Source organism: Saccopteryx bilineata, chromosome 3 (assembly GCF_036850765.1).
Source record: "Saccopteryx bilineata isolate mSacBil1 chromosome 3, mSacBil1_pri_phased_curated, whole genome shotgun sequence".
NCBI classification, from domain to species: Eukaryota; Metazoa; Chordata; class Mammalia; order Chiroptera; family Emballonuridae; genus Saccopteryx; species Saccopteryx bilineata.
In genome coordinates, this window is record NC_089492.1 from 258912463 (window position 1) to 259053143 (window position 140681).

The following is a 140681-nucleotide window of genomic DNA, read 5'->3' on the forward strand; positions in this document are numbered from 1 at the left end:
CTTTGCCTGTTGGAATTTCGGATTAATTCCCAGATGGCTATTTCCGCAGATTATTTTAGTCAGGCACCATCTAACTCCAGGAGCACCCCCCAACCCCTGCTGGTTTACAAGAGAGCTTTCTGGACAGCTGCCCCCAGTCCATTCTATAGGAGTGGACGGTTCATTATGTGCACTCAGCTACCCAGAGCTGGCCTCTTTGCCTCCCACCCCCCCTTCGCCTATAGCTCCCGTAAATTCTTTCAGATTACCTTTCTTTTCCCTTCCCCCTTATTGATGTAGAAAAGGCTGGCGAAACTCTGGGAAGGGGGACACACTGTCTTTCCTCTGCAACCATGCTGCTGGCAGTTTAGATTCCATAGCCCAAGATGGGTCTTTTGGCTAGCAATTTTGGCTTAGGAAAACCTTACAAAATTTTTTTTTCAACTGTGGAAGTTAAACTTTTTTAGTTTAACATAGCAGAGGGAAGTAGTTGGATAAAAAGGTGCTAGACCTAGTGTCAGAAGACTGGGTTCAAATCCTGACTCTGCCATTTGTTAGTAGAGGTATTAGCATGTTACCATTAGACCTCTAAAGCTGAAGGTTGAATTCATCACATGCTTCAGGCAATAGTAAAACCCCCATTGGTCTGTAGGCCTCACCTCAGAACCCCTCTAGGGTTCATATTCTCAGGTTTATTGAGAATTATACCCTCTGGTAACCTCCATTTCCGTATGCCACCATCTGCCCACCACTTCCTATTTTTTCAACTTACTCTCTCTAGTCCTCCAACAGTTGCTCCTAAAATCCATTGAGCCTACCACTTTCTCCAGGATCCTCACACTGCCCCATGCTGTCCTTACTTCCCCCTTTACGGGGCCCAGATTTCATGGGCTATCAGGGCAACCACTTCCTTGCCCACAAACCCAGTTCCCGTGCCCCTCCCTGGCTTTATCAGAGTCTCCCAGCAAATCCCCATCGTGGTTAAGTTCCTCTCTCCACCTTCTCCCCACCTGCACTTGGAGTGGTTAGAAAACAAGGACACTTTACCCTAACCGACCTCAGATTCATGCTGTTCGCCCCACGGTGCTATCTGGTGAGCCTATTGCATGCTGGCAGGATCTGGGTGACCAATTCACATCTTCTTTCCTTGAGCCCCAGGACCCCTCCCTACTCCACTCTCAGCTGATAATATTGCTTTCAATGTATCTGGAAAAATAGAAGCCATGGGAAGAAAACTCCCTAAGGCTCACATCATTTCACCTGTGCGCTCCACCTTCCTGGGAGGGACTCTCCCAGGTCCTGCACAAGGACAAGCCCTCCCCTGTGCACTGGACCCCATACCCCTTGATGCCTTCAGGACTTCACACTCTCATTGTTCCTTCTTGCTTCCTTAGGCATCATCAGTTGCCTCTCTCTCACAGATTATTCTGGCCAGCATACACACATGTAACAGCTCCTAGCCTTAAAAAAAATCTTTTCTGTGATTGTACCCTTTCTCTGTTCCTTTCATAGCAAAATTCTTTGAAGAAGTGGTCACCACTTCCTCTGCTCCCATAGTGCATTGCTCCAGTCAGGCATTCGTCCCCAACACCAGTGAAACTGCTCTCACCAAAGTCACCAGTGACCTCTACATGGCCAATTTCAAAGTCAGTTCTCAATCTGTATCTCAGTTGACCTCTCCTCAGCATTTGACATAACTGATCAAGTCCTTGCCCTTGAAATAGTTTTGTCTCTGGCTGTCGGGACCCCTCTCTCAGATGTCTGCCTCTCACCAGTGTTGCTGGCCATGCCTCAGCCTCCTTTCCTGCTTCTGCCCACCCCAACCCCTCCCGCTTTCTCCACATGGAAATGACTGGCTTTAAAAATCATCCATATTTTGCTGCTTTCCAAGTTTCATATTTCTAACCTTTATCTCACCCTGCATTCTGGCCAAGTTTATGCTCCTGCCTACTTAGGGTGCTACCTGGAGGTCTTGCGGGCATCTCCTATCTAATATGTCCAAAACCAAGGTCGTGACTGGCCTCCCAAATCTGCCCCTTGCAGAGTCTTCCCACTTGGGTAAATGACACCTCCATTCTACCAGGTGTTCAAGTCCAAACTCTGGAGTTATTCTTGGTTCATTTCTTTTTCTCAAACCCCACATCCAGTCAACAAATTATGAAGGCTTCACCTTCAAAATGTGTGTATAATCTGAGCGACTGAGGCCACGCCCCCTCTCTCCTGGATGGCAGCAGTGGTTTCCTAACTGGCCTCCCTGCTTCTACCCTATGGCCTCCTCAACCCGTTCTTTACACAGAAGCCACACAACAGTCCCTCAGTCCTCTCCTTAGATCACCAAATGGCTTCCTGTCTCATGGAGGGAAGGATCTGATGAGGCCCCACGTGAGCTGACAGGTCCCGGATGCAGCTCTTCCCAGGCCTCCCCACTTGTGGTACCCCATGCAGCCATCCTCCTGATGGTGCTTGAACAAGCCAGCTGTGCTCCTGCCTCTCAGTCTTTGTCCTGGCTGTTCCTTCTTTCTGGAATGCTTTTCCCAAAAGATTATGGTTGCTGTCTCATTCATTCAAATCTCAGCTCAAACATCCCCTCCTCAGTGAGTCCCCTCTTTTTCTGACCAATGTAAAGTAGCAGGCCCTCTATCAGATGAAGTTATTTTCTTCATAGCACTCACCAGTATCTGAAAGAATCTTATTTATTTCTTTACTTATGGGTTGTCTGTCTTCCCCACCAGAATGGAAGCTGTATGGTGGCGAGAACTCTGTCCCCAGCACTGAGCATAGTGCCTGCCACCTGGTTGCCAGGGCTGCCGTGGAAGGTTGGGAAGGCTGTTCACTGCACCAGAGCTCTGGGCGGAGGGGCCAATGGGTGCAGACGCCCAGCCTGCTCTCTGCTCTCCTGCTCTCTGCACTGCTGCGTGGCAGCCCACAGGCTGTCCTCAATGATTTTGCAATGCGTGCCTCCGGGCTGGCTCTGGCTCTGTAAGAGGTAGTCAATAAATATTCATTGAATAAATGACTGACTGATGGTTGTTCTGACCTTTGTTTTCTTTTGTGAAATTTCATGCAAATTCCCTTCCAATGACCTTATTTCCTTCATCCGTTAGAGGGCTACTTGATATCTAGTAGTGCAGTTATGAAGATTAAGTGAAATGGTTCATTAAAAAGCTGGCACAGATGTGATCTTACTTGTATGAAATATGCAGAATAGGTAAATCCATAGAGACAGAAGCAAATTTGTGGTTGGTAGAGCCTGGGGGGAGGGGAAACAAGGGGCAACTGCTTAATGGGGGTAACTTTTTGGTGTGATGAAAACATTTTAGAATGAGATACAGAGATGGTTGTACAACCTTTCGAATGTACTAAATGCCACTAAATTGTGCACTTAAACATGGCTAGAATGGTGAATTTTTTGTGTTGTGAATTAGGTTATGTTGTATGAATAAGAATTTAGAAACCAAGGCTGACCAGGTGGTGGAGCAGTGGATAGAGTGTGGGACTGGGATGAAGAGGACCCAGGTTCGAATTCCAAGGTTGCTGGCTTGAGCGCAGGCTCATCAGCTTGAGTGTGGGATCACTGGTTTGAGCAAGGGGCCATTTGCTCTGCTGTACCCCCCCCCACCCCACACAAGGCACATATGAGAAAGAAATCATTGAGCAACTAAGGTGCTGCAACAAAGAAGTGATGTTTCTCATCTCTCTCCCTTCCTGTCTGTCTGTCCATAACTGTCCCTCTCTTTGACTCTCTCTCGTCTCTGTAAAAAAAAAAAAAAAGAATTTAAAAACGAAAGGAAACAGCACAGGGCTGGGACACAGTAGGCATCCAAAGATTGTCTTCTGAATTCTTTAATTTACTTACTTCAAAATCAAAGCAAAACCCTAAAGCTTCTGACTCCTCACTGTCCCATCCCAGGTAGTATTCCCTTTCCTTTCGCTTTCATTTATTTCAGAAATATTTCTTGTTGCCATTTTAAATATTGGGGATTTGATGGGGAAGAAGACAGACTCAGACCCCACCCTGTTTCCAGGCTCATAAGAGGCCCTGCCAAATGAAGAGAAAATCACAAACTGTGGTCAGGGCAGTGGGGAGACGTGGCAGGGTCTGCTGGGGCACAGGGGGTGCGAGGAGGGACCCAGACTAGGGGGAGTGAGGGAAGGTACCTGAGTGGGGCCTGGAGGGAATCTCAGCCTGGTGAGTGATGGATGAGCCAGGGGAGGGGCTGGAGGTGAGGGTTGGGTGGAAATTAGGGGTCCCAGGAACAGGACCTAAGAGCCTAAGGCAGGAGAGCATGGTGGGTCCTAGGAATAGAGAACAGTTTGGTGTGGCTGGAGGAGAGAGTATGAAAGGCAGGCACCAGATGAGGTGGGAGAAGTCGGAAGTAGCCATCGGTAGTAGGAGTTCAGATTCCATGCTGATATCCAAGGTTCTGCAAGGCCCTCCATTTTGCTGCCAGGGTTCTGGCTCACCCCCCTTGCAACCCCTGGGCACAGTCCTTGCTGGTGTTGTGGCCTGAGGGTCCCCGAGAATTTCTGGGCCTTCAGGGCTTCCTCCCTTGATATTCACTGAGAGCCTGCCAGCAACCCAGAGACTGTCAAAAGTTGGTTTCACCCTGACTAATGGGGGAGGCAGCACAGGAAGAAATCGTTACAAAATAAATAGAGACATGGCCCTGGCCGGTTGGCTCAGTGGTAGAACGTCGGCCTGGCGTGCAGGAGTCCCGGGTTCGATTCCCGGCCAGGGCACACAGGAGAAGCACCCATCTGCTTCTCCACCCCTCCCCCTCTCCTTCCTCTCTGTCTCTCTCTTCCCCTCCCGCAGCCGAGGCTCCATTGGAGCAAAGTTGGCCCGGGCGCTGGGGATGGTTCTGTAGCCTCTGCCTCAGGCGCTAGAATGGCTCTGATTGTGGCAGAGCAACACCCCAGATGGGCAGAGCATCATCCCCTGGTGGGCATGCTGGGTGGATCCCCGGGTCGGGTGCATGTGGGAGTCTACCTGACTGCCTCCCCTTTTCCAACTTTGGAAAAATACAAAATAATAATAATAATAATAATAATAAATAGAGACATGATGTGATAAAAGGTGTGCAGGTCGGGACTTGCCGGGGTAGACTGAGGGCTCAGGGATAGTGACTCCTGAACTGGGTCTTCAAGGACAAGGAGTAGGGCAAAAGGGAGATTCAAAGCTTAGCTTTGTGGGGTCACAGGACCTTTGAGGTCCAGATGACGGCTTGAACCCTCTCTACAGGTAAACACACATACACACCATAACCCCCAAAGGCACATAAATACTCTCTAAAGGCCTCTGAACTCACACTCCCCGATGACCTCCATATCCCCTCTACACACACCCACACCCACACCCACACACAGGCGCGCTTACACACACATTTGCAGGCAATTCTGACTGTCCTTGGTCCCTCTGGCTTTGCCTGGGGAGAATGCCCAACCCCCCTGCCCTCTGGTTCCGGCCCACCGCCTTCACAGGTCTGCAAAGCTCCCTCTTCAACTCCGGACTCTGGACCTGTCACCGGAAACTCATTGCTTATCAGGGCCGCCAGCCTGGGCAGCAGCCAGCTGAGGTGTCCGTCCCTTCTAGTGCCCGTTGGACCACCCCCTCCCTGTCAGGAACCCAACTGCCCCAGCCCCCCCCCTTGCCCCCAGTACTGGGGGGTGGGGGGTGAGGTCTGCACCTTAGGGTTCTCCGCAAAAGCTAGGGAAGATGTGGAGTTAGTCCGCCCTGTTGGGGGCGTTGCCTGCTGCCCAGCCCTCCGCCCTCACCTGCAAGCTTCAGCCCCACCTGCTGCGTCCCCAGGTGAGTCAAGCCGCAGTTCTGGCCCGCCCACTGTCTGCCCGCCCCGGCCGGAAGCTTCCTCCACGGACTGTGCACAGTTCCTACAGGTGGGGAGCAAAGGGGAAGGATTGGGGGATTGTGAGGGGGGACCCACAAATCCCTGAGGGCTCCTGCGGGCAGGAGGGAAGCTACAAATCAGGGTGTGTGTGTGTGTGTGTCTGTAAGATCAGGGGGTGTGTGTTTGTTGGTGGAAGAAATATGACCTGAGGGGGTGGGGTGACAGCCTGTGGGTGTGGGTATGTGTCCTTGGGAAGAATTCACAGGGACAGAGCAAGAAGGAAAGGAATCGGAGTAAAAGAAAGGTCAAACTGAATTCACTTCATTTCAGTGTAACAAAATCTTGTTTTTGGAGGACTCAGCACATAGTGTGGGGTCCACAGCAGGCACTCACTGAATGTTTGCTAATGAATAACTTACCTCTCCTTTCTAATGTCTCCTGCCCCCACACCACCCCCATATTCATGCTCAGTTCTCTCCTTCACTCACACACTTGCAATGAGCTGCCAAGTGCCAAGCTCTCTGGCAGTGCCAGGGCACAGGTTCCTCAGCCCAGTCTTTGCCCCCAGGGAGCTGCCCATCTGGTAACTGGCCAATTCTGACTGGTAGTTTTATAGGGTAGGTCAATGAAAAGTGTCCTTCCAGAGGGTCCTGGCGCAACCTCAAGGGCTGGCCTGGTCTGATTTAGCCTTGAGGGATGGTGGACTCAAGAAACTGAGGAGGGCTGGGAATGTAGATGGGTGGGTGAGGTGGGAGGTGTCTGTGTGTGGAGGTAGGATGGGGATGATAGGGGTGGGTGGGGAGGGTGGGAGGGGGAGCACTTGTGCAGGAGGGAGGAGGGAGAGTTTGGCCTGAGGGCCATGTGGTGAATTGTGAAGCTGAGGAATTTGCAGGTAGTGCTTCATTTGGGGAACCTTTGAAGGTTTTTTTTTTCTTCTTTTTAAAAATTATATCTTGAAGGATTTTTGTGTGTGTGTGTGTGAGAGAGAGAGGTGGGGGGGGGGGACAGACAGGGACAGACTAATAGGAAGGGAGAGAGATGAGAAGCATCAACTCATAGTTGCAGCACCTTAGTTGTTCATTGATTGCTTTCTCATATGTTCCTTGACCCCCGGGACTCCAACTGAGACAATGACCCCTTGCTCAAGCCAGCAACCTTGGGCTTAAGCCAGTGACCTTTGGGCTCAAGCCAGAGGCCATTGGGTTATGTCTATCCTATGTTCAAGCCTGTAACCCAGTGTTCAAGCTGGATGAGCCCACGCTCAAGTTGGTGACCTCAGGGTTTCGAGCCTGGGTTTTCAGCATTGCAGGCTGATGCTCTATCCACTGTGCCACTGCCTGGTCAGGCTTAAAGGATTTTTAAGCAGGAGGAATGATAGGGAATAGACTAGAGATGGGAGAGACCAGTTGGGAGGTTATTGTAAAAGTTGAGGTACCAGATGAAGGTGGCTTGGACTGGGGAAGTGGCAGTGGGGTGCAGAGGAGGGAAGTAGTCATTCAGAGACATATAGAGGAAGAACAGATGGACTTGGTGACAAGGTGGTAAGCAGCAAAGGTCTCCTTGGAGTGTCAGTATAAAAGATTATGGTGGAGCCTGACTAGGCAGTGGCGCAGTGAATAGAGCGTCGGACTGGGATGCCGAGGACCCAGGTTCGAGACCCCAAGGTCACCAGCTTGAGCGCGGGCTCATCTGGTTTGAGCAAAAACTCACCAGCTTGGACCCAAGGTCACTGGCTTGAGCAAGGAGTTACTTGGTCTGCTGAAGGCCCACGGTCAAGGCACATATGAGAAGGCAATCAATGAACAACTAAAGTATCACAATGCGCAACAAAAAACTAATGTTTGATGCTTCCCATTTCTCTGTTCCTGTCTGTCTGCCCCTATCTATCTCTCTGTCTCTGTAAAAAAAAATAAAAAAGAAAAAAAAAGACTATGGTGGAGTACTCCCCTAAAATATTCCTTCTCTCCTAGGTGCTTTCTTATCCTGGGTATCCCTGTCCAGGTACTCCTCTGTTCAGGTACTCCACCGGCAATAATCTCCAGTCCTAGTTGGTCCTCCAACAGGTACTCTCCTAACCTAGGTGTTCTTCCTCTAGATAATCCCCAGATTTAGGTGTTGCCTCCCCCCTGACCCCTGACTTCTCTGATTCAGGTGCTCCTCCTGCAGGTATTCTCGACCTAGAATGATCTTCCTCCAGATACTCCCTTAATTCAGGTGCTTCTTCTCAGATCCCTTCCAGCCCTAGTGATTCTCATCCAGATGATTTCCTGATTCAGGTGATCTGCATTTAGCTACTCCCTGAATACAGCCTCCCTTTGAGGGCACAGGTGAATGGGTAGGGATGTGCCTGAGGCTAGAGGTGGGTTAACAGGAGCTCCAGACTCAGGAGCAGAGGGACCAGTCTGCCCTGATTGTGTCTGCGGCCCCTTGCCCTGGGTGGGGACTGCACTGTCTTTCAACATGTGGTGTGGTTTCCACTTTGGCTTGTTAGCTCCAAGCAATTGCTGTGGTCCGACCTCTGGGAGCCAGCATTGCCTCTGCCTCCGCCTCCCATCCTCAGCTTACCAAGCAATGTGGCAAACTGGGCTCGGGCTCTGGGATCAGAGGCCTGGGTTTCAGTCCTGGAACTTCACCTGAGTTAGTTTACCCTCTGGGTCTCAGAGTCCTCATCTTTAGAGAGGGGATACTATTTCTACCCTCATTACAGATTCCTGTGAGCATGATGCCTGCTGCCTGAGTCCTAAGGTATGCTCGGTATCAGTTCTACGACTCACTTGCTTTTCCAGCCGCTCCCAGAGCTGGTCCCTACACTATTCCTTTACAAATAGCCAATTTCTCAGCTTGTTTCTCCCCCGTGGACAACTGGTTACTGTCAGTTGTCCAGTCTCCAGAGTCTGTGCAGCAGCCTAACATGGCTGTGAGAGTGGCTTAAAATGTGTGCCCTGTGTGTGTATATTCCAGGATCTGTGCCCCAGGGCTGCCTGGCACCTGGGGATCTCCTTGGAGCCAGGGCTCTTCTGGCCAAGGCCAAGGCTCACGGGTGCCTTCCAGCCACTCCATGAGCGACACGAACCAAAGTGAGTGGCAGTGGGAGGGGAGCCCAAGAGGAGGGTGGTTTCCCCTTAGATGCTGGGGTCGGCAGGACCCTGCTCCACTCCTCTCCGTTTCACCAGGGAGCCCACCTGGGGCCCATTTATATACTGTCCCTTTCTCTGCAGCCACTGTGGGGCCCTCGGAGCTCCCCACGACATCAGCCATGTCCCCTGAACCGGGCACCGGCGCCCGGGCATGGCCTGTGCTGGTGGGGGTTGTGCTAGGAGCTGTGGTCCTCTCTCTCCTCATTGCACTTGCTGCCAAATGCCACCTCTGCCGCAAATACCGCACCAGCTACCAGCACCGCCCGCTGCCCGAGTCAAGGAAGGAGATCTGTCAGGAGCTGGGTGAAGATGAGGATGATGATGGCTTCATTGAGGACAATTACATTCAACCTGGGGCTGGCGGGCTGGGGACAGAGGGTAGCAGGAATCCCTTCTCTCTCTGAGCCCCGACCTTTGAACACCCTCTGCCCCCGATGCCTGACAGACAGCTCAAGGATTGCAAATACTATGTGGGAGCCATGAACTGCAGGGATGGAGGTGGATAGGGTTTAAGGGCTGACCAAGGGGTGGAGCAATTCTTACCTCCCTGACACTAGCCACCAAAGTGGCAAGTACCCTCTCTTGCTCAATAACCCTCAATGGCTCCCTGCTAGTCTCAGGATAGAGCTTACGAAGGGCCTGAGTTTGGAAATAAGGCCTCTGTCAGCCTCTTGGTTTCCTTTCTGGCCTTTCCCTACCATTCTCACTACTTACCTAATTACTATTATCTACCAGATGATAACATTTTAGCAGATAAAAATCAGTGTGCCAAGTTTCTTATTGAAGTTTGCTCCTATCAATAAAGTGGGTAATCTAAATAGTTATAATATATTCTGTTTTACACAGGTATTAATAAATCTATTTTCATTTCAAATAAAAATGAAAAGTTGCTCGTTTTTATTTTCCTGAACTGGAACTTGTGCGGGAAGATGCTGGTGCATCCTCCAGTGATCCCCTCCCGCTCACAAAACCCTGCGAGCTTCTCTCCCATCACCCTTGCCACATTTTACCTTAATCTTTATTGCAATTTGCACTTACCTCTTACTGTGCCTGTCCTTCCAGCTAGACTGTGAGCTCCTGAGGCCAAAGGCTCTGTCTTATTTGTCCTCAGAGGCTTGCACAAGGTAGATGCCCAATAAATATCTGCAAAATTTTATTACTGTGGGCTCAGGAGTAAGGAGGTGGAAGGTAAGGGAGTAGAGTGATTGTGGAAGACTTGATCAAGAACTTGACAGGAGAAGAATAGTGTCATAGCTCTTGGTGGGGATATTGAGGCAACAGAGATTAGTTAAATTTCTTTTGCAAACAATGGAAAGGAATCCTGGCTTTTGCATTGAATTAAAGGGACAGCTGACTCAGGAGGGTAGGAAGCAGGTGGTCCCAGCAGTCGGAGGTCAGCATGGTGCCTCCAGTGCTCTGTCATTTATGGGCATTAATGAGACTCCATGCCTGGGATTCCCAAACTGTCAATTCTGAGTTTCAAATACTCAGGCGGGATTTTCTGATTGGCCCAGTCTGGGTCCAGTATCCACTGCAGGTCCAGCTAGCCTTCTGTAGCACATGTGATGTGGGGAGCCCACCAGTTTGTTCCAGATCATTCTTAGACAAAGGAAAATCATGGACCAGGCAGCCACCCACATGGTGTCCACCCAGATGCCATGTTGGCCTTGGAGGACAGCCAACAGAGAAGGAAAGTGAGGGATGACTACTGTAGGAGGTGCTTGAGGAAAAGGCAGGAGGTCGGGGCGGAGGGGCAGGCCCGGAGCCAGAGCGCGGGTATGAGGGGTGCCCACGGCAGGGATGAAGGGATCAGCTGGTGCCTTGGTGCCGAGAGAGATTGATTGCGCGTCAACCTGAGAGCAACCTAGGCTCATCTGGGAACCTTTCGGGCAAGGGAGTGAAGTCATCACGACAGAAAATTCACTCTGGATGCCGCATAGGGATGGGGTAGGGTAGAGACCGAGAGAGGTGACTAAGATCTGACTAATGTGTGACACAGGGAACAGATTCCAGAGATTTGGAGGGGGTGGGGTTGACAGCACTTCTTGGCTGCCAGATGTGTGGGGAGGGGGCAGGGAGGAGCCAGTGAAATCACCCTGGTCTCTGGTTTGATGGCTGGGTGCACTGAGGAGGAACAGGTTCATGGGGAAGGAGGATTCAGTGCCAGATGTAGGATCCAGGGAAAGATGTTCTGGAGCAGCTGGGACTCACAGGGGGGCCGTCCCGTCTGCAGACATGGGCCTGAGAATAGTCAGCCCTAATAGGGCCACTGAGCTCCTGGGAGTGATTAGGTCGTGGAGGTGGAGTTGAGGAGGCGCTGAGATCTGAGTGGGGACATGCTGACATGTCAGGGTTTGTCAGCAGGGAAGAGGCAGCCAGGGAGAAGAGAGCCCAGCTCACACAGACCCAGCTCCAGCATTTTTCCTGAGTCCAGAGATGGTCAGACCCTTGCAGACCTGAGGAGTCCCAGAGGGCTGCCCCCGCCTGAGATCTGGAGAAGAACTCTGAGCAGCAGAATAAGGGGCCAAGAACATGTTCTGGCCTCTGAGGAAAGAGCTACTGCCAACACAGTGGTTCTGTCCCCTGCTCTAATGCTCTACCCAGAGGGCTGTCCTGCCTGAAGTTCTGGGCCAGAAAGATTTGCATGTGTTCTTTGGGACCCGAGTCAGAACGCCTGAGGGATCCAGGAGAAGGTAGGGGCCAGATCCTAGGTGAGCAGTTGCTTTTTCTGAGCCCAGGACCCAGTTGGGGTCAGCAGGTAGAGCTTCCTCTCAGAACTGCTGCGGCTGGCAAGCCTGGCTGAGCAGGATGCAGGGTCACGAGGACCTTGGATCTTGTCCTGAGAGGCCTTGCTGGATTCCTCTGAGGAATCACTGCCATTGTGCGCCACATGCCTGGCCCCATGCACAAAGAAGGCACATGACAGGAGTCTACAGGATCAAGGGCCCAAGCTCAGCCTGCTGGGAGGCCTGGGACTCTGCCAGGCCTGGCTCTGGTCGCCCTCCTCTGGCATAGGCCCCGGCCCCAGCCCTGCTCCCGGTCCTGCATCCCCCACAGCTGCCACTGTCTACTCTGTCTGGGATCCCCAAACCAGACCGGACTGTGGTGGACAGCCCAGCTCCCAGCTGCCTTGTCCTCCTGTCCCCAAAGCAGAGCCGGATCCCTTGTCCACTTGTGGAAGCCAAAGACAGGGGTCACACAAGACACAGACAGGAAGTTTAAGAAACCCCAGCAAACTAGAAAGGTGAGCTGAGACTTGCTCTGCTGTTTATGGGCTGTGTGACAGTAGACCAGTTACTTATCCCTCAGTGCTCTGATTTCTTCTCTGTAAAATGGGGATCATAATAGTACTTGCCTCCCACGGTTGTTAGAAGAATTAAGTTAGTTACATAAGTAGAGTGGAACAGAGCCAGCATCTGCGTGTTAGCCGTTTGCCTGTGGGCGCCCCCCGGGGTGATCACTCCCTACACCAGGCCACCAGTCTTAATCCTAAGGGAGGAGTTTATCAAGCCTCCTTCCTCCTCATTCGCTCTGGGCTGGGGATTTGAGCTTCATTGTTTCCCAGACAGAGCTCAGCTCAGAAGGTCTGGTCAGGACAGATGGGACTTGAATTAGAATCTCTGGCCCTGGACGGGTGGCTCAGTTGGTTGGAGTGTTGTCTCCATATGCCAAGGTTGCAGGTTTGGTCCTCAGTGGGGCACATGCAAGAATCAAACAATGAATGCTTAAGTAAGTGGAACAACAAATTGATGTTTCTTCTTCTCTCTCTCTCCCTCCCCTTTCATCTCTCTCTCTCTTTCTGTCTTTAAAAATCAATAACAGCCTGGCCAGTGGTGGCGCAGTGGATAAAGCGTCAACCTGGAACACTGAGGTCACCAGTTTGAAACCCTGGGCTTGCCTGATCAAGGCATATATGGGAGTTGATGCTTCCTGCTCCTCCCCCCTTCTCTCTCTCTCCTCTCTAAAATGAATAAATAAAAGCTTTAAAAAATCAATAATAATAATTTTAAAACTCCAACAACAATAGCACTGATGTTCTAGCACTTCTTGCAACGGTCCTTCTGGGAAGTCACCCCCATTTTATAGACTGAGAAGTTGAGGCTCAGATAAGTTAACTGTGCCCTGGCTGGATAGCTTGGTTAGTTAGAGCATTGTCCTGATATGCAGAGGTTTCCGGTTCAATCCCCGGTCAGGGCGCATACAGAAACAGATTGATGTTCCTGTCTGTCTCTCCCTCTCCATAATCAATAACTAAAAATTTTTAAAAATGTAAGTTCACTGTAACTTGCTTCACTCAGCAATAATGTCATTATCTCACCCGGAAATAACAATTAAACAGACCCAGAGAAGGAGACCTCCTGGTTCTAGTACTTGTGTTCATCCTTCCTCTCCCCAAGGGAACAGGTCTGAGAAGTCTCGGGGTGCAAGCTCCAGGTTGGGAGAGCAGGCTGTGAGGGTGGAAATGGCATGTCCCATCCTGAGGGGTCTCTTGCAGTCCTTGTGGCTGACTTCCATGGTTATGCCCCGGGGACCCTCACTGGTCCTGAGGAGCAGGCGGGAGGCAGTGCTGTCCTGTGCAGAGCGCTGAGCATGCCGGGCGTGTGTCAGTCCCCTGCAGCCTGGAGGAAACCCCTCTGGGGAGACCTGAGTGTCCTCAGGAGGCCAGAGGTCTCGTGGGCTTGGATGTGATATATGCTCCACCTGGGCTGGGACAGATGTGGAAGTTTCTGGGACATGTTCTTCCAGTATCCAGGCGTCCAGGTGACATGGCTGAGAACCCAGAGTCTGATTCTTGAGCCAGGAGGAGCACGTGGCAAGTCTCTCTCCACCTCTCCTGCCACCCGATGGGAGCCTCCAGCGTCATACCACTGTACTCTGTCTCCATTGTCCCCTTCTTGTCTTTTCTCCTCACCCAATACCAGTTTAGATCTCAGGCTCTATTATGCCAACCTTTCTCACCAATATCCTCAACTCACATGCCATTGTCTCAGCATTGCCCGCTCCAGGTGAACTCCAGCCTGGGACCTGATGCTTGGCCTCTGTATGCTGTTGAGAAAGCCCCACTGTCACCCAGGCTGGCTGGTGTCTCTGTTAATGTCCGGCCTCCAGCCTCCCATGGGCTCTCAAAGCTTCCAACAATCTTGCTGTTTTCCTGGTCATGTCTCTCTCTCATTCTCCATAGCAGCTCTTTAAAATAGCCTCTGTCCCACAGAGAGAATAGTTGTTGGCCAACTATATACAAAACCCACAAACTTAACCTGTGTCCGTTCTTTCTTCTCTTTCATCAAAATGGCTTTATAAGTCCAGTCCCTCCACCTTGGCCCTGGAGCTTCCTTCCCACCTTGTGTTCAGGGGCTTTAAGACCAGCATCTTCTCTACGTTGTATCTGAAACCTCTTTCTATCAACATTAACCCATCACATCTCTCTCATCTTAAAAAGCCTCCAGTCAGTGCTCGCTTGGACAGCACATATACTAAAATTGGAACGACACAGAGAAGATTAGCATGGCCCCTGCGCAAGGATGACACGCAAATTCGTGAAGCGTTCCATATTTTAAAAAGAAAAAAAGAAGAAAAAAAAGCCTCCAGTCAGTCACAAAGACCTGTCAGTCCCAGCTTCTGAACATGCATGGAACCTGTTCTGTTTCACTCTGACCCAGCAGCTATTCCATGGTCTAAGACTCCATCGTCTTTTATCTGGACGATGGTGTTAATCAACCAACCCAGTTTCCTGCCTCCATTTTGGCCCCTTCCAATTAAAATTCTCTGTGCTGCAGGCAGAATGATTGTTTTAAAACACAGTTCTGACCAGGCCATTCCTCTACTTATAACCCTTTACCGGGAAAACTGTGCCGCACACTAGGGAGCTGCTGCAGCCCGGGGCTGGCCGAGGGCCCTCCCTAGCACTTCTTGCCTCTTCCCAGCTAGCGCTCCATGTTCCACCCACACAAACCTCAACCCTTCGTAGTCCTTGGAGGAGCCAAGTTCTCTTATCCCTGGATCCTTCTGCTACTCCTTCTTTCTGGGGCACTCTTTCTATCCCTCAGGGCCAGTGGATACATAATTTCTTTTGGTTCTTTTGGGACTGTTTGGCCATTTCTTCTCCTACTTCTTCCCCCTCCTCCTCTTTTTTTTTTTTTTTTTTTGTTGTTGTTGTATTTTTCTGAAGTGAGAAGCGGGGAGGCAGACAGACTCCGCATGCATATGACTAGGATCCACCCAGAATGCCCACTAGGGGGGCGATGCTCTGCCCATCTGGGGCGTTGTTCCATAGCAACTGGAGCCATTCTAGTGCCTGAGGCAGAGGCCAATGGAGCCATCCTCAGTGCCCGGGCCAACTTTGTTCTAATGCAGCCTTGGCTGCAGGAGGAAAAGAGAGAGATAGAGAGATAGGAGATGGGAAAAGGTGGAGAGGCAGATGGGTGCCTCTCCTGTGTGCACTAGCTGGAAATTGAACCCAGGACTTCCACACGCCAGGTCGACGCTCTACCACTAAGCCAATCGGCCAGGCCCTCCTCTTCTTCTTTTGATAAAGAGGAAGGGGAAGAGAAAGGAAGGGGAAGAGAGAGAAAGAGAAACAACAACTTGTATCAAATCATTGTTCCACTTAGTTGTGCCACTGATTGCTTCCAATATATGCCCTGACCCAGGCTTGAACCTGCGCCCTTGGAGCTCCAGGAGGACACTCTCTCTACTACATCGTCGGTCAGGGCCACTTCTTATTCTTTTTCTCGGAAAGCTGATCCTGGCCCTGCACTGCTTACAGTGAGTCCCAAATCCTATTCTGTCGGAGTACCACTCCCCTGATTAAACTTTCACCATGTTCGCCAGTGTCCCAAGGACAAAGTCCGAGTTCCTCAGCTGGGCTGCCATGCCAGGGCAGACTGGAGTGAGAGGAGGAACTGGGTGGGAGCAATGTGAAGGCTCCTCTCCATACCAACTCCCATTTTCTTAGGGGGTGGAGGGCCAGGCCACCTGCAGAGAGTGGTGTTGGGGGGGGTGCTGGGGTGTGAAGGGAGCGAAGGGAACGTGAGGCTCACTGTAGGAGCAGCTGACAAGGGAAACTGTAACTGATGAGCTCTGTTGCGGACCTGGGTGAGACTGGTTGAGGAATTCGTGATGATGCCTGGCTGCCTGGCTGTGCCGGTTTCTCTAATAACCGCTTACTGAGAGTCAGCAGGTGCAGTAAAGGCAGATGTGTGGATTCATCCATGGAGAGGGTGGGTTTCCTGGGAGAGTGGGACCAAAAGGGCAGGTGGCTAGGGAGTCGAGGACCCTGTCAAGGAGTGGCTGAAATAATGGGTCACAGAATCTTAACCAGAAGGGAGATGAATACAGGAGGGGGGAGACAAGAGTAGAGGGGGAAGCTAGAGAGAGGTAGTGTGTGTGTGTGTGGGGGTGGTACATAGCTGTTTGCAGTGTGCACCAAGATGGGGTTTTGTGGGATGCTTTGAGCAAACAAGGTGGAGGCGGGAGGTTGTGGGTGGGTGCGTGGGTGGGCGGGCTTTAGTGATTGAGGAAGCAGTAGCATTTCTGCCCTGCCTGTGCCTTGACCCATCTCTTACCCTCCCAAGTCATGTTCCAGAGGGTTGTGCAGATGTGTACCTCCACTGCCCCTTGAAGTAGGCCCTCTGGGGGCATGAGCCATGCTCCTTATCCAGAGTCCTTTTCAGCAGAGCCTGACACGACCTTGCCTGGAGTAGCTGCTCATCTGGACATTTGGGCTGTGTAATCCTTCCCCTCCCCATTTTCTAGGCCTGTTTTCTGTTTTCCTTGGGTTTTTTAAAAGAAATATTATGGAAGAGTCTAAGCCTGTCTCAGCAGAAAAGAAACGTGATTTCTCCTCCTATTACAGGATGGAGATGTGCTCTGTGGTCCTCGAATGGCCTAGGAGTCGGTGATAATGGTAGCTCCCTCTTGAAAACCCAGGAAGAGGGAGAATTTCTGGGGCAGGCAGTGTGGGCCTCAGGAGAGCTGGGGCCGACAGTGGACAGCGGCCTAACTCCCCGTCCTTCCCAGTTACAGGTAAGTCTCTCCCTGATCCTTGCACACACATTGCCATCCAACCAACCTTGAGTCTTTCACCTATCCAGCAGCGCACCTACTACGTGCTGGGCCCACGTTGGGGATCAGGGACACACAGGTGAGCAGACCCAAACCCTGCCAGGAGGAGCTGATTAAGGAAACAGGCACACAGAGTAGGAACTGCAGAAGGCCAGGAAAGAACAGATAGAGGATGGGAGAAGCGGGAGGGCATGCTGAGGTTCAGTGTCTGGCTCACGGGGTGACTGACGTAAGGGGAGAGGGAGGCCAAATCCTGTGCGAGTCTGCACCTGAGCCTGCGAGAGATGGGGGCCGCGGAAGGGTCCTAAGGGACATTTGCATTGTGGGTTCCTCCAGGCGTAGTGTACGCAGTGCACGTGTTGGCGTTGAGGGATGGGAGGTGGAGTTAAGAGGAGAAAAGAGCAGAAGGAGGGAGAACAGCCGAGAGGCTGCTGCACAAACAGGCAAAGATGAAGAGGGCTCTGTTGGGGTAGTGAGTGTGGGGGGTGTGACCGCCACGTGAACATCTATTTACACAAGGAGTTCGCAGGAGCAGAGGCCCGTGCAGCAAGCAGTGAGGAGAGAGTGAGAAAGGGTCCTAATCGAGAGAGAGAGAGAGAGAGAGAGAGAGAGAGAGAGGTGTTCCAGCCTAACTAACTATAGGTGGCTATAGGTGGAGTCCGAGGTGCCTCTGGAGTACCTGGCGCTCTGGAATGCCCTGTGGTTTCTGCCCCTGCGGCTCCCCGCCTGGGCTGGCAGCACCCTTCACCTCACCCACCAGCCCGGCGGTGTTCTCTCCAGGAGGCTGCCTTGATCTTGGCACTTGAAAGCGGTGCTTTCTTTTTGGAGCCTTTGGAGCTCTGCATTCAGCACCTCTGAGGAGGAGACAGGTCTGGTCCCCACCTTTCTATCCTCTGAGAGGCTTCGTGTGATCTGCTCCCCGTGAAGCAGGAAGCGAGCGCTTGTCCAGTGGAACTTTATCCCGTCCCCCTTACTCCCTCACCAAGTGTTCCTGCACCAGAGAGAAGGGGGATCCTCTTCAGGGTGGGGCCTCAAGCAGGAAGTGACTCTTACCGCACGAGGGGGTTCCAAACACCCCTCCCATGCCCAGGAACCCAGAGGCAAGAGCAGGCTATTCTGGTTTCAGAGATGGGAAACCAGCTGCAGCCTCCTGAGAAACCGGCTGATAGAACCCCAATACTGAAGGCTTCACTTTGAACCAGCCCATGAGCAAATGCCAAGGACTCAGCCCCCTTCCCTCCCTGGGACCAGAAACCCATCATCTTCCCAAAGCTGAGCACCCCAACCCCCTTTTCCTCTCCAGCTTTGCAGTACCGAGAGGAGAAACACAGGCCTCGCAGAGGACACCTTCAAGGCACCTTTGTCAGCCTGAGGTAGGCACAGAGTATTCACTTCGGAAGCAATGGGTGTGGGGAAGGGGAAGAAAGGCTCTGTAGGTGAGATGGGGATGTAAAGACAGTGACAATAACAACAGCCACCACTTTTATTGCACATACACCCACTCCTTCCATACATGTCATTTGATGTCATTTGACCCTCAGAATTGATTACCACAACAATGATCATAACTCTCAAGAAACTGCGCCTCAGAGAGGCTAAGTCACTTGTCCAAGTTCTCCAGCTGGGAAGTGGGAGAGAGGGGATTCCAACCCAGGCCTGTCACTTTCTGGAGCCTGTGTTCGCTCCACTTTGTCACCAGTGACTCTCCTCAATGAAGACTTGCTGGTGCAGTCTCTGGGGTGGGCAACAGTCACTCCTGGGGAAATCCCTGATGAACTGGCCTGGAGGGTTGTTGGAAACGGGAGCCGAGAATGCCCAGGGACCCCAGATATAGACAGGCAGGCTCTGACAGTTCCATGGCCACAACCCCCAGTTCCGAGAAGACACACAATCGTCTTCCCATGGTGTGGATGTGAGGGTACACCTAGGGTCTCATCACACAGCACACAATTCCCCAGCGGGGCTGGACAGTCCTGGGGCCAACGCACACACACACTCACTCACACCCCGGCACAGATCTGTGGAGGCTCAGGCAGGCCGTGGGAAGGGCCGAGGCTTGGTCAGATGAGGCTGGCGATGCTGGATGTGGTCTCATGACGCTGGCCAGCAGACAACCGTCCTGAGATGCTGAAGATGCTGCTATTGCCATGGCGGTCACTGTGGGTGGAGGGGGCAGCCGCGCGGAGGGGAGGGCAGTGTCCATTCACACCCACCTGATACAGCAGCAAGCCCAGCAGCAAGAGTGAGCCGGAGGCAGCCAGGGCAATGCCCACAGACAGCATGACAGCCAGTGGCCGGGCAGGGGCAGGGGCAGTGGCCAGCCCAGCCAGCGTCAGGCCAGTGACAAGCAGCACCAGGCCACTGAGCAGTACCATGAGGGCATCGGCGCTGCCACCACTACGCAGCAGGGCCACATGGTGGGGCTGGCGTATACAGTTCATGTCCTGCACAGCTGAGCTCATCAGCTGCTTAATCAGAACCAGCAGGGCCAGTAGGCAGAGGGTGGTGCCCACTGCCAGGCGCCACTCACCTGAGCGACTGCTGGTGGAGGCAAGTAGTGCCACGCCACCTGCCCCACAGCCAGCCACAAGGCCCACGGCCATGGCAAAGCAGAGCGCAGAGCGCCGCGGCTGCTGGGACCACCATAATTCCACCTGTTCTGCCAGCACATCCGGGGGAAGCCCCCGACCCGGTGGGGCTCGAGCCTCTCCTTCAGACATGGCTCGGTCTGGTAGACCTCAGGGCAGAGGGCAGCAGCAGGGGTTTGAGGGTGCAGATCATGGCCTGGAGCCCCCACCACCTGCTTGGCAGCTGGAAGCCCAGAGTCCTACTCCTCTCACGGTCCAGGGTAAAGTCACTATCATCTGCCAGGAAGAATCAGTTGTTATCTCCCCAGCCCACCTGCCCCCCATGGTCTCTCCTGGGGGCTGTAGGGGTGATCCCTAGGAATCCTCCCACATCCCATGGAATACTCCCCCCCCCCCCCCCCGGAAAGCCTCTTCTCTGGTACTGCCCCTTGGAAATGCCTCTCTAATGACCCCAGGAAAGTTTCCCCATAAGAGCACCTCCACCCCTCCAATGAACCCCCCTTGCCCAGCCCCTGACCTCTCCGGCTCTCTCAATTGCCTGTCCCATCCCGGCTGGCCGAGGGAGCTGGTGTCACGGTGGACAGTGGACGATGAGGAAGAGCCAGAGATAAAGCCTTATTCAGAATCCAGCTCACATGGCTTCGGCTGTCACTGTCACGGCTGGCTCCTGGGGGCAGGGTGGTGGGGAGGGAAGGGGCTATGACTTTAACCCTTCTAGAACCAGCAGCCTGGCCCTGAATCCTCTCTTAGGGCTCTTGCTCCTTTTCTGCAGGTTAGGATCTAACCCCTAACATTTCACCCAATCCCACATCCATGGCCGCTGGTTCCCAAACTTGCCCCTCCTCTTCCTCAAACCGGAGCTCCCTCCTGAGCTCCAGACGCATTAGCCAATTGTCACCTTGATGTCGCATAGTTCCACAGTCACCTCTGATGCAACAGGTCCAACCCAAGCTTGTCATCTTAACCAAACCTGCTCCTCCTCTTGTATTCCTCATGTACTTCCTGAGGAGGCCACCTCTAAACGTTCTCCATCCCATTCCCCATCCTCACCCCACTGCTTCCTGACTTCACCTTCCTGTCAGGTCGTCTTGTCCCCCTGCTCTCCTCCCTCTCACCACCCCCATACTACCCTTTTCTAAGATTTTTATAAAATTGTGCAAAGGGTTAGGAGGGCTCTGGATTTGAACCCCAGCTGCAAGCCCTATCTTTAGGAAAGGGACCTCATAGTGGTTTCCCCTTTAACATGTCCCACAGAAGCCAGTCCATGGGACTCACGTTGGGCAAAATAAAAGCAGCCAAGGTCCCTGCCCTCCAGGGGCCTGGTTACAGCAGGCATGTTCCAGGTTCGTGTGATAAACGCTGGGTGTGGGTTAGTCAGAAGAGGGGTTTGGGGGAGAGTCAGGGAAGCCCCCAGGAATTCACCTTTTAGAACCTAGCCTCCTTCTCTTAAAATTGAGGACAATAATGTTTACCTTGAGGGGGTGGGGGCAGGTCATTTGATACCTCCATTTCAGAATTTCAGTGAGAATTCTGGGGCCTGCAGAGATGCCCAAAGCATGCTTTTTGAATAAAAGACCACAATGTTCGTTCTCCTTTCCAATTCAGGGTAGGACTCCTGCTATAGACATAGGACATAGGTCCTGGATCATTCCAAGAATGTGCCTACGTGGCCGCACAAGGGTTACGCCAGGGGCAGCCTGGCAACCGGGTGGGAGGGGCAGGTGCAAATGCCCCTAAGGGAGATGGAAGAGGGGCCGTGGGAGGGGCCCTGGAGTCGCTGACTTGGCTGGTGTGGCGGTGCTTGCACAGGTGTGCTGGGTCAGTAGGGCCAGGCTGGGGGTGAGGTGGAGATTCTCAGGTGACGAGCCAGTGAAAGAAGGGAAGGCGGTGGGAGTGGGGGGGGGGGGGCTACGGGGCACTCACGAGAAGCCTGGAAGTGTTGGATCCGATCTGAGCCGGGCAGGTGGGGTGCTTCAACTCCGTTTCCGGGGAGGTGCTTCACTTGCCTAACCTGCACCGAGGTGAGTCCTGGGGGGGAGGGGATCAACAGGTGTTTCCTAGGCAGGGCTTGAGCCGATTGGCTGACGTGGCACTGCTCCTTCTGCGGGGAGAGGCATTCCTGGGAAGGGAGGGGCTTCTGCCAGCTGCTATTAGTGCTCAGACACAATCCCCAGACCTGGGCAGCAGGAGAAATGTTGTCTATAGCCCCAGCGCCTGGGCCCTGACCCATACCCCCAGCTCCAAACCCATGTTAGCTTTAGCCACCGTTCCAAACCTAACCCTCACCCCAGCTGCAGTTTCAAACCCTAACTAGAACTCCCAGCTCAAATCCCAGCTCCTACCCCGCCTTTTAGCCCCAACCCTGAATCTCAAATCCCAGTCTCAATCTCCAGCCTCATTTCCAAATCTAATCCCATTCCCAGCTCCAAATTTCAACTCCAGATCTGGTTTGAAATCTCAGCTCAAATTCCACACCTAACCCTAGCTCCAAACTCTGGAATTAGGTCCTAGACCTCACGATCATCGTCAGTGCTAACCTTAGCTCCTGCTCCTGAATCCAGCCCCCAAATCCTAAATCCAAACTCAGATTGTGCCTCAGCCCCAAATTCCACAGCTGATCCCCAAACCCAGCCCCACCCAGTCCCTGCATCCCTCAGCTCTTTCCCCTGGGCTGAAGCCCCCACAAGCCTCTTGCTCATTTTCCTTCAAAACCTCCAGAACCTGACTGTGGCAGGCTCCTGACTGGGGGTAGGGGTGGGGGGCAGGATTTGAGCAAACAGAGAGGAGAGGTAAGGCACTTCCTGTAGGAAATGGGAACTTCCTTGCTTAAAACACATGCAGAATAAACATCCAGATAAATGCCACACTCTTTTACAGGGCTCACAAGCCCTTGCCATGCACTCCAGGCCAGCCAATTACCCTTAATCCCTGCCCTCCAGCTAGAATGCATGTAGTTCATTTCAGCATGCTTTGCCTTCTGCTCTGCCTTTCCTGTTGGTCTTTGAACCCAGAGTTCCCTCTGCCTGGGATATTTGCCACCCTCAGCCTCAGTATGGCCAACTCAAATTCTTTAACTGAGATGTCACCTCCTCCAGGAAGCCCTCCCTGATCTCAAGTGTGATTTAGGTGCCTCTTTGGTGCATTAATGGTTCCTGTGCTTCCCCTACAACTGCTCATACCACATGTGATATATAATTTTCCTTATCATCTGTCAACCTCCACTAGATGTATCGTCCCCAAAGCATACACTGCAGGTGTCCCCAAACTACGACCCGACCCGTGGGCTGCATGCGGCCCCCTGAGGCCATTTATCTGGCCCCCCCGCCGCACTTCCAGAAGGGGCACCTCTTTCATTGGTGGTCAGTGAGAGGAGCTCTGTATGTGGCAACCCTCCAACAGTCTGAGGGACAGTGAACTGGCCCCCTGTGTAAAATGTTTGGGGACCCCTGGTACAGGTTTATGCCTATGTTGCTAACCATTGTGACCTCAGCAGACCACACTGTGCCTGGCACATGGGAAGTAATCAGTAGATGTTTGTTGAACGAACAGAAGTGTGAACTGACAGATGTGTGGTTCTGAGCAGGGGGCATGTGAGGCGAAGCTGGAAAGACAAGTTTGGCTTAGGCTGCTCCGGGCCTTGAATGCCATGGTGAGGCACTGGGTCTCATTTGAGGTTCCCATGGAGGGTCCCAAAGTATAACTGGGCCATGGTCAAGGCTCTGCTTCTAGCAGATCAATCTGGCATCACACAGCACATGTGCTCCGGGTGGGCTAATGGGGCTGCTGGTTGGAGGGGGTTGTAAGCTGTCACCCACCTCCTGGTTTGAGCCCCTTGTAATGAATACCTCTTTCTCTCTCTTTGATTTGTCTGAGAGAGACAAGAAAATCAAAATCAAAATTATCTTTCTATTAGCAGCTCACAAAATAATTAGGCTTGACCTGTCTGTGCTTCTCTTTGCTTTGTGCTGTGGAGATGATCAGGGGCCAGTCCTAACTCTAGAGCAGTGCTGTCCAGTAAAAATATAACCTGAGCCACATGTCTAATTTAAAATTTCCAGTAGCCACGTTAAAAAAGTGAGAAGAAACCAGCATTAAACTTTTTATATAACCCCCTCAATATTTTCATTTTAATATACAAATGATGAACTGAGCTATTTCAGTTTTTCATTTTGTATGGATTTTTAAAAAATAAGTTGTGTATCTTAGAGTGCATCTCTGTTCAGACTAGCCATGTTTCAAATGCTCCACTGCCACATGGGGCTCGCGGCTCCCTGATGGATGACGGTGCAGTTCTGGGTGGTTTCTTTCCCTGGAGGAAAAGTTAGGTCAGCTGACTGCTGCAGGGCAGGCTCGATCTCAGGGGAAAACCACGTGGGTTTGCCACTTTGCGAAGCATTATAAAGGTGTCCCCTTCCCTAGGAGAAGCAGGACGGCAGGGGCCAGGCAGGCTTGCTGGCTTTGTATTCCTCTTGCACATATCTGACATTTTTTATCCTCCTGGTCCCAAGAAGGGACCAGTTCTGGAAACATCACAGTCCCAGATAGAACTGGCGCAGGGAACTCATGAGATTTTCCCTCCCTTTCCCCACTGCTGGTCCTGACATGCCATCTCTCTCACCTCTCACTCCAGATCTGGAGCAATGAGTGCAAGGGGGCATCCTACCTGGACATGTGGATATTCCCAGGCCCCTGGGCCCTCAGGTACTACTTGGGAGCAGCTGGTTGGTAATGATTGGTCACACTTTATATGGGGAAAGTAGGCGCTGATGGCAGAACCTCCTACAGGGCAGGGCTTTCAGTTCTTGGAGAAAGGGATGGCAGAGGAAGCTCAGCTGGGAGCTCACACTGTTTGGCCACAGCTGATGCAGACTCTAGAAGAAGGGCAGGGGAGCCACTGGGTGCCTGGGGCCCAGCGAGAGGGCAGCCTCGGAAGGCACCAGCTGTCACACCAGAATTGAAGGAGTCCCCAGAGTTCAATGACTGACTGCAACCAGAAGAGTAAGAGTGGAGTCCATATGCCCATGCCCGGCCACTTGAGTGACCAGCAAAGCTGCTGCAGGAGGAGGAGACGGCCAGGCCCACTCCCTCAGTGACAAGTCCACTGGCTGAAGGGACCCTGTGAAGGAGGAGGTGGCCCTAGCGAGGGGAGAACCGCCCCAGAGTGTCAGGATAGCAAAGCAGAAAGAGGTCTCAGGTGCCGCAGCCACCCAATCAGTGCGACCCACAGGCTGATGTAGGAACGCGCAAGACAGAACACAGAGAGGTAAACAAGGCTGTCCTCTGGCCCCAGATTTGCTAGTAAGAAGCTGTACTTACCCTGGTGCAGCTGAGAAAACACCCTGCTGACCTGCTGGCCACAGGGCGAGGCTCTGCTGGGGTGGGGCTCTCTCCGGCCAGGGCTTTCTCCTCCACTTCCTCCTTACCAGCTGAACTGCAGCCAGCCCCAGGCTAAGTGAGCTTAGCTGGGAGGTATCAGCTCCCTTTACTTCTGGTTTAGACTCTCCAGATGTCACACTCTTAAAACTGCCACCACTTGGCCCAGTGCTCTCTTTGGGATGTGGAGGTCATTGTGTAGATGGCCTGCAACCCTGGCTCCACCAGTGTGACCCTGGGCTAGTGATTCACTCCTCCTTGAATTTAGTTTCCTCATCTGTAACCTGAGGCTCATCTTGTAGGTGAAATGTGATGTCTTGATTCTAAGGCATTTTTAAGTTGAAAAATCTGTCATTTGAGTGTTGCCACAAAGAATTAATTTCCTTCTGGCCCTGAGTAGAGCCCAGTTTCCGTGGCATGTTCCTTCTTACTGGGTCTCTCTCTGTCCCCCTTTGCTTGGATAACTCCCTCCTGTCCTAAGTCAGAAGAATCCACTTCTCTGTATCTCCACAGTCATCACGTTGGTTCCAGCAGCTGTCCTCTCACATGTGGTCAGCCACAGTGTCCTCCTAACTGGTCCCCCTCCCTCCACGGTTAGATCCCTCAATCAATGATCCACCCAGACACCTGAGTGAGCTTTAAAATCAGACACAGCCTTGCCTCCATGGAACTGAGCGCCTAGAAGGAGCGGCGGCATCAGACAACTGAACGGATACATGACAGTGAGGGAAGAGACAGTGAGGGAAGAACTGGCCTTTTATAGGAACTGGAAGGCGGCCAGTGTGTTAAGAGCTTGGGCAGTTGTGGGGGGTGACTTTCAGTGGCTCAGCCCTGGCCTCTGTAATGTGCTTTCAAGACCCTGCTGACCTCCTCTAATTCATTTTGCGTTAGTTTCTCCTGCAAAGGTAAAGCCAAGATGCTAGTTTAGAATGAAGTCTGACTCCCAGAAGAGCCCACTACCCAGCATGGCTGTTGTTGTCTTAGTGGATGAATTTCTCGTGAAGGGGGAGGGTGCTGAATTTTTCCTGCTCCTGAGAGGACATACTGGGCACACTGGTCTGGAGGAGATAAGCTAGCCACTGTGACAGGGCACGGGCTGGGGCAGGAGAGGGGAATTTCTAAGGAGAGAGAGTCCCATATACACTTTGCTTCGTGGCCTCTGCCCTGTGCCCTCCTTCTGCTATCCCCAGCCCTCAGGAGAGACTTGCTTAGTGTCATAGCTATATCTGAGCTCTTCCTGGGGAAACTGGCCCAAACACAGTGCCCAGGGCAGATTGTGGAAGTTGGGGAGATGACTTGGGGATGTGAGGCTTAAGACCACCAGCAGGGACTGGGGTTTAAATATTTGTTATTTGGATATTAGGAGGGTGCCTGGCTTTTGCAGGTGGGAGAAGATAGGGCCATCTGGGTATTTTGCTTTGCTCTTTGGTGCATAAAAACTACCTTTTCTGGTCTGTGTGGCTGGGTCACCCAGTATGAAGCACAGAGGAGGAAGTGTCCCCCACACCTGGAGGAGTGGGGCAGGGCCCTGAGGAATAAGGGTGCCACGTCAAGTAGCATGGAGGTGAGAGAAAAGGGCAGAGCTCGGCTTATTGTCTAGCAACAGGGTCAGCAGATAAAGGAGACCAGGGCAACTTTGCCATGTTCATTATTTTACTCTCATCTTTACACAAATATAGAAATCCTCAGAAAAATCTCATTAGGTTTCATAAAAGAAAAGAAAATGTAGGAGGCTTTGTCTGGCCCCGTCTTGGCTGGCAGAGAAGAAAGCCAGGTCAGATACGTAGGCAGGGTTACTTACAGTGGGAGCAGGTGGCCCATCTGGGGGGCTGAGAGAGGAAAGCGGTGTGATTTTCACAGGGACAGGTACTGGTGGCTTTGGATGAGCTGCTGTCCCCCTCCCCCAGTCCTCAGGGTCCCCTCTTTCCCTTCCTTCTTCCCCAGCTCCTTGGCTAAGCAGAAAGCTGGACACAGTTGTGGGGAAACACCTTTATTCTGAACAAGTCTGAAAAATTCTCCAGGGCAGGAGAAAGAGGCTGGTGCGGTCAGTGCCGCAAGGACTGCAGCCCAAGTTGGCCCCGGGACAGGTGCACAGTGCTTCTTCTCGTGTGGCTGGAGATGGCTCACTGGAGGGAGCTTGGTCTCTTGGTCTGAGCCCCCAAGTCCACTTCTGGCTTGCTGAGGGAGGCTAGCCGAATCTTGGAGATGGGGTGCAGCCCTGGGACCTGCTCTTGTTCTTGGATCTGGTCTCTGAGGCGCTGGATTTCTAGGCGTTGCATTTCGATAATTCTTCTAGTTTCTTCTTGCTCATTTAACCTCATGGTGGGAGCGATGCCAACCTTGCTCTCACTGGGCACTGTAAGGGACAGAGCAGGACTACTGTGGGCCTGATATTGGACTGCAGCAAAGCTTTTTTGAAACCAGGATGTCCTCCTCACCTCCCTCCCTGCCTCCTCAAACTTTTATTGAGGGCCTACCATGGGGTAGACATACAGCCCAGGTGCTAGGGATACAGAGATAAGCTACTCCGCAGTCTAGCACATACGGAGAAATGAAGAGACATACTTCAGAGTGATACACAAATGCTGAGCGTGACCTCAGCCCAGCCCCTCTCCTGAGCCCCCCAATCTTCCTGCCTTGAGACCCCTCCGGTGTAGGCTGCTCATTCTCCCATCACCCACAAGTTTGGTTGGCTTCCAAACCATCAGTCCTCCTTAGGTAAAACCCCTGCTCCTGGAGACAGACCCCTTTCAACCCTTCCTGGTGTGACCACTCACATGTGCCTTGAGGACATTTCCATCGCTCTCAGTCATCCTCAGGTGCTGCCATCATCCTGGGCAACACTGGTGTCCATGAGGGTCCAGGGCTCATCCATTACCTAGCCACACAGGGCTGGGCCCCCAGCATTAATGCCCTTGGCATCCACACCATGTCAGCACCCACTCCTGTGGCTTCCTCTCCCTCATCACACAGAAGTTCTCCTTTCTCCCATCATGACCTCTCTTATTGCCTTATGCTCAAGGCACCTGTCCTTTGACTGAGTTGAGACCTCTTTTTCCTGGACAACTTTATTTTTTACCTACCGAATGGGATCCTTTTAGAGTCACTTCCTTTTCTGTCCGGTTAGAGCTTCGGTGAGTTTCTCGCATCATTTCTTGCACACCCCCGGTATTCTACATGCCTTATCCTTCTGCCCCCTGTGCCCTGCACAGCCCAAACCTGAGATAATCCAGCCTTCCAGTGTCTCCACTTTTACATCTGGCCTGATGTGTGCTACCGAGAAAGTAACAGATGAAATTCATATGCCTGGTTTCCAACCCCAGACGGACTTTATGTCCGCAGTCTGCAAACTCTCTCATCCTCCACAGCAGCATGTCCAAACATCAGTCTCTAACTCCTCTCCCCTATTCTTTAAAAAAAAATCGTGGTAAAATATATACAACATAAAATTTCCCATCTTAGCCATTTCTAAGTGTACAGGTTAGCAGTGTTAAGAATACTTACATTATTCTGCAACCAATCTCCAGGACTCTTCTTACCTTGCAAAACTGAAACTCTGTACTCATTAAACAACTCCCCGTTCTCTTGCCCCAACCCCTGGCAACTGTAATTCTACCTTCTGTCTTTATGAATTTGACTACTCTAGAGGTACCTCAGATAAGTGAAGTTATAGAGTGTTTGTCTTTTTGTTACTGGCTTATTTCATTTAGCATGGCGTCCTTAAGGTCATCTGTGTTATATGATGTATATGTCAACATTTCCTCCCTTCCTTTATTTATTTATTTTTTTAGTGAGCAAGAGAAAGAGATAGATAGAAAGACAGACAGGAAGGGAGAGAGATGAGAGTATCAACTTATAGTTGCAGCATTTTAGCTATTCATTGATTGCTTTCTCACTGATAGGGTTTGGGGGGAGGGCTTCCAGCCAAGTCAGTGACCCTGCTCAAGCCAGCAACCCTGCGATCATGTCTGTGATCCCACACTCAAGCCAGTGACGCTGTGCTCAAGCTGGTGAGACTGCGTTCAAGCTGGCGATCTCGAGGTTTCAAACCTCAGTCTTCAGTGTCCAAGGTTGATGCTCTAGCCACTGCTCCACCACCTGGTCAGGCAACATTTCCTTCCTTTTTAAGACTGAATAATTTTCTATTGTGTGTATATACCACATTTTGTTTATCCATTCATCTATGATGGACACTTAGGCAACTTCTACCTTTGGCTACTGTGAGCAATACTGTTCTGGACATGAATATACGTACACTGGTTGCTTCTCATATGTGCCCTGACCAGGAATGGAACCTGTGACCTTGGCATGCCCAGATGATGCTCTATCCACTGAACCACCTGGCCAGGTGACACAACTGATATTTTATTTATTTATTTATTTATTTATTTATTTATTTATTTATTTATTGTATTTTTCTGAAGTTGGAAACGGGGAGGCAGTCAGACAGACTCCCGCATGCGCCCTACCGGGATCCACCTGGCATGCCCACCAGGGGGCGATGCTCTGCCCATGTTGGGGCGTCACTCTGCGGCAATCAGAGCCATTCTAGCGCCTGAGGCAGAGGCCACAGAGCCATTCCCAGGGCCCGTGCCAACTTTGCTCCAATGGAGCCTTGGCTGCGGGAGGGGAAGAGAGAGACAGAGAGGAAGGAGAGGGGGAGGGGTGGAGAAGCAGATGGGCGCTTCTCCTGTGTTCCCTGGCCGGGAATCGAACCCAGGACTCCTGCACGCCAGGCCGACGCTCTACCACTGAGCCAACCGGCCAGGGCACAACTGATATTTTAAAGACCCAGTCCACAGCCCTGGGATGTTTCAATTCATCAAGGCTTCTAAGCTTTATTCCAGAATGTAAACCACCAGAAAACAATATACTTGAACCATGCTGGCTTAATTTTCCATAGAAATGCCTTATACTCTTGTTTTTTATTGACTATCCCAGATAAAAAATGAACACCAGGGCCTGACCTGTGGTGGCACAGTGGAAAAAGCCTCAACCTGAAACGCTGAGGTTGCTGGTTCGAAACCCTGGGCTTGCCTGGTCGAGGCATATATGGGAGTTGATACTTTCTGCTCCTCCTCCCTTCTTTCTCTCCCCCCCCCCTTTCTCGCTCCTGCCTCTCTAAAGTGAATAAATAAAATTTAAAATAAACAAACACCTGAGTAATGTTTTTCCATTGTCTACCATCTGAAAACCTTTAGTTATAGACTATAAATTGTGTTATTCAGTGTCCCTTTCATCAGCATCCAGGTGATAAGTCTTTCATGGAATTTAGTGCCCAGGAAAAATTTGTTTCTTCAGAAAAAGAACCTTCCTTCTTCCATAAATAAAAACTATATGAATAATCACATTTCTCTGTTTTCTTTTTCTGCCTTTGCCATCTGAAGTTCAGAAGAACTTTAAGGTCTAATTGCAGTCACCACTCATTTACAACTTCTAATGTCATTTCCCCGCTCTCCCTTTAAATAGTTTGACTTTTTTTTTTTGTCTTTAATTGTACAGGTCTACAATCCCTTATTCACAGTTCTAAAAGGCAAAAAGCTCTAAAAATAAAAAGCATTTTTAAATTAAGAAGTTTAGTGTGAATATTCATCTGTTTCATGACAGAAATATGAATGTGTTTGACTTTGGGGGCCCCAGGCCCCATTACGGCTGTTATATGTATAGTATAAAGTATATATGCTATGCTCTAAGACAGCGATTTTCAGCCAGTGTGCAACAGCAGGCATAATGGTGTGCCGCAAGTATTTTTAAAACATGCAATACCTGACTATTTAGTCAGGGGCACTGACCTCTTTTCCTTTAGATTGTCAAATAAAGAAAAAAAAATGACAACAGCCAACACAACAATAGCTGTCTGGTATAAATGAATAAAAATTATATCTATATTTTGTCAGATCAGCAAAACATATATTTTATTGTTGTGCTGCAGAATTTTAGTAATTGGTTTATGTGAGCCATGAGAGGAAAAAGGTTGAAAATTGCTGCTCTAAGATCTGAAAGATTCTAAATTCTGACACCATAGCTAACCCCAAGGAGGTTGGACCTGCATATATATGAACGTAGTGGGGCCATCACAGACCCTTTAGAGAGCAGGTGTGTGGCATGGAGAAGCTCCCAGAAGGCCATGGGATGGATGTGACCTGATACAGGAGGACACTTGGGAGAAGCAGCCTTGGAAGCCAAAGGGAGACCTATTCATGGCTGCCATTGGTCTCTTTGTCCCAGTGCCCATCTTCTTTAGCCACTGTTGACATTACCTGCCTCTGAAGCCTCTTGTGGTTGGAGTTTCTTGGCCAGTTTCAGAGCTGCTTCAAGGTCATAGACTTGGGAGCGAGTGTACTTCAACTCCCTGCGGAGCTCATTAATCTCCTTGATGAGGGAGACATTTTCCTGCAGAAGAGAAGGACAAGAGAGTGTGTATCGATGGATGAGTGATCAGTGGGCGCAGGGCCTGCTCTGACCAGGAGCTGAGGGTGTGAAGAATGGGTGGCATTGGTCCTAAACCCAGATTAATTCTCTAGCCTCTATCAGGGATGAGTCTTTTTTTTTTTTTAGCCAGAGAGAGAGAGAGAGAGAGAGACAGACAGACTGAAAGGGACAGAGATGAGAAGCATCAACTCATAGTTGCAGTTCCTTAGTTGTTCATTGATTGCTTTCTCATATGTGCCTTGACCGTGGGGCTACAGCAGACTGAGTAACCCCTTGCTCAAGTCAGCGACCTTGGGTCCAAGCTGGTGAGCTTTGCTCAAACCAGATGAGCCCATGCTCAAGCTGGCAACCTTGGGGTCTCGAACCTGGGTCCTCCGCATCCCAGTCTGACGCTCTATCCATTGCGCCACCGCCTGGTCAGGCAATAGTGCATACTATTGTCCATCTAGGCTCTTCCCAATATCAACAGCAGCAACAACACTTTTCTAAGAACTTCATATGAATTTAATGCATTGAGGTAGCATAATAACCCTATTAGTAGATTCCATTATAACCACAATTTTACAAAAGAAAAAACCGAAGCACAGAGAGGTTTTATAACTTGCCCAAATTCTATAGATAGCAAGTGACAGAGCCAGGATTCTGGCCCTGGCCTCCCAGCCCCAGAGCTCTGGGCTCCTAAGTGATTTGCTATACTTTATTCCTTTTTCTTGTTAATGGTTGGACCTACATTTATAGGCTGTCTGGTCTGCCTCATCCCTGAGATGCAGACAGGAAAAAGGCATGGTTTCTGCCCCAAACAGCACACTGTTTAGTGAGGAACACAGAAAAGTGGATAATTAACTTTTGCGACATCCTTTGGAAGTTCACTTCTCTTGTGTTTGACAATATCCATCCATCTATCTATTGCATCCATCCATCTGTCAGTGCATCCATCTGTCAGTGCATCCATCTGTCCGTCCGTCCACCCATCCATCCACCCATCCAATATACATTGAGTCCTAATTATGTGCCAGGCACTATGCTGACCCTGTGGTGTATGGAAAGTGAGACCTGGCCTCTGCTTTTGAGCAGTTTAGGCTTCAGTGGGGACCTGGGCACAGATCAGTGTGCTGGCTGCCTTGCTGGGATGCTGGAGTGGGCACAGAGGAAGGGCCCTGGGCTCTGCCTGAGTGACCAGGGTGGAGTCCTACAAATTGACCCTTGGGCTGAGGCTTGGCGGAGTTACCAAGGAGAAGGTGAGGGGGTCCCGGACAACTGGAACGGCAGGAGAAAGGCACGGAAGTGTGACCGGCTGGTGTGGGCTGACCTGCAGCAGTCTATCGCCGAGACACCGAGGGAGAGTGACGAGCAGAGACGACTGGGGATGAAGCCCCCGCCCGGTGGTGGGGCTCTGCACCCTGGGAACACTCTTCCCTTCTCTGCCTCAGATCACTGCCTTCCGACTCATACTCAGCAGGAGGGCACCGCGGGTGGCTCTGGGGAGGTGTCCCCGGCACCACAGGCACCGAGAGACACTGGTCACTTCGCTCTTGGAACCCTCAGTACTCGGCTTGTATCTAGCGGCACCTCTCATGTGATTGTACAAAAAAGTCACCTGAGGATGCTGTTTAAAGTGGCCTCTGACTCAGTAGGTCTGGAGCCGGTCCTGAGATTCTGCATTTCTAACTGGCTCCCAAGAGATGCTGCTGCTGGTCCGTGAGCCAGACCATCAGTGGGTAGCAAGGCCTTGAAGGTCTGGGTACCAAAACATGCAAATGCTGGTCAAACCTAAAACAGACTTGTGCCAGGAGCAAGCTGTGCTTCCACCTGGGACATGATCTTCGGAGGGGTGAGTGTGGAGTCGGAGCCCAGGGGACAGGATGATCCCAAGCACTGTTCTCACCGAGGCCTGACAAGCACATCTCAATTATGGGGACCTGCCCATGGAGCCCAAGAGGGAGCAGGACTGAACTGGAGATACCCCATCATATTCTTCCCCTCCAGAGCCTCTTTATCTCAGCATTTCAGATAATGAGCTTTTCAGTGCATCACTTAACTTTAGTATTCCTCATCCCTCCCCCTTTGATGAAATGCCCACTCATTGCCAATCCTTGTCCTCAGGCGAGGCTCTGGGCCCGTTTTTGTATGAAGTCAGCAGCTTTCCTCCGTCTGATCTTCTACCCCACCCAGGCCTGGGTGGTGAATCTCCCACATTTCCTTGCCAGATGCCCTCCAGTGAAACTCTGCCAGTTTCCTCCCCCAGAACTTCTCTATGCCAACTTTGTATTCACGACATGATCAATTAAATGTGTTATTTATTGGGTTCTAAGACCTTGGACTCTACCTTGCCTGTAAGAGGCACTCCTTAATATTTGTGGAATGGATAAGCAAATGAATAACTAATTCAGTGGATACCAGGTTGAATAAGACGAGATTCTTACTAATGTGGAAATTACAAACCAGGGGTAAAGGTCGGGCAGAGAAGACCAGACAGAAAGGAGTTTCAGGAGAGCCGCAGTGAACTGCTGGGCACCCGCACGCTCAGGGACTCTCTCTGCTGTTCCTCTTAGCGTCTCAGCTGCACTCTCTGGCCTCATTCAACACAGTGATCAGAATAAAAACTCGAGGCTGAGAGTACCACTTCTCCAGTCTTCTCCATAAACATCTTTAGTTACTTCTTCTTGGTCATCTCCATCCATTTTGGATTTTGTGTCTGCACTGAATGTTGTGTTCACCCTTCCTGCTGTAATTCACAACCAGCTCTCAGCGTCTCTCCCCTCTGCTACCCTGCTACTGTAATGGCCCCAAGTGGACCCTGCCCTCGTTCTCTTGCCCCTCCCTCCCCCCACTCCACAACCCTGTCACATGTCTGGGACTTCTGGTTCCTGGTATCCTTTGGTGTGAATGCCTGTTTCTGACCTCACTATCAGTGTTGGACACCTCCATGATGCTGGTCACCTAATGGACCCCCAGGACATGACTCAGTCCTTTTTAGAGTGTGATTGAGACCCATTGCTCAATACAGCCAATTACCTTGTTCTGATCATGTGTCCATTCATTCATCCATTTATTCATTCATAAAAATCACTTAAGAACCAGTTCCTGAAAACCTACTATGCACTGGTGATTGTACCAGACATAGGAAGTCCGGCTTGGATCCGATGCTATGAGAGTTTCAAGAGGGGTGCTCATCCCACATGAGGAAGGCTCCACGGGGTGGCGGGGGACAGGGAAGAGTGCTCCAGACTCAGAGTCAAGGGGGAGCAAGCAGGAGTTGAGGCACTAAATACTTGGTGATAACAATAATAAGAGTAATCCTAACTTCAAGGGTTGATTCGGCTCCCTAGAGAGCACTTTCTGGGGTGGTTCATGTGTTGAGGAGTCCAGAGGTCATGCTGAAGCCAGCTGTACAGGCAGGCATACCTAGGGGAGATATCCTGGGTTTGGTTCCAGACCACCACAATCAAGTCAATAACACAATGCAAGTCACATGAATTTTTGGGTTTCCTAGTGCATATAAGTTATTTTTACACTATGCTGTAGTCTAGTGTGATTCAATAGCATTATGTCTAAAAACAATGTATATACCTTAATTAAAAGTACTTTATTGCTAAAAAATGTTAACTATCATCTGAACTGTTGGGAAAATGGCACTGATAGACTTGCTGGATGTAGGGTTACTACAAACCTTCAAAACACAGCCCAGTATCTATGAGACTCAATAGAATGAGGTATGCCTGTATGTGCTCTGGGTAGCTTTGTAAACTAAAATTGTGGATGCAATGGGTTCACTGAACCTCCTGTTCTTGATTCCCTCCTCAGTCAGGTTGGCCTACAAAAGCCTCTCTAGTTCTCCAGACTCTCGACTCAGCCACTCTGGGGCAGGAAAAAGCTGACCCAGGGGTCAGTGCCAAGTTGTTGAGTATGTAAGAGAGACTGGCTGGGAGTGCTGAGGTCTACTGATATAGAAAGCCTTCTACATAAATGGCTATGCCAAGCTGTCCAGGACTGACCTTGGAGAATGATGCGAGAGAGCCACAGATGGGAACTGACTGGCAGATCTAACACCACGCTGGGCAGGGAAGGAAAAGAGTGCCAATAGCATCCCCTACTGGCTTTGCCTGAGTTGACATCTTTAAAAAATATGGCTGAGCAGAAAAAGCAGGTAACTGATTTATTCTGTGACCTTGGAAGCCCTGCATTGGTGGCATTTTTCTGGAACCCACTGTTGGTGGTCTGGTCATCTGCCTAAATGCATAAATGAGCCATTTCTCTGCTCCTCTTTCAACCTTCTTCTCATGTCTAACCTGACATTTCTGTTCATCGTTCCTACTCTTGACTGTGTTTTGTCAATCCCTACCCCAAGCCCTTCTCACCTCCCTTTGACATGGGTTTTCCTGCCACCTGCCTAATTCCCCCCCAGCCTTTCCAACTGCCAACTGACTTAACCTTTTTGGAACAGATAACACCCCTCCTACTTAAGAAACCTTAGATGGCACCTGCTCATAAGATAAGCTTTACGCTTCTTGGCATGGCATGGGAAGCCCTTTCAATGTAACCCTAAGCTACCCACTGTTCCAGTGGGCTCTTTCTTTCTGCTCCCATGCTGTCCAATAAAGACTCCTGGGCCCCCGATCACCTCACGACCTCACCCTTCTCTGCCTGTGCTCGGGGTGTGCCCGCTGTGCTGTCCCCCACTAGCTCCCATCCACCTCTCCTCACCCTCTGTGGCCCAGCTGCAAGGCCACTTCCCCTAACTGAGGCCCACCTCTGCGAGCTCATGAGCTCTGACTACCCGGCGTGGGGCCGTACTTACTTGTATCTTGCTCAGGTTCCCTCCGATGAGCTCCCTGAGGGTGGGCACACCACCACTCCCGGAATTCTCCATGGATGGCTCAGAACTTGCTGTGTAAGGAGCCCTCAAAACATGCACACTGAGTGAACCAAGTATGTGCCCTAGATATTTGTGTTCCATAGCAGCGTTGTTTCCTATCTGCGAGCATGCACAGCAGGGAGGCCCGTGCTCCTGGACATACAAATGAGACAGTGACCTCGTTTTCTGTTCCTAATGAGTTTCTTTTAGATGCCGTGTCTGCCCTGGCCTTCCTCAGCTGTTCTGGACTGAAGTGTCAGGGCCTCAGAACCTGCAGACCCAGCTCCTTACCAGTGTATACCAAGGCATTAGGCACCTGGGCCACCAGCTGCGGGGTTGGAATCAGTTGAGTAGCCCCCTCTCCTGCCCCCTCCAGCCCACAGGTACCGCTGGTCTGTGTTGTGGTGGCCTTCCAGGCCTCCCCACTGGATTTCTACATTGGTTCTTAAACAGGTCTTCTGATGGGAAGGGAAATAGCCTTCCTGAGCACCTGTTCTGTGCCAGGCAGTGCTGCATGCTTTACCTTAGTTATCTCATTCAAACCTCGCATGTTACAGATAGGCAGATAGGGAGGGCTGCTCCTGCAGGGGCTCAGGCGTCTACTCCAGGTGTCCCCACCAGAGTGGCCGAGGCAGGGCCAGCAGGGTCCGCACAGTGTCAGTGCCTGCCCTGATGCCCTCCTGGCCCGGGCCCAGCCCCCCTCCTTCAACTTAAGAGCAAAGAAAGGAACAATTTTTAAAACCCAAACCAGTGATTTTGAAAGTTTTCCTTTTAAAAAATACCCTTCAAACAAAAGCTTACACAGAGCCTGCTATATAATAAGCAAAGAGTTTCTATGGTTGAGGGGAGGGGACCCCGCCTCTGCCCCCCCCTCCCTGAAGTTGTCTGGGGCATGTGGGTTTACGGTGCTGCTCAAGAAAGCCCTCTGGGGATTACCCTCATTCAGCCTCGGGAAGCAGGAGCCTGCTTGGGTCTCCTCTGCACCTTCTACCCTGCCCTGCGCTCTGGCCCAGCAGGAGCGGGTACAAGCCTCTGGGTACTGAGGAGCAGAAGAGGACACTGTGCCTGCCCCGAGCAGCCTCCCGCTGATGCTGGCACCTTCTGGCTAGCCTGCGCTCTTCCCTTTCTTTCCTTTCCCTTCTCCTACGACTGACATTTGCTTTGGGTGCCTGCTTGGTATGGAGAGAAGCGCCCAGCCCCCGGAAGACCCCCCGAGGCCTGTGCTCTGGGAGCAGGGTGCAGACAAGAGCCCAGCAGTGTCACCTGCTGACCACTGCTCCTGCAGTCGCACCGATGCCGCTGCCCAGCATGTGGCACTCACTGGTGGGTTCTTCACACCTGAGGGCATGTAAGAGCCTTGGTGATGGCTCTGTGAGTCAGCTGCTTGTTCCTAAGGGTCTCGCCAATTGGATCCACTCCTGTCTCTGGGCCTTGGACTGCTTCCATGGCTCTAGAGCAGGGCAATGGTTACTGACTGACTGTGTGGGCTGCTTTTAAGCAGGGGCTGGTGGTGCGTTGGCATGTGACCCACCACCCCAGGGCCCAGCCTGAAGAGCAGTGTGCTCTGCTCATCGGTGTCCGAGCTGGTCATGCTGGGAACTGGTTTGTTCCAATCCAGCTGTGGCTCATCTCTATTCCAGTATCTTAATTGTGGCACTAAAGATATATGGGCATAAAAAGGTACATGCCTTAATTGCCTCAGACGATACTGATACCCAAACAGAAATCTGGCAGAAGCAGCCCGACTGGCAGCGCTGATAAGAGGGGGTGGCAGTAATGGGGTCAGCTTCTCTGCACAGCCCTCTGGAGGATCCTGGGAAGTGGGTGTGGAGAACTCATTAAATCAGAGCGAGGCCGACTCTGAGGGTGGGTGTGGTTAGCTCTGCACCCAAGAGATAAGGGTAGGGACCTGAGGCACCAGAAAAGTCAGATGAGGTGGGTGGAGCCAGGCGCGTCCAGGGGAGAGAACTCGGCCAGCAGGGACCATGAGACATGAGCCACAGAATAAAAAGCAGCAGGACAAAGTAAGGTGAAATAAGAGTTGGAAACAGGAAAGGAAAAGGTCAGTGTGACTCAGGAGAGCTAAAGTCACGTGGACGAAGGTCCAGAGGGGACAGGGGTCAACGAGAGCAGCGAGGCGGGACATGGGAGCGCTCTGGATAAAGACAGGGCAGAAAAAAGAAACTGGGTGAAGGGAGGGTGAAATGCCTGGGCATCGGTGGGACACACCTGGGCATGGAAATGCTTGGGAAACCTCCTTGACCGGGCTCTGGGCCATGGTCACAGCCAGGACAAGCTCGGGAGGTCAGAGGAGAGGAGCCAAAGAGAACATTTTAGGGAAAGCTGTTGGGTCTCCTGGACACTTCGGAGCCCTGAGTATTGGGTGGTCTGGCGGGGGGGGGGGGGGCTGACAGGCTCTCTCATCTGTGGTGGCGTGCAGGTACCTGCATGATGCGGACGTAGTCGGTGCGGTGCAGCTCGCTCTCCTTGACCACTTTCTTCTTGAGAGTGGCCAGGTTCCTCTCCAGGTGGTCCCGCTGACGGGCGTACTCCTGCTGCAGGTCTGTGTTCAGCCCTGCGATCTCCACCTGATGGGCCACAGTGTTCTCAGTGAATGAGGGGAGACCAGGAGGGAAGGGGAGGGTGGCGGGGGCAGTGTGTGTGTGGGGGGTGGCAGGCAGAGCTCACCATGTCTGCCCGCTGCACATACTTCTCAAAGAGACCTCGGACCTTCTCCTTCAGCTGCCGAGGCTCCTGGATGTATGCCATGCAGTTGTGAAGGTCTGTCTTAAACCGTTTGACCAGCGCCTCCAAGTCTCGCTCCTGCAACCAGAGGTCCTTACTTCTGGCACTGAAGGGATTCTGCAGGGGCAGGGACTGCAGACTCATGGCTGCAGAAAGGGACCAGAGACTCCTCACCGGGAACTTACAGCTGACCGCACTGGGCAGAGGCCTAGAGGGGCACAGCCTGGAGGCAGAGGCACTGAAACTCTTGGGTACCTGGTCTGAACAGCGTCAGCTCTGAGAGCTCACACAGACTGATCCCTTTATTGGCTTAAAAGATGAAAGGAATGCAGTAGTCACCCTTATTCCTTCTTGGAGCCAAGATGGAGTATCGATTCTCTCCTGCAGGTCCCTGGGTCAGGGCTTCCAGGCCCCCTTACTAGCTCATCCAGGGCTTACCCTTCCTGAGGGCTGCTGTGGGTGGGTAGGGGGAAAAATGACAAAATTGGGCTAGCTTCTCCCTCTCCCGTCATGCTTTCTCTGGTACCCATCTTCCCTACCCTGACACGGCGAGGCTCTCCTTCCTCCTGATTCCCACAGCACTTCATTCATATTCCACAATTTTCCCCTGTGCATTGTAATCATTATGCACACGCCACAAGTCACCTGTCAACCTATTCAGTGTGTGAGGCAGGATCCGTGACTGTTCCTGCTTGTAGCTCTGTGGCAGCTTCTCGTATTACCGAGCACAGAGCCAATGCTTAATGTGGGGGATGGAAAAATTCAATCTGATCCAACCAACATTACAGGGTGCCCTGTGCCAGCGTGTGAGGGTGCAGCCAAGTCCTGGCCCAGGGCCAGAAGACCTGGTTCCCGGTACTGGCTCAGCATGTACTAACCATGGCTGCCAGGGGAAGCGTCTTAACTTCCTAAGCATTCTGGCCCTGCTTTCCTTATTATGATTACTTTTTCTTTTTTTTTTCCTTTCCTTATTTTTTACATGAAGAGACTGGAATATGTGTTTTCTGAGGTCCTCCTAGCCTGATTTGGTAGTCAAGACCTTTAACCACTGGCTACAGATGACCTCTCTGAGCACGCTCCTTTCCAGGACAAACAAGCCAGTGTTGCGAACCTGGTCTCCTACCCCTCTGGTCACTTCAGCAAAGTCACTGTACAGTCTCAGATGGATTCAGTCAGGTAAATTTGCATGGGCCTGAAATCCGGCAGGGCTGTGAGCAAGGATGCGAGTTAAAATGGGACCATATCTTAGCAATGGGTTCTAGGAGACAGAGCCAGATCTGAATCCAGCCCGTACCTTCTGTCTCTCTCTGCGCATCTCCAGTTCAGTGGCTTTTAATTTCTGCCACAGTTCTGTGATGTTCAGCTCCAGCTGCGTGTTCTGCTTGTGGAAACGCTCCAGTTCAGTTTCCATCTGTAGAGAACAAGGGACAGAGAGAACAGAAGAAGAGATTGAAAATCAGATTTGAATCAGATTTTAGCTGGTCTTCTTTCTTTTTTTGTGTGTGACAAGTCAGAGAGAGGGACAGACAGGCAGGAAGGGAGAGAGATGAGAAGCATCAATTCTTCATTATGGCACTTTAGTTGTTCACTGATTGCTTTCTCATATGTGCCTTGACCTGGGGGCTACAGCAGAGCAAGTGACCCCTTGCTCAAGCCAGCAACCTTGGGCTTCAACCCAGCATCCTTTGGGCTCAAGCCAGCGACCATGGGGTCATGTCTATGATCCCATGCTCAAGCCAGTGACCCTGTGCTCAAGCCAGCGACCTGGTTCCTCTGCATCCCAGTCTGATGCTCTATCCACTGTGCTACCGCCCGGTCAGGCTGAGTTGGTGTTTCAGTGGGAATCTCTCCCTTGATACCAGGGCCTGTCTTTCCCAGTTCCCGCCTGTCCTCTGGAACAAGACCTTTCTTCTCACTCCTCACCCTCCTCAAATCTCCCTCCATCTTGGCTGATATGTTAACCCAGACCACAGTTGTTTCGTGTTTAGACAGCCGGCTATCAATTTGCCTTCTTCTTTCAACCATGCTGGTTAGCTTCTTCTCTTCCATTCAGTATAAATGGATAACTCTCAGGTGCTGGAATGTCAACTCTAACCTGAGGCAGGGTCCTGCAGAGAGGCACCTTCCTTATCTACTTTGTGATGTTGTATGAGTGAATCTTGACCCTCTGTGGCCACAATTCATTAGAATCTATTCTAAAGCAGAAGGCTTTGAGGGACTGGCATGTGGGCACCCCCAGCCAAAGGCAGAGGATGGGAAGGAGGAAGCTGAGAAGAAAGCTGTGCCAGTCACTGTTGAAAAGTCCTGAAAAGTACAACTGAGGAGAGTAGAGTGTCCTATCTCTGAAAGAAGTAGAAACCACAAAGAGCTTCTGAAAGATTTATCAGTTGTTGTTGCCTTTGTATTAACCAAAGGTGTGACCAATATCTGGAGCTTCTGGTGAGGGTGAGGCCAGCTGTAAGTGAGCTCATAGTTTATCTAATGCCTCCCAAAGGGAAGCAGTGATGTTGATTTATACGCTAAATCTGGTGGACTGTAGTGTTCCTGTTAATATTGTAGAAGGGTTTGCCACTTTGGGGGGGGGGATGGGACATTCACTGGTTTTGTTCATGGTTGGGTGGAGTAGCCCCTCTAGTCTACTTCAGGCTCTCTACTCGGATTTGAAGGCTCCTGGCCACCTTCTGGGGCATCAGGTGGTCCTAATGAGCTGCGCTCGCGTTCTGAACATAACGGGCAGGATTTAGAAACCCCAAAGGGTCTCTGGCCCCCAGAGGAAGCCCTAAGGTCAGAGGCCCCTGTGGAAGGAGTTAGGCCTGACTACCAGCGCGGGCAGCAGCTGGATAGCAGGGTGGCAGAGAAGGGGCCTCGAGAAGACTTACACACTCTCCCTTAACCACCTAGGTGCATCCTGGTACCACGTACTGAGGAATGGGAACTAAGGGGGAGGTCAGGCATTCAGTTTGCGATCAGCCACGGACCCCACGGTCAGCTGCTTTCCTCCCAGTGAAGGGAGGCTGCAGGGAAACCCGTGTCATCAGGAAATGCAGTGTGTAAGGGGCAGAGGAGCCAGCGGGGCACACTTGTACCTCTCTGGACTCTCAGAAGCCCTCTTCCAGTAGCTCTTGCTTCCAATCTCCTGGCTACCTTTATCTCGTTTGCTTTCCAAAACACACAATTACGCCACTCTCCTGCTCAATGGCCGTTGATGACTTCCCATTCCTTATCAGATGAAGTTGCATAAGGCCCCAACCAACATTTCCAGACAGAAAAAAATGTTGAACTGGACAGGTGTACTTTCTGGTGCCCAAGTCCGGTGGCTGAGTACACATCGCCCCCTGGTGGCTAGAGGCCCAACAGCCACTGTTTCCCTTGGAGGTTAGAAGAAGCACCTTGGGGTGCTGGTAGGGCCAAAGACCACCCCCAGGACCGTGGGCAGGAAAAATCCCAGAGCATTTTGCTTTTGCGCAACTGAACACCCGGTTGGGCCTTCTCCGTGGCATCTTCTGAAGAGTGGAGGCTGCACAAACTTTGGGAGCAGGAAGGCTAGTCAGGAAAGGTGTGGGAGGTGGCAGTGGGTTGGAGAGGGCAGGGTGTGGCAGATGGCTTCTCACCTCCTGAATCTGTTCCTTCATCACCTTGATCTCATTCTCTCGAGGTTCTATTTGTTTCATTAGCTCCTTTATTTTGTAGTCGAGCACAAACTTGAATTTCTCCAGTTCTTGATTTTTCTTTTTCAGGTCATAAATTCGCCTCTCCTGTGGGTGAGACGAGAGAGAGGTGAGGTGTCAGGAGGTACTGGTATCCCTTCAGGCAAACAACATACCTCCTGTGCCCACTCGACTGGGGAGGCCACAGCGCTCCTCGCTGCGGATACGGAGGCGGGCTCCCCCGCTAGGTGGCGGCACTGGCCCCCTGGCTTCTGGGCCAGGACTTCATGCGCTCACTCATTCATTCATTCATAGGCAGACTGCTTTCCACAGCTGGCCTCTGCAGCATTTCTTATCCCATGTGCTCTTGTACACTGTAACCTCATGCCCCTCCATTAGAAGGTAGGATCTGATTTCCTCCCCTGCCTCTGGGTGGACTTACGGCTCACCTATAACCCACAGAATGTAGCTCACATGATGCCGTGCGGCTTCCTAGGCTAGTGCAGAAAAGGCCAAGCAGCTGCCACTTGGTTCTCTGGGGGAGGCCACCTGCTATGTAAAGCGGTCTCACTGCACTGAGACCTCCAGGCTGGAGGACACATCAGGTGCTCTGGGGGGTGGTCCTGGCTGATACCAGCCTCCCAGCTGTTCCTGCCAAAGGGCTAGGCTTGTGGGTGCAGAAACTGCCTTATATGCTGACCTTTCAGCCTTGAGTCTCCCTGACTGAGGCCCTGTTAGGCCCCAGACTTTGGGGACAAAGACCACCCATCCTGTTGTACCCTGTCTAAATTCCAGACCCACAGAATCTGTGAGCATAATAATAAAAGAATTGTTGTCTTTCACTACTCAGTTTTGGAGTAATTTGTTGCAAGGCAACAGTAATTACCATATTTCCTCATGTATAAGATGCAGCTTAATTTTAGGGTCCAAAATTTGAAAAAAAATGTATTACATAAAGTTATATTGAACTCAAGTTTTATTCATCATAAAATTCATACAACTCCTCATCCATGCGAAAAAGCAAGAAATGCAAGTAAAAAAAAAACCCTACATCCACCGTATAGGATGCACCAAGTTTTTTAGACCCCCAAATTTTTCGAAAATGGGTACATCTTATATATGATACATGGGGAAATATGGTAACGTAGGTCTATCTATCCATGAAGCATTTACCACATGGAAAGTTTTCATCAAGGTCTGAGATACCACATAGAAATATGACACAGACCCTGCCCTGGAGGAGAGAACACTAGCTGGGGAAGCAGGTGCATCAACAATGTCCCCTACATTGTGACAGCTGGCATTGGAGGCACAGTGTGTACTGAGGGTGCTGAAGACAGTGGTGGGTGGTCTACAGGGAATGGGCAGAGTGAGGCCGGAGGGCAGTAGGGGAAGGAGTCAAGGGTCTTGCCTGCTGGAAGAAGGTTTGGAATCTCTCCAAGAGGCCAGAAGTTGGTAAACTGCAGCCTCAGATCAAATCTGACCTGTTGCCTGTTTTGGTAAAGTTTTACGGGAACACAGCCAAGCCCATTCATTCATGTACTGTCTGTGGCTGGTTTCACACTACAATGGCAGTTGTGACAGAGATCAAATCGCCTGCAAAGAAAATATTTACTACCTAGCCCTTTACAGAAAAAAAAAAATGTTTGCTGACCCCTGCCATAGGCAATGGGGAACTAGGAAGGAATTTTCAGTGGGAGAGTGCCATAATTACAGAGAATGGTGACCCGGAGCAGGAGTGGGAGGGGGGAAGAAAGGCCTTTGCTAGGTCAGGAAGGCTTAACCTCATTCTGGTCACCCCCCTCCTGTGAGAATCTGAAGAGAGCTCTGGACCCTACCTAAAAGAAGCGCTCAGATACATACATAAACACTTGTATGTAGAAATCCCAGGCGGTGAGTCACTACTATTTGAGTTCATCCTTATCAGGTGCCCCAAGGAGCCCCATTTCACAGGTGAGAAAACAAGGCTTAGAGAACTTGCCTAAGATCCCTGGGCTGATAAATGGCGAACCCAGGTAACTAGACTAAAGCCCAGGTGTCCTCCACCGCTGGAGAATTCAACCCCCGCCAGTAATGGAAGAGCTGGGATTTGCTCGGGAGGATGATACAAAATGTTAGGTATTGAGGTGGTGTGTCTCACAAAATGCCATGTCTCTGTCTTATAAGTGTTTTGTGAGAAAAGGCATCCTGAAAAGTGGTACCAGCCTTCTGGGGTGCCCAGCAGTCCTAGGGCCAGATCGGGGGAGTTCTTCTCTGGCCGGGGCAGCATGTGGGCAGGAGGGTAGCTGGGGCAGTGGAGAGCTCGTCTCAAGTCTGCCGCCTATAAACTGTATGACCTGGGGCAAGAACCGAGATTACTTGGAACTCAGGTTTCTTGAGCTTTACACCTGGGTTGCTCACAGCCCCTGGAGTTGCTGGGAGAATTGAATGGGATGAGTTTACAGTAATTAGCCCAGTGCCAAGCGCACAGTAGGTGTGTCACTGACTGCTTATCCCCCACTGAGTTAAATGATATGTTCCGAGAAGCCAGGGACCCTCTTTCTTGTGTTTTGTCCTCATTGCCTGGGTCCATCTCGGCTGCAGTAGAGGGAGGACAGAAGATGAGCTGTCACCTTGTCTTGAATCGTCTCGTCCCTTTCCTGGATCTCCCGCTTGAGGCCCAGGATGTCCTTCTCCAGGGACTTGATGACTCCTTGCAGCTTCACCTGCTCTCCCTTCAGGAGCTCAATGTCATTGGCTCGCTCTTCAATCTCCTTCTGCAGGCTGCTGAACTAAAGACACAAATGGCAACAACAAACACCACGAAGTCTTTGGGCTTGTCTCCATCCTCCCAACTGTCTGTCAGGTTAAAGAGCTCCCTCCCCACTCAGAATTTGATACAGTCAGGAATTTCCCAGGCCAAATGGATCACACAGTATTCTGTCTGATGAATCCAGTCCCATCCCCTATGTGAGGACGGAATGCTTGCTTGCATCAGGAGGCCCTGGAGACCAGCTCCTTGGATGGACCCAGAGTTTTCCATGGCCGCACTGGCCTCGAAAGGTTGGAATCCATGCCCCATCAAGGTCACAAAGATTGAGCCCTAACTGATGAGTCTTCTTAGCCCTGTCCAAGAAGGGAAGACATGATTGGCCCCTGTATTGACTAGTAGCATGATTTTTAATGGGAAGGAACATGAGCTTGTTTTGAACTTGGCTTCTCTATCACTAAATGGGGAAAACTGTGGCAATTCTATAAGGATCTATAAATCGAATCCCTCCTCACTCCAACCATCAGTGACTAAACCCAGCTGCCCCGCCCTGTAGAGTAAGCATCCTACACCCCCGAGCCTTCTCCCACCATGGAGTCTGAACAGGAGCTGCTCAGGACTCCCAGCACCAGGGGCCCAAGGACACCTCCAAGTGAAGACTAGCTCGCCTCCAGACCTCATTTTCGTTTCTATCAGGGCAGGGGTTTAGCTCTGAAAACTGACTAACTCCTTCTTGCTAATAAATGAAAGTGTGAGAGTGTCCATCAGGGTCACAGGGAGCCTCCCTATCCCTGGGAAGAGGAGGGAAGCCCTGACAGTGACCCCTTTAGGGGACGTGGGAAGGCAGAACTCCTCTCCTAACCCACTGGCTGGAGGCGAGGGCCTTCTGGCGGGCCTGGCGCCTGTCCACCTGCCTGCCCCGTGCTCCCACTGCACACTGCCCTTGCCCATCCCAAGTCTCTCAGGGAACAGCCCGATACCTTCTTCCTCATGATGCCTGTTTCTCCTTTGAGCCGAAGGTTTGCCTCCTTTTCATCCCGAAGGCTTTTCTCATACTTAATTTTGATGTCTTGGATTTCTTGGTCTTCATCTTCTTCAATCTGTTTCTTGGTCTCTTCAAACTCCTGAAGCTGCTGTCTGACATCTTCCTGCGCCTGGCTCAGAGAGAGGGACAGTGTGCGCCGGGGAGAAGGGGCACACGGCACACCTGTGCTGGGGGGGGGGGCTGGACCAGATGGGCATATGGGGCCTGTCACGGGGAGTGGGAGGCTGAGTGTCGTTACAGAAACGGAAGCCAGGGCCGTGGCTTCCTGGGTGCCTCCACATTCTTCCCGTCTCTCCTTCTACCTTCCCTTCCTCTCCTACCCGATTAGGCTTAGGCTCCATCACTTCAACCACTGTCTTACTCACACCCCCAAACCCTGCTCCTACCTCTAGCCTTCACATTGACACTCAGGCTTCCTCCGGCTTTTTTTCACTGAACTTGTGGCACTTGTAATTTTATAGCTGTTTGTGAGATTACTTGAGTGTGTCTCCCATTAGATGTAAGTCCCTTGAAGGTAGAGGTCCTATTGTGCCCACCACTGAGTTCCCAGCGCACAACACACACCAGCACACAGCAAGTACGCAGTCAATATCTGAATGAACGAGCGAACCTTTCCTTCTGCTCTCCGGATCCTCAGTCCAACCAACCCTGATCTCCCACCTGCCACATGGTTCTTGAATCCATCCACTTCCCTGACTGCCTCCACCACTACCCAAGCCACTGTCATCTCATGCCTGGACTCCTGACCCGTCTTCCATCTCCACTCATGCCTCCCTCCAGTCTGTTCCTACTCTCTAGTCATGGGGAGCTTTCTACATCACACACCTGAGCATGCTGCCCCCATCTTGAAACCCTTCCATGGGCTGCCCCTTTTTCTCAGGATAGAGTCCAGACTCTCGAGCTGGGTCTACGAGGCTATGCATGAGTTAGCACTGGCTCACCCCTCAGCCTCAGCCTCCACTCCCACCCCAACCTCTGGCCAGAGTAAAAAAACTAACTTCAGTTCCCCCAAACGCGCATGTTTCTCAGCTGCAGGGCTTGGCACACGCTGTCCCTCTGTTTTGGCCCTCTTCCGTGACTCTCTCCTCTTCTTCCTTTGCTTTGGCTCAGCTATCATTTCTTGCCATTCCCCATCACTTTGTTATGTGGTAACTGCCTGCCTGACAGACTCCTGCACTGGAATGGAAGCTCCTTGGTGGCCAGGCCACATCTCTCTGATCAACACTGTGAACTCTCACCGCAGCACTGATAACGGTTCTGATGTGGTTTGGTTGCAGTGCCGAGAAAAAGGAATTTTAAACAATCCGAATTTTGAGAAGCTTGGGCTTTTGCAGAGAGATTTATTCAGAGTTGAAATAGGAGGTTGCTTACAGGCTTTCAGTGTCTTATTTCCCTTTGTCCCATCAAGGAAAAAGTCCAGTCTTGTCTTCAGTAAGCCCAGTATAAAGACTATAAAGTCCAGATATACTCAGTCCAGCCCGGGCACTGCTCGAAGCCTGCACTTGGGAGGCCGCCGCCGCTAGCCCATGTTGCACGGCTGCCAATGAGTGTCTATCAGCAGGGAGGCAGAGAACTGGCAGAAGGGGCTGGATCTCTGTTAAGCCCACGGTTATATTTCTGGACTGGGAGGGATTAGCTTTCCTTTAAGCTAACCAACTAGTTAGCTTAAAGTGTTGGTTCCTCCCACTAATCAATTAGATCCTTCTGGGCTAGATTGACAGGCCTCTGTGGTCACCATTCTGGCTTCCACTGTGCCTCCTTAAACTGGAAGCACAGAAGCGCGTCCCTCCAGCCCTGGACCAGCAGTGCCTTGGGGAGATTCCTTCCAAACCTGAGTACACAGGGCTAGGACACAATGGGCTGTGAGGGCACAATGGGTTCCTGAACGTGCCATTGAGCCTGTCGATACTTTAGCCTTCTAGCCAATTAAGCTAAATGTGATGTTGAAAGCTTCTTACTGAAGCAAGCTTTCCAAGTTTTAATAAATATATGTTCAACTCCCTTTGCTCTCTTTCCTCATCAATATTTAGCTACCTGCCTACATGAACATTCCCCCCCCCCCGAGGCCCCTGTAACCTTAGGACCACATCGGAACTGGCATGAGCACCTGGTCCACAACTGATGCCGAGTGAGTAAGAGCCTAGAGGGCCCAGACGCTGGAATAACTAACTAACACTTGCTTGGCAAGCGACTAGGGCACGGCTCCTCTTTGCTTACCGCCACCGAGTGGTGGAACTTAGATTATATCAGAATCGACTGCTTTCCTCTCTTAACGATCCTGGAGCTCCCCCAGGCGGCCTGGACCGTGCCTGGACTGTGTGTTTCGAGGGCTAAGAGAGTCAAAATGATTTTAAAACTTGGCTCAAGGGCCCCCCCGAGAAAGGCTTCTCTTTTTGCCCATCACAGGTCACCAAACTCCTGCCAAATAGAAGCATGGCAAGCTCAGCTCTTTCTGAAGCCTAAAGTGGCCCACAGCGCCTGCTCTTTTTCTAGTAGATGCTGATAAGAAGGAAAAGCAGCCCGGCCAGGTTAGCTAAGACTGCATGCCAGGTGGAAGCTCCCCAGAAAAGGTCTGAGTTGAAATCTTGTTGACTCAAAAGAAGAAATGCATTGTGATCACTGTGGGAGGTCCCAGGAGGAAGGCCAGCCTCTCCTCTCTCTGGATGGACTCAACATTCCTAGAGGCACAGTTCTGAATGCAGGAAGCCACTGTGTGAGGCACCGGGAGAAAGGGGTCTGGGGCCCTGAGAATACCAGGGGAGGCTGTTCAGCCCTGTGGGAGGCGGGGAGGGGCTAGGAAAGAATTCCCCAAGGAGTTGGCTCTTGTCCTGAGTCCGTAAGGCGAGCACAAGTGGCCAGGAGAAGGGGAAGGAGTCCTGGGTAGAGAAGTCATCCTGAGCAGAGGCTCAGAGGTTGTGTGGGAAACTCCCAGCTCTTCCATAGTTTTAGAGGGGAGGGAGCGGGACAGGGACAGCCACAGGTGGGGCTGGGAAGGTGGGCAGATCCGAGTCAGAGAGGCTCTTGCAAGCTGTGTTACCCACATGAACCATGTGAGGTGAGGTTGGGGGGTTAATTCCCTCACCAGCTGTGTCAGTGCCCAGCCTGCTCTGCGGCTCCTGTCATCAGGAGGCCCCACCCCGCCTCTCCCCACATCTATTCCCACTGTCCTGTCACCTTCCCAGGTCACTGAAGACTTCCAGGTGTCCATCCAGTCTTCCCTGCCACACCTGGGGCTGGTTATAGAGGGTGCCGTGATGTCTCCTTTACTGACCCCCCTGGGCCTGGACCAGATGGCTGGTCACTGGCGGACCTTTGCTCTCTATGGCACTGCTCAATAAAACCCAGCTGTGACGCAGGGCTGCTGTGCCTTCCTCACTCACACACTACTTGCGGTGCCTTCTGTGGAACGGCGTGCACAGACTGGTGGATTAGTCACCAGAATTCATGTCCCAAACCTAAGCTGCGCTCCCAGCCACCTACCCGCCAGACCTCTTGGTCATTCCAGTCCTGGTTCCCTTAAAAACATACTGCACCCCTTTGTGACTCTCCTGCGCCCTCACTCTCAGCACACCATCCCCACAATGTCACGTCTAAAGAAGGCCACCTGGCCTCTCTCCATTTCTTCATCTTGGGAAACCATGTTCTGGCAGCTCTGACCGCTGGAACAGCCCATCACACTGCTCAGCCTGGACGCCCTTCCTCTTGCGTCTCCCCGGCTCCCGTTCATTCTAACTGCCCTTCCTCCTGGACCTCAGTAGCTCCTGAGACCCTTGCCTGACCTCTGGGGGGTGGGGGGCTGGCGCCCTTCGTCTGCACTCACTCACTATCCTGTCACACCTGTGTGAGTGTCGATGTCCATGACCACCTCCCTCACCCAACTAGAGCCGTGTTTTATGTTTTATTTTTCTTGGTTGCCCAGCACTCGGGCTGGTATGCCAACAAGACGCTGTGTTTGCTAAATCAGTAAAGCGGTGACTTCATCTTGTAAGATGTAAGCAGTGACTAAGGGGTTTCAGGCAGCCACCTTCATCATTCAGGGCCCTCCAGGGTCTATAAGCTTCTTCTAGAACGATCTCCCTTGTTCTTAAGCCTTGAAGGTACAGTTAACATAGAATAATAGGTATGAACTTAGTCTGCCCAAGGAATTCCAGTCTCAAAAACTGAGCTCCACCTAGCCCAGCGAGTCCCCGGTCTGCAGAGAACAGTGTAGGAGACAAAGGTCGAAGGGCACACACGCTGAGAGGAAGTCGAGGAGGGGGGCCGGGCGAGGCTGTCTCCCCACAGCTCTCTGGCTTGTTCACAGGCACAGGCTGGGCCCGCAGGACGCACGGTGGGAGGGAGGACAGCTTGGCTTCCCGTGAGTACCTCTTCCAGAAGGGTGGTTTTCTCCTGCAGTTTGGCCTCGTAAAACTCGGTCAGCTCCTCCAGGGCCTGGCTCTTGGTCTCATCGTTATCCCGAAGTTGTTTCTCATACTCCTCCTGCATCCTTTGGGACTTGAGCTGCAATTCCTGGTACTTCTCATATTCTAGAAGTAACTTTTGGTTGTTGCAACATTCTGAAGAGAAGAAAGGGAGGTTTTTAAGGCGGGACCACAGCACCAACCTCAGGGACCCCTAGGCCATGTGTGGTCCCCCCCCCCCCTTACAGTACCAGTTAGAACATCCGCCTCCAAAGCCAAGAGTCACATGCCTGCCTGTCCTCCTCACCTGCCCACAACTCCAATCACCTCACTGGGCACCAAACTCCCTCTCCTTTGCTGTCTAGGCAGAAAGGTTTCCCGGTCAGTGCAGGTGGGGTGTTAGGGGTTCAGGGCCAAGAAGAGTGTCCTGAGTGTGCAAAATAGGTAGTAGTATCCTCATTTTACAGAAGAGTAAGCTGAGGCCCGGTGAAGTTAGGTGACTCCCTAGTGCTCCTAGCAAGTACACGGTGAGTCTGAGAGTCTCTCAGGCTCCAAACCTGCACTTTGCCATATCTCCTCCTGGCTTGTGTTTAACCTGTGTTTAATGAATGAGTTCCAGGGGATAAATGCAGCCTGTTTTTAGACAAAGCCGTACCATCTGGGACTTCTGCCTCTAACCAACCACCCTCTGCCCACACACGGCCTCTACTATAGACTCACCCAGGTCCTGCACTTCCCGGGTTTGTTTTTCCAGGAGTTCATCCATGCGTTCACGATGAGATATATCCTGCTTTTCTTTTTCTGTTCTTAAAACCTAAAACACAGGGTCAGATGTTCTTGTGTCTACTCATCTGCTGAAAGCACTACTGGGGCAAGAACACATTTACAAGTGACATCCGCCTCCACTCACAAACATTGCTCAATCTTGTATTTTGTACCAAGCCCTGCACTATGAGCCGTTATCATTTTATTTACATTACATTCTGCTCTAAAATTCTGTACTTTCACTGTTTATGTGCTTCTACTCAGTGGGTCTTAATGAGTTCAGTTGTGAACATGTAGCAAATGCAATTTGGGGTGAAAAAATTAGGATTCAGTGAAATCCTTTGTTGTCAACCCATTTTTGTTAATTAAATGCTTAGATATGTTAATGTGTCAATTTCTAAGGAAGTGTTTCTTATTTTTTGTTTTTTTTGTGTGTGACAGTGACAGAGAGAGGGACAGATAGGGACAGACAGACGGGAAGGGAGAGAGATGAGAAGCATCAATTTTTTGTTGCGGTTCCTTAGTTGTTCATTGATTGATTTCTCATATGTGCCTTGACCAGGGGGCTACAGCAGCCCTAGTGACCACTTGCTCAAACCAGTGACCTTGGTTGGGTTCAAGCTGGTGAGCCTTGCTCAAACCAAATGAACCTGCACTCAAGCCAGTGACCTTGGGGTTTCGAACCTGGGTCCTCCGTGTCCCAGTCCAATGCTCCATTCACTGCGCCACCGCCTGGTCAGGCAGGAAGTGTTTTCTTTAATGGAGCAGGGAAGCTCCTTTCAGCTGTGTGTGTGGGGGTGCTTCCTCTAGGATCTAAGTTGATGCTTAGCTTATGGAGGGCACTGGATCAAAGTCTGCTGACTGAATGAATGAATTAACAGCCAGGTTTTTTGGGTTTTTTTTTACATTTTTGTTTTTTCCAAACCTTCTGACCCACGGAGATAACATAAAATAACAAATATCCCTGTGAGCAAAAAAAAAGGGGGGGTTTGGATGAAGGGCCAGGCACATTGGTGCAGAACAAAGAAATGACTCAGAGTTCAGGACCAAATCTTACTATAGGAAGACCATTTAGACTAATTTTATTTAACCTACCAACAATCCCGAGATCAATATCCTGTTACCTTTTTTCTTTCTGTATTTAGTTTTCTTGTGAGCTTTTCATTTTGTTTTTAAGTAAGTTTCTTTTGACAATAAAGGTAGTGTATCCTCATTGTACATAATTTGGAAATTATATAAAAATATAGAGAAAATTTAAATTATCCATAATTCCAGTTTTCCAGAGATAATCACATTGTTAGCTATTCTTTAAAAAATTATTCCATGCGTATTTATTTTCCTTAATAATATTTACTATAGTTTCATATTCTGCTTTTGTTCACTTAGCACTTTACTGTAATCATTTCTGATGTTATCAGTTACGCTTTCAAATTACACATTATCATGTATCTTATTGCATGAGCATATGCCAGTTTCATCTTCAGTCCACTGGAGTAAATAAGAAGCCTCTTGTTATTTGTGGTTGCCATTCTCTCTCAAACAGACCTGGTTTTTGGTTTTCAAGAACTCCATTTCCTGGAGGAACTTGTCTGTTAGGTCCTTAATCTTCTCAGTGTAGTTCATATCCTTTAGTCGCAATTGATACTCATTCTCCATCTTTAATTCTTCCACACGAGTCTTCAGCTCTATCATGACCTGAGCCTTTGGGAGAAGGGCACAGAAGCAAGAATATTCACAGTGTGGGCGAATTAAATTATTACATTAGCCCTTCCCTTAAATCTTGGCACTTTCTAACATATGCTTTATTATTCTAATCCTTCTAATCCTTCTAATCCTTTGTTATTCTATCCTTCTTGGAACTTAGAATTTAAGCTCCAAGAAAACTGAGATCTTCATTGGGTTTGTATGCTGATATATCCCAGTACCTAAACACTTAGCAGGCACTTGAAAAATATTTGTTGAACCATGATTGCTGCCCCTGTGTAACTTACAGTCAGAGAACTTATAGACCAAGGCAGCTGAAGAGACACAGCATTATGCATCGGGATAAGTGTTCCAAGCTGGGTGGTTCTCAGGACTGTTCATCTGTCACTCTCAATGTCTGTTATGCCTAGTCTGTCTCACTGTTATTATTTTAATTTAGGTCCTAAGTCTTTCCACCTTCCTGGATTCTATGTCCAACCCATTATATTCGACATCGCCACAGTTTTATAAAAATACTGTAATACACACACCCTCATTTAAAAAAATAGTTAATGTTGATGACAGGAGGTGAGAACACAGGTATTTTCCTCTTGCTCCCCTATGAATATACTCTGTGCACCCCTCGTCATCATTGCTGGTCAGTCTCCCCCACTGCCGTGGGTGACCAGAGAGCAAGGGATGGTGACACACGTTTCTGTGCTCCCAGCAGTGGACTAGTGGGAGTCTGGCACCCAGGAAGTACTGAGATGAGCCACAAACACAAGTTGCATGTGCAAAGTCAAGAGGGCAAGAGCGAGGATGCCTGGGCAGGTCACTGCGTGTGATTTGGTGGAGGTGGGAGGCAGATGGCGAGAGGAGAGGCTGAGACTGGGTCCGACCATGAAGGTCCTGGGAGGGCCTTGGAAGGCCCTTGTCCCACCTGATTAAGCTGACTTTGGTCTTAAACAGACCTCTCTGATGGCAGCGTGCAGCACGGGCTAGATCCAGGCCTGAAGGCAGGGGGACTGCACAGGCCAGGTGGCGTAGCAGCCTGACAGGAGGCAGGGGTGGGGAGCAGAGAGCAGGGGAAAAATCCGAGAGAGGGATTTTAGGGAATGTGGGGCCTGACTGGGTGTGGGGTGATGGTGTGAGGTGCAGGGCAGAGGACTGGGCATGGAGACCGTTTCTCTGGCGGGACTGATCCCCGTGGGTGCACTTGGCCTGTCTGGCTTCATTCACTGCTTTATCACCGCCTATTCGCTGCCTGTCAGCCTGGCACAGGACCAGCAACACTGTCAACACTGAATAAATATTTATCAAATGAATAAGTGATCCCAGGGATCTGCCTGGGACGAGGGAACACGCTGGTCGTGGGGTGAGCCGGTGCTGGACACGTGTCTGAAGTACATGCTCGTCGTCCTGCCTCAGCCCTGCTCTCTGCTGCGGCAGCATAGTCTCTCCAGGACGCCAGTCTTTCAAGTCCTTCCCTAACCTGTCTATCCGTAGGTCTTGGGAACAATTTCCAAACTCTAAAACATGGTGTAAAGGCCCCTCACAATCTCTCTCCAGCACCTCCAGCCCCTCCCTCCCGCACACCCTCTCTCCGCCAGCCCAACCTAGCCCGGGCATCTTCCCCAGAGCAATCCTCCCTCGTCCCTCTGCACACACGTATTCCTTAGTATTAAGATCCTTTCCTATTTGTTCTGGAAGGCTCCATCCCAGGCTTATTTCCTGTGGCACCACCTGGCCTAGGTCAGGGTCCCTTCTCCTGTGCCCCCACAGCATTGTTCCTTCATATCACCCATTACACCCCAATTCCCTTTTTAAAATTTCACCTCTACTTCCTCCTTGGCTATAAGCTGAAGGACCCTCTATGTCTTTCATTTCTATGATCCGGACCTTAGTACAGTGTCAGGTACACAGCAGCTCCTCTGCAAATGCTCACTGGATGAATGAATGAATGAACGGCTGAAGGCATGGGCAAATCACGGCCTGAGAGACACTGACATAGACTGTCATCGAACATAAAGAAAGGAGGCCCTGGCCGGTTGGCTCAGTGGTAGAGCGTCGGCCTGGTGTGCGGGGGACTCGGGTTCGATTCCCAGCCAGGGCACATAGGAGAAGCGCCCATTTGCTTCTCCACCCCCCACTCCTTCCTCTCTGTCTCTCTCTTCCCCTCCCGCAGCCAAGGCTCCATTGGAGCAAGGATGTCCCGGGCGCTGGGGATGGCTCCTTGGCCTCTGCCCCAGGCACTAGAGTGGCTCTGGTCGCGGCAGAGCGACGCCCCGGAGGGGCAGAGCATCGCCCCCTGGTGGGCAGAGCGTTGCCCCTGGTGGGCGTGCCGGGTGGATTCCGGTCGGGCGCATGTGGGAGTCTGTCTGACTGTCTCTCCCCGTTTCCAGCTTCAGAAAAATACAAAAAAAAAAAAAAAAAAAAAAGAAAGGAGCTGAGAATTCTGGGGAATGTGACTTTTAAAGGACAGGTGGAGGAAGAGCCAGGGAAAAACAGAGAGGCTCCCAGAGAATAATAAGAACATGGTCTCATGGACACCAGGAGAGAGAAGGGGGTTTCAGGATGAGCAGTGCCTGCAGCAGTCATTTCCAGCTGGGCAGCAGGTCTGCCAGGCCACGCTGGGGGCAGGGGCAGGAGTCAGCACAGGCACCTCAGGCTGTTGGTGCAGCCCAGTGTCTCCTGTTTGATCCCCCCTACCCTCTAGGAAGAAGAGTGAAGAAAACAGAGGGAAGAGGAAACATATTTTCCTGCCTGCAGTAGGTCAGATCCCAACTCTCAAAGTCTCTTTCTGAGTTTTCTCCCACTTTGCCTTTCCTGCAGAAAGTTCCGGGGGCTCTAGGAGGGGCCCCCAGGAAATGCCAGGGTTCTTTGGGGGCCATTTTGGCATTGCTGGTCTGGTGGTTTCACTTGCTTCTATCCCTCATTTGACTGTCAGTTTCCTGATCATGGGACCCAGGCCTGTTTCACACGTGCATCCCCAGCGCCTAGTAAACAGTAGGCTTTCAATAAGTGCACTCTGGAATCTGGATGAACAGCACTGAGGGCGTCATTTTGCCATCCGCTGTAAACCTCTTGAGTTTATCGTTCATTCAGCTTCTCTCTTGGGGAGTAGAATCACAGAGCTATGCACTTGAAGCCCTCAAAACACAGCTAGACAGAATGTTCACTAAAGGAACAAAAGGGAAGGCCCTTTGGGATAAAGAGGGTGGGCTGATTAAATCTGGATCAGAACTCTGGTCCTGTTTCTTGTTAGCTCAGTGACTTTGGACACATTACTCAACCTACCTGAAACCATTTCTCGAAACACGAGAGAATATTTTCTTCATAGATACTATGTGAGATTTAAATAAGAAAATGCTTTTAATTAGCACAATGCCTGGTTCATGGCAAACCTAAAAATGTTGGTTATTGGTTATTATTGATATTGTTTTATTAAAAGGAACAGTTTTCAGGAATGTTTTATATATATATCTCTTTGTTTTTTATTGAGAGAGAGAGGAGAGAGAGAGAGAGGAAGGGAGAGAGAGAGGAGCATCAACTTGTAGTTGCAGCACACTGATTGCTTCTATATGTGCCTTGACCAGAGGGCTGGAGCTGAGCCAGTGACCCCTTGATCAAGCCTGTGACCTTGGGCTTAAGCCAGTGACCATGGGATCATGTTTATGATTCCACACTCAAGCTGGCAACCCTGTGCTCAAGCTGATGAGTCCACGCTCAAACCAGCAACCTCGGGGTTTTGAACCTGGGACCTCAACGTCCCAGGTAGACACTCTATCTACTGTGCCACCAACGGTCAGGCAATGCCTTTATTTTTTCAGGAAGGCACCATATACTAGCTGTTACTAAGTTTCAGTGAAACAACTAGGATATTCAGTTTGTCAGTTCAGTTTTATAAATATTTACTGATTGTCTTCCATGGGCTAGAAACTGTTGGTCATATAAGAGAACTGTATGTTGAGGTTCCTGCCCTCAAAGAGTAAGAAGAGAAAAGCTAGTTCATGGGCTAATGGCAGAGCACAGTATAGATGACCATGTGGCAGAATGACAGGGGCTGTGGAGGAAACATATTAGGTGGCAGTGAGGAGGGCAGCATGGCGGTGTGGGCAGAGAATGTGAGGGAGTGTTGTGTGCCGGGAGCATCCAGGCCATTGGGGGGCCTTGAATGCCAGGCCAGGAGTTTGGACACAGTCTGTAAGAAATGTCCACATCCCTCTTCATTAGATTCGATTCTTACCTTCTCTTCCATGTCTATTTTAGTAACAAGCACCTCTTCGGCAAAGCCTACTTCCCTCTCTCGCTTGATTCCCCGACCCTCCTTATCAAAGACCTTCCAGGTGAACAAGCAGCCATCCTCAGCAACTGTCAGCAGGTACTGGTCATCAAAGGTAAGCAACATCTGAGAAGAAGACAATGGAGAGGAGGCTTTCTGAGGCTCTGAGGACCAGGCAGCTATTGTGCAAGGCCTCCCTACATGCAAGCCCAGGCACAGACTCATGGCATGGGAGTCTCTGTCCTGGGTAAGAGTGAGACAGGAGCCCGCTCGAGTTTCTTGTAACAAATTAAAGAAGCAAGACGATGTCTACGTTCTCTGTGGATTTGGAACCTCAAGTCAATTATTATCACCAGTGGTTCTCAAACTTTTTGAAGTCAGGGCACATTTAAAATCCTACAAATAATTGTAGGCACACTATTTACAAATTTCTGAGAAATATGTTATAATAAAGTCAAATATTAAAGAAAAAAATATAAAGTCCAAGAGTGATTTTATGGTAATTAAATGAAATAAATATGACAAAATTAAATTTATTCTGACATTAAAAATATCTTTATGTTACATTTTTTGTTATGTTTTTTTAGAATTTGTAAAAAAGAGGGGTTAAAAATAAAAAAATGGCAAAAAGTTATCTTTTTATATATATAGATACATTCTTAGTAAGATTTAGTAAATTCGGCAGGTCCTGGCACAAATGTCTTAAGTTTTTTCATTCTTGTGTTTATGAGAAACATGAGCCTGATGTGTTCTAGCGATTTCTTCAATGTTTGGGCATGTATTTGAAAGGCAAACTCTCATTTCCTCGTCAATACATTGAAAAATTCCTCTCTTTTTACTCTTAATTGTGTTGAGTGCAAAAAACCCCCCACCATACATATCATCTTAACTTTACACCAAACAAAGGATAGAAGAAACTTGCCTCCAGTCTTTCTGAGGAACATGGGGGGTAGTGTAAACAAACCAGCACCACAGCTTAACAGCCTTTTACAACCTAATCAGGCAAGTGAGGTGGGGCAGACTGTCAGCTTACAGCCAATTCCCCTCACCTCTGTCCCCTCAAAATCTAAACTCCAAAAACCCTGTTGGGTTTTTGGTCCCCAACAGGCACATATTTCTCTGGAATACCATAGGACGCACCTGGAAATCGTCTAGGGTGCACCAGTGCGCCCTGGCGCACACTTTGAGAACCACTGATCTAGACCAGTGATTTTTCAACCTTTTTTTTTCATGGCACAAACACACACTAATTACTAAGGTCAGCGCCCCTGACTAAATACAACCATTTTCATCTCATGGCACAAATAAATTAGTTACTAAAGAAGAAGAGGTCAGGGCCCCTTTTTCTTTAGTAATTAGTTTATGAGTGCGTGAGAAACAAAGGTTGAAAATCACTGATCTAGACCATACAAAGAACTCTTGTCACTCAACAGTAAAAAGCCCACACAATCCAACTAGAAAGTAGGCAAAAGATACAGAGACATTTCTCAGAAGAGAATGAACAGATGGCAAATGAGGACCTGAAAAGATGTACAACATTATTAGTCATTAGGGAACTGCAAATGAAGACCATGATGAGCTATCACTACACATCTATTAGAACAGCTCAAATAAAAATTGTGACAATACCAAATGCTGGCAATAATGTGGAGAAACTGGCTCTTTAATGCATTGCTGGTGGGAGTGGAAAATAGCATGACAGGCTCTTTAAAAGTGAAACACACACTTACAATACGATCCAGCAATCATACTCATGGGCATTTATCCCAGAGAAACAAAAACGTAGGTCCACACAAAAGCTTGTATATGGTTGTTCATAGCAGCTTTATTTGTAATAGCCCCAAACTGTGAGAAAATGAAAATATCCTGCAATAGGTAGATGGTTAAAAAAAATGATGGTAGAGCCTTCTCATGGAATACTACTTGGCAGTAAAAAGGAATAAATTATTGATCCATGAAATAACTTAGTTGGATCTCAAGGACATTATGCTGAGTGGAAAAAGCCATTCTCACAAGGTCACACACTGTATGATTTCATTTATATAACGTTCTCAAGATGACAAAATTTTAGAAATGGAAAACAAATCGGTGGTTGCCAAGGACTAGGGGTGGGGGTGGTGAAGAGGTATGACTATGCAGGGCCTGGGGAGCTCTCTGTGATGATGGCACAGTTGATAACCGTGGTGGTTACGGAAATCTATGCATGAGATAAAATTCTAGACTTACACACACACATACTGTCCCAATGTCAATTTTTCTGGTTTGGTATCATCCTGTAGTTATATTACATTATATTATCACTGGGGAAACTGGGTGAGGGGGACACAGGACCTCTATGCTATCTTTAAAATTTCCCGTGAGTCTGTTGTTATTTCAAAATAAAACAGAAAAACAAAAGAGCCAATTATGAAAATATCTTCCAACAATCAGCGGTATGTGTCAAAAATCTTAAAGATGTTGATACTCTTGCCCTCAGGAATTCTATCTCTGTCTAGGAATTGAGCTTCAGGAAATAATCAGAGATGATCTTGGAAATCCATAGACAAAGACATTCATTATGTTTAGAAGACAATTTAAATGCCCAGTTATAAGAGAAGAGTTAAATAAGTTAGAGTCCATCACATGATAAAATATTTGCAGAGCTACTAAAATCATGCTTTTTTGAGGACTATTTAATTATTGAATGTGGCAAAGTGCTTATAATGGCATTAAGTAAAAAAAAAAAAAGGCTACAAAAAAGTGTATATATGGTATAACCTCAACTTATTTAAAACAGACACAGTATAAAGGGGTAGAAATTTAAAATGCATCAAAATATTAATGATGATATTATTATGAGGATTTTTATTTCTAAAGTAAACAAGCATTGCTTTTATAATCAGAAGAATAACCATCCACAAGACTTAGAAGATCTGACGGGAAGGTAGGAGGGAATACATTTCAGGAATTTACTTTGGACCCAAGAACCAGGCTCTGTCCAGGAGTGTCCTAGTTTATAATAAAAAATCCTTTCTCAATTAGGATAGTGTCTATAGGGAAGCCAACAGCATTTGGGACATAATAAAAAGTCTCAGGTGTTGGGTGTTTTCAGTCTGGGATAAGAAAGGGGTGGAAGGGGGCAGATACACATTTTCCCAGCGCCTGTTCTTCAGAACTTCATGTAAATACAAACACTACTATTTTAGATGGGAGAAGGAAGGGGCACTTTACAAATGTGTGCTCATGTTATTACCCCCAGGAAGGCCTTTTGTTCCCTCTGGGAGGGGGAGGGGCTCATATCCTGGGTGATGACTCCCTTTGGACCAGAACGCTTGTGTAGAGGAGGAGGAGAGCTATCAGCCAACACTCAGAGCTGGGAGACCACGCCAGCCTGGGAGAGGAGGTCTCGGTGTGGGGCGCCTGCAACATCTCTCAAACGGCCCATTATTATCCATACTATAGTAGTGAACAAACTTGTACATAAATCTTTAGGTGTACCTCTGATTAGTTCCTAAGATAAATTCCTGGGAATAGTTTTTAAAAAGAATATTACTAGTCAGTAAGTGTCTACTGAACGGATGGCTGAAGGAATAAATAAGGAGACAGAAGAGACATTGTTGGGAGGTTGACGTGTGAAGCAGGCACCACGGAGGCAGATTCAGTGGATCTATTGACAGCAAGCTCTGGGACTGAGCCCCGGAAGAAGGTCCTCTCTCACCTTGATGACAGGCCCAGCATGGGCCTGGTAGTCATTGAATTCTTTATGAAAAGGCAGAGGGTACTTCATCGCACGAATGGTTCCCATCGAGGTACCCACAAACATCATGCGTCCCGAGTGAGAGATGGCAATGGCTGTGTAGATGACATCAAATGATGAAATTTCTCGAAGGATCTGGAGAAAAGACAGTTCTGTTCAGTGTGAGAGGTGAGCCATGTTCCCAGTTTCCCAAATCATTCTCTTCTTCTCCTCTAATGCAGTATTAGAGAGAGCGCTGTACTTAAAAAGTGTGTTTCGGTTCGATTCCCGGCCAGGGCACACAGGAGAAGCGCACATTTGCTTCTCCACCCTTCCGCCGCGCTTTCCTCTCTGTCTCTCTCTTCCCCTCCCGCAGCCAAGGCTCCATTGGAGCAAAGAGGCCCAGGCGCTGGGGATGGCTCCTTGGCCTCTGCCCCAGGCGCTAGAGTGGCTCTGGTCGCAACATGGCGATGCCCAGGATGGGCAGAGCATCGCCCCCTGGTGGGCAGAGCGTCGCCCCTGGTGGGCGTGCCGGGTGGATCCCGGTCGGGCCCATGCGGGAGTCTGTCTGACTGTCTCTCCCTGTTTCCAGCTTCAGAAAAATGAAAAAAAAAAAAAAAAAAAAAAAGTGTGTTTCCTCTTTCTGATAGCATCTGCAATGGTGCTTAGCATATAAAAGGCACAAATAAAATGCTTCTTGGCTGCTTGATTGATAATAAATAATTCTACAAGTTAGGAATAACACTAATAAAGGGAAATCTTCAAATAGCACCTGCTAGGTGCCAGCACCTTTCTGTGGCTTTTTTTTTTTTTTTTTGTATTTTTCTGACGTTGGAAATGGGGAGGCAGTCAGACAGACTCCTGCATGCGCCCGACCGGAATCCACCCGGCACGCCCACCAGGGAGCGATGCTCTGCCCATCTGGGGCATCGCTCTGTTGCAACCAGAGCCATTCTAGCGCCTGAAGCAGAGGCCATGGAGCCATCCTCAGTGCCCGGGCCAACTTTGCTCCATTGGAGCCTTGGCTGCGGGAGGGGAAGAGAGAGACAGAGAGGAAGGAGAGGAGGAGGGGTGGAGAAGCAGATGGGCGCTTCTCCTGTGTGCCCTGGCTGGGAATCGAACCCGGGACTCTGCACGCCAGGCCGACGCTCTACCACTGAGCCAACCAGCCAGGGCCTGTTCTGTGGCTTTTATGTGTTGTAATTCATTAAATCCTTGCAAACCCCTTTGAAGTGGTTTCTATTATCCCTGAAAGAGTCACAGAGATGGTAGGCTATTTGCCCCAACTCACCCACTGTTGGGCAAAGGAGTTTGTAAAATATGATTTTTGAGTTTGTTCACTTTTATTGTTAAAAATGGTGCTGCCCACGTGAATGGCACTCCAGGTGAAACTGCTAATTACCTTCCTGCTTGGGAAGGGGCTTTGTTATGCTAATGTGTGCTGGAGGAGGGGTTTTTGTGGGCCCAGGTAGTTTTTTAGAAGGAGGAAGAAGGAGGGGAAGAAGAAGCCAAGATGACAGGGAAAGAGAAAGCAGCCAGTTTGTGCAGAGAGTAGGAAGCCATTTGTGCAGGGTGAGAGCAAAGAGGAGGGAGAAGATGTGCAGATGGGGAACCAGAGGTGACTGAGACAGGGGTGGGGGGGTGGGGGAGGGGGGGCTTTGATTCTAGGAAAACCCAATGTGTCAGTGGCTTTGTGAGCTCTGAATGAGTAGAAGGGAAGTGTTTTCCCTCTATGTGTGTTTTACTCGCCGGCTGGGTGAGAGGGTAGAATAAAGGAATGGCCCACCAGTGTTTGGCTCCACTGTTTCTTTACTGTCTGTCCGAATTCGATGAGAACCTGCACCTGCACGGCCATGATGGCTGCGGCTACTGGCCATACACCCACGTAGTAAGTGGTGGTCAGGTCCCATGATATTTGCTTTTGGCTGCTATATTCCTGTGTATTTCAAACTCAGAATTGGATGCGGATCATACATTTATTCAGCAAACATGAGTTAATGTCCATTATATAAACAAAACTATACTATCAGGGAACTCATTCCTTCATGTATTGACTCACCCAGCCACCCAGCCACCTGCCTACCCCTACCCAGCAGACGCTGAATGTTTTCACTGGGCCATGCAGAGGATGCTGGCGAGTAAGGATATCAAGAGAGGAGAACCATGGCCCCGTCCTGCCAGAGCTTTGCTCTGTGCAGCACTGTGAAAGCCGCCATAGAACCAGGGTGAAGCTACTTGGGGGCACAGTGGTGAGACGGCGCCCCTCTCTAAGCTGTGTTCCAAGGATGGGGAAACCCGCCTCAGGTCACTTTGCTGCCATGGCATCCCTGCGCTTCTGCAGGAGAGTAACAAGCACCAAAGAAAAGCGAGAGAAACCGGTGAAGACGCTACGCTGGGCTCCTGAAGACGCACAGCTGGGCTCCTGTGTGTGAAATGTCCTTGCTGAGCTCTTCTCTCCTCCCTCAACTGTGTGGAGCCAAACACCGTAATTCTACAGTTTCAGTTTGGGGTGGGAGTGTCTCAAACAAATACGGTGGCAAGCTTAGGTAACAGGAATAACTATAGCTCTGTTTTAACCCCAGGAAAATAAATGCAGATCAAGGGTAAGAGTGCAGTTTAGAGATGCGCTGAGCTCCACACTTGCAGGGTGGAGAGACGTCCTAGACAGCAAGCAAGATGGAAGTGAAGCAGGACCCCCCACAAGTTAGCCCAGCCGGCAGGGCGCTGGGAAGGACATTTCAGAAGTAACAATCACTGAGATGACTGAAAAGGGGTGGGGAGCCAGGTGTCATCCCATGAAGAAGGGAACCTGTTGTCACGGTCCCTATTCCCGCCACACTTCCGCAGTAAACACAGGGGCTGTCCCCTGCTTGGGCAGCAGCCCCGCGTTGGAGCGGGGCAGACTCACGGAAGAGTCTGCAATCTCCTTGAGGGTATGGTCGGATCCAACAGCAAAGATAATTTTGGCATCAGGGGAGACGGTTACACAGTTGTAGCTGCAGGTCTTGAGCACACATTCTGTCTCTCTCCTCCCCGTGGACAGATTCCATTCGTACACTGCACCATCTGTGCCGCAGGAAATCAGTTTGCTGTCATCCGCATTCCACGCAATGGAACGAATCTGCGGGGGATGACGACACACCCAGCGAAGAGTACACACGCATACCCACACCTCACATTTTCCAAGAATTCTATTCCTGGCACTCTGAGCAGGTGTGGCCAAAAGATGGGGCTTCCTCCCCCTCTAGCTCTCAGTGTTTGACTATGGTTTCACCCCAGGGAGGGCAGATTGCTGACATTTCTTTTCCCCTCCAGGAGCTCTATTCCAGGCAGGCGTGGCCAAGAGGACCCGGTCTCCCTCCCCCCACCAGTCCCCACTGTTGGTGGAAGCTGTACTTCAATGCAGGAGGCTGAGAATATTGGTGCCCTGATAATACTGGTGCCACGCCATGAGGAGAGAGCAGGAAAAACCAGGGGCTTGTGCCCCTCCGCTCTGCAAGCGCCACTCAGAGTGGGGTTGTCACTCCTGTACAAGTGGAGCAGGGACTCTATCCAGGGGACAGTCAGCCCATAAAATAAGCTCTGCTTGAGGGGACTGACTTACTTGGAGCACATGGTGTGCTTTTGGCTGTGTCTCCAGAGTCGCTTGAAGACCAATCCAACACAGCTCTCAACAACGCTGTGTTTACATAGCACTTTCACTTATGACCTGCTCATTGCTGAGGTCAATGGTCAGGTTTTTGTCTTTGCAGGACCTCTCCTGACATTTAATACCAGCGACCACTTTATCACCTTGGGAACTAGTTCCCCAGCCTCTCTGATACAAGTTCCTGATGCCAGGTTCTCTCTGTTCCTTCATTTGCAGCCTTTCTCTTCTTTTAACAATCCTTTAACTGTTGGTTACCTGTCTCCTGCCCAAGATTCTTCTTAGAGACCACACAAGACCCTGGTGATCTAATCTGTGCCTCTGACTTCTACTTCTACTGCCTAATCGCCTGAATCTGAACTGTCAGCCTGGACTTCTTCCCTGGCCTCCACACTCACATAGCACCCACTTCTTGGACATGTCAAACAGAACATGTCCAAATGGAACTTATCTTTCTTTTCCCTGTCCCTCCTACTACAGCCATGGTTTAGTTCCTAGCGCATCTTTCCCTCACTTCCTAGAGGGTCGCCATCACTCCCACCTTCTTCCCCTGTAGGCCATCCTCAATACTGTGTGCAGAATTACCTTCCTGATCCCAATCCTTCCTTTCTCAAATCCTTTTAGTTGTTTCTCATCACGCATAGACCAACGTCCAGTTCCTTGGCTGGCACACAACACTATGCACAGCCAATTTCTCCAGCTCTTCCTATCACTCCTCAAGTGTGCCCAATGTGCCAGCCACCCAGACCACAACCACCATTCTACTCTATGCTCCCATCCCATCATCTGTAGCACGTCCTTCCGCTTAAAATGCCTTTCTTTTTCAATGCCTTTTTCTCTCCAAATTAATCTGCTGGCTTCTCCTTACCCCTTTCAATCTTTGGCCCCTCTGTTTTCTTCATGCCCCATATTCACTGTGTCTTCAGAAACTGATGGTTTTACCTGCTAAGTATCTTTTGAATTCATCCACTTCTCCCTATCTGTACAACCTCCACATTGGTCCAAAATACTACCTTCTACCGTGTAGACATCAACAATAGACTAATTTCTTTCAATATATTCTTTACTCTGTAGCCACAGTGATCTTTTTGGGGAGGAGGAGAAGAGGGAAAGAAGGGGGAGAAGATGGGGGAGAGAAGCAGATGGTCACTTATCTTGTGTGTGCCCTGACTAGGAATCAAACCTGGGATGTCCATATGCAGGGCAGACATTCTATCCACTGAGCCAACCAGCCAGGGCCCACAGTAATCTTTAACATGCAAATCTAGTCATATCATTCTCTTCCCTAGAAGTCTTCAATGATTTTGAGGAACAAAAGTAAAATATAGTAAAATATAAAAGAATCCTTAAAAGCTTATAAGGTTCCATGTAGTTGGGGCTCTGATAATCTCTCCAATCTCAGCTCACTCCAAGTTTTATCCTGATACCTATGTTCAAGCTCCACAAACATTTCAGTTCCTCTGGCCCCACGGAACCTCCCACCTCGGGGTCTTTGGAGCCCTATCTGCGAGGATTATCCCCACCAGCTCTGTCTGGCTAATTCCTACCCATCCCTTTAGGACCAAGCCTTTGTGAACACCCAAACGCCTTCATTACTTCCTCTCGTAACACTTCATGTTTTTCTTTCATTGAATTTATTGCAACTAGAAATTAAATTTGTCTGTGTGTTTGTTTTATTATCTCTTCCCCCAAGGAGACAACGACCTCCAAAAGGAAAGGAGTCACGTCTCTTTGTTCGCCTGTATCCCACTGGCTGGCATGGTGCTTAGCTCTGTGCCCCCGCACACAGGTCACTCACTCACCTTCCCTGTGTGCCCCTTCAGGTTGGAGATGTTCTCCAGACTCGTGGTGGTAAAAATATGAATCACATTTCCATTGACAGCAGCGAACAGGTGACCTCCATTGCTAAAGGCGCACTATAGGAAAAGAGAGCCAGAGAGCAAGCACGAAAGAAATGAGCGGTCTCGTCGGAGGTTACAGTCAAGAGCTCCTTTTCTCAAAGAGTTCAGGCTGAAGCCATGTGTGGAGGTGGGGGTTGGAGGAAGGTACAGTATACTGAGAACTGGCTGACATTTTCAGACCCTTTCACTATTCCTGTAGCTCTCACTGGCTAAGACGCTGACACTGCCATGTGCAAGAAAGTATGAAGCTGCTTAGAGTTCAACATTCATTGTGTGGGTAGGAGGTTCAGAGTGGGGAAGGGATTCCTGGAGTCATTGTCTTGTTTCTGCAGGTCATCATGGGAGCCGATGGACTATTTATTGCCTGCCTGCTTGTTTTCCCTGGCTTCTCCCAGCCTCCGACCTTGCTGCCCCAGTTGTGACAGATTCTATGGTAACTTTTCTTTTTCAGTGCTTTTGTATTACTCCACCATCCGGGAAAGGATTTATTACAGGTGGGATCTCACATGGCTTTGGGCTCAATGAAATGTTTCGGTGAGAACAAGAGAAAGGCAATAGAGCCATATACTCAATATTCAGTGGGAAAAGAACTTTAATTTAATTAAAAAAATTAAATGTATATATATACTTTTTTAAAGTTTTTTTTTTTTTTTTAGAGTCACTAAAGCTTCCTAAGACACATTTTGGCCCCACCTCCCTAGAGAGTATTAGTTGTTTTTTAACCTCAGCTTTCCAAGAAACTGGACCTTTATCTCCAGCAGTTCTTACCTCTCTGCATCCTCTGACAGAGTATTCTTTGAAAGCACGTATATCATCAATGAGTAGATTCATAAGGCGTAGTTTGTCAGCAAACCCTACTACAATGAAGTGACCAGACGGATGAAGGCTGATTGTATAGGCCTCCTCTTGGTATTCCCTATAGAGTTCCAGAGTGCTGTGAAAAAGACCAATTATTGAATTATAAGTCAGTCCCATGAGCCCTCCCTTATATCTGGTATGTATGTTTATCATAGCATTTGATATACTTTATTGCTTGCAACGATTGCTTCCTCTCTTCTAGATTTTGGTTAGAGGGTCATGTCCAGCAATGAGCATGGCAAGTAGGGGGACTGGTAAGGGGCTGGCTAGTGATGTCCAATGCAGAGCTCCGTGTAGGTTTCCCAGGTCAAAAGTATCACACACTTTCTTTTTCAGTGGTCCCCGCAGCTGTACACAAGAGCAGAAATTACAGTGTGGGACGGCCACTCTAGGCCAGAGATTCTCAGGGAAGCTATGCCAGGAGGAAAAATATCCCTAGGGAGCTGAGGGGGGTTGTGGGCAATGATGAGGAGAAACGATGATGGCGGGCTCTATGAGATCAAAAGCAGATCTCGTTGGAGTGATGGGTTAGGAAAGCCGGAAGGACACAGAAGGTCATGGAAGAAGGTGAGAGACACTGGAGTGTTATCTCTATGTCCCTAGAGTCTAGTACAGTGTCTGGCATGGAGCAAGCATTTAATAATACACAAAGTGATTTTCTAGCCCACGCAAGAGTGAAAAAGGGAAAGTAGGTTGACTGACTTGATTAAAAAAATATTTTTTCCAACTGAAAGCTTCTAACTCATTAAAATTTAAAATTCTCTAAAGCAATTCACATGAAAAATTTAACAACCCAAAAATCCTGCATATTACAGTAGCAAAGCCTTTCATTCCTTACTTTGACTCATAATTCCAGATGCGAACAGATCGATCCGGAGAACAGGTGGCAATGAGGGGTTTGCGGATGCAAGTAGCTAGACCAGTGATGGATGCGGAGTGTAATGGGTACATCAGATACTCAAAGTGGGCAGGCTCCCCCTGGAGAAATCATACACAGTGAGATCCGGCAGAGTAGGCAAAGGACTGGCTGAGCACTTCAGCTCTCATTGCTACCCACGAACGTTCGTTAGCCTGGGTGCACAGAAATCAGGCTGTGAACAGATTGTTTTCTTATTGCACATATTTTCCTAATCCGCTATTATTTTAAAACATTATTTCAATGGCCATCAAATCTTTTATTCCACGAGGATACCAGAATTTAATTTAGCCATTCCTCTTCTGTGGGACATGTCAGAAGTCTCCAATTTTTGTTATTTAGGAATATCTAGACTAAATTTCCTAGCAGGTAAGACTGTGTACCTCTCTGATTACTTCCTTAGACACTGCTGACACTAAGTGTTTTTATTGTAATGTACGTGCCTGGTAGTCAGCTGTTGATTGTCGAGGCATCCACATTAACATATTGCCCGATGCAGGGCACCTTAAAACAGCAAGAGAGGGAATTAGGCTGCCCTCGTCTTTCAAGAAACCCTGGATAACCTAGATAACCAATAGCTTTAGTGACTTCACTCTCTCTTCCCATGCCCTAATTTCTACTCTTAAGCTATTAATTAGGCAATAAAGAATAAACCCGCAAAACACTGAACATCCCACCCTTGGGCCCTACACTAGAGGCAGAGCCCCAGGTCTGGGCTCTCCCTCTCCCTGTGACCTCTCCCTGTGACCTCTCCCTGTGACCTCTCCGTGTGGCCCCTGGGCACGCACGCTGTGTACCCGTCAGGACCTGTCAGAAATAAACCTTGTTTCTCCAAGTTCCCTGATGGTTTTTGCTGAAGTGCATCCTGCAATTGTGATAATATCACAAAGATGAGGTCGGTACAACACTGGTCCCTGTGGGGAAACATGCAGGCCTGGGCCAGGGTCGTGGGCTTTCCTAGCTGATAGCATGAATATCAATGGGCTGAACCAACAGTAGAGTGGAAGGCAGGCAGGGAAACATGGTGTGACTGATTTTAAGAATATTGAGAAGTGTTGCCAAATCTCTCCCCAGGGAGGCCATGTCACTCTACCTCCAGCAGCAGTGAGACTTGGGTGAATGATTTTAAATTAAAATGTATACTATAACACAGCTTGTGCAGGTTCCAGATGTCTGTCATCAGAGGCATTACAGCTGGGACACCTGAATGTGTCGTGATGATTGGGAAATTCAAGGAGTTGTGCATACTCTGGGTCTGTTCGCAAGACAAGGCAAAGGCTAAGATGCAAATTCCTTCAAATTCTGTCCATCCCCCCCCCCCCCCCCGCCAACTTATAATGTATCTACATCACTCCCTCCTTTTCGAGTGGGCAGGCACACTTTCTTCCCATTCTCCTCCACCTGCTATCCCTTCTTTCTCCAGCACCTTCAAACTCCCTGCCTCTGTTAGCACATTCCTATTAGCTTTTTTTGTTCTCTGAAGGATGAGCAAGAACCAATATGGGGAAGAGGGGAGGAAAGAGTGTTCCAGGCAGAGGGGACAGTGTTTGCACAAGCCTTTTGGCAGGAAGGGACCTGCAGAGTCACGGTGATTGGAAAGGCCGGCCCTATTAGGTAGAATGATGGGATGAGGCTGGGGAGGGCGGGCAAGGCCAGACCACGTCCCGGGCTCTGCACCCAAGTTTGGTTCTCAGAGCACAGGGAAGCCATCCTTGTGATGGTGGTGATGGTTCCGGATGGGTATCTTGCAATGACCAGATCTGGGTTTTGAAAAGACCGCTTTAGCAGCTAAATGGAGTATAACTCAGGGGCAGGAAGGCAGAGTGTCTGTGCAGAGAGGCAGAAGATGTTTACAGCCGAGGAGAGAAAATGAAAATGCTGCCCTCCACGGAAGACCCAAGTCCCCTGGCTTGGTTCTCTCCTCCCCTTGCAGACGACCTTCTCAGCGGCCCCACCCACCTGGAGGCAGAGAGTCTCTGTGGAAGAGCTCCCCTCTCCAGGCAGGGCAAGTGAACAAACCGGAGGCTGGCCAGCAAACCAGTCCTCTCTGAGTCTATTGTGAATCAGTTTCCCCAGGTGAAATGATAAAAATAGCTTCTAAATCTGCAGGTTAAAAACATCCTGGGATTCACAGTGACCCTGAATACAGGTGGCCAGAACACCCCTCCCCCAGAGCATCAGCCAAGCAGCACCATCCCTCCACCCCCACCTTCTTAGGGAAATGACCTGTGTCCATCAGCTGCTGAACAGATAAAGATGATGTGCTATGTATACACACAACAGAATACTACTCAGCTACAGAACGGGTGAGATCCTGCCATTTGCCACAACACAGGTGGACCTTGAGGGTACTGTGCTTAGTAAAGTAAGTCAGATGGCCGCCCTCATGGAAAAAGACAAATACCATATGACTTCACGCATACACGGCATGTTGAAAAACAGACAGACAAATAATAAAAACCTCATAGAGGCAGATGACAGATCAGTGGTTGGGGAAGAGTGAGGGAGAAATGGGTAAAGGGAGTCAATTTTATGGTGATGGATAGAAATGACTTTTGGTGCACAATGTAGTATATATAGGTGTTGAATTATAATGTTAGATGCCTGAAATTTATATATGTTAGCTCAAAAAAAGAAAAAAAAGAGGCCGTTTCTTACAATCTCCCACTGAAAATGTGTGGAATGTGATGTCCGCAGAGGTTTAATCCAAAGAGATTTGTTCAGTGTCACAAAGTGACTTTTAAGAATCAGTTTCCTGCCTGACCTGTGGTGGCACAGTGGATAAAGCGATGACCTAGAAGGCCCTGGCCGGTTGTCTCAGTGGTAGAGCGTCGGCCTGGTGTGCGGGAGTCCTGGGTTTGATTCCTGGCCAGAGCACACAGGAGAAGCACCCATCTGCTTCTCCACCCCTCCGCCGTGCCTTCCTCTCTGTCTCTCTCTTCCCCTCCCGCAGCCAAGGCTCCATTGGAGCAAAGTTGGCCCGGGCGCTGAGAATGGCTCTGTGGCCTCTGCCTCAGGCACTAGAATGGCTCTGGATGCAACAGAGCAGCGCCCCAGATGGGCAGAGCATCGCCCCCTGGTGGGCATGCCGGGTGGATCCCGGTCGGGCGCATGCGGGAGTCTGTCTGACTGCCTCCCGTTTCCAACTTCAGAAAAATACAAAAAAAAAAAAAAAAAAAAAAGCGATGACCTAGAATGCTGAGATTGCTGGTCCAAAACTCTGAGCTTGCTCCATCAAGGCATATATGAGAGTTGATGCTTCCTGCTCTTCCCTCCCTTTTTTTTCTCTCTCTCCTTTCTCTAAAATGAATAAAGTTCAAAAACCCATTCAGTATGTAATATTTTCCAAGTACTCTACTAGATAGCATCTTTTTTTAAAAAAACAAACAAACAGAGATATGATTGACATATAACATATTTTTTTGGAGTATGGAACAGAATGATTTGATATATCAGCCTATCAGCTCTTAAATACACCCAGATCTCTCTTATCTTAAAACAGAACATTTCTCTCTTTTCAGCCTCATCTCTATACTTCATGCTACAAGGCCGGTAATTACCCTGGCACCCAGAGCAGACAAAGGTGTCAAGAAAAAAACATCTAAAGCAATTCTGTTATGAATGTAGACGACAACTCCGAAAGAAGCCTTGCTGGGAAAGACACACCTTGCTGATCTCCGTCAGGGACATGGTGATGCTGAAGAGCTGGTTCTTGCTGGTGCTGGCCATCAGGCTCTCCTCAGAGGGGCTGAAGCACAAGCAGAGGATGTCCTGCTTGTCGGACTGACTGGGGTCATTGCCCTGCGGGTCCACAGGAATCTGCCCGAGACGCAAGACAGCGATCAGTCACGTCCCCACATTGTCAGTGGGTCCTTGGGCTTTCAGAGCACTCTCAGATACTCTGAACTTACTGACTCCCAGACCAGCATGGTTCCAGGACCCGCCTTCGAGGTGGAGAAGGGAGGGCTTGAGTAGCCTCTGTTTCTGTGGATTTTGTGTACACTTTTAAGTGGTTAGTGGCTGACTAGTAAGACGATAGCATATGTAAAAATGATCGGTCTGTACATCTCAAGTCGAGATCTCCTCTGAAAACCAGTGTTCCCTGAACTCCACTCACGCCCACTATACTGTGTTCATTTGGGATATGTCGGGTACCCCTGTGCCAATGCCCACCTGCACAGAGTACACCAGTGTGCACTTCAGGGTAACAGAGGGGACAGTGACAGCCCTCCTTCCACATGGGGTGGGTGACAGGGAAGAGAAAAGAGAAGGAGGGGTCGCACAGCTCCTGTCAGCAGTCTGAGAGGGCCTGTAGTTCCCAAGGAGATACTGTAAAATTAGATTTCCTTCTCCCCGTGATTGCTTGTCTTCTATTAGTAAGCAAAGTTCTTGAAAGGTTGGCCTACACATAGGCCAACTTCCTTATCAGCCACTCAGTTCTTAATTCCTTCTAATTTGATAAGTAAATTTTCCTTCCGCTGCATCATTTATAGAAATTGCCCTCATGAACATGAGAACTTTCCTTATCGCTAAAGCCAGACACCCCAGCTCAGTCCTCATGTTCTTGACTTTTTTAGAGTCCATAGCAGTGAAGGCGCACCACCTCCCTGGGGTTCAAGACACTGGGCTCTCGTGTTTCTGCCCCTCTGCCTGGAGTTCTGTCTTCCTACATACCCCTTCACCCTTCTTCACAGAGTCTACTCCCCTGCTCCACAGGACAACGAAGGCTCTGGGAAGCTGTCCCCGACCTGCCCTGGGCTGGGTGGGCACTGATATTCCCTCAGTGTGCCCAGAGCACCTGATAGTTCCCTCTGTTGTCACATTTATCCTGCCATGTAGACTTGGAGCCCACAGATCAAGGTCCTTGTCGGTGTTGTCCTGCTGCTGTCTCCCACAAAACCCAAAGGCATGGAAGTTTTGCTAGATTCAGTCACTCATCTTAAGTCACTCGGCTGATAAGCAGCAGAGCCAAGTCTAACTCATTCAGTGTGGTTAAGCTCATGTCCATGCCCCTGAATGGCCCCCACGGCCTCTCACAGGCAGGGCACTGGTCCTAAGGACACGCTTCTCCACGCAAAAACAGGCTGTCCGCTGATTTACACACACACTCCTCAGGTTGGCATCTGAGATCTTTCACCTGCCTTAGCCCCGTCTTTTCCCTTTGAGTGACTTTAGTCCCTCTCTACTGGGGAACAGAAAGTTCCCAAATACACCATCTGCTCCCCGTCAGCGCTGTCTTTGCTTAATCTGTTCCTTCCATCTGGAATTCCTAACCTGTTTCTTTCTGTCAAATGTTATCCGTCCTCTCCTCAAAGATTACTGTCAAGGCCTCTCCTCAAAGATTACCATCAAACTCCGGGAGCCTTCCTGGTTCTTCCCCAACCAGATACGCTCTGTCCTAAACACTGGGTGTCAGTCGTTTCAGCCGTGCACAGTTACCTGAATGTGCACCAGGTGTGGGTAGTACGCTGGACATTAAGTATCAATATGTATCATAATATCATTTTCCATGGGAACATTTAGCTTCAAAGAGAAAATAAAATTTTCCAAAATTCTCTCCCAGGATTTAAATCCAGATCTCCCCAATTCCCAATTCCAATTCTGTCCAACCCATCCTGGAACTTCCCTTGGGAGAACTGGCTCAAGGCCCCTTTCTGCTTCATGCTACAGCCCCTCTTCTCCTATCAAAGTCCTCGTCAGTGCTCTGACGCTGAAGAACAAGTGTCCGCAGGACCCCACTTCTGTGGCTTCCTCATCTCCTTACCCGGATTTCCCTGCTCTCGTGATAAACATCCTTATCTTCCATCTTCTCATACAGTAGGACTCTCCCTGGCCCCGCAGAACAGGCGAATCCCTTTGAATAGGCTGCAATGGCGAACACCTGGGGCATGGTCAGCTGGCTCTGGCTACTGCTCGTTCTGACCTGTTCATAGGAAGGGACTGGGGAACTGAGCGGTGGAAACTGGATCAAGCTAGAGAAAGAAAAGAGCATGAAAAATTTACAGAGACAATCCCAATGGGGATGAAACCTGCTAGGGGTGAGAAAGAAGGTCTGTCCTTGGGTGTGGGAGAAACCACCCCGTGTTAGCCCTTTTTCCACAGCCAAAATGCTACCCTTTGCCCTAGGAATGCTACACACACTCTAGGAAGACTGGAAGCTTACAGATTTATTTGGTAGTCTCACAACCCTGTGTAGTCACTATTATTATGGTCATCATTCTTCTTCTTTTACTATTATTCTCATTTTGATGTTCAGAAAAAAGTGGCTCAAGGGATTGAGTTTTCTAAAGTAACATAATTAGTAAGTGGAAGAGCTGAGATTTGAATCAAGGTGTCTATTTTTTCCCCTCCTTCCCTCCCTCTCTCCCCTCTCATTCATTCATTCATTCATTCATTCAAATAACATTTATTGGTATTCCACTGTGTTAATAGATCTGTGAAACAATGGTCAATATGATTGATACAACCCTTGCCTTCAGAAGGTTATAGTCTAGGGTGCATGTGATAAGGACAGTTAGGGAGCAGCTGAGTAGGTCAGAAACAGCCAGTCAGCAAGTGGCAAGGATTTTCTGATGACAGTTACAGAGAAGGTGCATGTACCAGAGATGAATAGAGGTTGAGTGCTCCCAGCTGAGATCTGAGGAACGAGCAATAGTATGCCAGGTCCGTGTGTGCGTCTATGGGAGTGGGGTACAATGCGGGGGGGCAGGGGAATGACACATGTCCAAGCCCCAAAACAAGAGCATGCACAAGGTATGCATGGTCAATAAAGGCCAGAGTCAATGCTCTCTAGACCTATAGAAGGGACATGTGCACCAAGTTTAGGAATCTGGGCTTTATTCTTAGAACCTTGAATCCACTGAAGGATTGTGAACACAGCAAACTGGAGGACATGGAGACTTACTAGGAAGCTCTTAGTCAAATTACAAAAGAAAAGATGTCATTGGCACAGGGGATGGTGGACTGAAGGTTACTGAGGAAGAGGGATCTGAAGTAGGCCGTCGTGGTTGAGGGCTCAGGCTCTGGAGTCAAACAGATCTGGGTTTGAATCCTGACCCTACCACTTAACAGTGCTGTCATCTTGGGCGAGCCAGTAAACCTCTTTGAGTCTCAGTTTTCTTGTCTATAAAATGGGCATGATAATAATATGTACTATATAGGTTAAGACTCAAATGAGAATATATATAAACTGCTCAAGGCAGTGCCTGATACGTACAATGGCACAGTCTGATATGTGTGGGAGATCACTGGTTGTGGTAGGGGTAAAACTGACAGCTCCCTCCTGAGCCCACTTTAGCCCATATGCTTCTGTAGATTTATTGATGACATTTTCCTGCACTTCTTTGTTGGTCTTTTGCCTCCTACCGAATTGTAAGATCCTGAAAGACCTGGGTCCTCAGCACCTTGCAAAATGCCTTGCATGCTGCAAAGGCTCAGTAGACATTTATTTAGTTGATTCAGTAAGTTAGGAAGCCATTAGAAAATATATTTTTGAAAATCTATAGTTTTGAAGACTAGTCATATTAAAATGCATATAAAATGAGGTTAGTTATAAAAATAAAAAGAACTGTATCTGGGCTATTGTCATAATTATCAAAGTTGTACTTGAATATTGATGAACACTAGAAAGACAGAAAAAAAATGTAGAGTTGATATTAAAAAAATTTATTGATTGCCTGATTCAGCGGTGGTGCAGTGGATAGAGCATTGGACTGGGATGTGGAGGACCCAGGTTCGAGACCCCGAGGTTGCCAGCTTGAGCGCGGGCTCATCTGGTTTGAGCAAGGCTCACCAGCTTGAGCCCAAAGTTGCTGGCTTGAGCAAGGGGTTACTCGGTCTGCTGTAGCCCCCTGGTCAAGGCATATATGAACAAAGCAATCAATGAACAACTAAGGAGCTGCAACGAAAAATTGATGTTTCTCATCTCTCTCCCTTCCTGTCTGTCTGTCCTTAGTTGTTCTCTGACTCTGTCTCTGCCCCCAAAAATAAATAAATAAAATAAAAATAAAATTATTGATTGATTTTAGAGAGAGAAGAAGGGACAGAGAGAAAGATAGAGACAGAAACATTCATCTGTTCCTGTATGTGCCCTGACCAGGGATCAAACTGGCAACCTCTGCACATTGGAATGATGCTCCAACCAATGGAGCCATCCAGCCAGGGCAAGAGTTGGTTTTTAAGGTAAGGAGATTATGAGTGATTTTTAAAGCATGCTGGGCTTGGTGTAATGCTGTTAGTACCATGCGCATACTTTTATAAGAGCACCAGCCCAGAGAGTTGCCGTTACCTTTCTGATTCCTGGATTACATCCAGATTCTTAGTCTCGCTGGTGGATTCTTTGACCATTATACTTGTCTCCCAGCGTTGATCTCCGGACTCAAAGAGTAAGAGCCTGCCTGTATCAGTGCCAACGACAATCTTGTCATCAGACAGCCAGCTATGGGATAGGTAGTTTTGGGGTTCTCCTCTCTGAAAGTTGGTTTGCTTCAGGGTTCCCTCAGTAAAACGAAGAATCTTAAACATCCCATTTCCAGTGACACAAACCTGTGTGTTATCCTGAGGACTGAAGCTCACCTGTAAAATGTTAAAGTAGAAAAGACAAAAGATTTGTAAAACTAATCTTGATGGAATTATTTCCCCTTTTACTAATTAATATTTATTTCAGGGAGCCCAAATATCCTTGAAACATCACTAAATGGTATAACTTCGATACCACATTTGATAAGAGCACAGATCTATTGTATATCCATTACATTTGTGGGGCCAGTTGTTTTAAACTAGGAAACCTACAAAAGTCATTTTACAAAGGCCCAAAAGCAAAATGAGCAGGTCTTGGCAATGGCCAAACACTGTGCCAACACAGTAGAATGAAGGCTCAGCTGGTAACATACAAACATGAGAGTCTGGCCCTTGCCCTGTCCAGGGGGAAGGAACCAAATATCAGGGACTGCTGTGTGGTCTCCTAGCAACTGAACTTCCTTTATCTATACCCTCATCCCAACACACCGTAAAGGGCAGTGAACCTGTCAGCCCCACTAGATGGTGAGCAACTTGAGGGGCTGTGGCCTTTTCAGCTCTGTATTCCCAGTGCTGGGTTCATAACAGACGTTCAATGAATGTGCATTGCATCTACTGGAGTGAAGGTGCTCTCTGCTCTGAATGGGGATGCTGCACTGTGGCCTGGGGGAAATGATCTTCTGGCTCTACCTGATTCTGTGATCACCAAACAGCCTTCTGACTGCTAACTTCACCTTCCAAGTTCTCTATTACTAGGGAGGAAATCTTAGTAATTCCTGGAAAAACGATGTTGAGTGCTGACTTGCTGGTTCATATACCCACTTCTTGTGAGAATAACCGAGTCTACACCTGAGACACTGATTAGCTAGTATCTCTGAACATGAACAGAACTGAGTTCCTGAACACTTGTAAAACTGAGTTCTAGACTGGATTGACTGCACCAAGATAAAAACTCCTTGAGACCCACGTCGTCCATCTTTTTATAAAAACCGCCCACTTTTGCAGTGCTGGTCAACCTGGTCCCTACCGCCCACTAGTGGGCGTTCCAGCTTTCATGGTGGGTGGTAGCAGAGCAACCAAAGGCGCCGCGATTGGCCCACCATGAAAGCTGGAACGCCCACTAGTGGGCGGTAGGGACCAGGTTGACCAGCACTGCAAAAGTGGGCGGTTTTTATAAAAAGTTTGACGACCCCTGCGTGAACCAGCTTCCTAACAGGTGCTCTTTATTTTGCCTTCAAACCACAATAGAAAACTCTGTTCCCCACATAATTGCAAGTTCATTGACAGCTTCTTAAAGATCTACCACTTCACATTACATCCCTAAAATCTTCCCATTGCCTAGCAATGCTGCTGGAAAGAAGCCAGAACCAGAAAGTGAGAGTGAGTTTGATCAGTTCACCTCTGGGCCTGGCCTAAGACCAGAAAGCAGTTCCTTTTTTTTTTTTTTTTGGTAGGAAGTGAGAGGAGGGGAGATAGTGAGGCAGACTCCTGCATGTGCCCTGAGTGGGATCGGATCCACCCAGCAACCTCATCTTAGGTCAATGCTCAAGTATCAAACTATTTTTAGTGCCTGAGGCTGATGTGCTGGGACCAAACGAGCTATTCTCAGCGCCCAGGGCCATGCTCAAACCAACTGAGCCACTGGCTGCAGGAAGGGAAGAGGGAAAGAAGGGGGAGAGGGAAGGGAAGAGAAGCAGATGGTTGCTTCTCCTGTGTGCTTGGACAAGGAATTGAATGCAGGACGTCCATTTGGTGGGCTGATGATCTGTTCACTGAAACACTTGCCAGGGCTCAGAAAGCAGTTCTAGGTTAGAGTAAAAAAGACAGGCACTGGAGTCAGGGAATCCTAACCCTGCTATTCATTATCTTTGTGATCTTAGGTGAGTAGCTTAACCTCTTGGAGCCTCAGTTCCCTCATCAGTAGAATAGGGACAATAATTATGCACACCATATATGGTTGTTGTAGACTAAACTTAAAAATGAATGTTAAGAAATTAGCACTGCTCCTAAAACATAGAAAGAATTCAATAAATGACAGCTTGTACTATTTTTTATAATTCGCACGCTACTTGTTATACTGGGAGGTACCTGGTAGACAGCATTGTTCTGAGAGTCGGTTTTAATCATGGCCATTACTTTCTGTTTTTCCCACAGCCAATAGACAAGGTTGGATTCTGGAGGTGATGTTTGAGTCAACAGGTATTTGGAGTCTGGAGAAAAAGCTATGCTAGTAAATTTCTGAACCGGGAAATCAAAATTATTAAGGATTTTGCGTTTCCGGCAAGGGATGGATGACAGTTCATAAATGGTGATGACAGGTTTTTCTTGCACCAACTCAGATATAGCAAGGTATCGCCGGTTGGGGCTGATGGACAAGGCCAACATGGCCTGACTCTTGTCTGAGCCTGCAAACAGGTAAGAGGGAATAATAAGGGTAAGTCACCAAGATTCCACACAAATCAGGCCCAGTGGTAGGCACTGCTGATGTAATAGGAGAAAAGTACAGAAACAGGTAGTTGTGAACTGGTGTAACTGTGGTACAACTATGTCTGGGGTAATAGGAAAATGATGAGGATGGGTACCTCCCTGAGGCTGAGGTGAGAGGAGAAGTCGGGGACTGATTCCTGAAGGAGGACAAAGTAGGACAGGGAGGGGGTGGGACCAGTGACAGAAAGAGCAAAGTATGGATGTGCGGAAATGGGATATCGCTGGAGCATGGCATGTGATCCAGGGGTGGCCACGGAAAGGTCTAAAAGGGTGTAATAGGATCAGACCACACAGGCCGTTAAGTCCTGAGTGGGTGGCACTCACTATTCTTTCTCTGCTTTCAAGGCTGAATGCTAATTCCTGGATTCCTCAGCCTCTTTGCGGTGAGGTGATCTCTATATGACATTCTGACTGTGAGGGAGATGCAGAAGTTTGCTGGACTGGCTTTATGGTAAAGCTTGTGCTTTTTTGAAAACCAGTGATGAATGCATTCTGTCCCCCTTTCCCTGGAATATAGAGGTGATAGCTGGAGATACAGCAATCATCTTGCAACCATGAGGTAATAAGCATGAAAATGAAAGCTATGGTCCTCTAGATAGCAGCGCCTGAGGCAGAGATTAAAGTGTAAGTCTGGGCCCTGGCCAGTTGGCTCAGCAGTAGAGCATTGGCCTGGTGTGTGGAAGTCCCAGGTTCAATTCTCAGTCAGAGCACACAGGAGAAGCGATTATCTGCTTCTCCACCTCTCTCCTTTTTTTTCTCTCTCTCCCTTCCCCTCCCGCAGCCATGGTTCAAAAGGGTTGAGCAAGTTGGCATTGGCCACTGAGGAAGGCTCTGTGGCCTCTTCTCCGGTGCTAAAATAGCTTGGTTGCCAAGCAACGAAGCAGCAGCTTCAGATGGGCAAAGCATTGCCCGGTAGGTGGTCTGCCAGGTGGGAGTCTGTCTCTGACTTCACACCTCTCACTTAATAAAAAAATAAAAAATAAATAAAGGGTAAATACTTTATTTGGGAAATGCAATTAGGGCCTGTTATGATTTTTGTGGGCCCTAAGTATTATTGCTTTCAGGAGTCCTTTCCTCCATTAAAAAATGTTAAAAATTATATATTTCTTTATTGTATTGGTATAAAGAAAATGTATCCAGGCTGGATTCATTCATATATTCATTCATATATTTATTGTTTCTTTTTTTTATTTGGTTGTTTATTTGTTGATTTTAGAGAAGAGAGAGAGAGAGAAAAAGAGAGAGGAGGGAGAAATGGGAAGCATCAACTCGTAGTAGTTGCTTCTCATATGTGACTTGACCAGGCAAGCCTGGGGTTTCAAACTGGCGACCTCAGTATTCCAGGTCAATGCTTCATCCACTGTGCCCCCATAGGTAATTATTATTATTATCATCATCATATTAATTTTTCCTTATTTTAAAAGAAGAGCCCTCACCTCTGTATCTACTGTGCTTTCTGGGTAAGTCGTCTATCTCAGTTAACAGCAACTCCATCCTTCTGGTTAGCCAGGCCAAAAGTCTTGCTTCCCCCTTTTCTCTTCCACCCTAGATCAGGTCTCTGAGAGAATCTGCCACCTCCACTTTCAAAATATGTCTAGGATTGATTTCTTCTCACCATCAATCACTATTACCTACAACCTGCTCCATGACAGCATTTTCTCTCACAGGGGTTACAGTACCAGTTTCTCAACTGCTCTCCTGCTTTCTCCCTTGCCCCTCCTTAAATCTATTCTCTAGACAGTGGCCAAAATAAGCCTGTTGAAGCTAAGTCAGATCATGTTACTCTCTCTGCTCAGAATCCACCCATGACTTCTCACTTCACTCAGAGTAAGAGCCTATGACGTACAAAGCCCTGTGTAATGTTGCTCCCCGTTACTTCTCTGCCTCATCTCTCACTTTCTGCTCCTTGATTCACTCAACTCCAACCACACTGGCATCCTTGCTATTCTCCTAACACACTAAGCACCCTCCTAACTCAGAGCCTCAAAGGTGAAAGACAAAAGTATAAAGTATAAAAGAGATAATATAGGAGAATATTTTAATAATCTTGGGTTAGGAAACAATTCCTGAAGAAGACACAAAAAGGAAAAGATTGATTAACTTCATTAACACTAAGAATTTCTGTCCATTAAGAAACCATAAGGAGGGAGAAAACACAAGCGCCAAACTGAAAGAAATTATTTGCAATACATATATCTGATGGAGGATTGGGATACAGAATACAGACAGCATGCTCATAAGTCAATGAGAAAATTACTCCCCCAAATCCATAGAAAATGGGTAAAAGACATGAATAAGGCATTGCACAGAAGACTAAATAGAAATTGCCCATAAACATGTGAAAAAATATTCATACTCATTAGTAATAGAGAAATGCACACTAAAAACAGTAAGACACACTTTCACCTGACCAGGTCGTAGCACAGTGAATAGAGCCTGTGATGCTGAGAACCCAGGTTCAAAACCCTGAGGTCGCCGGCTTGAGTGTGGACTCATCCAACTTGAGTGTGGGTTCACACTTGAGCACGGGGTTGCTGGCTTGAGTGTGGGATCATAGACATGACCCCATGATCAATGGCTTGGGCCCAAAGGCCAATGGCTCTAAGCCCAAGGTTGCTGACTTGAGCCCAAGGTCGTTAGCTTAAGCAAGGGGTCACTGGCTTAGCTGGAGCCCCCTGGTCAAGGCACATATGAGAAGCAATCAATGAACAACTAAAGTGTCACAACAACAAGTTGATGCTTCTCATTTCTCTCTTTCTTCCTGTCTGTTTGTCCCTGTCTCTCTTTCTCTTGCTAAAAAAACCAAAAACAAACACACACACACACACACACACACACACACACACACCCCTGCCTGAGCAGGTGGTGGTGCAGTGGATGTAGCGTTGGACTGGGACACAGAAGACCCAGGTTTGAAACCCCAAGGTCACTGGCTTGAGCAAGGGGTCCTTGGTCTGTTGTAGCCCCCTGGTCAATGCATATATGAGAAAGCAATCAATGAACAACTAAGGTGCTGCAACAAAGAATTGATCATCTCTCTCTTCCTGTCTGTCTGTCCCTCTCTGTTCCTCTCTCTGTCTCTGTCTCTGTCACACACACACACACACACACACACAGCAGTAAAATACACTTTCTCAATCATTAGATTAGCAAAAAGAAAAAATTAGGATGTTGGACAATATCAAAGGTTAGTGAGGTGGTGGAGAAATGGTAAGTCTCATGCACCCCTGACGGGATGTAAATTGGTATTACTATATTACCCAGTAATTTTAGTCCTGGAGAATCTCTGTGCCCTGGAGAATCTCTGCACAAGTGGACGAGCATACACATGAATGCAAGAAATTTTATATTGACATGATTTGAAATAGGAAAAAACTGTTCTTTCCCAAATGTCCATTAACACCTGAATAGATAGATATATCTGAGACATTAGATTCATAGCATGGAACACTATGTAGTAATAAAATGAACTTACAATGCATGTGATATGTATGAAGATACATGATCTCAAAAGTATGATGTTGAACAAAACAAGCAAGTTATAGAATACATATACTATGATTTCATTTATATAAAGCTAGTAAATAGCAAAAACAATACTTTATCTTACATGGGATTACACACATTTGGTAAAACTATAGGTGAAAAAGAATGGAAAAGGAAATAAGTGATTAAGTTGCGGAAATCATGTGTTATCATTAACAGGACCAATGTGAACAAAAACAAGTGCAACATTATATAAATGGTTATTTGTAACTTGTGATAAAATCTCCAGTGTTTTCATAATACATGAATTTAAAAGGTGCCAGAATGAGGGTGGTGTACTTTGGAAAATTGTGTTCAACAACTTAAAAAGTGGTCCTGGTGATGACAAAGTCAATGATATTGAAGAAGCATGAAAAGAGATACTTTAAAATAATATTTTTAAAATTAAATCAGTGAAAAAAGTACTTTTAAATTAACATTGTTTTTTTACATGTGATGTTTACATGTAATGCAAGTAGTCAGGAATTTCTTCTACATTTAGAGAACTATATGTTTGATCAAGTTGGCCAAAAACTTTTCTTTCAATCATCATGTTGGAATTACGAGGCTATATTTGCCATATAAGGTTATAATGTGTCGGGATGGAAAGAGTTTTACCTGGAATGAATTTTTGCCACTTCTGATCCATATTGTACTTTACACAGTAATTTCCTGAAGGAAATATAACGATCTGTTCATCGAAAAAGAAGACATTGTTGGCCACGTGGGGTCGAAGACCAAACACATGCAGCGGCTGTGCCACCACAGTGGACATGGTTCCTGGTCGCAGAATTCTATGAAGACCGGGCGCAGTAAGGTGAGCGTGGAGAAGCGCATCGCCCCGCCCCGTCCTGCTAGAGACACGCCCCTGACCCCGCCCCCGGGGCCCGCCACGTCTTACCTCCTCAACGCCCCTCACCTTCACTCTGCCGAAACTCCTGCTTCTCCCTTTTCCTTTACACCTTTGCGGCTTCTAGATCCCTGGGACACCCCCCGGGTACCTCCTCCAACCTTTCACTTCCCCTTTCCGAGCCACCAGACCACAAGTGTATCCACGGGTAGTATTGCTACGGATCCCAAGCAGCTCAGGCACTTTCAGACGCCCGAGCGGTTCCTATAGCAACGGGAAACAGGAAGTGTGGGTCAGCGACCGGAAGCGGAAGTCTATCAAGAAGTTCAGCAGCAGCCTGGGGTAATTGGGGCTGTAGCAGGTCGCGTCCACGTGGAGCTGCCGTGTGCGGGTGGGGGGCCGAAGGCTGGCGGCAGCGGCGGGGGTGTCCTTTTCCAGCCGCGCGGCCTCGCTCTACTCCGCCTCCTCTGGTAGGTCTTGGACGTGCGCGCTGCTAGATGGACACTCCCCAGCTCTCAGGCTCAGACTCTGATTCTGAAGATTCTCTGGTCACAGACAGAGAGGTAGGTGTCAGCCGAGCTCGCGCGGCCGGGCGTGGGATATGTCCTTATTCCCCCGGTACTGACCGCCGATCGTGCCCGGCAGTTGCAGGATGCGTTTTCCAGAGGGCTCCTGAAGCCGGGCCTCAATGTCGTGCTAGAGGGTCCGAAGAAAGCCGTGAACAATGTGGTGAGCTCAGGCGCGAGGTCCGGGGTACTGGGGCATGAGATGTGCGCAAGGAACTGTTGTGCTTGGGTGGCTGAGTTCTTGGCCCAGGAAGGACTCAAGCTCCGCATTGCCAAGAGGGTCAATTACCTGTTGGGGTTTCGGGGATAGCACTTCGTTGGTTGGCCTAGCATCTTGTGCTTGGGAGAGACATATTAAGGGTTCCCTTCTTAGGAGCTCAGTGTCTGAATTTCTTAGAATGGCCTGAAGCAGTGTTTGGCAGAGTTCAAGCGGGATCTGGAATGGGTTGAAAGGCTTGATGTCACCCTGGGTCCGGTGCCAGAAATCAATGGACCTCAGTCAACACCTCAGAACCAGGATCAGAAAACTGTTGATCCCGAAGATGACTTCCAACGGGAGATGAGCTTGTAAGTTTGTTTTCAACTGTGGGAGAAGTGGGTCCCTGTGCTTCTGGGGAAGGGATGAGAGGGGATAGTGAGCCTGTACTCCTCGCAAGTTATCATAAGCCTGGGAGCGGGGAGGAAGGCTTTTTTTGACTAAAAAGTGCGAAAGGGTATTTGTGTGTGTGTGTGTGTGTGTGTGTGCATTCAATTATTAGAACAAAAATTTTCTTACGGAAGGTTCTTATACGGACTTTTTTTATTGATGATGTAAAAGTTTATACCTAATTGGCATTAGTTTGTAAGTTGATAGATACTTTTAGAGTGGTCATTCTCTTAAACTGCTAATTTATTTTCAACAATACGCCTCCCCCCCTTTTAAAAGAGTGTACAGTTAAATTTCTTCCAGATACCAAGTTAATGAGGTCTTATTAGTTTTTGTGTGTGTGTTCTTGCTGGGGGAAGTCAGATGTTGAGAGTCCTTCTGACTTTGGATAACTCATGAGAGGCAGTGAGAAGGAATGTAAGACATCTCCTGCTTAGTTTATGTCACGCTTTGTCCTATGTCCTCAGCTACCGCCAGGCCCAGGCCGCCGTCCTTGCAGTATTACCCCGCCTCCATCAGCTCAAAGTCCCTACTAAGCGGCCCACTGATTATTTCGCAGAAATGGCCAAGTCTGATCAGCAGATGCAGAAGGTAAGAAAAGGGAAGGGTTTTTTTCTGCAAAGCCAAGGCTTTGTACTTTTAAGTATATCCACGTGGTTAAGATCCTATAATATTTTTAAAAAGACTAAGCCTAATAATAGGGAACTAGTTGTTAGAGGACAATTATTATCTCTATTGTCTGCTTGAGACTCATGCCAATCACTACCAGTTATATAAGGATGGCATTTTCCTAATTTAAACAATTAAGGGGAGGAGAAGTACTGAAAAAAGTATGGTCCTCAAGAGAAACATGGCCTTTTGCACTTCCTAGCTGGCATGATCATGCATGATGTGTAGAAAAAAATACAGATTTTGCCTGGGGGCAGTGCTACAACTTGAAGACAATTCATTTTCTCTGGGCTTCAGTTTTCTCTTCTGTAAAACGAGGGGTTCATATATGGCTGAGATTTAGTATAATGTAGAGTTAGGTAGAACTTGGCTCTTGTTTAACTTTGGGAGGAAGAGAATTGCCAAAATGTAATCCAGGATATATTGAAAAGGTTCCCTTGGGTCTCAAGCTGGATTTTAGGGAGCTCTTGTCTTGGTGGTATTTAGGAGGCTAATCTAGAAGTAAGCCCTGACACATCTTTGTACATTTGCAGTGACAGTGCCCATCCTTTAACTGAAATGTGTACGTTTGAAGGAAAAGGTTAGGTGCCTGATATCTGTTGTAGATTTTAATGTGTGTTGGGTATATTGGAGAAGGAAACTGGGGCTGCATGCTGGTTTAACCTCAGTCTGCAGACAGTAGGGGTGGGAGAAGTTAGTTTCCTTGGCGAAACTGCAAGCAGGCAGTTTTGTGTGATGGAACAGATGGCACACTAGGAGTGGGAGGGTTGCTTTCAAGGCTAGCTTTACTGCTGATAAGGTTGGGTATCTTGGACAAAGTGCTTAGTCTTTGGGCTGTACTGTTCTCATGGAATAGATGACTTCCAAGTTCCTTTGGGCTCCACAGTTTGCAAAACAGGGAATATCTGATTCCAGCTCCAGGGCACCCAAGGTAATGATCATCTCAGATTCAAATAACATAAGCTGACAACGTTTTGTGTTTTAGATTCGACAGAAGCTGCAGGCTAAACAGGCCGCCATGGAGAAGTCAGAAAAGGCTAAGCAACTTCGAGCACTTAGGAAATACGGGAAGAAGGTGAGAAGGAAAGTGGCTGGAGGTGGGGAATAGAATGAGGCCCAGTGTGTTTGTCAGGTCAGATTGCCGTGGCCTAATTTGGTTCCATGACCCGTATGTGTTCGATCATGTGTTTGTTATCTCATAGTGGGGTGTGTGTGCTAGTATTCATGAGCACAGTCTTTCCTACATGCCAGTTTGTTACCAGGAGTAGTATGGTAACTGTAGGTGAGTCATGTACCTCTCTAGTCTGTACTTTTACATAGTGAAGAGTGGAGAGGTTCAGATCAGTGGTTTCCAAACCTGATCTCACAGCAGGATCACCTGGGGAATATTTTCAAAACAGATTTCTAGGTGTATCACTGGGAGTCTGTGTATATTTTCTTCCCTTCTCCCAAAAGCTTCTCAGATGATTCCAATATGTACCCTGGTCTGAGCATCACTGGCCTAGGTGATTGTAAAGTCCTGAAGGGAATCACATTGATTGTCACTCAAGCAGAGGGCACCTGTGAGTTTGAACTACGACTGTCTGAGCTATAATTTAAAACCAGAGCAGGATACCATGAAACTTTTTTTGGTTTTTCTTTATTTCATGGTCACTTAAGAGAGAAGATAACAGGAAGTAAAATTAGGATTGTGAGAAGAAATGTGTGTGAGGACGCTCAGCATGGGTGTTAAGACTTTTTATACTTTGGACATAAACATTGTGATCTGCGGTGCTGAGCTGCTGTCCTCATATTGGAACCATTTCACTGATAGATCCTTAGTGGAGTAAGAGTAGATTAGCATCCTATCCTCTGCAGACAGGCAGCTGTGGACTGACTGGATTGACCTGGTGATCGATGGCTGAGATCAGCCCCCAAACAGGGGTAATTGGTTTAACATAAATTATCAAAAGCAAAAAAAAAAAAGAAAAAAAATCAGTCAGGCCAATAGCTCACTCTTTGTAATTTGAGAAAATCTCAGGGCACTGCTTCTGGACTGGGGATGATTTTGCTTTCCAGGGAATATTTGGCAGTTGGAGACAGTTTTGGTTGCCACATCTTGGTGGGGAGTGTGCAACTGCACGTCGAGGGTAGAAGTCGGGAGGCTGCCAGACAGCCTGCGATGCCCAGGCACGCCGTCGCCCCCAACTTAGAGTTCTCCTGTCCGAACTGCTGGTGGTGTTGAGATTGAGAAACCTGCTTTAGAGTACAAGCATCTCTTTCTGTCCATAAAGCTTCTTTTCTTTTTTGATTTTTGAGGAGCTTCTTTCTTTCTGTTGCTACTTTTATGCCTAGTAACAGTAGGTTAGGTATTGGCCCAGATACAGTTAATGGGAATAATTGAATGTGGACCTAAACATGACTTGCCACAGTTTTGTAGGCAGGATTGTGTAATAGGGGCAGCGTGCAGACTGCCTGCGTGGGAATCTCAGCTCTGCACTCTCCTGTGTGACTGGGGCAGGTCACTTTACCTTTCTGTGCTTCAGTCTTGGAGATAAGAATTTCTGCCTCACTGGGCTGCTGAGAAGCTAAACTGAAAACGTACTGAGAGCCTTAGCATAGTTTTGGCACACAGTGAAGGCTCAGTGATGGTGGCATTATCATGGTGATGATACTGGGAGAATAGAGACACTCACGGTGTGGTTTGGAACGGAGGTAACAGTCCTATGTCCATGTCCCAGGTGCAAACGGACGTTCTTCAGAAGAGGCAGCGGGAGAAAACACAGATGATGAATGCCATTAAGAAGTATCAGAAAGGTCAGTACTTCTCTTTTGTAGGGAAATAGGGGGCAGGGTCCTTGCTAATTCTAATACCTAGTGCTCTCAAGCCTTGATTGATTTGGAAATATTGGACATTAGGCTTCGGAAGGGCTTAGGAAGGGTATGGACAGATGTACCTCTTAAAATCAGTTCAGTAAGCAACACTCTTCTTTTGAAAGCTAAGCTTTTTTTTTTTTTTTTTTCCAAGAGAGAGGAAGGGGAGTGGGGAGTAAGAGGAGAGGGAGGGGGCGAGAGTGAGAGAGAGAAGCATCAACTCATTGTTCTACTTAGTTGTGCACCCATTGATTGTTCTCATATGTGCCCTGACTGGTGCTCGAACCAGCATCCTTGGGATTGAGCCCTAATCAGGTCCAACCAGCAACTTCAGGATTAAGCTGGCAACTCTGGGTGACCCTGTCATTGAGGTGGCAACCTCAGGTTTGAGCCGGTGACCCTGGGATCAAGTGGGATTGAGCTGGTGGCCTTGGTACTCCAGGATGACACTTTATCCACTTTGCCACCAGCCAGGGCTGAAATGTAAATTTTTCTTAAAATGCGGTAACACTGATCAGAGTACTGTTTCCCCCCCAGGATTCTCAGATAAACTGGATTTCCTTGAAGGAGACCAGAAACCTGTTGCACGGGCCTCAAAAGAAGGAGCTAAAGGCCAGCAGATGAAGAAGAAGGGGTATGGAGTGTTTGGGTTTGTTTGGTGGTGTGTTCACGAGGACGGCGGGACAGACATAAAGAGCAGCCTCGGGGCTGAGAGAGTGTTGCTGCTGCGGCGGCCAAGGCTTCCCAGGCTGTGCGATGGGTCCTGTTAGCTATATCAGTCTTTGAGGATTAAAGTCAGGTGATGTAAGGATTTGGCACATTTGAGTGAATGTTTAGCAAAAATTGATTTCTCATCTCACAGTGTGATGGTTAAGAGTCCAGTTAAGGGTTCAGATCCAGACTCTGCTACTTATTGGGAGGGTGGCTTTGAGCGAGTTACTTTACCTTTTTAAATGTTAATTTCCTTATCTATAAAAATGAGAAAATTGTATGTGCCTCATAGTATGATAAAAATTAAAAGGGATAAGGTTGGATATTATTATTATTCTTTTTAGTTCATCTTTATTCATTCCTGGTCACCAGGCCTAGGGTAATGATCATTTCTGTGTGACGCAGTAGGCGCTGTGACGAGGCATTTAGGGAGTAGTATGGAGGCACATTGTGGAAATACCTGACCTGTCCTTGGGATCAGGGTCTGGGGATGGCTTCAGGGAGGAGGATCCCACCTGACCTTAGTCTGAAGGATGAGTAAGAATTAACCAGGAGAATGGGAGAGATGCCGGTTGGAAATAGGAAGAACACGAATGAGCAAAAGATGAGAATAGCAGATTTGTGTGTGAGGAACAGCAAGCATTTGGTTCACAGCGCACACGGTGAGAGGCAAGCAGGGGTGAGATGTAGCTGCAGGGACCTGGGCCGAGTCCCACAGGCAGTGTTTGTTTGCCTTGTTGAAAAGCTTGGGTGTTATCCTGTAGGCAGTGGGGAGACACTGCTGGGCTTTCCTCAGAATAATGTGCAGGTCACATTTATGTTTGTAAAAAAAATTACAGTGGTTCTGTATTTTTTTTTTTTAGATTTTTAAAATTGATTTTTAGAGGGGTAGGGGCAGAGAGGGAGTGAGAAGTATCAACTCATAGTTGCTTCACTTTAGTTGTTCATTGATTGCTTTTTGTATGTGCCTTGACTGGGCAAACCCAGGGTTTCGAACTGGCGACCTCAGCATTCCTGGTCAGTGCTCTATCCACTGCGCCACCACAGGCCAGACTACGGTGTGGTTCTTGTATAAATGATAGACTTGAAGGAGGCAGGGGACTTAATTAAGGTACTATTAAAGTCCAAATGATCAGTGATGATGACCTGAAAGTGGTTATGAGGGTAGAGAAGAGAAAATAGATTGAAGGAATATTCAGGAGCTCAATTAGCAGGACCTCATGGCAGTTGAATTGGGTGTAGAGAGTGAGAAGAGGAAGCATCGAGGCTGACGCGCAGGCTTTAGTTCACCTTTGGCTTTAGTCTGCTGTCTGGGTGGGTGGAGGCACCACCAGCCTCTTTAGGGCTTACGTTCAGAAGGCAAAACCAGGCTAGCAAGGGAGGTAACATGATTTTGGAATATTGAATTTGAGATTCCTGTGGGATGACCAATTTTTAAGATTTTTTACATTTGAATGTTAAATGCATGGTTATATCCCTGAGAGGTATAGAAACGACTGAGGAAGATTTAGAAAGATTTAGTTAAAATCGAAAGCTTTTCTTTTCCTTTTTTTTTTTCTTTAGGTAAAGCAACAGAGAATTTCAATAACACATTTAATAGCTTTAACGTAATTGATTTATAGAGAACTTCCTAACGACAATAGAAAATAGTCATTCTTTTAAAATACAACACATTAAAAAGCTTTTCAAAGATAAGTGCTAAGCATGAAATGTACATAGATCTTTCCCTGACCTGTGCTTGTGTTCCTGCTCCAGTGGATGAGCCCCCTGGGGAGTTTGCTGAGCACAAGTGCAGGGCCAGGGGTGAGATCCTAGGTAACGGTAGTGTCTACTTACAGACAGGATTCTGCTGGGCCAGGAGATTTATCAGGATTTGCACGGCTGAAAGTAACCTGTAAAACCACTTTATTTCCCCAGCCCCAATGCCAAACGACGCTACAAAAACCAGAAGTTTGGTTTTGGTGGTAAGAAGAAAGGCTCCAAGTGGAACACTCGTGAGAGTTACGATGATGTATCCAGCTTCCGGGCCAAGACGGCTCACGGCAAAGGCCTCAAGAGGCCTGGAAAGAAAGGATCAAACGTAAGTGAGCCTGGGGACCAGGTGACGTGCTGGATTGGCCTTCGCTCCCAACTCATTCCCACTGGCTTCCTTTCTTTCCCTGTGCACCCCGATCATGGGGCAGAAGGCCAGGCTGCTGTGTGACCACATGTGTATTTCTTTTTCTGTAGAAGAGACCTGGGAAATGGACAAGGGAGAAAATGAAGAGCAGAACGCGCTAAGCAGCATCTCCAAGAAAAGGAATGAAGACTTGGGATTTCACAATACAATTGGATCCCTTATGTTGCTTTCTTTTTGCAGAAAGATTTTTTTTAATAAACTAAAAAATTCTCGAAGAAACATACCCTTGGGTGAAAACTCAGTTAATACAAAAAAACTTAGAAGTTACTTTTACATACTAAATGATACTTCTATTTATTGATAATTTAGACATTGATTGTCTTCCTTTCATGATAGATGGAGATTTACCACCCCCAATTCCTCTTCCTCCATCATCCCAAACAATTATGTCATGATTTTAAATAGATAAGTAATCAGTGTTGATGTCATTATGATCATTTAAATATGAGTCACAGGAAAGCTGGATGTACTATGATAATATTTCCTTTGTGGTACTGTTTTTGGGTTTTCCTTGGGTTGTTACCTTATATTTTCTGTGAGCCTAATTTTCTTCTAAATCATTATTTTTTGTCTAGATGTTTTCATTTTTTCCACCATATCATTTTCCTGCTGTAACCTAGGTCTGTCATACAGCTGCCACGTTATCCCTTTTCTAGACCTTCTGGGTTGTGTCCACTGTTTCCTAGATCCCATACTGTCCTCTCTTAGCTCAATGCCCCCTTTCGCTCATACCATTTTCTAAGACAGGGAACATGGAGATGAATTTCTTACCTCTGCATCTCTTGACTCGCCTTTAACGTGCTGGTATGATTTCCCGAGAGTGCTGCAGGCATGCCTCTTTGTCTCGCGGCCTCCTGTGTTACCATTGAGAAGTCCGTGCCATTCCAGTTCTCATTCTTCTCCCTGTCATCTGAAATGCCACGAGGCCGCGCCTGGGTACGCGCCTGTTTTCATTCTTTGAATAGTGTGTTTGGAAGAATGTGAGGTCTTCAGTTCTGGTAACTTTTGTATTGGATAGCTTCCCCATTTTCTCTGTTCTCATTCTGCAATTTCTGTTAGTTAAATGTTGAACCTCTTCTGATGGTCTTCTAAGTTTGTGTTTGTATTAAGTTCTACTTTGGGGGAAGGTTTCTTTGATTATTTTTCTGTAATCATTTTATTGAATACTTATTTCAATGTTTATGTTTCACTTTATACCCAAGAGTTCTGTGTTTTTTAATTGATCCTCGTATCATTTTACTCTCACTGTATAGATGTGATTTCCAAGTATATCTCTCAGAATATGAATTACAGGTTTGGTTTTTTAAAGTTTCTTTTTTAAAAATTTATTTTTATTGCTCTTTTTAGAGAGAGGAAGGGGGATTGAGAGAAAGAGAAGCATCAATTTGTTGTTCCATGTATTTATGCATTCATTAGTTGATTCTTGTATGTGCTTTGACTGGTGATTGAACTTGCAACCTTGGCATATTGGGATGACGCTTTGACCAGCTGAGCTAACTGGCCAGGGCAAAAGAGGTTTCTTTTGTTCCCTTCATTCTGTTACCTCAGGATTCCCTGAATCTCTTTCTGTGCAGTTGGGTTTCTTTTTTTCATGTTGAGTTTCTAGTACAAAAATAATGAATTTAGGTTTTGTAAAAGAATTCAACATAAAATTCTGAGCAAAGAGGCCGTGTTTTCAGAAGATATTTTCCCCAACTTATTTTTTGACTGTGTACAATATAAGCAAATGAGGTAAAGCATAGTATTTCAAAAAAGGAGCCTTAGAATTAGTTAGAAACTTTTAATTATGTTTGGGAGATAGTGAGAGTTTTAAGAAAGGAGAACACAGGTTAACAGCAGTTCATAAAAGTAAGACCAAAAACAAGTGATTAATGCTGTGTCCATTCCGGCGCTGCAAGTGTCGTCAGGGTGCAGGCACTGCTGTTCCTCGTGTTCTTTCAACTACCACTCCATGCGCTGCAAGAGGGCAAGCTAACAGTTGCCAGTACCCAGAACAGGCTGTTCCCGGTTTGCCCAGTTCCCATATGCATGGGTTTCAGTTATCAAGTGCAGTTATGTATAACAGCAGTTTCTCAACAACACTCAAAGTTCCACTGTGAAAGTGTTGTTAATGGTTAGTACTTGCAGAAGGCGGACACTTTTCTATTAGCTTTTCAGTCCCCACATTACTACATGAAGTACAGATGCATAATGATTTCAAAATCTGAGGTGACTGATTAGTCTCCGCACAGAGAGCAACGTGTGGAATTATGTTGCCTTGGTGTCGCCCAGCAATGAACACGGCATTTTACAAAAGTATATAATTGAGAGAATTGAGAACAAAGATGACAGCCCAGTAAAGAAATGAAAAGCGGTAAGGCCAGAAGCAAAATTTGGAAAGCCTGCAAATGGAGTTGCAGTCACAGCTGAGGTGGCACGGTGACACCGGTCATTTTGGAGAGCACATGTGCAGCCAGAGAATTCATGGACATGGGAAAGTGATGAAGAGGATGCTGATGTCCCAGAAATGGCGACACTGGCAAAACTCCATGCTGAAGGGGCCCTTGGAGGTGTTTTGTTACATTGAAAGTAGAAATGCTAAAATGTTGGCAGTGAATCCAAATTTAGAAACGAGTAATAAGATTTGCTGAGGCAGAGAAATGATGTCTGCTCCAAGTCATGAACAAGAAAAGGAAGGCAAGCACTGTTTCATAGGAAATATATGCTTGATTCTCGATGTTTTATGTCTTAAAGTCTACTAAATAAATGTTAGCATTTCATTTTCTTATGCATTGTCAGATATTTAATAGTTTGACAAAAATTTAAAAATTTGTTCATGAATATATTTGGAGAGCATAGAAAGTGGATTAGCTAATATGCAGAGAGATGAATCTATTCATGATCTAGTGTAAATTATAAAATAGATTAGGTTCCAGATTCTTTTCATCACAATGTTAACTCTGAAAGTGGTAGTCATGGTGCTCCTGCTTTTTTTTCTGAAGCTGGAAACGAGGAGGCAGTCAGACAGACTCTCGCATGCGCCTGACCGGGATCCACCCGGCATGCCCACCAGGGGGCTATGCTCTGCCCATCTGGGGCGTCGCTCTGTTGCAACCAGAGCCATTCTAGCGCCTGAGGCAGAGGCCATGGAGCCATCCTCAGCGCCCAGGCCAACTTTGCTCCAATGGAGCCTTGGCTGTGGGAGGGGAAGAGAGAGACAGAGAAGAAGGAGAGGGGGAGGGGTGGAGAAGCAGATGGGCGCTTCTGTGTGCCCTGGTCGGAATCGAACCTGGGACTTCCGCATGCCAGGCCGACGCTCTACCACTGAGCCAACCGGCCAGGGCCTCCTGCTTGTTTCTTTATGTAGAGAACCCACATTTCTTCTGCTTTTACCTTCCCAACCTCACAGATAAAGAGAGAGAATGTTACTTTGTACATCAACTCGTGAGAGTATAATACAGCCTTTGCTTTGCAAAGTAGTGCAGCACCACAGAATGACTACTTGCTCAAACTGCAAAGTGATTTTAATAAGTTTTGTGAAAAAAATTTAAATGGGGGTGGTTGTAATGCATAGACCTTCCATGCCACCACCCAGCACCAAGATGTGGTCAGAAACCTGGAAGCTCTCCTAATCCTGTAAGTGGGGTTTATGGAAGATCCACAGTGTAGGCATGATTGATGAAATCATAGCCACTGTTGAGAAAGTCAGTCTTCCATTCCTGTTCTCTCCCCAGAGGTTGGTGGTGGGCTGAAAGCTCCAAGGTTCTTTCTTTTTTCTTTTTTTCTTCTTTTCCAAATGAGAGAAGAGGAAATAGACTCCCGTATTCCCCCCAACAGGATCCATTAGCCCCTGTCTGGGGCTGGTGCTCTGCCCATCTGGGGCCATGCTCGCAACAGCTATTTTTAGCACCTGAGGTGGTAGCTCCAAGGAGCCATCCTCAGTGGCTGGGCAATGTGCTCAAACCAATTGAGCCATAGCTGCAGGAGGTGAAGAGAGATAAGGGGAGGGGGAGGGGTGAAGAAACAAATGGCTGCTTCTCCTGTGTGCCCTGACCAGGAATTGAACCCAGGACATCCACACACCGGGCAACACTCTACCGCTGAGCCAACCGGCCAGGGCTGAAAAGGTCAAAAGTGCCAAGGTTTTTCTAATCTAAAGACTTGTCCTGCTGGAGAGCAGCTCCAATTTTGGATCTATCTAGAGGTTGCCAAGAGTCAACTCACTACAACAAAAGACTCCTATCGTCACTATCATATAGGAAATTGCGAGGGATTTAGGGGCTCTGGTTAGGAACTGGGGGAAGAGCAATTATCTTTCTATGATATCATATCACACCCTGGTCTTTGACCATGATCCCTTATAGCAGTGATTTTCAACTGGTGTGCCGCAGGAATTTTTAAAGCATGCAATACCTGACTATTTAGTCAAGGGCACTGACCTCTTTTCTTTTAAAAAAATGACAACAGCTAACACAACAATTGCCCTCCAGTGTGAATGAATCAAAATTATACCTATTTTTTTTATCAGATCGGCAAAAATGTTTTGATATGCCATAGAATTTTAGTAATTAGTTTATGTGTGCCATGAGATAAAAAGGGTTAAGAATCACTGCCTTCTAATAAATGGATTATTGGCATATTTCTAGATTCTCAGTCATTAATAATTAGTCCATCATCCTACTGTATGAAAATATCTGCCAGGGGAGGCTGCTCAGATTTGCAGGTTTTCACTTGACATTGTAAGGTCCCCAGACCCGGAGTGATTTCAGCAGTGCAGCGCTTCAGTCGTTCAGGTATGACTGGCGCAGCCGAGCAGAAGAGCTACCGAGGGCAAGGCACGGGGTGGGGCGGGTGCACAGAGCTCTCGTGCCCTCCCTGGGCATGCCCCTCTCCCAACACCTTCCCGGACTAGATATTCACTGGTTCCTTTTAAAGGGGTCTTTAGAGGTGTTTTATTTTTCCAGAGAATATTCCATCAGCTTTAAACCCAGGGTAAAAATGCAATATAGGTGTGGGCTGGGGATTCAGCCTTCCCTTCCCAGAGTTTCCTTGTTTCCAGCCTCGTACCTCATGCCCACCTTGTGCTTTACTTAATTTCCCTGAACCCTGGGCTTTTCCAAGAATAGCCCTCCACTGTGGGAGGTGTTACATGCCTGGATGCTGAGTGGGCCTCTCTGTAGACTCCTTACCAATGTCCACCTTCATTTCCCTGCCTCACACCCCACCCACTCTGAGGGTCCAGGGAGGACTGGGACATGGGCTCTGTCATCAGACCTTGCATTTTGTGGCTTCTTCCACTCTCCTCAATCAGCTTTCCATCTTAATATGTCTTTAGTTTTCTTGGTTGCTAATGGTTCTCCACCATTCTGCTGTGGATTCAACTCTCTGTATCCTTTTATTTCCTTTACTAGGGTCTGGGGAAGGCAGAGAAGATATTCTTTCAATTAGTTTGCCATCTTGAAGTGGACTTCTCCGACTAGTTTATAAGATGAAGGATTTGAACCAGCGGACTTGGGCAGAAAGGAGAAATGTGAGACTCTGGATAGAAGTTTGGGCTTTAAGGTATCTTTATTTATCTGGGCAGCACACTTTTGGCATTAAAGACGGGCTGACACCATTGCTGGCAAGCTATTTTTGGCGATCATCTATTCCCAAGCTCCACATTTTGGCCTTGTACCTAGTGATGTCATTGTAGACCTTGAAGTAATTCAGCCTGCGGTCATCACGTTCTGGGTTGACCTAGACAGGAGAATGTCGGTGTTAGAAAGAAGCTGTGGGGGAGGGGGAAGACCTGGGTTTGGAATCTATGGACCTGGACTTGAATCAGGCCCCACTCTGCTGATGCTTGTCCCTGGTTCTTTTCCTTGCTTAGCTCAGTTTGTGAAATGAAGATGACAACACTGACATCAAAGAGCTGCAGGAGTGGAATACCCTATGCGAGTTGCTGCCCTTCCCTTCCCACTGCCTAAGTTGGAGGCCTGTGGTGTGTCTCCCCGCTGCAATGTGAGCTCAGGAGGGCAGGTGCTGTGTCTGCTCTGGTCACTGCTTATCCCAGCACCTAGAACGGTCTGCAGCACACACTAGGGAGCCCGTACATATTTGTGAAGGAATGAATGAATGTGTTGTAGTTACACAGAGAACTGATTAGAGTGAGAACTGGCACATAAATCTTACAGAAGCTCCACTGTGTAACTGACCTAAAGGACACACTTTCAGAACATGTTAATAGGAGACCAAAGGCTGAGTGGTATCCACGTGTGTGGCTTCTTCAGTGTCCTATCATTGGGGCTGGGGATTCTCTGCCTGTGTAGGCTGAGGTCCTGCTGGGGGGCAGGGAGCCCTAAAACATTTTGGGCTGATCAAGACTTTTCTGCCCTCTAGCACATCACTCTGAAACTCCAGCATAATTAACTTCCCTGTTTGCACAACTCCATATAAAGACATGGGGTATACGTTGTTACTAAGCCACCAGTGCCATCTAGCGGCATTGTTTCCAGTATAATGATGAATACGCTTAGCTTATTTGCAGACCCTTCACAACTCTCTTGTGGAGAACTGATGTGACAGCCCACGCAGTCAGTTACGTGCAAGGCCTAGGGGGGTCGAGCAGGGTGGGGCTGGCCAGGGCAGTCACATTAGTCCTTCCTGTCATGGCTTGCCTGCTGTGAGATATTCTTGTCAAAGATGCAGCATTTCCACATGCATAGTTTGTCCCCATGGGGGCCAGGCCTTTAACTTTAAGAAAACGAAGTTCAATAAGCTAAATTATTGTGCTTCGTAATACTTTTCAAAGTTACCAAATTATCTCACTTGGATGATTTTTAATTCCCTTCCCCTTCTTTCCTTTACAGCCCCCCTTCCACCCCGGTAAGTGAACCCCGCCCCCTCTCAGCCTCCATTTCCCTTTGAGCATTTGTCTCTTCCTGGCTGTTTACCTGCCTCCCCCTCTCAGACTCAGTCCCCCTGTGAGTGGTGGGGCTCCTGCTGTCTCCTGAGGTCCCCTCTCTCCAAGGCGATGCCCAGGTCTGAAGAGGAGCTGTTGCAAATGCACAGTCGTTAGCTCTCCCCCTCACTGTTGGAAGTGACTTACTGAGACACTTGGCCAATGTCCATGCAGTCGCCCTGTGGCAGAGCCACAAGCCACAGACTGGAGTGCTAGAAATGGTGGAGAAGGGCAGGTCCCCATAGTAGAAATAAGAGGACAGGGTTTGGGGAGCTGGCAGGCTGGGTGTACACTACCTAATTACTAATGGACAAAGACGACTGAGTACATGCAAGGGGTCAGGGAAGCACCTGAGGGCCCTCGGCGGGGCCCTGTGTCCTCCTTTCCATTTTTCACTGACAGCAGAGTAGCCCACATTGATGGAGTGCTTACTATGTGCTAGGTACTATCCTGGCAAGTTATATACATTTCTGGTTCCTCACGACAAACCTTCAAGTATCAATATTTTCATCCTGTTTAACAGTAAATGAATGGCGATTCAGAGTCTCAGTTCACACAGCTAGAGAGTGGTGGAGCTGGGATTTGAACTCAGGCTGTGTGGTTCCAGAGCCACCATGTTACACTGAAACAGTGAACTGAATTAAGCTGTAACAGCAGGAGGCACACGGCACTGTAGAAGCACAGGGGCAGTGCCCAACTCTGCCTGGTGGGGAGTGGGCCGCAGAAGTCCCTTAGTGGAGTATCATGAGACCTGACTCCTGAGCTGTCTCAAAAGATGCGTGAGACTTCCCCAGGGAGTACTGGTCGGGCGCCCGGCCCCGGGCTGCAGAGGCAGCACTGGTACAGGTACAGGATGTATAAGACAGTGGCGCCTTCAGGGCCCTGAAGGGATTTCCGATACAGCTGTGGAACAGTGTCTCCGACATCATATCACCCACAAAGTATACAGATGCACTAAAAGCCAAGTGTTAAAAAAATACATTTAGGAGAAAATTTAGAAGAAAAGTTAGTTGTTTTGTAACTTGGGATGTTGAACGTTTTCTTAAGCAATGCACAAAACCCAGATACCATACTGGAAAAAACTGGTCCACTGCCTACTTAAAAATTAAAAACTTCTATGTGATGACAGACATAAGCAGAGTTAAAAGACAAGAGTGGCAGAAAGTTCTTCAAGATGTCTATTTAAAAGTCTACATTTTCCCTAGTAACAGAAGCCCTATATCATTTAGGATGATGATGTGCTAAAGGATCCTGTACGTAGTGGGGACCTTCTAATCAAATGAGGTAAGTAGTGTTACTGACGTTCCCACTTCACAGGTAAGGGGACAGAAATGTTAAGGGACACGGCCAAGACCAGCCGACTAATACTGGTAGAGCAGAGCAAATTCAGGCAGTCAGTTGTCAGCAACCTCTGTTCAAGCAGCACTCACGCTGGCGCTTACTACGTGGCAGGCGCTGTTCTTGCACCTTACAAATCCTACCTCACTTATTCTTCGTAAGCCTATCAGATATATACTGTAATATTTCCAGTTTACATCGAGAAAACTGAGTCATAAAATAACTTGGTCACTTATTCAATATCACACGGCTAGTCAGTGGTAGCCAGAGTTCAAAACCAAACATCTGGTCCATACTCTGCTATTTAGACCCCCACCTCTGCTGCCTCTACGCTTGCTAAGTAAAGGAGTCACACTTACCAAGGGCTCTGAGAACCACCCAATTTCTTGGCTTTCAGTCTGTGTCTCTGAGTATTTCTTCCGGGGTTCCTGGGCAGCATGGTGAATAAGATTCAGAAACTTGTCTGGAGGAGGGGGCATGAGTTATAGTCAGTCTCTGGGAACAATGTGGTCCTTGCCCTTTTTACTCTGGACACTTCCTTCCTTAGAGGCCGAGCACCGGGGCTCAGAGGCTTGCTTAGGCCTTGTGCCAAGGGTGTCTGGTTCCAGCACTCATTTTTCAACAAAAATATGTTCAACACAAACTGTGCCTGGCAGTGATCTGGGCCCTGGAGGTAGAGCAGAGTGAGATAGACATGGTCCCTGGTCTCCTGGAACTCCGAGTCTAGAATGAGGAACAGGGGACACAACGTACAAGTGAACAAGCAAGCCCGACGGTGGCAAACAGTGATGTGAACGGAGAAGAAGAGAGTAGTCAAGGGGCATACAGAGGGCATCTGGCTACGTCCTACCAGATCATGAGAAGATGCCTGTTTGGATGCCAAGCAGGAGCCAGCCCTGAAAAAGAGGCAGAGCAAAGCGCACTGCTGCGGGCAGTGAGAACCAGGCCTGAGGTGGCAGTGAGTTTGGACAATGCAGTGCTGGCCTGAGGAGTGAGGAGGGCTGTAAGTACAGGGCAGTCAAAGCCTTTTGTACTGAAATAAGTCTGGCAGCCAACACCAGGTATATTTGTAGCTCCATAGCTTAAGGATTTAGACTTTTCACTTGTAATTTCTACCTTATCAAGTCTCAGTTTGAGAGAGGCAGTTTGATATCAGGAATAACCTGGGGCTTATAGTGGGGCATTCCTGGACCTTGCATTACTAGCTTTTCAAGGGATTAACTTCTCTGGGCCTCACTTTGCTCATCTGTAAAATTGGAGGAAAATATCCACTTCAGCAAGATGAGTGAGAATGGACTGAAGGAGTGTGAATAAAGGGCCTGGCATCTGCCAAGCTCATCCTTAGCATAAGGGGCTGGTAATGAATTCCTGCCTAGTTTTCAAGACCTTACCACCTGTTATTTTTCTTATTGCTATGAGTCCCCAGAGCCTATTCTTTACTTTAGCCAGGCTGGTGTCTTCATTACAGATAAGAATCATACCTTTTGCTTATGCTTTTTCCTTCTTTTCCAAGCGAGAGGAAGAGAGATAGAAATAGATTCCCACATGTACCCTGATCGGGACCCACTCAGCAACCCCTGTGTGAGGCCTATGCTTTACCCATCTGGGGCCATGCTTGCAACTGAATTATTTTTAACTCCTGAGGCATTGGCTCCATGGAGGAGCCATCCTCAGCACCTGGGGCCAATGTACCTGAGCCAATCAAGCCATGGCTGCGGGAGGTAAAGAGAGAGAGAGAGAGAGAGAGAGAAAGAAAGAAGGGGGGGGGGAAGGGTGGAGAAACAGATGGTTGCTTCTCCTGTGTGCCCTGATTGGGAATCAAACCCGGGACATCCACAAGCCAGGCTGACGCTCTACCACTGAGCCAACCAGCTAGGGCTGCTTATGCTCTTTTGATTTGTTCATTTACTTGTCTGTCTCCACTCCGCTGTGTGATCATTCACATTCTCCCCACCCCACACCTCACCTCCCACCCCATCCTCCTATATATCCTCCATCCTTCCTCCATCATACTCTAAGAAAGTAGAGGGGAAGGAGAGCAGTTTCCCAGGAAGGATTAGGCTTCCATCAAATGTTGCTCTTCCCACATGTGGCAGACGTCACCAGTATACTACAGCCTCGCCTAATGACTCACAGTTCTAGGGTTGTGGTGGTGTCTCCCATTTCTGTGCCTTTCCATATAACTTGAAATGTCCTTCCATGTCACCTTGTTACCACCTCCTTTAAGAAGACTTCCCCAAACTCCACTGCTTGACTGAGGCACCTGTTTTCTATGCTGTTGCCATCCCAACCCTAGTCTCTATTTGTCTGTCTTCTTCACTATGGTATAAGGTCCCCTCCCCCAGCCCCTTCACACTGTACTATCACAGAGTGATTCTCACTTAGCAACAATGAAAATAATTATATTAACCTACATTTACTGATCACCATGTAGCAGACATTGTTCTAAACACTTAAGTATTTTATTTAATCCTCACAACAACCCTAAGGGATAAATTCAGGGAGATACAAAAATCTTGCCCAAAGGCACACAGTTAATGAATGACAGAACCAGGATCTGAACTAACTATGATTCCAAAACTTGCGCTTGTAACAGCTAATGTTTAATGAATTAACAAATGCAATGTTAAGGTCATTAGAAATATTTTTGTTGGCTTGAAAGTTAATAAACTGAAATTATGGGGGAATATGTCAGCTTCTAGTGAGCTTGGTTAGTATGAGCTCAGCTTTCAGATGATCAATGCAGAGGACCGTTACTTGCCCCAGGGCGAGAGTACCCCGAGAGGACTGCAGCCACCTGCCTCTCTCTGTTCAATCTCAGTGGTGTCCTCAAGCCCAGGACTTACCATCTGCAGGTTCCTCCAGGTTGTCGTGCCAAGACATGGGCTTTCTGGTGATTGTGTGAACTAGAAGAAAAAAAGCATCACAAGTTAACATCAAACACTAATTCCTTGTCCTCTCTAAGATCCACCTTAGTCCAGATACCCACTTAGTATTTTCTTATTGTCTGTCACATGCCTGGTATTGTGCAGGGAATAAGGCCCTCAGGGACCTCACAGTCTACAGTGTCACTGTCCAGTCTGGTAACCATCAGGCATAGGTGGCTACTTGAAGTTGAATACTTAAATACAATTAGAAATTAATTCCTAAGTCACACAGACACATTTCAAGTGCTCAATTGCACATGTGCTTAATGGCGACCATTTTGGGGAGCACAGATGCAGTACATTTTTCTCACTGCAGAACGTTCTCTTGGACAGCATTGGTGCTTAGGGATGCAGACATGCCAGTCAGCCAAACCAGGTAAGACAGTGACCTCTACCCGGGTGCCACATGATAACAGAGGTACAGAACCTACAGACATCCCCTCAACTTGTAATTACTGTTGCACTGGAGACAGGGTTATAAACAGAGAAGGTCTCCTTTGTCCCTGAATTTCCATTCTATTTGTGGTGACTGACAATATACAAATACATAATTTCGGGCAAATACAAGTGAGATGCAGAATAGTAAAGCAGGCTCCGCTGGTAGGGAGCTGCTGGTGGTGGGGTGGGAGATACTTTAGAGCAGAGTCCAGCATGCATAAAGTGAGGGGCTGCACTGGGTGAGGCTATGGAAGGAATCGGAGAGTGACCCTGGTGAATTTGGGAAACATCTAAAATGCCAGAGTAACTCACAAGGAGTGAGCTAGGCAGAGAGTGGTAGGAGATGAGCAGAGGCTAGAAGGAGCACGTGGTCTCCAAAGTGATTTTATCTCAAACTCCTAGTAAAACACTTCTGAGCATGCACCCCTAACATAGGTGTATTTATATAATCTCTTTATATGATTATCAGTATATTAACAAAGCATGATTTCTTTTCTTCTACATAAAAGTAAACAAATACAAGTTCTAAGGTTTTCTCACTGGACCGCAATGGATCACATTAGTCATGTTTTCAAGGGGCATGAGGAGGGAGAGCAGCACTTTTTCTAGAAAGTCTGAAGGCTGCTGAGGGATTATTTAAATTGTTGGAATGGACTAAGCTTAAACAAAATTGGACATTAATTTGTTTTCCTGAAATTAGTGGTTGGGATCTCCAGTAGAAAACCAGGTGAAATTGTTAGAAAAGTAAAGATATTAGTAGGTTTTCTGCACGCTCACACACACACACACAAACGGTAACTATGTGAGGAGAGGAGATGGCTATGCTACCTTAGCTTGACGGTTGTAATCATTTCACTGTGTATATTAAAACATCATGCAATACACCTTAAATATATTATATATTATTTTTTATGTTAAAAATGACATTACATTTTTCTCTATGGAGCTGGGCTGCAGTGGACTAATTAGGTCTAGAAGTTGGGGGAGAAATTCAGGAAGAAAGAACAATGTTTATAAAGGTAAAGAGGTCGGAAATGACAGGATGTGTCAGAAAATCCATTTATTTGGATGGTGGCAGAGACGGGAGCATGTGGCTAGTGCAGAATAGGCACTAAACTATTTCTCAAAGGAAGAGCGTGGGGGTGGGCAGCAGAGCCATGTCCACAAGGGTCCACAGATCAGTTCAAACCCCTGAAGCTGTGGGACCACTGAGGATTTCACAGAGCAGTGGCATGATCAAACTCGCTTTTAGCATAGCTCTCGCCTGCAGGGTAAGGGTTGGGGGAGGTGCTTTGACGAAAAGAGTAGTTAAGAGCCCATCAGATCAATCCAGGCATAAGTGAGTAGGGCTGTGTTGAGGGCTGCCCCTGGAGAGAGAGGAGGAAGACCCAGGCCCTATTTAGAGGGCAGAATTAAGTGAGGAGAGGTGGGGATGCCTCCACATGCATGATGGCGTGTTTCAGTGAGGGAAGGAGCAGGTGAGAGAAATGTTAACCAGGACTGTGAGGACTTAGATGCGTGGAGTGAGGGAGAGAGTGGTTGAGGATGACTCCTAGGCTTGTACCTCGAGACAGTCAATGGTTGTGGTGACTTTTGCTAAAAGGGGCTATTCTGGAGTAGCAGCAGGTGGGAAGGGGGCAGGATGTGCCTGGTTTTGGGAACTGGTGAGTTTGAAGCACCTATGGGTTGTCCAGGGGAAGCAGAGCTGGGGGTGTTTGGGCATATGGGTCTGGAGCTCCATTTGAGCCTCAGTGGCATTCAGGGGGAGTTGATGTTACAGGACCAGATGAAACCACCCAAGGAATGTGCAAAGTGAAGAGTGGAGGGTAGGGCCATTTTATCAGGGGGACCCTGGGCCCTGAGTAGGGTACCCCTGAACTTTCCGAAGGTCTAAGACAATTGAGAAACCTGATAAAAACCCAAATTTTGCTCATGAAAAACAAACCACAACCACAGGCAAAACATATAAAATTCTGCCAAATATAATTATTTCAAAAGCAAAATTATAAAAAGCCATTCAACTTTTTTTTTTTTTTTTTTTTACAACAAAAACATTATTTCATCGAGACCATTTAAATATATTTGATGCGATGTGGGTTGAGACACCCTCCTTGCCCCGCAACACTGCCTCCGCCAAAAGTCCTGGCTCCTGAAGTCTAGCAATAGGGTGAGGTCGGAGAAGGTTTCTCCTTCTGTGCTCCGCCCCGACTACCCCCCCCCCCCCCCCCCCCCGCACTCGGACGGCTTCTCCACCCTGTGGCTGCCCCCCCCCCCCCCCCTGCACTCGGACGGCTTCTCCACCCTGTGGCTGCCCTCACCCTTGCGCAGAGGATTCACGTGATACTGTGTGTAGAGTTTCTGGGTTCGCAGCTCTCTGAGGTACAATTCCCTCAAAATCTGGTTCTGATGCACCTCATCTGCCACCACCTTTTCCCTCTGGCGTCCGGCCATGGCCTCGGCTGGGCTAGGTCGGACCCAGCTTCCTCTCACCGCCTTCTCCTGGCTCGAGGAGTGCGGGACCACCAGCGGTCTTCAGGTAGTCTCCTAGGCTGTCTCCAGGCAACAGCGTCCCATATTACGCTCCTCCCCCAGACCTCGCCCCGCCCCCTAGAATCCTACTCCAAGCCCCGCCTCCTTGGCAGCTGGACTCACCTTCCGCTGCTTTCCTGGACGTAGTCTGGTTACTAGGACCGCCCCTGGATACGGCCGGAAAAGGACTTGCTGTGCTGTGGCCGACAAGGAGGTAAATGGACTTATGATTGGGCCGCACCTTGGCCAGTCATTACACGAAAGATTTGGGAGGGGGTCAGAAACTTCTCCCAATTTAGGCGGTCTCTGCCGGCCGCCACCTGAACGCTGCGAGGCCTCCCGACTCGGCGGCCGCCCCTCCGTGAGGCTTGGCGGATACCCGGCCCCACCATGTCCGCAGCGCGGCACAGCACGCTGGACGTCCGGCTCGGTGCGCAGGCTGACGGTGAGACCGTTCTAAAAGGCCTTCGGTCCATTTTCCAGGAACACGGGATGGCGGAGTCGCTGCACACCTGGCAGGACCATGGGTATTTAGCGACCTATGTCAACAACAACGGCAGCTTTGCCAACTTGAGAATTTACCCACATGGATTAGTGTCGCTGGACCTTCAGAGTTATGACGGCGATGCGCAAGCCAAAGAAGTTGACAGTCTTTTGAACAAACTAGAAGAAAGGATGAAAGAACTGAGCCCGGACGGTCTTGGACGAGTGAAGCGATTGCCACCCATAGTTCGAGGGGGGGCCATCGACAGATACTGGCCCACTGCTGATGGCCGCCTGGTTGAGTACGACATAGATGAAGTGGTGTATGATGAAGATTCACCTTATCAGAACATTAAAATTCTACACTCGAAGCAGTATGGAAATATTCTCATCCTGAGTGGGGATGTTAATCTGGCGGAGAGTGATTGGGCCTATACCTGGGCCATCATGGGCAGTGGCAAAGAGGATTATGCTGACAAAGACGTACTGATCCTGGGGGGCGGAGATGGGGGCATATTATGTGAGATAGTCAAACTGAAACCAAAGATGGCCACTATGGTGGAGATCGACCAAATGGTGATTGATGGATGTAAGAAATACATGCGAAAAACGTGTGGAGATGTCTTGGACAATCTGACAGGAGACTGCTATCAGGTTCTCATAGAAGACTGTATTCCAGTACTGAAGAAGTATGCCAAACAAGGCAGAAAGTTTGATTATGTGATTAATGATTTGACAGCCGTTCCAATTTCCACATCTCCGGAAGAAGAGTCCACCTGGGAGTTTCTCAGACTGATTCTTGAACTCTCAATGAGAGTGTTGAAACAGGATGGGAAATACTTCACACAGGGGAACTGTGTCAATTTGACAGAAGCCCTTTCACTCTATGAACAACAGCTTGGGTGCCTCCATTGCCCCGTGGAATTCTCAAAGGAGGTAGTCTGCGTCCCTTCATACTTGGAGTTGTGGGTATTTTACACTGTTTGGAAGAAAGCTCAACCTTGAAGATCAACCTGCCCTCACCCTGTGTACTGCAAATAGCTTTCCTGACCTTCATAGTGCTGCACATGATATTGAATCAAGTCAGGCAATTGATGGGTGAATTTCTTCAAGTTATTATTATTTTTTAATTTAAAAAAGCAAATAAAAAATGTATATTTTGATGAGCTAGGGTACTATATACATATATATATATATATTTGAAAGTCAGCTGAAGGATAAGGAGAGCTGGGAGAAGGCTGCTAAATGTGCACTGAATGCCTAGAATGTGATTTTGTTACTTTTATTTTTAATGTGTGGGCTTTTGTTTTATTAGTTTTTGAATTTGATTGATTGGAGGAATGAACATTGTTTTGTTATGGAGTGAAGTTGTCTGGTGTTTCTTTCCCATGAAGTTGTCTGGTGTTTCTTTCCCAAAAAGTTAACTTAGATATTAAAATTTGGTGCTTATAAGAAATGGTTAAGAAAAAATGAATTAGCAGTGCTTTGATTAAAATTGTAAATGAGAAAAATATATGAAAGAAGCCTCTCTCATTTTAAAGCAGATGTCCAGAGTCAAATCTTCTGCATCAATTTCACAAAACAGCAGGGGTCACATATCTGAGAAGACAGTCTGGCCCATGTAATAATAAACACATATTAACCCTAATTTAAGTAACTGGGGAACTTTATAGTTTATTTAAAATTTTTTAACTGTGGTATAATATATGTAAACAATCTACCATCTGAACCATTCTTAAGTTCATAGTTCAGTAGTGGTAAATGTACTCACATTTGTGGGACCTATCTCCAGAACTTTGTCATACCCATTAAACAATTCCCCATTTCCTCTATCCCCAGTTCCCAGCAACTGTCATTTTATTTTCTCTTTTATGAATTTGACTACTCCAGATACAGTATATTATACAGTTTATTTTAAAAGAACCAAAAATAGGCCTAGCATAAAGAAAGGAGCCACCTCTGGTTTTAGTTTCTATTTCTTGGTTATTCATCACCCTTGGTTTTAAGAGTAAACACCTAAACACTGACTCCAACGCCTTTGTTCTTCCCCACTATGACTTTTCTTCCTCATTCCTTCATGCTCTCATTCATTCATGACACTGTTTCAGGATGTGTTGAGGTGTGGGGAACACAGTGGTGAACTTGTCAGCTGTGTGAACATGTCTGCAGTTTCCTGAGCCCAGCAAGCAACTTCATGACTCCTTGCTTTAGCACCGCTCTTGGGCCTGGAAGGCTCTTTTCCGGGTTGTCTATCTGGGGAACACCTACCCAGTGTTTATAATGAGCTCACATGGAATCTTCCAAAAACATTTCTAGATTCTGTAGCCCTTAGTCCAGTTTTTCTTTGTGCCATGCTCTACCCCAGAGGTACAATTACCAAAATACTAAGTGATTTTTTTTTAAATTTTTCTATTATTTTATTTTTTGAGGCAGAGACAGGGAAAGTCAGAGAGAGAGGGATAGATAGGGACAGACAGACAGGAAGGGAGAGAGATGAGAAACATTAATTCTTTGTTGAGATTTCTTAGTTGTTCATTGATTGATTTCTCATATGTGCCTTGACTGGGGGGCTACAGCAGACAGAGTGACCCCTTACTTGAGCCAGCAACTTTGGGCTCAAGCTGGTGAGTCTTGCTCAAACCAGATGAGCCCGCATTCGAGCTGGCAACCTTGGGGTCTCGAACCTGGGTCCTCCACATCCCAGTCAGACACTCTATCCACTGCGCCACCGCCTGGTCAGGCGTGATTTTTTTAAAAATTATTTTTATTTATTCATTTTAGAGGAAAGAGAGAGAGAGATAGAGAGGGAGAGAGACAGAAGGGGGGGGGAGGAACAGGAAGCTTCAACTCCCATATATGCCTCGACCGTGCAAGCCCTGGGTTTTGAACCGGCAACCTCAGCATTCCAGGTCAATGCTTCATCTACTGCGCCACTACAGGTCAGGCGTGATTTTTTTTATATCTAAGTTTCTTGAGAACAAGAACTGTATCTGGTCCATCTCTGTATTACTAGTACCTGGCACAACATGGGCAGATGTAGGTGTTTGGTAAATGTTTGCTGGCTGACTGGATGTCCGACCAGCTGGCACTGTGATTTTTTTCTACTTATATCATTATAGAAACCCTTACATCATCCAGAGATGGAAACAGATTTCATCACATACTGGTTGAGCTGGAGTCACTTATCACCTTTGTCACTTATCACTGTGAGGCATGCCTGGGTCCCTTTTCCTTGCGAGGTTCAAACAGCCTCCAGAAGTCTTTACTACCTTCCTTAAATTGAGGATAAAATAAACCATCATTCTGTTAAGGAGCCACAGTGTTAATTTTTGGGACAAGTAGCAAGATTATTTGTCCTAGTCAAATTGATACTTTTTTCAGCCTGGGCCCAGTGGTCCAGCCCTTCCTCCACACAGGGCTAGGGAGAGGCAGAAGCTCAGAAGGAAGAAGGGTTGAAATTGCTGTAGCTTCATCTTCTCTCCATCCCAGTTCCACATTCTTGTTTCCCTGATGCGGTGCCCTGATATGAGCTCTAAACATGTAACAGCCCAGCCCAGTGCAGGCCATCCCAGTGACTCTGGGGCTAGCTTCTGCTTACCTTGGGTCATTCCAGGCCATCGATGTGCTGCTAAACTCTGAGACTATGTATTGAAAAATACCAAAGAGCTGACATAATCATCCTGGTCCTCTATCTCATCCAGTGTCTCAGGTTGCAGATTTTTTTTTTGAAATCTCTGGGTTATCTTTCAATTAAGATCAGATGCAGGGACCCCCCAAAAAACAGGGAAAGCAATCAGAAAATAAGATAACATTTCACCTTAGCAACAAGCTGGGACCTAACAAGAAATACATGAAACTTTTATGAAAGAAAAGTAATATAATTTCATAACACAAAAATCTTAAGGGGATAAACATTGTATGCTCATGAGACAACTATGCAACAGACTACAAAACTAGATGTACTACAGCAGTGTGGACAAACATTTAAAAACAATTGTTGATGTTAAAAACTAGAACAGGCTAGGGTTTATAATATAATAATATTCATTAAAACTACAGACAGACCAATCTGTATGGTACAAGACCAATTCTACATGGTGTAGAGTTAGTATCTGCTGGGTAAGGGGATTGAGGAGGCAAAATACAGGATGAAATAATAAAACAAGGCTTTTACTCCTAGCCATAATAGAGTAACTGGGACTGGCTTGCCTCCTGCTACAAACAACTAGACGAAATACCCGAAACAACTGTTTTCAGACATTGGATAAAAAGCTGCGCTGGACTGTGATTTCTAGAGAGAAGGGAAACAAGATGATCTCTACAGTTACCCTAAATTTCTGCCTGGAGACACTTTCTGAAATGAGCAGGAAAGGGGAACCCAAGCTGAGCCTGGCAGTATTGCGTTTTTGAGAGAACATTGATTGAGGTGCACGAAGTATGAGGCAGTTGAAAATTTGTGGAGCAGTGTACTGGAGAGGAGGAAGAGAAGGGGGAAGGGGAGTGAGGGGAAGGGAGGAAGAGGAGGAAGAGAATTTATAGCTTTAAATACTGGTATTAGGGAAGAACCAAAGGATAATATTGGTGGACTAAAGTTCTATCTTAGGAAGCTGGAAAAGAGAAGAGTCAATTTTAATAAAAAATAAGAAGAAAAAGAATAAAGAGTGGAAATCAATTACATGGAAAACAGGCAAGCCAAGAAAGCCAAACACTGGTTTTCTGAAAATATTGACAACATGGAGAAACTTCTAGCTAGACTAAGGAGAAAGAAGAGAGAGAGAAAGAGAGAGAGAGAGAGAGGGAAGACACAAAGTACCATTACAATAAATATGAAAGGGACAGCACTACACATCATACAGACATTCAATGGGCAATAAGGAAATATTACAAAGAATTTTGTCAATAAATTTGACAATTTAGGCAAAATGGGGAACTTCTATAAATATATACATTTCCAGAACTGAAAAAAAGTGGAAAAATCTGCAATGAGTCATATCTATTTAAAAATTTAATTTTTTTTATTTTTATTTATTTATTTATTTATTTTCATTTTTTCTGAAGCTGGAAATTGGGAGAGACAGTCAGACAGACTCCCGCATGCGCCCGACCGGGATCCACCCGGCACGCCCACCAGGGGCGACGCTCTGCCCACCAGGGGGCGATAATCTGCCCATCCTGGGCGTCGCCATGTTGCGACCAGAGCCACTCTAGCGTCTGGGGCAGAGGCCACAGAGCCATCCCCAGCGCCCGGGCCATCTTTGCTCCAATGGAGCCTTGGCTGCGGGAGGGGAAGAGAGAGACAGAGAGGAAAGCGCGGCGGAGGGGTGGAGAAGCAAATGTGCGCTTCTCCTGTGTGCCCTGGCTGGGAATCGAACCCTGGTCCTCCGCACGCTAGGCCGACTAAAAATTTAATTTTTAATTGAAAAACTTCCCACAATATAAAATTTCCAGGCCCTGGTGGATTTTTTTTTTTTTTTTTTCCAAAGAGAGAGAGAGAGAAGAAAGAGAGACACGGACAAACATCAATTTGTTTGTTCCACTTGTTTATGTATTCATTGGTTGATTCTTATATGTGCCCTGACAGGGGTGGAACCCACAACCTCCACATGACCTCCGTATGTTCAAATGGTCCTTGAACCAACTCAGCTACCCAGCCATGAGGACACTGCTTACCTTGGATGTCTCTCAAGTAGCGCCCCGCCCACCCTGCGTTGGCGCTACCGCACTGGGCTGGGGGCAGTCGTCCCTGCGCTAGAGCAGCTGAAGGAATCGCTAGCTTCCCCTGCCAAGCTTGCGCTCTGCAGTATTGTCAGCGGACCGAGGGCAGTCTGGTCCCTGGTGCAGAAGGTGCTCCTGGAGATCCGGGCGCATTCTAGGGCACACTAAGTTGTGTAGCTCTCTTTTGCAGCGGGAAGGGGGGCATTTTGCCCTCGCATGTCCTACCAGCAGCCCCACAGTACCTGTGCTGAGGCCACTCTTCACAAGGCCAAGGAGTGTCATAAAAGTCAATATATCTCTCATCGAAGGATATAGGGGAGCAAGGTCCCTCCTAATTCTAACACCTAGTGCTCTGGAGCCGTGATTGATTCGGAACTACTAGGCTCTAGGTTTGGGGGACAAGGTGTAAAATCAGTTCATTAAGCAACATTCTGCTTTTCAAGTTTAAGCTTTTCTTAAAATGATATGGCGTTGATGAAAGCATTTCTTCATTCCCAGGCTACTCTGATAAACTGGATTTCCTTGACAGAGGTCAGAAACCTGTTGCCCGGGGCTAGAAGGAAGGAGTTCCACGCCAGCAGATGAAGCAGAGATTTGAAGTGTTTGGTTGTATTTTGTTTTGTGGGGTGTACTGGTCAGCAGTTCAGGAGTATGGCAGCGACCCCATATAGATCCCTTATGTTGGTTTCTTTTTGTAAAAATTACTTTCAAGAAATAAAGGAGAATTATCAGAGAAGCATACCCTTGGGTAGAAATTCAGTTAAGACTAAAGAACTGAGAAGTTCCTTCCACGTATTAAATCATACTGTTATTTATTGATAATGAGTTGATAATAATTTAGACTTTGAGTCCAAATTGCCTTTCTTTTATTATAAAGATTTACCACCCTTTTCAATTCCTCTTCCCCATCATCCCAAACAATTATATCACAATTTTAGATGAATCAGTGTTTGTTACATTATGACCATTTAAATACAAATCACTGAAGAGCTGAACGTACTATGATAATATTTACTTCGTGTTTCTTACAGTTTCTAGATTTCCTTGAGTTAATATATTTAACTCCTTATATATTTCTGTGTGCCAGTTTTCCTTCCACATCGTTATTTTACTCCTTTTACCCACCTTACCATTTTCCTGCTGTAACCTAGGTCTGTCATACAGCTGTCACGTTATCCCTTTTCTAGACCTTCTGGGTTGGGTCCACTATTTCCTGGATCCCATCCTGTCCTCTGTCTTAGCCCATGCTTCTTTTTGCTCTATACCATTGTCTAGTATTTTCCTAAGAAAGAGAACATGGAGGTGAATTTCTTATCTCTTTGCATTTCCTGCCTCGCCTTTAATGTGCTGGTATGATTTCCCGAGAGTGCTGCAGGCATGCCTCTTTGTCTCACAGCCTCCTGTGTTACCATTGAGAAGTCCATGCCATTCCAGTTCTCATTCTTCTCCCTGTCATCTGAAATGCCAGGAGGCCTCGCCTGGGTACGCGCCTGTTTTCATTCTTTGAATAGTGTGTTTGGAAGAATGTGAGGTCTTCAGTTCTGGTAGCTTTTGTATTGGATAGCTTCCCCATTTTCTCTGTTCTCATTCTGCAATTTCTGTTAGTCAAATGTTGAACCTCTTCTGATGGTCTTCTAAGTTTGTGTTTGTATTAAGTTCTACTTTGGGGGAAGGTTTCTTTGATTATTTTTCTGTAATCATTTTATTGAATACTTATTTCAATGTTTATGTTTCACTTTATACCCAAGAGTTCTGTGTTTTTTAATTGATTCTCGTATCATTTTACTCATTCTATAGATGTGATTTCCAAGTATATCTCTCAGAATATGAATTACTGTTTTGAGTTTTTGAAGAAGTTTCTTTTGTTCCTTTAATTCTATTACCTTAGGATTCCCGAACCTCTTTCTGTGCACCTTTTCATGGTGCATTTCTAGTACAAAAAGAATGAATTTAACTTTTGTAAACTAATTTCACTTAACAAAATGATAAGCAAACAGGTCCTATTTTCAGAAGATCAAAATATTTGACCTTGATCTATGTTTGGCCATCTGTACAATATTAGTGAAGGGGTACAGTATAGTATTTCAAATAAGGAGACTGAATTAGTTAGAAATTTTGAATTATGTTTGGAAGATATTGAGAGTTTTAAGAAAGGAGAACACAGGTTGAAAGCAGTTCATACTGGTAAGGCCAAAAGTAAGTGATTAATGCTAAGTACTTTTAAAAAATCTACATAAGTTTATTAGACCTAACAACAACCTTATGACAGGGAAAAAGGTATCACAAAACCGAGTCTTATAGAGGTCAAATGACTTGCCCAAGGGCAAAAATTAGGCAGCAAAGTAGAAACTAAAATCTGTATTTCATGATTTTGGACCCCCAAGTATTGTAATGAGTTATATATGTTTAATCATTAGCTTCTAAAATGCTATGAGTGATGTTTTATTTGGTCTTCAACATTTGCCTTGCAATGATTCTAATATATAACAAACAGATACTGATTTGTACAGTTATTACGAAGATAAACTTTAGACTCGTCTTTATCCCGATGATCATCAGCTAGAGAAGAGTCATCCATATTAATGAGGAACTAGAGCAGCCTTCCCCAGAGTGAGAAGGTATGTCAATGTATGTATGAAAGGATTATGTGTAAGGAACTATGTATACATATATTAAGGCCATCAGCCCTCACAGTAACCCACAATATATTTGTTCTAGCTCTTACTCGGTGAAGCCTAAAAGCTCTCCTGAAAGCCCAGACTTTCTTCTCCCAATGCTAAGTACTTTTAAATAATTTGAATACTATGTCCCTTCCTCCCTCCCCCCCCACCGCCTCTCTCTCTCTCTTTTTTTTTTTGTATAGCAAGATTTACAGGTGGAATAGCTTTTCAAAAAGTTTCAGAGTCCTATACATTGTAGGACTTATATATTTCACTCTTCTAACATTCCAGCTCTAAAAATAAAATATAGTCAGTGTGAAAACCGTGTTACTCATCATGTCCATGCATCGAAAGGTGGGAACCTAGTAGTTGCCAGCCTAGTAGGACAGGCTGTTCTTGGTTTGCTCAGTTCTAATATGCGTGGATTTCAGTTCTCAAATGCAGTTCAGTAAAAGCAGCTTCTCAACAACACTGTTCACAATTCAGTTACCAAAGTATTGTTACTTGTGTGTACTTGTATAGCCTTCAGTCCGCAGATCACTACATAAATAAGAGATGCATAAAGCTCAGGAAGTCTGCCAGTGACTGGTTACTGCATATCTGTTACTCATGTCACCCTGACAGTAGCAGTATGGTGATTGTGTTCTCTCCTTTCACCCAGCCATGAACCATTTTACAAAAGTAGATAATTGCAAGAGAGAATTGGCTGACAAAGAGGAAAGTGCAGCAAAGAAATGAAAAGCGGTAAGGCCAGAAGCAAAATTTGAAAAGCCTGCACATAGAGTTGCAGTCGCAGCTGAGGTGGCACGGTGACACTGCGGTCGTTTTGGAGAGCAGATGTGCAGCCAGAGAACCCACAGACAGGAAAGTGATGAAGAGGATGCAGATGTCCCAGAAATGGCGACACTGGCAAAACTCTCCACGCTGAAGGGGCCCTTGGAGGTGTTTTGTTAAGTTGAAAGTAGAAATGATAAAATGTTGGAACTGAATCCAAATTTAGAAACGAGTTAATAAGATTTGCTGAGGCGGAGAAATGATGTCTGCTCCAAGTCATGAACAAGAAAAAGAAGGCAAGCACTGTTTCATAGGAAATACATGCTTGATTCTCAATGTTTTATATTTTAAATTACCATCTACTAAATAAATAATAGTTTTAACATTTTTTTAATTTTCTCATGCATTTGACAATGAGATGTTTCATACTTTGAGAAGAATTTTAAAAACGTATTATCAAGAATATTTATATTTTCAGTAGTGCATAAAAAGTGGATTAGTTGATATGCAGAGAGGGAAGTCTATTAATGACCTAGTGTAAATTATAATATAGATTAGGTTCCAGATTCTTTTCATCACAATGCTGTTAGTTCTGAATGTGAGAGTGGTCATGGTGCTCCTGCTTGTCTGTTTCCTTAAATAGGGAAACCATATTTCTTCCGCTTTCACCTCCTTCCCAGCACTACAACCAGAGAGAGAGAGAGAGAGAGAGAGAGCGCTACTCTCTGTATTCTGTGAGTCCTTTCTCTGGCTTGCTTGTTCATTTGTTTATTTATTTATTTGGATTTCACACGTAGGTGAAATCATATGGCATTGGTCTTTCTCTGTTTTGACTTATTTCCCTCAGCACAGTACTCTATAAATCCATCCATGTTTTTGCAGATGGCAAGATTTCTTTCTTTGTTTCTTTTTTTGTGTGTGTGGCTGAGTCATACATAGTTCATGGTGCATATGCACCACTTCTTCTTTATCCATTCATCTATTGAGGGACACTTAGGAGCTTTCATATCTTGGCTACTGTAAATAATGCTGCAATGAACATATGGTGCATATGTTTTTTTTGATTTTGTGTTTTGGGTTTCTTTAGATAAACATCCAGAAGTGGAATTGCTGGGTCCTTTGATGTGAATGTTACAGCCTTAGTTTTGTCTGTGTGCTGTGCAGGAGGCGCAGTTCAGAGTTACAATTATTCATGGATGGATTTTAGGGGAAAATTTATTATGGTTAACAAAAATAAAAATAAGGCAAAATCAAAATGGGTTTGAATTTTTTTTTTTTTTTTTTACAGACAGAGAGAGAGTCAGAGAGAGGGATAGATAGGAACAGACAGACAGGAACGAAGAGAGATGAGAAGCATCAATCATCAGTTTTTCATTGCGACACCTTAGTTGTTCATTGATTGCTTTCTCATATGTGCCTTGACTGCAGGCCTTCAGCAGACTGAGTAACCCATTGTTTAAGCCAGTGACCTTGGGTCCAAGCTGGTGAGCTTTGTTCAAAGCAGATGAGCCCACGCTCAAGCTGGTGACCTCGGGGTCTTGAACCTGGGTCTTTTGCGTCCCAGTCTGACGCTCTATCCACTGCGCCACTGCCTGGTCAGGCGGGTTTAAACTTATGTAACCTAAAGTAGAATAAAGAAAAAGAACCAACACAATAAGCTACATAACATCATCTGATGGAGAAACATCAGCCTGGGTTATAGAGCAATAGCTAGTTAAAGCAATAGACTAAGAAAAAGAGAATTATGAGTAGGTACAAATTTCACCAAACGGTGGAAGAACACATCACCAGACCAGGAAGGCTCAGCCTGGGCTCCAAAGTCGGCCCCCCATCATGTGCATCAACAAGGAAGAGTTCTCTAGAGCTTCAGGGGCGTTCTGAGACCCTACCTATTTCATAGGAAAATTTTGGCTGGAGTCTATTACACAAGGGCTCTTTCTGGATAACCTCTAGGAACAAAGAAGGTCACTACATTCTGAAATAATTAACTAGGTCAGCAGTCAAGTGATAAGAACATTCTCCCTAGCTTCAGGGGAAACTGCAGCAGGACGTCTTGTCCCACCCTGAGTCAATGACTCAGTCATTCCTGTAGCCATTTTTTGTGACCCTTTTTGTTCATGTTCAACTGGGTTCAAATTCATATTTTTTTATAGACTGTTCTTCCACAGTCTGGTATAAGTATTGCTACCCCAGCTTTTTTTTTTAGGTTCCATTTTTATGAAATATCTCTTTTCATATCTTTGCTTTCAGTCTGTGTGTCTTTCAATATGAAGTGAGTCTCTTGTAGATAGCATATGTATGGGTATTGTTTTGTTATTCATTCAGCCGCCAAAGTTTCTGTTGAGAAATCAGCTGACAGTCTTAAGGGAGCTCCCTTGTAAGTAAGTAACTGCTTTTCTCTTGTTACTTTTGTTTCAATTATAGTTGGTATTCAGTGTTATTTTGTATTTGTTTCAGGGGTACAGCATAGTGGTTACACAATCATGTATTTACAACATGTCCTCCCCTTTGTATTTCCAGTACTCACCTGGCACCATATGTAGTTATTACCATGTTGTTGACTATCAGTCCTGTGCTATACTTCATACCCCCATAACTATGCTGTAGCTACCCATTTGTACATCTTAATCCTTTCAACTCTTTACCCAGTCCTCCAACTCCCTTCCCCTCTGGGAACCATCAATCTGTTCTCTGTCTTTAAGTCTGTTTCAGTTTTGTTTATTTATTTTGTTCTTTAGATTCCTCATATTAGTGAAATCATATGGTAATTGTCTTTCTCTGATTGACTTATTTCACTCAGCATAATAACCTCTAGGTCCATCTATGCTGATTCAAATGGTGAGATTTAATTTTTTTTATGGCCAACTAATGTTCCACTGAATATATGTACCATAGCTTTTATCCACTCATCTATTGATGGGCAAGTGGGTTGCTTCCATATCTTAGCTATTGTCAATAATGCTGCGATGAACACAGGAGTGCATATATTCTTTCCAATTAGTGTCTTGTATTTCTTTGGATATATACTCAGAAATGGGATTGCTGGTTCATAAGGCAGTTCCATCTTTAATTTTTTGAGGACCCTCCATACTGTTTTCCCTAGTGACTGCACCAATATGCATTCCCACCAACAGTGCAGGAGGGTTCCCTTTTCTACAACATCCTTGCTAGCATTTGTTGTTTGTGGATGTATTGATGATATACAGTGTGTCCGTAAAGTCATGGTGCACTTTTGACTGGTCACAGGAAAGCAACAAAAGACGATAGAAATGTGAAATTTGCACCAAATAAAAGGAAAACCCTCCCAGTTTCTGTAGGATGATATGGCAGCATGTGCACATGCACAGATGATGATGTAACACCGTGTATACAGTGGAGCAGCCCACGCCATGCTAGTTGAGATGTGGACGGTACAGAGGAAAGTTCAGAGTGTTCTGTGGCTCGCTAAATTAGAATCCGTGATCAAAGTGCAACGTGAATATCGGTGCGTTTATAACGAAGTGCCACCACATAGGAATAACATTACTTGGTGGGATAAGTAGTTGAAGGAAACCGGCAGTTTGGTGGAGAAACCCCGTTCTGGTAGGCCATCAATCAGTGATGAGTCTGTAGAGGCTATACGGGATAGCTACCTAAGGAGCCCTAAAAAATCTGTGCTGAGCCCACATCGAACTGCACTGAATAGGTATGAAACTGGGAGAGTTCCTTTTATTTAGTGCAGATTTCACATTTCTATCGTCTTTTGTTGCTTTCCTGTGACCGGTCAAAAGTGCACCATGACTTTGCCAACAGACTGTAGGTATTCTGATAAATGTGAGGTAATATCTCCTTGTGGTTTTAATATGCATTTCTCTGATGCTTAGTGACAGTGAGTATCTTCTGATACATCTATTGGCCATCTATGTGTCCTTTTTAGAGAAGTGTTGATTTAGGTCCTCAGCCCATTTTTAATTGTACTGTTTTTTGTTTGTTTGTTTTTGGTGTTGAGTAATATGAATTCTTTATAAATTTTAGATATTAACCTCTAATCAGATATATCCTTAGAGAATATCTTCAATCATTTGTTAATTGTTGTCTTTTCATTTTATTGATGATTTCCTTTGCTGTCCCAAAATTTTTAGCTTAATGTAGTGCCATAAATTTATTTTTTTGTTTGTTTTCCTTGCCTGAAGAATATCAGAAAAAATATTGCTAAGAGAAATGTCAGAGATTTCACTGCCTATGTTTCCATCTAGTAATTTTATTTTGGTTTTGAGTCTTACATTTAAGTCTTTGATTCATTTTGAGTTTATTCTTGTATATGGTGCAAGGTGGTCTTTTTTTTTATTTTTTTGCATGGATCTGCTTAATTTTCCAGTGCCATTTATTGAGTAGGTTTATTTATTGTAGGCTTTTGCCTTTTTGTCAAATACTAATTGACCATATATGCATGTGTTTATTTTTGGGCTCTCTGTTCTGTTCCATTGATTTATATGTCTGTTTTGATGCCAGTACCATGCTGTTTTCGTTACTATAACCTTGTACTATAATTGTATATCAGTAAGCATGATACCTCTAACTTTGTTCTTCTTTGTCAAGATGGCCAAGGCTATTTGGGATCTTTTGTGGTTCCATCTAAAGTTTTGGATTATTTATTCTATTTCTGTGACATACGCCATTGGTATTTTGATAGGCATTGCACTGAATCTATAGCTTGCTTTGAGTAGCATGAACATTTTAATGATATTAATCCTTCCTATTTATGAACACCATGTATATACTTCTGTTTATTTTGTCTTCTTCAGTTTCTTTCTTTCATATCTTATAATTTTCCAAGTACAGATCTTTTACCTCCTTGGTTAAATTTATTGCTAGGTATTTTATTTTTTTGATGCCATTGTAAATGGAATTGTGTTCTTTCTGACAGGTTTCCCTTTCTGACAGTTTATTATTGGTGTATAAAAAAACAACTAATTGCTGAATATTCATTTTGTATCCTGCTAATTTACTGAATTTCTTCTTCAGTTCTAGTAAGTTTTTTGGTGGAATTTTTAGGGTTCTCCATATGCGGTATCTTGCCATATGCGAATAATGATAGTTGTACTTCTTCCTCTTACATTTGGATGCCTTTGTTTCTTCTTGTCTGATTGCTGTGGCCAGGACTCCCAGTGCTCTGATGAATAAGAGTGGTGAGCGTGGACATCTCTTTTTCATGATCTTAAGGGAAACATTTTTAGTTTTTCCCTGTTGAGTATGATATTGGTGGTGGGTTTGTCACATATGGCCTTTATTATGGTGTGGTATGTTTCCTCTGTTCCCACTTGGCTGAGAATTTTTAAAATCATAAATGGGTGCTGGATTTTGTCTAATGCTTTTTCTGCATCTATTGATACGATCATATGATTTTCATCCTTAATTTTGTATATGGGGTGTGTCACGTTAATTGATTTACAATATTGTACCAACCTTGCATCCCACTTGATCATGGTGTGTGATCTTTTTAATGTATTGCTGGATTCTGTTTGCTAATATTTTGTTAAGGATATTTTCATCTATGTTTATCAGGAATATTGGTCTATAATTTATTTTCCTTGTAGTGTATTTATCTGGTTTTGGAATTAGAATAGTGCTGGCCTTGTAAAATAAGCTTGGGAGTCTTTTCTACCCTTGAATTTTTTGGAATATTGGAGAAGAAATGGTGATAATTCTTCTTTGATTATATGGTAAAATTCACCTGTGAAGTCATCTGGTTTAAGACTTTTCAGTTTTCTGGAAGTTTTTTGATTACTGCTTCTATTTCATTAGTTGAAATAAGTCTATTCAGATTTTCTATTTTTTCTTTCTCTTTTCTTTTTTTTTAGAGAGAGAGAGAAGAGAGAGAAATGAGAAGCATCAACTCATAGTTGCAGCACTTTAGTACTTTAGTTGTTCATTGATTGCTTCTTATACATGCCTGCCAGAGGGCTTTAGCTAAGCCCATGACCCCTTGTCAAGCCAGAGACCTTGGGCTTCAAGCCAACCACCATGAGATCATGCCGATGATCACATGCTTAAGCCTGTGACCCTGCACTTAAGCTAGGGAGCCTGTGCTCAAGCCGGTGACCTTGGGGTTTTGAACCTGAGACCTTAAAGTGTCCCAGGTCTATGCTCTATCCTCTGTACCACCACTGGCCAGGCAGATTTTTTTTTCTTGATAGTTTTGGAAGGTTGTATCTTTCTAGGAATGTATTCATTTCTTCCAGATTGTTCAATTTATTGGCATATTGTTTGTAATAATTTTTTATAATCCTTTCAATTTCTGTGGTGTCAGGTGTTACTTCTCCCTTTGATTTCTGATTCTATTTCTTTGGGTCTTCTCACTTTTTTCCTTGATGAGTCTGGTGAAAGGTTTGTCGATCTTGTTTATCTTATTAAAGAACCAGCTCTTGATTTCATTGATTTTTTGGCTCTATTTCTGCTCTGATTTTTTTGTCCCCTAGTTCCTTTATCTTGTTTATTTGAGATTTTTTTGTTGCTTCTTGAGGTAGCAAGAAGCTACCTGTATTGCCATTAATTTCCCTCTTAAGATTGCTTTTGTTGTATTTCATAGATTTGGTGGTGTTGTGTTTTAATTTTAATGTGTCTCAGGTAAATTTGGATTTGTTCCTTGATCTTATTGTTAACCCAAATATTGTTCAGTAACGTGTTATTTAGCCTCCAGGTGTTTGTGTGCTTTTTGTTTTTTTTTTTCTTGTGATTTCTAGTTTCATACCATTGTGGTTGAAGAAGATGCTGATATGATTTCAATCTTCTTAAATTTGTTGAGACTTGTTTTGTGTTCTAACGTGGTTTGTCTTTAAAAATTGTTTTTTGTTTTGTGTTCTTCTCTCTCTCTCTCTCTTTTTTTTTTTACAGAGGAGAGGGAGAGACAGAGAGAGAGAAGGGGGGAGGAGCTGGAAGCATCAACTCCCATATGTGCCTTGACCAGGCAAGCCCAGGGTTTCGAACTGGCGACCTCAGCATTTCCAGGTCGACGCTTTATCCACTGCGCCACCACAGGTCAGGCCTGTTCTTCTCTCTTTTTTTCTTTCTTTCATCTTCTCAAAGCACGTTCATGGTGGAGGTGGTTGTGTGGTGCTCAGGTGTGGTCTGAAGCTGTCCACCAGATGTGATGGCTTTTGGGAAGTGCAAGCCAAGGTCAACCACCCATGCTTTGTGCAGGGCCACCTGACATGAGCTACAAAGTGTTCTTCAGGTAGCGTCTCCTTTTGTTGGGCTTGGAGGTGCCCAGGAGAGGCCAAGCTGCAAACTGAGGCTGGATGCTGTTAGCTGTGGGCCTGTGGCCATTTAGTAAGAGATATGGGACTCATGGGGTCAGATGCAACTTGTTTGGGTTTTATGAATATTTGAGAGATTTTTAGGAAAGTGTGTAGCATGAGCCAAGTCAAATGGTATGGAATAGCCATCGGAATGGCTTGGGTGGGCCTGCAGGTTGGGTGAGATGGGGGTCTCAGAATCACCAGGGCAGGGTGAATAGTGATAGAGGCAGATTGAGGAGACTCAGATATGGCACCTGTATGCTGGCTCTGTTGGGAGATGGCTCAGCAAAGCAACAACAGCCTCTGCTAGCATTTCTGTATGGGAAAAAGCTGCCCCTCCAACCCTAAACGTAAGCGAGGCAATTCAGGTTGTCTTCATGTGTCCCTGGTCCTTTTGAGCTGCTGCCCTCATGCTGGAGTTCAGAGCAAGTAGGTTCTCTTAGGTTTCATTTCTTTAACCTTATCAGTGAGTCTGTTTCAGGGCTTGTAGCAGATGACCAACCGCAAAGAAATGTCTGACGTCACAAGCTGAGAAGTCCTGGCAAACTTCCATAAAAGACAATCCTTTATCCAGCAGCCAATGGGCTAATGCCCCACGACCCTTCTCACTCCCTGTCTGGCCAGTATCCAGGGCCACCATCACAATCACCTGGCCCATGCAGGTTCGCATTGGATTCGGACAGTCGGTAAAGAAACAATGGAGCCAAAAACTGGCGGGCCATCATCTTTAAGCCTAGCTTGCACCTGGCTGGCAAGTAAAAACACACACTGGGCTCCAAAACCCACTCATTCAGTGCTCACAAAGCTACTGACTTATCCGAGTTTCCTAGAATCAAAGGTTTCTAGCTCACCAGACTTATTCACCTCTGTTCCCCATCTCCTTCCTTCTCTCTGCACAAACTCTGCACAAACTGACTTCTCCTTTAGCACTCCACCATCTTGGCTGCATCTCCTGGCCTCCTCCACGTGGCTTCTCTCTGCTCTCCTCTCTGCTCTCTTCTCTAATGCTAATCTCAGGAACCAAGAGAGAGCAAACTCCCGGTCTGCCCCATAGGAAAGTCTCTAATACAAAGTCACTTATCTGAGGCATGATAGGATTGTACCACCCCACATCAAAAAGAGTAGGAAAGGCTTAGTCCTAAAACCAAGCCCCAGGCTACAAGGATCCTGCCTGCCCACAGCCCGCCCCCAACACACATTAATATCACCTGGGCGACAGGCTTCCATGTGGGCAGCGCCATCTTTAACAAAGTGAGCATAATATATTTTATCTGCCCAACAATCCACCCCTATGCTCACTTTATTACCCACAATCTACATCACCAGCATCCCTGTGCAAGGAAATTAGGCACATTATACAAATTACATACAGTTTCAACAATCACAAAGGAACACTTCACCAGTCTCTGAGCACTTTGCCCAAAGCGCAAAATGTCCTCGACCTTCTTTCTAGCCATGAGAAAAGCTTCCTGGGGCAGGGGAGTGCTTCCAGCAAAGCCACCCCCCCCCCCCCCCCATCAGGGTATTTCACATTGTCCAAAATCTGTAAGTACATTCAACAAAGGAGCCAGTGCCCACCCCGGTTGTAGTCTAGGAAATCAGTTCATGCACATGGGGCGTCAGCCACCCCCCTCATCCCTGCCATCCTGGCAGGTCTTACACTGTCCCAAAGAGGAGCACATGGCAATGACAGTCAGCATTTCCATCTCTGCTCCAGAGAGCATGATGGTGTCCACCCCTATGTCCCCAAATCGCAGACCTACCAGGGACATAGCAAGTACTCCTTGCTGCTGGGCTCTCATTTTCTGGAGACTGTGGATCGCAACTCCAGCCAGATTCTCCTCATCCTCCAAAGAGGAACTGGAAACACCAGCTCCCATTGCCAGTCTCGAGCCCTGGGCTGCCGCCACCTTCTGCTCCGCAGACCTTGCAGCTCCGGCCCGGCCTCCTGCTGCTGCTGGCTCTCCACAACGTCCAGGGCAATCTGCAACTCATGAACCTGTGATTCCTTCTCCAGCGGCTGCTCCATTTCCAGGCGAATCTCATGAACCTGGTCAGCCTCCTCTGGTGCTTGCTCCAGCTCCAGGGTCAGCATCTGTGTCTCCCACATTTGCTCCAGTTCCTTCCACTGCTCAGTTTGCAGGTCCCGAGCAGCCTCTTCCACAGAGCTCTCAGTTTCCTCACACATAGCTGTAAAAGTCAGCCAGCCTACGGTCCCCCAAAAGACAGCCATGGGGAACCATAACAGCAGCCAGTCCTCTGCTCCACCACTCAAAGGTGGTGGTGGCTTCTTGCCGATCTGTATCGAATCCTGCCACAGACTACGCCAAATGTAGAACCAGTAGCCACGGCCACCATCACAGCCGCCAGGCCCATGCAGGTTCCTGCTTGCCCACAACCCGCTCCCAACACACATTAATATCACCTGGGTGACAGGCTTCCATGTGGGCAGTGCCATCTTTAACAAAATGAGTATAATATATTTTATCTGCCCAACACTCCCCATCCCCCAAAACCCTTAAAACCTGGTCCCAGGCTGTGCCTGGCGCGACTCTCCCTTTCTAGTCAGCCCAGCAGGGTTCCTCTCTTCCTTTCAATAAAGCCTGTCACACTGGTCGGACTCCAATGGATTCTAACAAGTTCGAGTAAGTCCCTGCATAAACCATTTAACAGGAATGCCTGGGACTGCAGCAGCCCTCTGTCTCACTCAGCCACAATTCCCACTAATTTTCACATCCAAAATTATGGGGATGTCTCTTTCCAGCACTGGGATCCTTGGCTGGGGGTTCTAATGTGGGGCTGGGATGCCTTGCTCCTCAGGGGGGACCTTTGCAGCCAAGATATCCCTCCTGATTAATTAATAAATTGTTATGTATTGGTTTTAGTGAGAGAAGAAGGGAGAGCAAGAGACAACAGGAGCATCAACCCATTCCTGTATGTGCCCGACTGGGGACCAAAGTGGCAGCCTCTGTGCTTTGGGACAATGCTCTAACCAACTGAGCTGTCCAGCCAGGACATGCCTCCTGATTTTTAACAGCCACACAGGGGTGTGGGACAAGCTCATTCTCCATCTCTGTTTCTTTTACCAGCTCTTTCTTTATAACCTTAGTTATAGGACTTCTGTTCAGCTAGATTTCAGGTGGTTCTAAACGATGGTTCTTCTGTAGTTTAGTTGTGATTTGGATGAGGTTGTGAGAGGATGCGAGTACTGTCTTTACCGACTTTTCTATCTTGACTGGAAGCCATCCCCACATTTTCACTGTTTGTGTTCATCCTTAAATCTCAAACAACTGGTGTTTTACTTTAGTGTGTCTGAGTCCTAGGCTTTCCCCATTTTTCCGGGTATAAGCCTCAAGTGTGGGAGATGCTGTATGTCTGACTCTGTGTGTGTGTGTGTCAGACTCCCTGCTGACCCCTACAAATGTCCACTTTTAGTTCCCTGCTTCACACCCCACTCTATCTGAGGGTCCCGGGAGGGTGGGGGGCATAGCCTCCCTGCTGAGAGGTTTCTCATTTAGCTTGCATTTTGTGGCTCCCTCCACAGAGGCGGATTTAATGGCAGGTGCATGGGGTGCGCACCCTGGGCCCCAACTTCTGAAGGGCCCCTCAAAAACCCAAGTTTACACTTTTTTCTAATGACACCAAGTTTGGTTTCATATGTGCAATTTTAACATTAATAGTACATAATATTTTTTATTTATTTAAAAATATGCTTAACATATATATATATATATTTTTTTTTCTTTACAGAGACAGAGAGAGAGTCAGAGAGAGGGATAGACAGGAACAGACAGGAATGGAGAGATGAGAAGCATCAGTTATTAGTTTTTTGTTGTGCGTTGCAACACCTTAGTTGTTCATTGATTGCTTTCTCATATGTGCCTTGACCGTGGGCCTTCAGCAGACCGAGTAACCTCTTGCTCGAGCCAGTGACCTTGGGTCCAAGCTGGTGAGCTTTTGCTCAAACTAGATGAGCCCGTGCTCAAGGTGGCGACCTCAGGGTCTCGAACCTGTGTCCTTTGCATCCCGGTCCGACGCTCTATCCACTGCGCCACTGCCTGGTCAGGCTTAACATATATTTTTATTTTCCCTGTCTCTTTTTTTTTAAGAGGCCCAATATTTTCTTCTATGCCTGGGGCCTCAACCGGCCTTAATCCGCCTCTGTCCCTCCACCCTCTTCATTCAGCTTTCCACCTTAATATGACTTCAGTTTTCTTGGTTACTAATGGTTATCTCCCATTGTTTCTGCAGTGGATTTGTACCTTCTGTAATCTTTATTTCCTTTACTAGGCTCTGGGAAGGGAGAGGATATATTATTATTATTTTTTTTTTTTTATAATTTTATTTTTTTAATGGGGTGACATCAATAAATCAGGATACATATATTCAAAGATAACAAGTCCAGGTTATCTTGTCGTTCAATTATGTTGCATACCCACCACCCAAAGTCAGATTATCCTCTGTCACCTTCTATCTTGTTTTCTTTGTGCCCCTCCCACCCCCTATCCCTCTCCCATTCCCCCCTCCCCCCCGTAACCACCACACTCTTATCAATGTCTCTTAGTTTCACTATTATGTCCCACCTACGTATGGAATAATACAGTTCCTGTTTTTTTCTGATTTACTTATTTCGCTTCGTATCATGTTATCAAGAAGAGGATATATTATTTGCATGTAGTTTTTCATCTTTGACAGAACTTCTCCAACTAGTTTATAAGATGAAGGATTTGAACCAGCGGACTTGGGCAGAAAGGAGAAATGTGAGACTCTGGATAGAAGTTTGGGCTTTAAAGTATCTTTATTTATCTGGGCAGCACACTTTTGGCATTAAAGATGGGTTGACACTACTGCTAGCAAATTATTTGTGGTGATCATCTATTCCCAGGCTCCACTTTTTGGCCTTGTACAGAGTGATGTCATTGTAGACCTTGAAGTGATTCAGCCTGCGGTCATCACGTTCTGGGTTGACCTAGACAGGAGAATGTCGGTGTTAGAAAGAAGCTGTGGGGGAGAGGGAAGACCTGGGTTTGGAATCTATGGACCTGGATTTGAATCAGGCCCCACTCTGCTGATGCTTGTCCCTGGTTCTTTTCCTTGCTTAGCTCAGTTTGTGAAATGAAGATGACAACACTGACATCAAAGAGCTGCAGGAGTGGATGAGAATACCCTATGCGAGTTGCTGCCCTTCCCTTTCCACTGCCTAAGTTGGAGGCCTGTGGTGTGTCTCCCCGCTGCAATGTGAGCTCCTGGAGGGCAGGTGCTGTGTCTGCTCTGGTCACTGCTTATCCCAGCACCTAGAACGGTCTGCAGCACACAGGGAGCCTGTACATATTTGTGAAGGAATGAATGAATGTGTTGTAGTTACACAGAGAACTGATTAGAGTGAGAACTGGCACATAAATCTTACAGAAGCTCCACTGTGTAACTGACCTAAGGGACACACTTTCAGAACATGTTAATAGGAGACCAAAGGCTGAGTGGTATCCACGTGTGTGGCTTCTTCAGTGTCCTATCATTGGGGCTGGGGATTCTCTGCCTGTGTAGGCTGAGGTCCTGCTGGGGGCCAGGGAGCCCTTAAACATTTTGGGTTGATCAAGACTTTTCTGCCCTCTAGCACATCACTCTGAAACTGTAGCTATTGCATAAATTACTTTTATGTTTGCAGAAACCTGGATATAATCATTTTAGGGTATACCTTTTAAACATGCCACCAGCGCCATCTGATGGCATTGTCCCCAGTTTATAGTGATTAAACAGGCTTGTCATATATGCAGACTTTTTTCAACTGAACGTTGAAACCTGACCTGCAGGCACACACAGTTGTTTATCTGCAACACTTGTTATCAGATGCCAACTGTTTTGCGAAATTGTGGAGCACAAGTGCTCTGCCACTAGGGTTCTTGTTGCTCCCCGTCTGTGTCAACACATGACATTGTCTTTTTAACCATAGCCATCTAGTGGGTGGGTCATGAAAACTCGTTATGGTTTTAACTTACATTTTCTTATTGACTAGTGAAAATGACCAAGTTGTTTTTCTTTTCCCCCTTCATGTATTGGTCATTTAGATAACCTCTTCTTTGAAGTGCCTGTTTAAAATATTTTATTTTTCTCTTGGATTGATAGTATTTTGTTAATCAATTTTTGGGAATTCTTTATAAGTTAGTGATATAGGCCCTTTTGAAGTTGTATGTGTTCCAAATTTATTTTCCCACTGTATAACTTGCCTTTTTAGTCCTTTAATGGTGCCTTTTGATAACTAAAATACCTAATAGTGTCTTTTTAATACTTAATTGTGGTCAAATACTGTGTATCAGTATTTCCTGTTATGGTTAGTGCTTTGTAAATGCTGCTTAAGACATTTTTTTCCTAATTTGATCTGTGAAAATATTTTCTTATAGTATTTTCTAGACCAGTGCTGTTTAACAAGAAATATGAAGAAAGGCACATATGTAATTTAAAAAATTCTGGTATCTAAGGCAGAGAGCAAAAAGAAACAGAAAATTAACTTTTAAAATGTTTTCTTTATCCCAGTATATCCAAATTCTTTTTTCCACATTTCAATATAAAAATTGTTGAGATTTTCAAAATACTGAGTGTTTAAAATCCAGTGACATTTTTACACTTACTAGCCCATCTCAAGTGCTCAACACCCACGCGTGACCACAGCAATTCTAGAAGAATTATTGTTTTCACCCTTTCACATTTGGGTCTGTTTTATCTGTAATTGAATTCTGAGAGTAGTATGATCTAGAAGTTTAAGTGAACATTTTATCATGGGAGTTTCCAGTTGACCCAGAACCAATTTATGGAAAAGACAGCCGTATCTCCATTGTGTCACCATGTTACATTCGTCTTAAAGCAAATGTCCACGTCGGTGTGAGTCTGCTTCTGGGTTCTGTGCCATTTGTTCTTTGTCTGTGCCGGCACTGTGACTACATTATGTTAATTCCTTTCATTTTTTTATGATAGGCCCTGATATTTGGTAGGGAAATTGTACCTACTAGTTCTTGGCTAGTCTGAAACTTTCCCTTTCCATATAAATTATGATCAGCTTGTGAAGTTACCCAAAACTATGTGTTAGAATTTTGATTACGACTGCCTTGTTTCTGTAGGTCAGTTTCAGGAGACTGCTTTAAAAAAATACATATTATGTATTCCCTGATGCTGTCACCTGGGCAGAATCTGAACATGTCCTTGTTTCCCAGACTCTGCTGCCTGCCACAGACGGAGAGTCCCGGCCGCAGACTGAGAGAGAGGCTCAACCTGCGAGCTGTGAAGGGAACACAGTGGAAGGCCCCCTTGCTCTTTATTTTAGGAGGCATTTTCAAGGGCAGAAAGTTCTAGAATGGCAGTATCCTAAACTCTTAGGATAAAAAAATAAAAAAAAGGCATTGTATCTTCATTTACCAATTATTAGCGGCCTTGTGCCCTGTGTGAGTTCTCAGGAATCACCCATTTCTCCACTCAGTTTATTTTAACCCAGGGTAGATCAATTAGACTTACCCTCCTAGAGATCATATTCGATACTGTCCACTCTCCACTCTTCTTGCTGTTTTCTCTGTGGACACAGACCCCGTTCCATGGAGAAGCCAATGACAAAGGTAGAGGCCTCTGCAGGCTGACTGATTAGGCAAGGGAGGAGTGGGACAGGCTCTCCAGGAAACAGGAACTTGTTAAGGGTGTCTTTGGCATCTGAAAAAGATTGACAGGATGAGGGTGAAGAAAAAATACAAATGAGATTAAGGATTGGGTCCTGGCTGAAAACAGGGGGGTCCTGTAAGTAATTGAGCTTACCCACTAAGCTGGATGTTGGTAGGCCATCATCTTGAATGCCTTATGTCTGCCAGGTCAGGCTACCGGTCATCCGCAGTTCTGAACTGCACCAGCACTGTCCCACTAGTGAGGAAATGATCTCTTCAGGGTGGTAATTGTGAACTAGCAGGTCTGGATGAGGGGGCAGGCTGGAGTGCTGCCGAAGAGCAGAGATCAGTGTACTAGAATGATGGGCTAGGAGGGACGAGTAGGGGCAGAAATAGAGGAATAACTGTCAGGGGGACCCCGTGAGCAGGGTGGAAAGTGGGTGGTCTGGAAGGAACACGGGAGCAACTGGGTAAGTAAATAACATGGGTGGGGTAGTGGAAAGAGTCCCTGCCATTCAGAGGAGGGAGAGCAGTAGGGTAGAAGACACACAGAGGTGACTTCCACACGGGATTTGGGCCAGAAGAGTTAGGACCCAGGTTAGAAAGGTTGCTTAGAAGGTGAATTGTTTTAGGAACATAATGAGTTTCAGGCTGAAGTTGAAATAAGGAAATTCGAGGTAGCTTTTTTCTTCTCATTTTTCCAAAATGTTCCTCATCTTGTCAAAATGAGTAACTACACATAAACTCTGAGCTAGTCCCCTAGTTATTTCACAATCTAGCCCTTACCTCACCTTGTGACATAAAGCCCATTATGACATGGAAACCCCCTCCCACTGGGCAAATTAGGGAGGTTTTATTGAACCAGGGAAATGGTTCCAGTTTCTAGGTGGAAGCCTAATCATGGAGATAGGGCTTCTTCTATCTCTGGGTCCAACTCATCATCACTATCATCCAAGTATGGATCACTAGCCCCTGAAATATCTGTTTCATTTTATTCATAATCTGGAAAAAGGTCTTCTCTTTCAAGTGAATCTTGATATTTTTCTTGGTAATCTGGATCCGCTTCAGTGAAAGGAACACCATAAGATGTATAAAATGTTGGTTCATTCATAAAATAGAATCACTTTCAGGTGTTGCTGAGGTGACATGGACACTGCCCCGGTTACTTGACCAGAATTCTACAAGCTTCAAGAGCATTTCTCTTTTAGGTGGCAATGGGCATCCATGACAATGTTTTCAGTTCTTTGAATAATTTCTTCCACGACAGTCTTTCCTTTTTCTTTTCAGGCATCTTCCCAAACTGACCCTGTCAGCTTCAGTAATTTTTCCGCACGAATTAAGTTATCATCGATAGGACCAGAAAAGGGCATCCAGTAACTCCTGAAGACCATCCGGAAGAATATCTTCTTTTGTAACCTGTCCATTTGTTTCTTTCCTCTCTCCCAGAATGAACACAAACGCAGGGAATTGCTTTTGGGTGGCTTCACAGCTTGATCACTAACTTCATATTCAGTCTGCCATCTTTGAAGGAGCAGTTGGCAGAAGTTACCACTCTGTGAGCTAATAGCTATCAGATGATGGCACAGATCATTATTCCCATGTCGGAGAAGTCTGGAATAGATGTGGTCTGTTGATAGATTAGTTCTACAAGTGTTTGCAAAGCATCGCCTGTTGTAACCCAGCCATTCAAGATCTCTGCAAAACTACAATTTCAGTTTCAAAACTGCGAGGCTGCTCTGTAAAATGATTCAAAAAATTCCAAACATATTCTGATAGAGTGGGATAATCCTCACAAGTATCCTCATAGAATTCTGTGTAATGAGCAACACCTGAAGGGTAAATTCAGAGTCCTGCGTCAGCCTGGTAGGGGAGGTAGAAATGTTTAAAAGGTTATTGAGATAAGATTATGAGAACTGCCTGACCAGGTGGTGGCGCAGTGGATAGAGCGTCGGACTGGGATGCAGAAGGACCCAGGTTCGAGACCCTGAGGTCGCCAGCTTGAGTGCGGGCTCATCTGGCTTGAGCAAAGAGCTCACCAGCTTGGACCCAAGGCCCCTGGCTCCAGCAGGGGGTTACTCGGTCTGCTGAAGGCCCACGGTCAAGGCACATGTGAGAAAGCAATCAATGAACAACTAAGAAGTCGCAATGCGCAACGAGAAACTGATGATTGATGCTTCTCATCTCTCTCCGTTCCTGTCTGTCCCTGTCTATCTCTGCCTCTGTAAAAAAAAAAAAAAAAAAGATTATGAGAACTGGCATGTTTGAACAGATTTAAAGGAATTTAATAACTGACCAGAAATTTGACAAAATTGAAAGCTGATTTTTCAAAGTCTGAGAAGAATTTTGAAAATCTCAACAAAATGGGTAATTTGAAACGTAAATACAACCCACTACAGTCAGAGGCTGAAGTAACTAAAAAAAAAAAATTGAAAAGATAGTTTAACAGTATCTGTCAAGATAAATTTTATGCCTTAGCTTCTTTCCCCTTTCCAACCTCCTTAAAATTGTTAAGGGCAAATGAAAAATCTTGTCTCCTCTACAATTATTAGTCATTATGTTTATGTATACGATCTGTTTGTGATATCTGTGCTTGTGTTTATACATGGTGTGTTTTCTGCCTCTGGATGGTATAACTAGGTTGTAATATTTTGGTGGCATAAAGGAATTCAATAATTATATAAATTAAGAAATAGAAACTATCTCACATGTTTTTCAGGATCATCTGATCTGGGAAAAATTTGATATTCAAACTGGTTTAGGTTTAATTTGATTAAATAGACAAGTCTTTTAGAGCTATTAATATTGAATACGGTATTTTGTTTTATCTGGCTTTAAAAAATAAGTTCATGTTATCTTTGTTACAAAATTTGTCAGGAAAATGGCTTAAGTAATAATTGACTTTGAAATTCTATAGAGTTCCTAAGAACTAATAAATAGTTGTAATTAAAATGAAGAGTTTTAAAAACTTTTCAGTAATAATTATGTTTCATATATATATATATCATATATATGCCTAAAAATAGTTTTCTAACGTCTGATGGTTACTTGAAACTTTAGAGTTTTACTAAAATAAGTTTAATGATAAAAATTATTGAATATCTAGATTTTTTAAATAACACGAAATATTGAAACATTTCTAGGTAAGTCTTAAGTTTACTGACTTTTGGCTTCCTGTTACAGAGAAAGTAAAAGATGAATTTAGATCGGCTAATGAATATGTCTTGTACTTTATTGAACAATTGTAAATATATTGCCAATGAAATAGCCTGTTTCTAGAAGTTATGAAATGTAATCATAAATTTACCAGCTTAAAGAATGCTAATTACTTACTTTTTAATTGTCACTAGAAATTGGGGTTTCTAAGGGTTAAGAATTCTAAGTAAATTGAAAAGAAACTGCTTTTAGTAATAAAAGGTATAAGGTATGGAGATACTTTTTGAGGACTTAAAAGAAAGTGGGTTGTTCTAAAGTTGGTCATTTTGAATGAGTTAGGAAAAGGCTAACTAAAAGGGATTAGCAAAGTTGTAGAAGGTTTATGAAGAGAAATAGAGTGGGAAGTTTAAGCTGAGTAAGATTGTAATAAGTTTAATTAAATAAGTGAATTTATATATCAAAAGTATGCTAATATAGAATTGGTCTTGTTCTCTTTTACTCTGTTATGGGTACAAAGTTTTTCCTGTGTTTATTGTGGTACTCCAGATAAGCTATTATAAATTTTTTTTTACCTAGAAAGTAAAGATTTCATTCTTAAAAAAAATTTTTTTAGATTATTTTTTATTCATTTTAGAGAGGAGAGAGAGAGAGAGAGAGAGAGAGAGAGAGAGAGAGAGAGAAAAGGGGGGAGGAGCAGGAAGCATCAACTCCCATATGTGCCTTGACCAGGCAAGCCCAGGGTTTTGAACTGGTGATTTCAGTATTCCAGGTTGATGCTTTATCTACTGCGCCACCACAGGTCAGGCATCCATTTTTTATTTAAATAGTTATGTGTCATATTGTATTAATTAGGCACTTGATTACTCAAGAAAACAATCTTCTCAATCTTAAGAACTAAAGTTTTGCTAAACTATATTTGATAGTTTTTATTGTCACTTTAGATTAATGAATAATATTGTTTTATAATGATATATGATATTTTTGGTCAAGTATGTTTGACAACCTTTCCAGAGTTTGAATTTTAGAAAGAGACTTATACTTAAGCCAGAAATGGCATTGGGTTATTCCAATGGTCCCCTAAAGTGCCTCAAGGACTTGTTTTATTTGACTTATTAGGTCTATTCGATATGCTTAAACTAGATCAAAAGCTTTGTTAAATAAAAAAATAATAACAATGTTTTATTTGTATACATGTATTCTTATTATTAAAATGGATGTTCTAGAGATTATATAAAAATCTCCAAGAGCCTACAAAGTTCTGATTTATTTTTATTATAATTCTAATTGTTATCTTGGAATGTTATATGTTACAGAAAAGCACAGTTCTTTGTCAATTACATCATAATCAGATCTACAACCATGCCATTTTAAGTTTTATTATTTATACACAGCCCTTGTTTTACTCTGATGCTTTTGCAAATATGTTTTATCTTAAAGACCCATGGAAAGGATTCTGACTTATTCTAAAATAGAATTTTCTGAGAATAAATTTTCAGACCATACCTTTAGACTGGATGAAAAAATATAGAACTCTCAGGAATTAACTGGCTTGATAAAGATGTTGGCAGAAGATCAGAACAAATAAGAATTGACTGGGACTGAATAAACAGGATAATTATTATTTTTATGATTTTTCTTTGTTCAAAATATTGCTGATTCTTAATTTTGTGTGTTCCAGATATAAGGAACCTTGTATTTTTTTCTTAGAGCAGTTTGGTAAACTATACCTTTGTAAGCAATATTGAAACATTTATATTTTTCTCCCTACTTGATCCCTTCAGAATTTGGAACTCTGACTGAGTGAGTATTATTATTTTCATGGCTCTAGGTTTGTTTGCAGAAATTCAATAAGAATAGGTTCTTTTTAAAACAGGCCAGAATTGGAAACTGGTTTTATTAAACAAAGCTTTGACTGGAATATTAGTTTTGAGAGAGACATGCATAGACTTGGATGTTACCATAAAGCTTTAAGGAATTAATATTGGTTTCAGAAGCCAATAAAAGCCCCTTGGAAAAACAGCCTGGTACTTTGCTTAGATGGGTCACAGCAATCTTTCTAGGTAAGGAACTAAGCTTACTTTCCTGAGAGATGGTAAAGGAAGAACCCCAACATATTTTGGGAACCTCAAGGACCTGAGGAATTCACCCAAACCTTTAGGTATTGCTGGCAAAGCCTGAAACAAAACTCTGTGGCTTGGCTTCTTAGCCTTGAGGGGCTAAATTGCGGTCTGGAGATTCTGTTTAAGAGTCCAGCAAAGCAAACTTAAGACAGCCTATATAATTAACTGTTATTCTTGTTTTGTTTATGAAAATAATCAGGCCAAATTTATTGAAACTAGATTTATGCAATAAACAAATTAGTCCCCTGGCTGTGGGAGTTAGAAGAATGGGAACCCTTTGGAAACAGAAAGATAAGCCCCTTCTCCAGCAGTGACCCTCTGCTGCTTTCTGAGAAAGCTTAACCTTGTAATATATAGTTAAGTCAGTGGGGAAGGAGATGTGTTTCAGGATCCAGCTCTGGTATCCCAAAAGAAGGCAATTAACAATAGGTTTGGAGCGGAGGGGCAATAATTTGGCAATTGGCATGGCAACGAATGAACAAAGAAACTGTTAAATGTAGGTAAAGCTGAACAAGCACCATGTGATTGAAAGAAAAAATAACAACTAATTTAGGGATAGAAAAATCGAGGTGAAATAAAATGCTAGACAATAGTAACAAGAGTGTGATTGGAATGAAATCACTTTAAGGTTCCTATGATATGTACTTTTAAAATGAAAATGTCTTAATTTGCTGCTAGTGGGTCCAATTCAGAGATGGTTCACCACATGGCTGTTGGTGAGACAGGCTTAAAGAGGCAATATAAAATAGACGAGTGAAGTATCTCTAAAAGGGGTAACATAATAGTATCTACCTGATCGCATTATTATGAGGACTAAGATATTATATGTAGAGTATTTTGCCCAATGCCAAGCACACAATATATATATAAGTATGCAGTAAATATTTGCTATTATTATTATTACTCATTTCATTAGTCAGGATAGGACAGGTAGGAAGAGATAATCCCTGAATATCAGTGACTTAACACAACAAAGCTTTGTTTCTTGCTTTGAAGGAGCCAGGGAGCCTTCTTTCTGTGGCAGCTTCCCTACAGTGATGACCTGGGGATCTGGGCTGCTTCCCTCTTGCAAGTCTGCCCTCTGAATCACACAAGTGGAAGGATGCACAAAAAATTCATAAAACTCCATCACATTGTCCCAAACTAACCACAGGAAGCTTGGAAGAATGCCCAGGAATAGCAATCTATGGGACATAACACTGTCACATTTCTACTTCTGTCCTGAGGCGGGGATCAGGTGACTCCTTGAGCAAGGATTATGGCTAAGGCTATTGGATGCTGCCTCCTACTCGTTTCTAGACAATTGTTCTAATGTGGAAATATGGGCTCACTGTTGCCTAATCACCTGATTTTTCAAGAGAAGCCAGAGAGAGAGAGAGAGAGAATACTCTATTGGCTGAATTAAATGGAATCCACGGTTGAAAAACAGGTACCACCTCTGCTCCAATCCCACTGCGTCTTAAATAAATAGGAAATATAAAGCTCAAAGGGAAAAGTCACTGGCAAAAAGCAAAGCAAACACGCCAACTCCGAGTGTGCTTTTTGTCCTGAAACATAATTACAGCTGAGTTTACCAGTCCACCATCTTTTCCACCTTGTTTCCCAGGCCCAGTGGTCTATCTAGAAGAACTCCCTTTGTAAAGGGTTGTGAATGGAAAACCTGGCCTAGTAGTGCTGTGGGTACAGACACAACCAGCAATAAGCCCTGGGACCATTTCTTAAGGTAAGGCCCCCACTTTGGGCCTTACTCATCTTTTCATATGCCCATTACTGATTTGCATATACTTTTGTATGAAGTGCCTATTCCTAGGTTGCCTGTGTTATCAACTTTTAGGAGTGTTGTACACATTCTTGATAAGTGCTGTGAAGTGTTTGTATGTGCTACTAATATCTTAAGGCCTTGATGTTAAGGTTCCTTGACTGCTTTGACCTCAGGAGAAGAGAACTCTGGGAAACAAGGCGGGGTGGGTGGTGGGAGTGGCATAGCACTCAACCTTTAATCTTTCCAACAGTCATCTACACTGCCCCCTACCCCAAAGCTTCTGAAAGATTCTGGTGGTCATCAGCAATCTGGTTGTGACATGGGGAAACCTGAGATACCCTGAGTCCTAAGTCCTCTCTGTCCCTAAGAAAGGAGGTAGATCATAGCACTGGGAGGAGCTGGGTTGGTTTCACTTACTTTATCCTTCCAAATCTCAAGATGGTGTGGTAGTCCAATCCCTCAGGCCTGCTGAAGCTTACATTTCCTCAGAAAATATTTAGGCCTGGTTGGAAAGACAGAAAGTAAAGACCCATCTCTCACCCCTTAACCTAGTTCTCTGACATAGTTTTAAGCTTGTTTTACAAACACAAAGGAATACTAATCACAGCATGCACGTGCAGAAAAACACACCAGTCAGATCACCTCTTTCTTGTAAGACAATTGCCATCGCTCAAGGTAATTGAATGACCTACTGCCGCTGGCCAACTGAAGAAACAAACAACCCTCCTCAGCCTAGCTGTCTCATGACAGTTACAACATTGCCCTTGAAAACCCAATAAAAGCCAACCTTCCACCTCACTCAGGGCCGGCATTATTATCTTGGTGCCTGGCCCTTTCCTCTCTTAGAAAGTAAAAATTCTTCTGCTTTAGAATTCTACTTTTTGTGAATTCTTTCACAACCTGTGTCTCTGGCCAACCTAACACTGGTTTTTCTGTCCCACATCCTTCAATAGGTTCTGGATCTGGGCCTAAGGTTACATCTATTGGAGAAGGGAAAGAAACTTCTTTCCCACCCTGCTCATTTCTGTGTCTCCATCATCTTCCAAGGCCTGCCCAGTCTGGTTGCTTAGGAGACATGGGAAAGAAGGTCTGGGGATGTATAAGGAGTCTGGCAGGCTGGTCCAGGTGTGCTACTAACTGCACACACACAGAGTCTGCTGCACCACAACTCCTCCTAAGGTTGTTAGCCTTGGGGTAACAGTGGGTGGGCTAGTGGTAAGATCACTTTGGGAGGGGCCCAGGAAAGCCATCCTGGCAAATAGGTTTTTCAAAAGAGGTTAAGCAACAACTGATAAATCTCAAGGAGAAATAGACCAATCCACATTTATAGTCTCGAATATCAATATTCCTTTCTCAATAACTAACTAACAAATAGAAAATCTACAGGGTGATGATAGACTTCAACGACATTATCAAACAACTTGATTTAATTGATATTTACAGAACATCCAACCACAGCCAAATAAACATTTCTTTCAAGTGCATAGAGAACAATTTGACCAATATAGTCTATATTCTACATTATAAAAAACAATAAATTGAAGTGTCCAATTATATTCTCTGACCATAATTAAATTAAATTAGAAATCAGTAACTAAGATTTCTAGGAAATCTGTAAATATTTGGAAACTGAATAACCTGCTTCTAAATAACTATAGGCCAAAGAAGAAATCACATGGCAAATTAAAAAGTATTTTGAACTTTTCTAATATATTAGAAAAGAAGAAAGGTCTGAAATCAGTGACCTCAGCTTCCACCTTTAGAAACTAGGTAAAGAAAAGCAGATTAAACACAAGCTTTTTTTGTTGTTGTTGTTTATAAGAAATGAAATAATAGAGTGGAAATCAAAGAAACAGAAAACAGTAAAAATTAATGGTACATAGGAAATCAGTGCTCACTCAAGAAGAAATGTATTCAAGCCCTTTATTTATTAAATAAATTGAATTTTTAATTAGAAGCAGTCTCACAAAGAAAACTTCAGCCCAGACAGCTTCACTGTCGAATTCTACCAAACATTTAAGTAGGAAAAAATATAAATTTTATACAAATTCTTAAAGAATAATGAACAGAAGAGAATTCTTCACTTGATCTATGAGACAATAATTATCCTGATATCAAAACTAGACAAAGACATTATAAGAAAATAAAAATATAGATCAATGTTCCATATGAACATAGATGTGAAAACTGAACATTCTGATGAGCGCAGGATGCTAAAATTCTCAACAAAATATCCAGTCACTTATTTACTCCGTGAATTGATAAAAATGACTCCATTATCCTGAGCCTGAATGTCTTCAATGTAAAATGAGAATAAGAACTGTAAAATGAGAATAATAAGCTAATTTTTGGTGATATTGTGAATATTAAATGATATGTAGTATGTTAAAGTATCCACTATATACCAGATTAATAGATATATACAATCAATAAATGCAATCCTTTCCTAGACACAAAACAAAACAAAAACTCTAAACTAAATTCAGCAAACCAATTCCAATAATATAAAAGTACAGTAATACCTCGGTTTTCGTTGATGTCTGTTATGGATTTTGGTTTTCATTGATTTTTTTCCATGAAAAATTTGTCTTGAATTTCATCGGTATGCTCACATGACCTTGCTGCTAATTTTGCAAAAACAAAGGGCAACCCACATGTTCTCCTGCTCAATGTGGCATTGTTTCTCATTGTGTGAGCATCACCCCACATGTCTAGCCAAACAATTCCATTGCTTTCCTGTATTTTTGTGCTTTTTTTTATTGATTGCAAGTGCTAATACTACAATTACATGTAAGTGATTACTGTGTACAGTAATTGGATTTACATTGACTCATATGGAAATAATTGCCTCAGTTTTCATTGGTTTTGGATTTTGCTGATTGTTTTCAGACGAATTATCGACTGAGGTATCACCATATAACACATCTCGACCAAGGGGAATTTGCTATAGGGATACAAGGTTGATTTGACATTAGAAAAATCAATCACTATAATTCCTATTAACAAACTAAAAACCATATGATCATCTCAATAGATGCAGAAAAAGCATTGACAAAAATCCAACATCCGTTTCTTATAAAAACTCAGCCTATGTAGGAATACAAGAGACTCGAACATTCATGTACGTTCTCACTCAAAGGGATAACAAAAAACGCACTACTCAAAGGGTTAAAAAAATCTATAAAATGCCTGACCAGGTGGTGGTACAGTGGACAGAGTGTTGGACTGGGATGCAGAGGACCCAGGTTGGAAACCTGGAGGTTGCTGACTTGAGCATGGGCTCACCAGCTTGAGCGTGGGGTCACTGGCTTGAG

General features: G+C 46.4%; 5 protein-coding genes, 1 long non-coding RNA gene, 1 other non-coding gene and 2 pseudogenes across 23 annotated transcripts; 5 read left to right on the forward strand and 4 right to left on the reverse strand.

Annotated features, from left to right (window-relative positions):
• Positions 1 to 5520: 5520 nt before the first annotated feature.
• C3H1orf210 (chromosome 3 C1orf210 homolog) lies at positions 5521 to 9824 on the forward strand. 12 transcript variants are annotated; one of them, XM_066269440.1, is made up of 6 exons: positions 5831 to 5874; positions 7796 to 7888; positions 7992 to 8152; positions 8533 to 8570; positions 8787 to 8902; positions 9044 to 9824. In XM_066269440.1, exons 5-6 carry the CDS (start codon positions 8884 to 8886, stop codon positions 9364 to 9366), a joined length of 342 nt encoding a protein of 113 aa, XP_066125537.1. In that variant the 5' UTR covers positions 5831 to 5874; positions 7796 to 7888; positions 7992 to 8152; positions 8533 to 8570; positions 8787 to 8883; the 3' UTR covers positions 9367 to 9824. The 12 variants fall into 12 exon arrangements, with proteins under 12 accessions (XP_066125545.1, XP_066125541.1, XP_066125539.1 ...); XM_066269439.1 differs by having other exon boundaries at positions 7992 to 8101; XM_066269444.1 differs by lacking the exons at positions 5831 to 5874; positions 8533 to 8570 and adding an exon at positions 5663 to 5788 and having other exon boundaries at positions 7977 to 8101.
• A 4588-nt stretch (positions 9825 to 14412) lies between these two features.
• LOC136332648 (U6 spliceosomal RNA) lies at positions 14413 to 14519 on the forward strand. Its single transcript, XR_010730814.1, has one exon. It is a non-coding gene; the product is annotated as a U6 spliceosomal RNA (small nuclear RNA).
• Positions 14520 to 18495: 3976 nt separating this feature from the next.
• On the reverse strand, positions 18496 to 25120 carry TMEM125 (transmembrane protein 125). Of its 2 annotated transcripts, XM_066269457.1 has the most exons (4): positions 24931 to 25120; positions 21538 to 21642; positions 20132 to 20281; positions 18496 to 19890 (listed from the first exon to the last, which is right to left on the reverse strand). In XM_066269457.1, the coding sequence occupies exon 4, from the start codon at positions 19744 to 19746 to the stop codon at positions 19087 to 19089; it is 660 nt and encodes a 219-aa protein (XP_066125554.1). In that variant the 5' UTR covers positions 19747 to 19890; positions 20132 to 20281; positions 21538 to 21642; positions 24931 to 25120; the 3' UTR covers positions 18496 to 19086. The 2 variants fall into 2 exon arrangements, with proteins under 2 accessions (XP_066125554.1, XP_066125556.1); XM_066269459.1 differs by lacking the exons at positions 21538 to 21642; positions 24931 to 25120 and adding an exon at positions 21087 to 21233.
• Positions 25121 to 26866: 1746 nt separating this feature from the next.
• Positions 26867 to 84235, reverse strand: CFAP57 (cilia and flagella associated protein 57). Of its 4 annotated transcripts, none has more exons than XM_066269452.1 (23): positions 84167 to 84235; positions 83774 to 83949; positions 79232 to 79548; positions 76914 to 77200; positions 74391 to 74598; positions 72293 to 72445; positions 68549 to 68688; positions 67621 to 67786; positions 66754 to 66867; positions 64214 to 64426; positions 61288 to 61461; positions 57555 to 57716; positions 53171 to 53326; positions 51581 to 51674; positions 50826 to 51016; positions 46396 to 46569; positions 45279 to 45437; positions 42631 to 42774; positions 40314 to 40430; positions 38963 to 39097; positions 38719 to 38862; positions 31248 to 31380; positions 26867 to 27343 (listed from the first exon to the last, which is right to left on the reverse strand). In XM_066269452.1, exons 2-23 carry the CDS (start codon positions 83928 to 83930, stop codon positions 27111 to 27113), a joined length of 3771 nt encoding a protein of 1256 aa, XP_066125549.1. In that variant the 5' UTR covers positions 83931 to 83949; positions 84167 to 84235; the 3' UTR covers positions 26867 to 27110. The 4 variants fall into 4 exon arrangements, with proteins under 4 accessions (XP_066125549.1, XP_066125550.1, XP_066125548.1 ...); XM_066269453.1 differs by having other exon boundaries at positions 84157 to 84206; XM_066269451.1 differs by lacking the exon at positions 84167 to 84235 and adding an exon at positions 84057 to 84143.
• On the forward strand, positions 76678 to 79352 carry LOC136331259 (uncharacterized). Its single transcript, XR_010730462.1, has 2 exons — positions 76678 to 76807; positions 79298 to 79352. It is a non-coding gene; the product is annotated as an uncharacterized lncRNA (long non-coding RNA).
• Positions 84236 to 84238: 3 nt separating the features above from the next.
• On the forward strand, positions 84239 to 93129 carry EBNA1BP2 (EBNA1 binding protein 2). Of its 2 annotated transcripts, none has more exons than XM_066269455.1 (10): positions 84239 to 84347; positions 84480 to 84568; positions 84651 to 84734; positions 84969 to 85138; positions 85685 to 85808; positions 86872 to 86961; positions 88607 to 88682; positions 89277 to 89373; positions 91368 to 91530; positions 91680 to 92203. In XM_066269455.1, exons 2-10 carry the CDS (start codon positions 84503 to 84505, stop codon positions 91728 to 91730), a joined length of 921 nt encoding a protein of 306 aa, XP_066125552.1. In that variant the 5' UTR covers positions 84239 to 84347; positions 84480 to 84502; the 3' UTR covers positions 91731 to 92203. The 2 variants fall into 2 exon arrangements, with proteins under 2 accessions (XP_066125552.1, XP_066125553.1); XM_066269456.1 differs by lacking the exon at positions 84239 to 84347 and adding an exon at positions 84348 to 84366 and having other exon boundaries at positions 91680 to 93129.
• Positions 93130 to 97153: 4024 nt separating this feature from the next.
• On the reverse strand, positions 97154 to 105819 carry CFAP144 (cilia and flagella associated protein 144). The gene is made up of 4 exons (XM_066265036.1): positions 105573 to 105819; positions 102736 to 102795; positions 100249 to 100352; positions 97154 to 97347 (listed from the first exon to the last, which is right to left on the reverse strand). The coding sequence occupies exons 1-4, from the start codon at positions 105703 to 105705 to the stop codon at positions 97237 to 97239; spliced, it is 408 nt and encodes a 135-aa protein (XP_066121133.1). The 5' UTR covers positions 105706 to 105819; the 3' UTR covers positions 97154 to 97236.
• A 114-nt stretch (positions 105820 to 105933) lies between these two features.
• LOC136331260 (spermine synthase pseudogene) lies at positions 105934 to 107792 on the forward strand (annotated as a pseudogene).
• A 23438-nt stretch (positions 107793 to 131230) lies between these two features.
• On the reverse strand, positions 131231 to 132165 carry LOC136330044 (polyadenylate-binding protein-interacting protein 1 pseudogene; annotated as a pseudogene).
• Between the last annotated feature and the right edge of the window lie 8516 nt (positions 132166 to 140681).

Coding starts and splice junctions, on each gene's coding strand:
- TMEM125 (XM_066269457.1), bottom strand. CDS start 19,746: ATGTCTGAAGGAGAGGCTCGAGCCCCACCGGGTCGGGGGCTTCCCCCG.
- EBNA1BP2 (XM_066269455.1), top strand. CDS start 84,503: ATGGACACTCCCCAGCTCTCAGGCTCAGACTCTGATTCTGAAGATTCT. Junction 85,809..86,871: donor CTGATCAGCAGATGCAGAAG/GTAAGAAAAGGG, acceptor TTTGTGTTTTAG/ATTCGACAGAAGCTGCAGGC. Junction 89,374..91,367: donor CAGCAGATGAAGAAGAAGGG/GTATGGAGTGTT, acceptor TTATTTCCCCAG/CCCCAATGCCAAACGACGCT.
- CFAP144 (XM_066265036.1), bottom strand. CDS start 105,705: ATGGCCGGACGCCAGAGGGAAAAGGTGGTGGCAGATGAGGTGCATCAG. Junction 100,353..102,735: donor CCTGGAGGAACCTGCAGATG/GTAAGTCCTGGG, acceptor CCCCTCCTCCAG/ACAAGTTTCTGAATCTTATT. Junction 97,348..100,248: donor GGTGGTTCTCAGAGCCCTTG/GTAAGTGTGACT, acceptor TCTCCTGTCTAG/GTCAACCCAGAACGTGATGA.
- CFAP57 (XM_066269452.1), bottom strand. CDS start 83,930: ATGTCCACTGTGGTGGCACAGCCGCTGCATGTGTTTGGTCTTCGACCC. Junction 51,017..51,580: donor CCGGGAAGTGCAGGACCTGG/GTGAGTCTATAG, acceptor TCTTCTCTTCAG/AATGTTGCAACAACCAAAAG. Junction 42,775..45,278: donor ACGAGACGATTCAAGACAAG/GTGACAGCTCAT, acceptor TCTCACCCACAG/GAGAGGCGAATTTATGACCT.